General features: G+C 45.0%; 2 protein-coding genes across 5 annotated transcripts; one reads left to right on the top strand and one right to left on the bottom strand.

Annotated features, from left to right (window-relative positions):
- Positions 1-12,184: 12,184 nt before the first annotated feature.
- On the bottom strand, positions 12,185-16,154 carry LOC115098141 (40S ribosomal protein S27-like). Of its 4 annotated transcripts, none has more exons than XM_029614501.1 (4): positions 15,951-16,154; positions 14,276-14,384; positions 13,096-13,206; positions 12,185-12,530 (listed from the first exon to the last, which is right to left on the bottom strand). In XM_029614501.1, exons 1-4 carry the CDS (start codon positions 16,137-16,139, stop codon positions 12,502-12,504), a joined length of 438 nt encoding a protein of 145 aa, XP_029470361.1. In that variant the 5' UTR covers positions 16,140-16,154; the 3' UTR covers positions 12,185-12,501. The 4 variants fall into 4 exon arrangements, with proteins under 4 accessions (XP_029470361.1, XP_029470364.1, XP_029470360.1 ...); XM_029614504.1 differs by lacking the exon at positions 15,951-16,154 and adding an exon at positions 15,677-15,834; XM_029614500.1 differs by lacking the exon at positions 15,951-16,154 and adding an exon at positions 15,290-15,545.
- Positions 16,155-22,121: 5,967 nt separating this feature from the next.
- On the top strand, positions 22,122-95,553 carry RAB8A (RAB8A, member RAS oncogene family). Its single transcript, XM_029614499.1, has 8 exons — positions 22,122-22,275; positions 32,693-32,753; positions 57,515-57,575; positions 58,153-58,230; positions 58,851-58,940; positions 90,932-90,997; positions 93,392-93,442; positions 94,017-95,553. The coding sequence occupies exons 1-8, from the start codon at positions 22,152-22,154 to the stop codon at positions 94,107-94,109; spliced, it is 624 nt and encodes a 207-aa protein (XP_029470359.1). The 5' UTR covers positions 22,122-22,151; the 3' UTR covers positions 94,110-95,553.
- The last annotated feature ends 16,272 nt before the right edge of the window (positions 95,554-111,825 follow it).

Genomic DNA, 111,825 nt, shown 5'->3' with positions numbered 1-111,825 from the left:
AAAGATACAAAAGTGAATTTCTCATGCTGAAATGTGTTTCTTTCAGTTTTAGAACCATGTTTTCAATGGAATTGTACATTTCTTAGGAGGAAATGCAAGTTTTCAGTGAAAGATACAAAAGTGAATTTCTCATGCTGAAATGTGTTTCTTTCACTGTTAGAACCAAGTTTTCAATGGTTTTGTACATTTCTGAGGAGAAAATGCAAGTTTTGAGTGAAACATGCAAAAGTGATTTTCTCATGCAGAAATGTGTTTCTTTCACTGTTAGAACCAAGTTTTCAATGGTTTTGTACATTTCTTAGGAGGAAATGCAAGTTTTCAGTGAAAGATACAAAAGTGAATTTCTCATGCTGAAATGTGTTTCTTTCACTGTTAGAACCAAGTTTTCAATGGTTTTGTACATTTCTGAGGAGAAATGCAAGTTTTCAGTGAAACATGCAAAAGTGATTTTCTCATGCTGAAATGTGTTTCTTTCACTGTTAGAACCAAGTTTTCAATGGTTTTGTACATTTCTGAGGAGAAAATGCAAGTTTTGAGTGAAACATGCAAAAGTGATTTTCTCATGCTGAAATGTGTTTCTTTCACTGTTAGAACCAAGTTTTCAATGGTTTTGTACATTTCTGAGGAGAAAATGCAAGTTTTGAGTGAAAGATACAAAAGTGAATTTCTCATGCTGAAATGTGTTTCTTTCACTGTTAGAACCAAGTTTTCAATGGTTTTGTACATTTCTGAGGAGAAAATGCAAGTTTTGAGTGAAAGATACAAAAGTGAATTTCTCATGCTGAAATGTGTTTCTTTCAGTTTTAGAACCATGTTTTCAATGGAATTGTACATTTCTTAGGAGGAAATGCAAGTTTTCAGTGAAAGATACAAAAGTGAATTTCTCATGCTGAAATGTGTTTCTTTCACTGTTAGAACCAAGTTTTCAATGGTTTTGTACATTTCTTAGGAGGAAATGCAAGTTTTCAGTGAAAGATACAAAAGTGAATTTCTCATGCTGAAATGTGTTTCTTTCACTGTTAGAACCAAGTTTTCAATGGTTTTGTACATTTCTGAGGAGAAAATGCAAGTTTTGAGTGAAACATGCAAAAGTGATTTTCTCATGCTGAAATGTGTTTCTTTCACTGTTAGAACCAAGTTTTCAATGGTTTTGTACATTTCTTAGGAGGAAATGCAAGTTTTCAGTGAAAGATACAAAAGTGAATTTCTCATGCTGAAATGTGTTTCTTTCACTGTTAGAACCAAGTTTTCAATGGTTTTGTACATTTCTGAGGAGAAAATGCAAGTTTTGAGTGAAACATGCAAAAGTGATTTTCTCATGCTGAAATGTGTTTCTTTCACATGTTAGAACCAAGTTTTCAATGGTTTTGTACATTTCTGAGGAGAAAATGCAAGTTTTGAGTGAAAGATACAAAAGTGAATTTCTCATGCTGAAATGTGTTTCTTTCACTGTTAGAACCAAGTTTTCAATGGTTTTGTACATTTCTGAGGAGAAAATGCAAGTTTTGAGTGAAAGATACAAAAGTGATTTCTCATGCTGAAATGTGTTTCTTTCACTGTTAGAACCAAGTTTTCAATGGTTTTGTACATTTCTGAGGAGGAAATGCAAGTTTTCAGTGAAACATGCAAAAGTGATTTTCTCATGCTGAAATGTGTTTCTTTCACTGTTAGAACCAAGTTTTCAATGGTTTTGTACATTTCTGAGGAGAAAATGCAAGTTTTGAGTGAAACATGCAAAAGTGATTTTCTCATGCTGAAATGTGTTTCTTTCACTGTTAGAACCAAGTTTTCAATGGTTTTGTACATTTCTGAGGAGAAAATGCAAGTTTTGAGTGAAAGATACAAAAGTGAATTTCTCATGCTGAAATGTGTTTCTTTCACTGTTAGAACCAAGTTTTCAATGGTTTTGTACATTTCTGAGGAGAAAATGCAAGTTTTGAGTGAAAGATACAAAAGTGAATTTCTCATGCTGAAATGTGTTTCTTTCACTGTTAGAACCATGTTTTCAATGGATTTGTACATTTCTTAGGAGGAAATGCAAGTTTTCAGTGAAAGATACAAAAGTGAATTTCTCATGCTGAAATGTGTTTCTTTCACTGTTAGAACCAAGTTTTCAATGGTTTTGTACATTTCTGAGGAGAAAATGCAAGTTTTGAGTGAAACATGCAAAAGTGATTTTCTCATGCTGAAATGTGTTTCTTTCACATGTTAGAACCAAGTTTTCAATGGTTTTGTACATTTCTGAGGAGAAAATGCAAGTTTTGAGTGAAAGATACAAAAGTGAATTTCTCATGCTGAAATGTGTTTCTTTCAGTTTTAGAACCATGTTTTCAATGGAATTGTACATTTCTTAGGAGGAAATGCAAGTTTTCAGTGAAAGATACAAAAGTGAATTTCTCATGATGAAATGTGTTTCTTTCACTGTTAGAACCAAGTTTTCAATGGTTTTGTACATTTCTGAGGAGAAAATGCAAGTTTTGAGTGAAACATGCAAAAGTGATTTTCTCATGCTGAAATGTGTTTCTTTCACTGTTAGAACCAAGTTTTCAATGGTTTTGTACATTTCTGAGGAGAAAATGCAAGTTTTGAGTGAAACATGCAAAAGTGATTTTCTCATGCTGAAATGTGTTTCTTTCACAGTTAGAACCATGTTTTCAATGGAATTGTACATTTCTTAGGAGGAAATGCAAGTTTTCAGTGAAAGATACAAAAGTGAATTTCTCATGCTGAAATGTGTTTCTTTCACTGTTAGAACCAAGTTTTCAATGGTTTTGTACATTTCTGAGGAGAAAATGCAAGTTTTGAGTGAAACATGCAAAAGTGATTTTCTCATGCAGAAATGTGTTTCTTTCACTGTTAGAACCAAGTTTTCAATGGTTTTGTACATTTCTGAGGAGAAAATGCAAGTTTTCAGTGAAAGATACAAAAGTGAATTTCTCATGCTGAAATGTGTTTCTTTCACTGTTAGAACCAAGTTTTCAATGGTTTTGTACATTTCTGAGGAGAAAATGCAAGTTTTGAGTGAAAGATACAAAAGTGAATTTCTCATGCTGAAATGAGTTTCTTTCAGTTTTAGAACCATGTTTTCAATGGAATTGTACATTTCTTAGGAGGAAATGCAAGTTTTCAGTGAAAGATACAAAAGTGAATTTCTCATGCTGAAATGTGTTTCTTTCACTGTTAGAACCAAGTTTTCAATGGTTTTGTACATTTCTGAGGAGAAAATGCAAGTTTTGAGTGAAACATGCAAAAGTGATTTTCTCATGCAGAAATGTGTTTCTTTCACATGTTAGAACCAAGTTTTCAATGGTTTTGTACATTTCTTAGGAGGAAATGCAAGTTTTCAGTGAAAGATACAAAAGTGAATTTCTCATGCTGAAATGTGTTTCTTTCACTGTTAGAACCAAGTTTTCAATGGTTTTGTACATTTCTGAGGAGAAAATGCAAGTTTTGAGTGAAACATGCAAAAGTGATTTTCTCATGCTGAAATGTGTTTCTTTCACTGTTAGAACCAAGTTTTCAATGGTTTTGTACATTTCTTAGGAGGAAATGCAAGTTTTCAGTGAAAGATACAAAAGTGAATTTCTCATGCTGAAATGTGTTTCTTTCACTGTTAGAACCAAGTTTTCAATGGTTTTGTACATTTCTGAGGAGAAAATGCAAGTTTTGAGTGAAAGATACAAAAGTGAATTTCTCATGCTGAAATGAGTTTCTTTCAGTTTTAGAACCATGTTTTCAATGGAATTGTACATTTCTTAGGAGGAAATGCAAGTTTTCAGTGAAAGATACAAAAGTGAATTTCTCATGCTGAAATGTGTTTCTTTCACTGTTAGAACCAAGTTTTCAATGGTTTTGTACATTTCTGAGGAGAAAATGCAAGTTTTGAGTGAAACATGCAAAAGTGATTTTCTCATGCTGAAATGTGTTTCTTTCACTGTTAGAACCAAGTTTTCAATGGTTTTGTACATTTCTGAGGAGAAAATGCAAGTTTTGAGTGAAACATGCAAAAGTGATTTTCTCATGCTGAAATGTGTTTCTTTCACTGTTAGAACCATGTTTTCAATGGATTTGTACATTTCTTAGGAGGAAATGCAAGTTTTCAGTGAAAGATACAAAAGTGAATTTCTCATGCTGAAATGTGTTTCTTTCACTGTTAGAACCAAGTTTTCAATGGTTTTGTACATTTCTGAGGAGAAAATGCAAGTTTTGAGTGAAACATGCAAAAGTGATTTTCTCATGCAGAAATGTGTTTCTTTCACTGTTAGAACCAAGTTTTCAATGGTTTTGTACATTTCTTAGGAGGAAATGCAAGTTTTCAGTGAAAGATACAAAAGTGAATTTCTCATGCTGAAATGTGTTTCTTTCACTGTTAGAACCAAGTTTTCAATGGTTTTGTACATTTCTGAGGAGAAAATGCAAGTTTTGAGTGAAAGATACAAAAGTGAATTTCTCATGCTGAAATGTGTTTCTTTCACTGTTAGAACCAATGTTTTCAATGGAATTTGTACATTTCTTAGGAGGAAATGCAAGTTTTCAGTGAAAGATACAAAAGTGAATTTCTCATGCTGAAATGTGTTTCTTTCACTGTTAGAACCAAGTTTTCAATGGTTTTGTACATTTCTGAGGAGAAAATGCAAGTTTTGAGTGAAACATGCTCATAAGCCAAGCCGCCAGACAAAAGCGATTCGCCAGATCGAAAAATACCAGACCCTGACGGAGGAGATTGGGAAGATGACCCAGCCGTAGTGGACCGTCCACCGCTAGATTGACGAGATCCGCAAACCACGGGCGAGGCGGCCACTCCGGAGCCACGACAATCACTAGACCTCGATGGGACTCTATGCGCCTTAACACCTTCCCCACTAGGGGCCATGGAGGAAACACATAAAGAAGGATGCGGAGAGGCCACGGAAGCACCAATGCATCCACGCCTTCCGACCCGTGTTCCCGCCTTCGGCTGAAGAAACGCGCCACTTTCGCATTTAGCCGAGTCGCCATCAAGTCCAAGCGCGGAACCCCCCCAACGCTGGGTGATGAGATACATCGCCTCTGCCAACAGCCCCCACTCTCCTGGATCTAGACGCTGCTGACTGAGGTAATCTGCCTGAACGTTGTCCATGCCCGAAATGTGGGTGGCCGCGATGCGTGACAAATGACGTTCCGCCCAGGCCATCAACAACGCTGCCTCTGTCGCCACCGCCCGACTTTTTGTGCCGCCTTGCTGATTTATGTACGCCACTGTGGTCGCGTTGTCCGACAGAATTCATACCGCTCGGCCACGCAACATCGGGAGGAGGAGACACAAGGCCAGACGTACCGCTCTGGTCTCCAAACGATTGATGGACCAGGTGGACTGGAGCGCAGACCAGGACCCTTGGACCGCTCGGGACTAGCAGACCGCCCCCCAGCCGGAGAGGCTGGCATCCGTCATCACAACTATCCAGGACGGAGGCTCCAGGTCCACTCCTTGCAGAAGATGGTCCGGGGTTAGCCACCAGGAGAGACTGGAACGGGCCGGCTCCAGCAAAGGCAACTCCAGCCCGTAATCCTCGGATCTAGGATCCCAACGAGAAAGAAGCGCTCTTTGTAATGGCCGCATATGCGCAAAAGCCCACGGTACCATCTCCAGAGTAGACACCATATGACCAATGACCTGTAAATAATCCCAGGCTGTAGGTATCTGAGGGTCCATCAGGTTCCGCACTTGCGTCATTAGATTGAGTATGCGTTGATGTGGCAGAAAAACCTTGCCCACCAAGGTATCGAAACGGGCGCCCAAAAATTCCAACTGTTGGGTCGGTTCCAGTCGGCTCTTTGCGAAGTTGACTACCCAACCCAACGACTGAAGTTGCTGCACCACCAAACAAACCGCCCGTTTGCACGACGATTCCGACTTCGCCCGTATGAGCCAGTCGTCGAGATAGGGATGTACTAGGATTCCTTGATGACGCAGGGAAGCCGCAACCATTATGAGAACCTTGGTGAACACTCGCGGAGCGGTCACCAATCCGAATGGAAGGGCACAAAATTGGTAATGGTTCCCCAACACCATGAACCTCAGGTATCTCTGATGATCTTCTCGGATTCCAATGTGAAGATACACCTCGATCAGATCCAAAGAAGCCAAAAACTCTCCCTTGTGGACGGCCGCAATAACAGACCTTAGCATCTCCATACGGAAGCGAGGAATGCGTAACGCCTTGTTCACGCTTTTTAGATCCAAGATTGGTCTGAACTCGCCTTCCTTCTTGGGAACCAGGAAGTATATTGAATACCGACCAGTCCTGTGCTGGGCCGGCGGAACCGGAACCACCGCTCCCAGAGTCTTCAAGCGGTCGACGGTTTGAGCGATAAGCAGCTGCTTTTCCAGAGGACCGCATGGCGATATCATAAAAAGATCCCGGAGGGGACGCGCAAAATCCAACTCATAACCGTGCCGAACCACGTCGAGGACCCATTGGTCCGAAGTTATTTTGACCCACTCCTCCCAAAACCGGGACAGCCGACCCCCGATAAACTGAACAGAGGAATGGGCCTGCGTGCCTTCATTGAGCTGGCTTGGCGGGAGCGAAATTTGTGAGGATCCCACGCGCTGAGGCCGCCTGCCACGAAAAGAAGGAGACCAGGACTGGGACCTTGCCGACTGTTGCTTCTGGGAAAAGGAGCCACCCCTTCCCATACGGATCCGCCGTTGACCCCGAAAACGAGCTCTGGCATTCCCAAAAGACTGAGACTGACGAGGCTTATCCTCAGGCAATTTATAAACTTTATTTTATCCCAGGTCCTTAATAAGCTGATCCAACTCGTCGCCAAACAACAGCTTACCCTTAAAGGGAAAAGAACCTAGCCGTGCCTTGGAGGAGGCATCCGCCGACCAACGACGGAGCCACAGCAACCGCCTTCGGAAACTGCAGAGGACATAATGCGAGCCGAGGTCCGCAACAAATCATATAAGGCATCCGCTGTATAGGCGACTGCAGACTCTACACAGTTGGCCTGCTCCGCCTCACCCGGTGGAAGCTCCTGTGTAGTAAGCAGCTGTTGGACCCAGCGCAGGTTGGCCCTCTGCACTAGACTGCTGCACACCGCCGCCCGGACACCTAAGGCCGCCACGTCAAAGATGCGCTTTAACAATATCTCCAGCTTGCGATCCTGGAGATCTTTCAGAGCTATCCCCCCCGTAACAGGGATAGTCGTATGCTTAACTACGGCCGTGACAGCCGAATCCACCGCGGGGGTCTTCAAAAGATCCAGGGATTCCGCCGGTAGGGGATACACTTTTTCCATAGCCCTGCTCACCCGCAACGAGGCTTCTGGAAGCTCCCATTCCTTAGATACAATTTGCAAAACCTTGGGGTGGAAGGGGAAAGTTTGAGGGGGGGCCCGCAGGCCTGCCATAGACACATCCCCCGTAGAAGTGTCCGCTTCCTGATGCGGGGCCGTAAGCTCTAACTCCTTCAGGACATGAAGAATTAGGAAGCTTAGCTCATCCTTACCGAATAATCGTAGTATCTAGGGGTCGTCCCCCTCGACGGACCCCTGCTTGTCCAGTGGAATCGAATCTGGTGCCCCCGGAGGTTCCGGAGCGAGCCCCGGGTCCACTAGACCGTCAGCCCCCCCCCCCCCCCCCCCGCGGGCGGGTGCCACGAGCTCCCGTCTTCCCCTGATCCAGCGGGTGGAGGTTCACGAGCCCCAGTGTTCCCCTGATCCAAGGAAGTCTTGGGGATCTTCAGAGGAGAGGGACCTTCTACCTCCCATCCTGCCTCCACCTGCAAAAAAGCTTTGTGCATTAACAGCACAAAATCGGAAGAAAAGGGTACTGACCTCTTCAAATCCTTCGTAATTGAACCGGGTGGGGGGGGGGGGCTCGAGGGTCCTCCGAATCGGGCGGACTTCGCAGGCTCAGGTCAGGAGGAGAAGGAGGAGGGGAGGTTCCCTCCTCTGATGCTGAAAATTCTGCCTGTCGCGTGGCCAAGATGGCCGCCGCCCTCCTCTCCGAAGGAGGAGGGGCCGAAGAACAGATGCTCGGAGCCCTGCGATGCCGCGCTGAAGAGGGGAGAGAGGAGCTGCTGCGGGCAGCGCTCGGCCCCCGAGAGGGTCCCTCGCCCCCGGGAAGTCATCGGGAGCAGAGACCCTCTCGGGAGAGTCCCACACCCCCCCCCCCCCCCCCCAGGCCGTGCAGGCCGAAGATCGCGGCAACCCGGGCCGAAGTGGAGCAGGTAAGAAAAAATGCGCCAAAATGCAGCAAGTGAGAGATTCTACTTCCAACGCGCGCTGGGTGAACCAGCCACCCCCTCCGGAGTCCACAGAGGCACTGGCAGGCCGGGGCTGTACGGAAGGAGCTCACTGCCTGTCCCCAACAGGATTTAAGTGGCTCCTGAGTAATAAATGAGAAAAGTTTTAATGTTCTTCTTTTTTTTTTTTTAAACCCCCTTCAGGGAATTATACCCTAGGATAGGGGGGAGGGTGACCGGCCCACCGGTAAGCTCTCCCCCAGCCTCTGGGACACACTAGTCCAGGAAGTCCTAAGAGGGCAATGCCCTCTGTGCCTGCCCCGCAACTGAACACCACGCTGCGCTGAACAAACGCTGCGCTGAACACACAGACAGAGCTAAGACAACGAACATAAGGACCCGAAGGTAAGAGACTAATTGATCTTGTCACAAGAGTAAATTCCCAGTACTAACAACCTGACCAGGACAGGACCGCAGGGTATGCCTCTCAATCTGCTGGAGTCAGAGAAAATACTGAGGGGATCGCAGGTGGCACACCAGTATATCTAGGGGGTGCTTTCAGTTTTCTCTCTCACTCCATCTGCTGGAGGGGAGGCATAACCCAGCAGTCTGGACTGATCCTGGTACATACAGGGAACCAAACCTTTTTTTAAACCCAGTTACACTAACTGCTGAAACCACTTCCTCTGGCAGTGAATTTCAGAGCTTAACTATGCAATGAAATTTTTCGATTTGTTTTAAATGAGCTACTTGCTAACTTCATGAGTGTCCCCTGGTCCTTCTATTATCTGAGAGAGTAAATAACCGATTTACATTAACTTGTTTAAGTCCTTTCATTATTTTGTAGACCTCTATCATATCCCCCCTCAGTCGCCTCTTCTCCAAATTTAACAGCCCTAACTTCTTTATCCTTTCCTCATAGGGCAGACATTCCATGCCCCATATCATTTTGGTCGCCTTTCTCTGCTCTTTCTCCAGTGCAGCTATATCATTTTTGAGATGCGGTGACCAGAATTGCACACAGTATTCAAGATGCAGTCTCACCATGGAGCGATACAGAGGCATTATGACACCCTCCGTTTTATTTTCCATTCCCTTCCTAATAACTCCTAATATTCAGTTTGCTTTTTTGATCGCCACAGCACACTGAACCGACGATTTCAATGTATTATCCACTATGACGCCTAGATCTCTTTCCTGGGTGGTAACTCCTAAGATAGAACCTAACATTGTGTAACTAGAGCAAGGGTTATTTTTCCCTAAATGCATCACTTTGCACTTATCCACGTTAAATTTCATCTGCCATTTGGAAGCCCAATCTTCCAGTCTCGCAAGATCCTTCTGCAATTCATCACAATCCATTTGAGATTTAACTACTCTGCATAATTTTGTGTCATCCGCAAATTTTATCACCTCACTTGTCTTTCCCCTTTCCAGATCATTTATATATATATTGAAAAGCACCTATCCAAGTACAGATCCCTCAGGTACTCCACTGTTTACCTTTTTTCACTGTGAAAACTGACCATTTAATCCTACTCTCCGTTTCCTGTCTTTTAACCAACTTGCAATCCACGAAAGGACATCGCCTCCTATCCCATGACATTTTAGTTTTCTTAGAAGCCTCTCATGTGGGACTTTGTGGAACGCCTTCTGAAAATCCAGATACACCACATTTACTGGTTCACCTTTGTCCACGTTTATTCACCCCTTCAAAAAAATGTAGATTTGTGAGGCAAGACTTACCTTGGGTGAATCCATGCTGGCTGAGTCCCAACAAACCCTGTCTATCTAAAAGTTTAGTGATTTTTTTCTTTAGAATAGTTTCCACTATTTTTCCCGGCACTGAAGTCAGGCTCACTGGTCTATAGTTTCCCTTATTACCTCTGGATCCCTTTTTAAATATAAGGGTTACATTGACAATTTGGGTTACTGTCTGCAAATGCCAGATATCAGAGCCTGCAAACATTCCTGCCTTCTCTAACACTGGAAATGCCCAACTTGGAGGGAAACCCATACAAGCCATGAGAGGAGGTGGTCCAGGCAGATCAGAAACACACTCCGGTGGAATCTGGGTAAAATCTAGAAATGCCACTCTCCCCCTTACATTTTATTTTGAAGGAAACAGCAAACCAGCTCTCAAATCAGGCACTGCAAGCTTTATTTAAAGTAATACATACTACAGTATTGTACATTCATAAAACTGTTATATTTATTTTGTAGAAGATTTTAAAACCATGAATATTAATGCCACAGTTCCACTCAGGCAACCAAAAATTAAAGCCAACTGAACTGCTGAGCCACAGCAATACAGCTCAAATATTTAAACAATGTTTTATAAAAAAGAATTAACAATATTGTGGTTTTTTTGCTTTCCCTCCCACCCCTCAAGTTACTATTACCAGGACAAGCTGGTTCTCTGACCCCCTGCTGGTCCAATCAAGCAAGGGGATTAATTAACTTGCTCTCAGGAGGGGGATAGAGATCATCTGAGAAACTGGAACATCTCTCCACTCCCCTAAAATTTTGGTCTTTTTTTCCCAGGTAGCGATAATTTTATGTGGCAGTTATTTTCTGACTTCCCTTTAAGAGAGCGCTGCTTTATGGGCCTTGGAGTCCTGGCCTAAGCAGTTCTCTTACGCTGTTTTCTTTGAGTTGACCAAGTTGAACTGCTAAGTTAGATATTAAAAACTGTAAATCACACAAAAAAAAAAACCCCACCCCACAAATCACACAAATGCAAGTGCAGCAAGCTGGAGCTCTTTGATTAAGATAAATCATGGGAGTTGCTCAGAATTAACAGGTTTACTTCTATCATATTTACCTGCGGGTAATACTCAGTGCCTTATATTATCCACAACATACTCTCCCTATCACACAAGCAGAAAGAATCTAAGCCACAAAATATTTAGTAAAAATCAGCCTCTCCCTCTTTTTTATGTTGATGAAGGCAATAATCAAAAGGTGTTTCCACAGGTCAAACAGCGTTTTACTCGTGGAAATTAGGACTTTGATTACTGCCCACACTCATTATGGGCAAAATAATTGTTAAAGGGTGCTCCCGGTGGTGTGGAGAGGATGGGGAATGTGGTAATCCATGTAGCTTTGCATAATTCAAACTATGTGCATTGCTTCTGACAGAAAAATGAACTGTGGGCAATTTTTCAGGTGGCAAAGGATACACCTACTTTTGTTTTATTGGTCTTTGCTTTTATCTGCATGTTACAAGAAAAGAATTTGGATGAAAGCCACTGGGTCTCTCCAGATAACTTCCCTCTTCCTTCAACATCATCCGGAAGCCACCCTCATCTGCCTGTGACATCACAGGTACCTGCAGCAGGAACGCCACAAGGAAAGATCACCTTAAACATCACTCACAGCCGGGGAAAGTTTTTTTTCCTCATTTTTAAAAGATCAGTGCCCTAATAATATTGGTGCAGGATTTGCAGCAGGATCACTTTTCTTTTACGAAACCAGTGTCACAAGCCATGGCTGTGGACACCCACATTCACAAAGGATGCAGTGGGCATCGCCCAGGATTCAAAGCATCCTTCATTGCTGTGAACCGGAAGGGTCAAACTATTTCTCTAACAGAACCCATCACTTGCCCCCATTGGGGGCAGGACTAGACGGCCCTTTGTCCCAACCAGCTAGGGCAGTTCTTATGCGAATCAGAACAAATGACACAGGCAAATGGCAAGTTGGGGGCTGCTGTTTTCGCCAAATAGGGTAACTGGGTACAGGCAAATGAGCCTTCCAGAACAGATTCAAATTTTTTTTATATATATACCACGAACATACAAGCACATTTCCAAACAAAATTTTAAAATAGATCCCAGGAAAACACACAAAAAAACCCCTTATTTTGTATGGATTTGGCATGCTTATTGCCTGTGTGTGTTATCAGAAAAATCACTTTCTCTGCCTTCCAAATTATTTTATTGAAATGCTGATATTCAAGTTAAGTGCTTGCTTTCCATCTCTTCTTTTTTTTTTTTTTTTTTTTTAAATTAAGCCTTCAGAAGTCCCTGCAAATCTATAGAAAATTACCAAGGAAACTAAGAGCTCTAGGAAAATAGGTATTTTAGGCAAGGGGATTTTTTTTGTCATTCCACAGGAAAGTAACATTTGTCCCAATCTTGGTTCTTCAGGTTTAAAAACTTCACTACAAAAGACAATAAAGATTACAAGGTTTGCACCCGTAGGGTGAGGAATAAATTGTAGACTTTTCTTTCTTTTTTTATTCCGCTGTATTGTTTAAGATTCGCTAGTGCGGTTTTCTTCTGAAAGAACAACCTGAAATGAAAAGAAAAATATCATTTATTTATTTATTTGGGTTCTTTTTTTTTATACCGACGTTCATGGCACAAGTCATATCGCATCGGTTTACATCGAACGAGATAGGTTACATCAAACAGAGATGTGCCCAGAGATTATGCCCAGAAAGCAAAATAAAGACTAAACACTGGCAGCCCTTTTGTGTGCTGCAGTATCTGCCAACCCCAGTGGCCAGCAGATGGGTTGAAAAGCAGATCATGCTGTGGATGAAGGGGACAGTCCAAAGCTTATTGCGTTCCAGACTGTAGACTGCCTTGCAAGTAACAAATCGGATTACATTACACAGATAATCGAAAGCTATTAATATAGCACAGCCGACTCAGAGTCCCCCCACACCTGTTCTTCTTTGCTCTTGGTGATTCAGCATGTTTGGAATGTTTCAGCTCTGCAGGGCTTCTCACCTGCTCAGGTGTGGCCAGCCAAGTTCACAAATGAACTTTGTAAAGGATTAAAGTGCTAAGCACCAGGAATCTCAGAATATTTACTGGAGGTCATGTGGGAAGCTCGCCAAGGACTGACTTACCCTCCGTGAGACGGCACTTGCCTCCGGTTGGCTGACACAGAATCGTGGAGCAGCCCACACACAGCACGACGCTTTGAGCATGGCTAAACACAGTCGTGATTTTGTAGCAGCCTGGAGAAATCAAAACAGTCCAGTTAGCAAATAGGATTTACAGTCTCTTGGGAAGGTCTGATCACATAACCTGCTCCCTGGTAAGGGACTAAGGTGACTAAAAAACAAAATCAGCTGCCAACTCTGGTTGGGAATGTCTTCCATGTCAGCTCCTCCTAGAAATTAAGATGGTTCTGTATGTGTGTGTTAAACCCCTAGTACCACTGCATTCTTGCAGTGGCTGCCACCTATTTTCTTAAACAGGTGCAAATGTTAATACAACCCCAGGCCTCCTGCGCCAACGAGTCTGATGTTAGGATATCCATGGGTGAATATGCAATACTCAGCATGCCATATCGTCTGTCCTTTTCTTAAAATATATTTGCACTCCCTTGATCTATGAACTAGGTTAACAGGTCTGTTCTGGTTTTTCTGAACACCAGACCTGTTGTGTCTCACAAGGAATGGACTTAGAAGGGAACATCGAGATACACACAGAGAACAGGTAAGTTCTATGGCAAAGGGACTTTCCACACAGCCAGCATTAGAGAGGTTATGACTCTTGCAGCTGGGTGATTTACCAGCCCTGAATGCACTATTAACAACATTTCAAGAGAAGTAACAGAAGTCCTTTCGTGTTTTTAGAAGACATTTTTATATATGAAGACTATTTGCTTGTATACACAAAGTGGTTTCTTGAAGAAAGAACAGGTCACATGACCATACAATAAGTTTAACATGGGTTGTTTTCTTGTTTAACTTTGATGATATTCAGAGTCAAGCAATAACTGGATACAGCATTCAGACCTATTGTACTGTTTTATTTTTATATGCATTGGCTATTTGCGTTGAAGATCATCAATTGAGAAAATAAAAGAAATTAATTAAAAAAATATATGTTTATGGTCGTGCTTCAAAACAAGATAATCGGGCCAAAATGAGGTTCAAAGCAACTCCATCTGGCAGAGTTCGAGGCCTGTGCAAGTAATCTTTTTTCACACCTCAGAATTCTACACAGTCCAGGCCAATGCCTCAACAGAGAATACAAAATACTAGGATAAAACCAATGTGCAGCAGTGTTTCTCGTTACCTGGGCACTTGACATCCATAAAGTAGGAATTTGGACTCTGAACCAGGCGTTTCTTCTTGTGCCTCTGCCTTTCCCTGTCCAGGAGAGGGTGCAGGAAATCCTGAGCAAGCTGCAAACCCAAAGAAAAATAATTATTGCATATTAAACTTTGGGATGCGATAACAGCTACATTTCAAGAAATATAAGAAGGTGGAGATGGTTGGGGGGCAATGATTCAACAGTACAAGTCTGATTATTTCAGCTTTAACAACTCAAACTGGCAAAGTTGAAATTATTTTTTTCAAACTTATTCTCTGTCGATCAGGAAAGTAGGATTAAAGTAACTGCCTATTTGTACAGGGAGATAAAGCGATTTGCCCATGATCACAGGGAGAGTCAACCGCAGAGGAAAACCCTTAGATTTATGGCCTAGGATTTCTCCTGAATCCTCAACACTGCAATGCGCGCTGTCCATTAGTCGGCTCTACTAGTTACCCTCAAACAAAAAAATAATTTCTACAAAGCTCTCCGAGATTCCTGGCTTCTTGTGAGCCATAATAATGTCTGTCCCACCCCTAGAATAAAACTGTTGAAGACCCCAGGAAAAGGAAGCACTAGTTGTGTGTGTCTGTCTGTCTGCCAGTCAGTCTATAGGGGGGGGGGGGGGCATAATTCCATACATAAATGATTTTTATCTACTGTGCCCAAACTCCAGCTGTTCCAAACCACAAAATTTCCATAGAGGGACACAGCAAGGTCCAGGAGGATTTTCTCCACTGAAAATAATTGTCTGTTTTTTTAAGCATTTATATAGATTTTTTTTTTTTTTTTTTTGCCGTTTTGGACTGGGAAGCAGGAAAGGGGTAGTGCCAGGAAAAAAGGGGAGGGGGGATTAAGATTGTGCAGGAGTTAGGTAGATTCCTTTGTGTTTCGCAAAAAAACTGTTCCTTTGGGTTCTTGTCTTATCGATCGCTCTTTTGCTTTCAATTAAATGACACATTTCTAATGTACAACAAGCCTGAAATCAGGTAGTACACAGAGCAGGGAGAACAGGGTCCTTTCGTCGACAGAGACGTTTCCGCCCACTGGGCCCCCGTCAGGGGATTCGGGGGCAGAATCTGAGGTGTCCCCCTCAACCTCCGGTACCCGAGGCCGAGCTTCAATCTGTTTTCCCTCCGCGACCAAGTTGGGAAGCTGCATGCAAACTCCAGACCACGCCAAAGTCCTGCCGTGTACAAATGGGGTCATTATTTGTACACCTCCATTGCTCTCGCCTCCAAAATAGGACGCCACACTCCAGAAGCCGGAGCCCGATTACCCTTTCAAATATCTAAATCTCCCCTCCCTTCCTAGTTCGGGCATGTCCGCACATGTCCTACAGAGCCCAATATGGCTTCATTTTCGCTTCCCTTCTTTTCTTACCTCCTGGGCAACCCCCCGAGTCAGAGTCTTTCCTGCGGGGGCAAGCGGACGGAGCTATCAGCACTGTCACTGCAAGGGGAGGAGAGGGGGGCCTCTCCCCAGCTCTTTAACGAAACAAAACGCGTGGAAGCGGGAGAGAGGACAAGATCCTTCCAAGGAATGTTAAATTTTGCATAAAATAAAAAGTCAAGGTCCCACCCCACTTCTTGCGCAATAAGTACCCCCCCCCCCCCCCCTTTTTTTTTGTTTTTACAGTTCTCGGCCTCTGACTCACAGGCATCTTTCTTCGGACTCTTAGGCTTCCAATCTGCTGTTCCGGGCCTCCTCTGTTTACTTCTGCTACTGCACGGGAAGAGCAACGTGGATTTATTATGGTGCTTCCTGGCAGGGACTCCCGGGCCCGGCTGCAGGGGCTGCCCGCCCTGCTGACAGCCATTCCCTCCACCCCCTCTTCTCTTCCCATGGTGCATGATGCAACCCGCTTGCAAACTCCAAATCGGGCACTAAGCAGAGCAAAGGGGGCTTTGCTTAGCTTTAAGGCTGCAAATGCAATCCCGTGAAATAATTTGCAAGCTGCCAATTCGGATTCTTATTCTTGGAATGTTATTATTCCGTACTGCTTTGCACATCTGCTCCAGCTGCTCGTGTCCTTTGCCACAAATAGGTGACCAGTTGGATGCAGAATTTGCAGGTCTTGTAGGAATCTGACAGTTGAAGGGAAGGGGGTGCTATCATGCGTGCCCAGAACTGGACTAAGACCACCAACTCAATTCGCATAGGTCACCTCTTTGTTTTTGTTTTTTTTAAATCTGCTGCTGACTCCAGCTGAAGTTGAACCGGTAACCTAGAGGAGTAAGGCTCTGAGAGATTATGTTAATTCCCTTGAGCGAGCTGAGAAGCTGTCTAGTGTGCGACCTTTTGTAGCTACAGTGATGTACTGTGCTCCTCCTGTAAGGAAGGTGATGAACTGGGTCACAGCGGGGGACACCCTCCAGACAATTAATCCCCTGCTCCTTGTCCCCCTGCCCCCGGCACAGCCAATCCCCCCCACTCCCGCCTTTGTACATAGTAAGTTAAATTCAGAACATGTTTTCGGTTAAGATGTAAAGCAAGTTCTCTGTATATTTTTCTCTGTTAATCTGTTATACTGTATTATGTCACCAAAAGGCTTGCCTTGAGACTTCCTGTTGTAAGTAAACCGGTGTGATATCTCGAATCGAATATAGGTATAGAAAAACAAATAAACAAATAAATAAATAAGTGGAATGGAAATATAATACTGCTTACTCTTTTTATAGTGTTACCAGACATGTGCAGCACTGTGCAATGATAACAATTCTCTGACCCAAAGAGTTTGTAATCTACCTGGCTCCCTGAGGCAATGGGAGATAAATTGACTTGCCCAAGTTCATAAGGTGTGTTATTGGGGAAAGTGGGATTTGAACCATGGTTCCAGCCTACTGCTCTAATTACTATCCCATGCTTTTCAGGGTGTTTTTGTTTACTTTTTTTGTTTTCAGGGGCTTTTAAGATACACTGGTACCCTCCTTAAAGTATAGTACTGATTTTTGGCAAAGTATTTGAAACCCCTGGGCTAATATCCCACAATAGGGCCCTAGGAACCACACCACAAACTCGGTTCAAGTTATCACTACTTCCTACAGATGATACTTCACTGTGTTGTCCAGAATTCCCTGACAGGGAAAAGACAGTTCTTCTAGGGCTAGGCCCTGTGCGTTGCTCAGCTCTCAATCAAGCATTCAAATAGATGGTAAATGACACCAATAATCACGTTGGAAGATGATATGGTATCCATCTTAATCCTTTACTGATAAGTATTGGAAATGAATGGCAAATGTTTTTTACAGCTTCTGGTGTGTACAAGTCCAATTTTTACTCTAGATCTTCAATACATTTGTGACTGTAATCTTCCAATAATTGTATCCACTGTTCAAAGCAAAGGCCAATTGATAATTTAGCTATGTGTCCAATCCAATTGTTGAGGTACTTTTCACACTTCCTCTCAAAATTTGGTGACTAGGATTTACTCCAATTTAGATGTGCTAATGAAAAGTCCTAATGCTCATACCTCATTCTCCTCCTTTAGTTAATTCATATTTCAGTGGTACCTTTAGGTGCCTCTCCTTTCTTGATGATCTCCTTGAGAGGATCATGGAATGTAATTGAGTGGTGCCACTGATCTCCTCACCTTAGGAATGGATGAAAATCCATTCCTCCATGAGGTCACACAGTTCTTTCTCTGTGATAGACATTACTTCCTTACAGGTCGATACAGTAAAGTGTGCTCCGTCGGAGCGCACTGTCAGCCTGCTCTGGACGCGTGTTTTCCCTTACCCCTTATTCAGTAAGGGGAGGAAAACACGCGGCCCACCCGCGGCACCTAATAGGGCCCTCAACATGCAAATGCATGTTGAGGGCCCTATTAGGTATGCGCGCGGGATCCAGTAAGTAAAATGTGCAGCCAAGCTGCACATTTTACTCTAAGAAATTAGCGCCGACCCAAAGGTCGGCGCTAATTTCTTCCGGCGCCAGGAAAGTGCACAGAAAAGCAGTAAAAACTTCTTTTCTGTGCACCCTCCGACTTAATATCATAGCGATATTAAGTCGGAGGTCCCCAAAAGTAAAAAAAAGTAAAAAAAAAAAAATTTGAATTCGGCCCGCGGCTGTCGGGCCGAAAACCGGACGCTCAATTTTGCCGGCGTCCGGTTTCCGAGCCCGTGGCTGTCAGCGGGCTCGAGAACCGACGCCGGCAAAATTGAGCGTCGGCTGTCAAACTCGCTGACAGCCGCCGCGCCTGACAAAAAGGAGGCACTAGGGACACTAGCGCGTGCTAGTGTCCCTAGCGCCTCCTTTTCCCCGTTTTTCCCGCGTCACCTCATTTAAATACTGTATCGCCCGAACCGGCGAAGGGCTGGTGCGCGCGCCGGGAGAGCGGGCGTTCGTCCGCTCTCCCGTGGTCTTACAGTATCGACCTGTTAATATGTTACAAAAGACAGCTCCTGAGTCCTAGGATACTCAGTTAAACAAAACAGCTTCTTAAGGAAAAGGAGAAACCAAAAGAAGAGGCAGGAGCAGTGAAAAAAACCCTCCCTCCTCATAACCCAAAAGTTTCCAAAAACTATGGTGAAAATGGAGAAAAGTCACCCTGCCCTCATCACTCAATCCCAGATACCCCAGAGTCCATCCCCACAAAAAGGAACAAAAGGGGACAACAAAGAGACATGCTGCTCCTAAAAGGGTCAACACAAAAAGCCACACGTGAAGATGGTAACGGATTTACAAAAAATAAGAGCTCACCATCTCACTCTCTCATATGGGGGAGCCCCATCCTTTACTAATGCTAACTCTATTCCATCCCCAATTAGTTGGACCATTCCTCTTGGTAAAGATCCTTTAGTCTTACATATTCAAAGAGACAGAATATGATGGCAGATAAGAACTGTCGGGCTCATCCAGATTACTTCTTTGTACATTGCCAGATTGCCAATTGATCTTAGTTTGTCTCTTTAAGGCTAAAGGTCTTCTGTGTTAATCCCAGGAATATAACATTTCTGGAGAGGGCCTTATCCTATGACAAGTGATCTTCCAGCTTCTCATCTTGCCTAAACTATAAGGTGGTAACACACTCAGGAAAACAGGTCCCCTCCTAACAAAATCATTCACCTCTATAGACCTCAATGGCATCACCCTCTCAGATATTGAGATTGTGACTCAGAAGAAGTCCTGGGACTCTATGTAGCCTTGTAAAAGTGACTTTCCCTTCCCCTCCCCACCATGCATCTGGTTGAAAACAAGGTGTTTACCTTAAATCTGGCTTTCTCAGGCAACACACTAAAACTGGGGATGTGCTGCCATTTTAAAAGGACACAAAAACATCAGTGATATGTTATATCACTTTGTGTTGTTTCCCATCCAAAATGACACCAACCCCCCCCCCCCCCCCCAAATTTTGTAATGTCGTTGTCATTCTAGCAAACATTAAAGCCTTTCTGCTTATGCTACCGACATAAATAAGTAAAGTGTGTGCACTGTAAAACTAGCAGGTTAAAAACAAAATGAGAAAACAAATGCTATAGACAGGAACCAAAATGATATATACAAATAAATCCAAAAAACAAACATAATATTTTTATTCCATGTACACTCCTAATTTACCACAAAACAAAAAATCCCACTTTTTATCAGATTGCTAGGTTTGCTTTCTGGATGGTGGTCCTTTGTAGTTTCTTTTACACCTGTTTGTGAGTACTTTATTACACAAAGACAGACTGAGATATGTTGGTGCCCAAGGCAGGCTAGTAATTTGGTACCCTCTCCCTAGTAATTCTGTGCTCCTCCTGGTGCGGTTTCAGTGGTTGCCCTGTTGGCCACCCCTTAACCCAGCCCTGTTACAATTATTAATTGACTTTAAAAACAATTAAAATTTTTGCATTTAAACTGTATTGTTATACTAGTTTATCTGTAAGGGACAGCGCATTCAGTGGCTAATCATAGAGCAAAAGCTATCAAACATTTATAAATGTCTTATATCAGTCACCCAGGTTAATCCAAAAAGGCAGATCCATTTCTAGTTTTGCTCTTGTCACATGTAGAGAGATGTAGTCCTTAGACCAGGGTTAGGCAACTCTGGTTCTGGAGTGCCACAAAACAGGTCTGGTTTTCAGGGCATCCACAATGAATATGCGTGAGATATATTTGCATTCATTGTCTCCATTGTGTACACATATATCCCATGCATATTGTGGATATCCAGAAACTCAGACCTATTTGTGGCACTCCAAAACCGGAGTTGCCTATTCCTGACTTAGAACTGCAGCTCCGTGCATGCAATGGAGCAAAACCAAGATTGGACAAGTGTCTTTCGATTGACTTGGGGTGAGGTGGCACCTACTACAAGTGACCAAGTTTCTATTTTGAGAGAGTGCCTCCTCAAAGTACATTCCGGCGCCTCTAGTTCCTATTTCAGCCCGGAAAGGAACAAATCCGGGAGGAAGGCGAACTAGTCCCCCCCCCCCCCCCCCCCAAGACAAAAAACAGTAACTGATGCGACCCTGCATCCCGCAGGATACGCAAAAGAGGGCCTCTAGTGCTGAGTTGTTGTTTTTTTTCCATTAGAAAGTAAAGCAGATTGAAGAATCAAGGTATCTAGTGCTGAGTTCACTTACAGCTCGATCCAGTAAAGTCCGTGGGAGAGCGGACTAACGCCTGCTCTCCCGGCGCGCGCACCGGCCCCTCGCCGGTGCGCGCGATCCAGTATTTAAATTAGGCGACGCGGTGCAAACGAGGAAAAAGAGGCGCTAGGGACACTAGCGCGTCCCTAGCGCCTCCTTTTGGCCTGGAGCGGTGGCTGTCAGCGGGTTTGACAGCCGACGCTCAATTTTGCCGGCGTCGGTTCTCGAGCCCGCTGACAGCCACGGGCTCGGAAACCGGACGCCGGCAAAATTGAGCGTCCGGTTTTCGGCCCGACAGCCGCGGGCCGAATTCAAAATTTTTTTATTTTTTTTTTTACTTTTTTTTTACTTTTGGGGACCTCCAACTTAATATCGCTATGATATTAAGTCGGAGGCGCCGGAAGAAATTAGCGCCGACCTTTGGGCGGCGCTAATTTCTTAGAGTAAAATGTGCGGCTTGGCTGCACATTTTACTTACTGGATCGCTCAGGAATACCTAATAGGGCCCTCAACATGCATTTGCATGTTGATGGCCCTATTAGGTGCCGCGGGTGGGCCGCGTGTTTTCCTCCCCTTACTGAATAAGGGGTAAGGGAAAACACGCGTCCAGAGCAGGGTGACAGTGCGCTCCGACGGAGCACACTTTACTGGATCGACCTGATGATTTGGTCTGTAGGACAGCAAATACCAGAATGCATTGTGATTCATATTACAAAAATCCCAGGAGTGGTATAAAAGTGTCCGGCTGGTATTTTATATTGGAAGCCTGAGCAGTGGGATGCCTGTTGAGACTTGAGACTCTCAAAGTTACTAGTAGGCACCGGGACACTCATTGCCATGCCAGGTCTCGTCCAATCAGAGACGCGCTTCCATCTCCAGGAGCTTTTCTCCCCGTTTTCCCGAGTCCTTTCACTCCCATTCCTTCTTGTCCTTTCATTCAAACAACAGTTGCTCGGCAGCCAGCGGCGCCAACCAATTACAGTGTACCGGCCAGTTAAGCGACAGGTTGTTTAACCAATCATATTTAGGATGTTTTGGACGTCATTAGGCAGCTTTCGTGCTCCGCCCCTCAGAGTCAAGTAAACTTTAGCCCATGAAGCGGCGGGGAGAAAGGCGGAACATAGATATGACGAAATGGGAGGAGCCTGTAAGTAAGCCAATCGGAAGCGTTAAAAGAGAGGATTGACGTGCGCGGAGGCCAGTTCACTGCTTCCGTCGTTATTTCCTGTTTCAGGGGTGGGTGGGGACGAAAGGGGAGGGGGGGGGGGGAAAACCTGTGTAATATGGCGAAGACGTACGATTACCTGTTCAAACTGCTGCTCATCGGCGACTCCGGCGTGGGGAAGACCTGCGTGCTTTTCCGCTTCTCAGAGGATGCCTTCAACTCTACCTTCATCTCCACCATAGGTGAGCGGCGATGACCCCCTACCCATCCCGCGAAAGTTATGAGGGAGACCCCCTTCTCACCCTGGGACGTTAGTGAGGAGCAAATGTCAGAATTACTGACAGGAGGTTTCCCGCCCGTTCCCTCTCTCATCCTCGAGTAAGATGATGTTGAGGGGCTGTTGGTTAAAGGAACTCCTCTTATCTTAGCCGAGGGGGGCTTAGGGGGAGAGTCAGGTGTCGTTGCCCCCCCCCCCCATTCAAACTCCGGGGATTAAAATGCCGCAACTTTATTCACAATAAACATGTTTTAATAGTAAAATGTGTGTGAGGTTCGGTGGAAGGAAAGGAAAAATATTTGTTTTGTTTTGTGACTGCTTCAAGGAGTGTGCATTCTCCTGAAGAAGGATTTGGTTGGGGTAGAGTGTTGTTTTAATTTTTGATCTGTTTCTAATTGTATATATTTAGGTGTTTTCTCTAAAATGGGAAGCTTTTTTAAAGTGCTTTTGGAAGCAAAATTAAAAACAAATTCACGTGTCCCTGATTTGGAAGTCTTCTAATGACTTTAGTTTGTTAACTGAGATTAATAAAAAAATAAAAAAAAAAGGGGGGGGGGGGACGGGTTCTAGATATCTTACTTTAATAACTAACTTTTTGTACCTACATTCGCACAACTTGTAAAGGGATGTTATGTCCTGGCTGTGGTGTTGATGGTTGTGCTTGTTCGTCCATCAGGACTTTGGGGCCAATGTAACAGCAGCTTTCAGGAAGTAAAGGTCTGAGGAGGAAGCTCTGCTTCATCACACTCTTCTTGAAGATCTAATTCAGTGGTGTATTTAGGGGCAAGATGCACGAAATATACACTCCATCATCCCCCTTTTTTTAGGCTGCACTTGCCCTAGATAAGCCACAACCCGATCGTATGCTGCTTTAGTACTCAGTTGTACAGTTCTTTTGGCTTAGGACCACTTTACACTGGGATTCCTAACTGTCTTATGGTTTTCAGGCAGTCTTTTTGGGAGACACACTGAGTACAAAATAAGGGGTCAATATTCAAAGCCGGTCATTTAAGAAACTTAACCAGGTATATGCAGTGGCATGGCTAAGCCACTGAATATATGCCTATATATAGAGCTGCCTCAGGGGCAACTAGAAACAAATATATGAACATTAAAATTGAACACAATTAAATAATTAAAAACTGAGCTACATGTATAGGTGTACAAACTCAAGACATACAATAAAACAAAACATGTGTGTTAGATATCAAAATGGTATATAAGGGTGATGTGGAATAAAAAAGTGAACAATATTTATGAAAATATAAATAGTTAATAAAGTAAAAAGTGTTTGCATACACAAAATAGTGCTGGAGAGGCTAACTTTGTGTTAGAATGGACTGTAATGTAAAAATACTTAACTAAATGTCAGGGAATCAGTGATTTGTTAAAAAATGAAAAAAATTAAAGGAGTGAAAAAAGTGACAATGACTGTAAATAATGCTTACTTAAATTTGGCAGGACTTAAGGTATGCCTGCAGGGGCAATGTCGCAGTATCATACAAAGTCTTAAACTTGTACCTAAATAAAAAATGAACTGTATTGAAAACGACAATTAAAAAAAATTAAAAATCATTTTCAATGACATTTAGTTAAGTATTTTTACATTACAGTCCATTCTAACACAAAGTTAGCCTCTCCAGCACTATTTTATTTGTGTATGCAAACATTTTTTACTTTATTAACTATTTATATTTTCATAAATATTGTTCACTCTGTTTTTTATTCCACATCATCCTTATATACCATTTTGATGTCTAACACACATATGTTTTGTTTTATTGTATGTCTTGAGTTTGTACACCTATACATGTAGCTCAGTTTTTAATTATTTGTGTTCAATTTTAATGTTCATATATTTGTTTCTAGTTGCCCCTGAGGCAGCTCTATGTTAGAGTGAAACTCGGCCAGAGTCGGGCATTTTTTAATAAACTGCTTCTTTTCATCATCCGATTCTCATTTTTCTTCACTACTACACAGCCAACAGAATCGGCTTCCGCTTTGCTTTTTGGGTATATGCCTATATATCCACACGTAGCTGTATAAGTTATAACTGGCTGTTTAGGCCTGCTCTCTGGGATATCTGGCTAAGACAGAATATCGATAGATGAGCAGCAGTGCGGGCTTGTCCCGCGCCGCCAGCTATAACCAGGGGAAAGGCGCGCGCAGGTCAGATCCGGCGGGGGGGGGGGGGAGAGAGCGAGAATTGCGAGGATGCTGGAGCCAATGGGAGGTCGCCAGCGATTAAAAATTGCAGTGCTCCCGTTGGCTCTCGGCTGTTTCTGAGGCAGGATCCGTTCCGGTAGTTTTTTTGCTGCAGGGAGGGCGCGTGAGTTGAGCGGGGCGGATTTTCTGGCATCCCTCCCGGGTGTTTTGAAATGTATGTTTAGTGCAATGTTCTCGCAGTGGAGGTGGAAAACCCGAGCCCAAGTTTAATGTGTATATAAATTGTTCAAAATTGTTCGATAATTGCTTGGGGGAGGACACGAGTCTCGTGCAGTCGGGAGGGCTGCTGCACGAGAAGGTCAAAAGAGCTAGGGGCTAAAGCTCATTGACTACTGCTTACCATCGCTGGGGGAGGGGGCGGGCGAATTGGCATACCACTGGGTCGTGGTGGTGAGTAACGTGAATATAAGCGAATAGGGGTGGGGAAGGGGCAGTTGGGCTGACGTTGTCAGCCACATGTTTATTGTGCGGGCTCGGGTTGTTGAAATAAACTGCGGCCTTTTTAATGCCAACATGTGTCTTGTATTACTTGAATGGTGGGGAGGTTTGCCATGCCAAGCGCAGGTCTCGACTCCCTGGTTATTGGCTGTGTAACTTGTACGATTAAGTCACTGTGCCCCGATCCACCTACAAGTTATTCGGCTGAATGTGCTTTGAATACTGAGCACAGTTTCTTAGGTCTTCAAAAGATATGGGGTGTTTTCTTTAGCACAGTGCTCTGTGTGTAAAAGTTATACATTGCTGGCTTCCTCCTCGCTTCCACCACTCCCACTGAATTTGACAATAATGGGACTTTAACTCATGACCCCCCTCCAGGATTCAGAGGGTTTCTATCCCATACCTGATTTCTTGGGGGCCTTTCTTATCACATTAGAATTTCTAACTGCTCGCCTAAGAGGGCTGAAAGACTTTCTTTTTAGAAGAGAAGATGATGGCATTTTTTAAATTCAATTTTCTGTTTTTGTATATTTCCCTCCTCTTCCCCCCCCCCCCCCCCCCCAAACAATGTAAATAGGATGGTGGGTATGTCAGATCCTTTTGCTCTTCACATCAAGTGTATCTGGGTACACACTAACTGTATAGGTACCTTTGTTTTCGGGATAGGTATATGCTCCTGTTTAAGCAGAACAATTCTATTTTTACTCTACTTTCTGAAGAAATAGAAAGCTTATTTCTTTATTAAGCTCTTATATACTGTCATTCAGTCTGGCCATCACAACAGTTTCCATGTATAATACATAAATAAAAATAAAATAGAGTAATTATTTGTAAAATATGACAAAACAAAATAAGGTACAATAGGTGAATAAAACATGATAAAATAAATCATACAAAATTAAAACACTTAATTAAAAATTATAGATGTCTCTCAGTTGTTAAAATTAAGTGCCTAAAGTTATGTACAGTACATAAAATAGAGTAAAATAACTGTTAGTCATTCCTCCAAAATGCTTATGAGATTGCTATGGTCTGTGGTGTCCTGCTAATAACATTTTGGTTTCTTGTCCTAGCCATACTTAATTTGCAGGACATGTTAAGGGGACACATGAAAAATGACAGAGGGGGGGGGGGGGTTGATGCATGTATATGGATAGATCAAAGATGCACATAATCCAAAAAGGCTGTTCTGGTTCTGTCTATAGCTTTTTAAACTATATCATGCATAATGTAAATATCCTGAAAACCCAACTTACTGGGAATCACTGAGCTAGGCTATACTTTAGGCCAGCTGGAGGTGTGATTTTGAACTTCACTGATTTCAGATATGGATTGTGACCTGCAAGGTGGAGAGTAATATAAATAGAGTTATCAAATGGCTTTTAACCATTGGAGATAGCCTGGGTACCATCCTGCTTTTTAACCTGTCATCCATTGCATCTATAAGTTTATAATTTTTAAATGCATTTGCATAATGTAATGGCAGATTTTATATTTTTAAAGATTTTGTTAATATTTATTTTATATGTATGTTTGCTATGTTGTAATCTGGATTGAATGTACTGCCTACCATGTTCTCTGCTACTGCCTCTGCTGACACCCGAGGCCCCAAGGATTACAGTAAGAACTGCTCTGCGATGGCCCCGTTTCCCCGCCAAGCTTGTTCCCCCTTGGTCCAGCGACTCGCCCCTTCAGTGACATCGAGGTGTCCAAGGAGCCATAAAGCGCCTGCGCCAGGCCAGCATCACACGACAAAGGGGCCTGCCCCTTTGTGCGCCCCTTCGTGCTGCACCGACCATCAAGTTACTAGCTCACCCTAATAGTTAAAAAATCAATAACATTTTATCATCACATACTACTATAAGTAACCACACATGACAATGTTGCCAAGATCTTTCGAAGGCGGTCAACCTATTACAATTTGCATGAACAGAGGAAAATATCGCGATGACTTGCAAGAAATCTACAAGAACATGCCTAAACCGTACCTTTAATGAATATTTATTGCAAAAATAACTATCTTACTATTATTTACTTTTTTCCTTATTAATATTCAGGCATTAACAAAAAAAAGCAGCACTTATTACTGATATTTTAGAGGAGCATGATCCAGATTTCATTGCAATTACAGAGACTTGGTTGAAATTGACAGATACAACAGTAATGAAGCAAATAGCAGTTATGATATTCTTTCCATACCATGGGCACAACGGAAGGGGGGAGGTCTAATGTTAATTATAAAGAAAAAGTTTAAAATTTCAATCACAACTGCCACCATACGAAGTCACCCTTTTTGAATCTGAATCATTACAAGTGTATCTGTTATATTGCCTGCCAGGGCTACTGGATCACAATATCTTGCCTGTAATAGAATTTTTCACCCAAAAAACAAAGCAGAAGCCGATCCAATATTGCTGAGTAGCGAAGAAACAAAGAAGATCGGTGTATCAAGGGACTCTTATTAGAACCTGCCCCTTGATACACCGATCTTCTTGGTTTCTTCACTACATAGAATTTTTCACAACAGTAGATAGACAAACTGTCAATAAGTTTGGGAGATTTTAACTTACATATAGATACAGTGCCATTATCCGATACATGCGCTATATTATTAGAGACCCTATCAGCACTTGGCTTCCATCTTACAACTAACTTCCCCACTCATAAAGCTGGCCATACGCTATATCTTATATTCATCAATTCACATGTATGCAGCTCAGCAATAAGTAAACCCACTCAGGTCCCATGGTCAGACCACTCGTTGATCTTTACAGAAATACAGCTAAAACAGACCTGGAGAGCTCCTGAGAATAAAACTACATCAATAACCTTTTGACCTAAAACTAATCTCGAAGACCTTCAAAACGAATTCATACAATTAACACAAATTAAATTTGAGAATAGCTCAAGTGCCACAAACTCTTGGCTTCAAGAAACTAGCAGACAAATTGTGCCCATTAAAAATAATTCAGATAAAGCCAAAAGAAACTTTTAATCCTTGGATTACAACTAACATTAGAAAAGAAAAAATCTCATTGAGAAAGCATGGAGAAAAAACAAGAATCATAGGGGCGGATTTTAAGAGCCCTGCTCGCGTAAATCCGGGCGGATTTACGCGAGCAGGGCCTTGCACGCCGGTGCGCCTATGTTCCATAGGCCTACCGGCACGCGCAGAGCCCCGGGACTCGCGTAAGTCCCGGGGCTTTTCGAGGGGGGCGTGTCGGGGGCGGGGCCGATCGGCGCTGCATTTTGGGGGCGGGCCAGGGGGCGTGGTTTCGGCCCGGGGCGGTCCGGGAGCGTGGCCGCGCCCTCCGGAACCGCCCCCAGGTCGCGTCTCGGCGCGCTAGCGGCCCGCTGGCGCGCGGGGATTTACTTCTCCCTCCGGGAGGCGTAAATCCCCCGACAAAGGTAAGGGGGGGGGGGGTTTAGATAGGGCTGGGAGGGGTGGGTTAGATAGAGGAAGAGAGGGGAAGGTGAGGGGAGGGCGAAAGCGAGTTTTACTCCGAGGCCGCTCCGATTTCGGAGCGGCCTTGGAGGGAACGGCAGCAGGCTGCTCGGCGCGCACCGGCTACACGAAATTGGCAGCCCTGCGCGCGCGCCGATCCAGGATTTTAGCAGATACGTGCGGCTACGCGCGTATCTACTAAAATCCAGCGTACTTTTGTTTGCGCCTGATGCGCCAACAAAAGCACGCGAAGGCGCGCTTTTTAAAAATCTACCCCATAATACTTTAGGCAAATATAGAGCGGTCTTGAGCCATTACAAAAAAAGCATAGATGAAGACAAGAAACAATATTTCAAAAATAAAATCCACAAACATTGTAATAACCCACGAACACTCTTCTCAATAGTAAAAAACTTAACAAAACAATCTACAAACACAATAGATATAATAGATGAAAACAAATGTAATGAAATAGCACATTTCTTCAAAAATAAAATAGTGAATTTAATCTCAAAAACTGCCAAAATACTCAGTCAAACAACTAAGATGATTGCAAAAGAAGGAATTTCATGGGACACTTTTGAACTTACATCTGAGCGAGAAATAGAATTTTCACTAACCAATTTAAACCCTGCTGGCCACCCCCTAGACAAGATATCTATTAGCTCACTCAACAGTCTCCTGTATTATTCCTACTTTAGTTAACATAGTCAATCTATCATTAACGGAAGGACATCTACCCAATGAACTAAAATGTGCCACCATAAAACCCACTTTTAAAAAACCTAATTTGGATCACAACGTATTAAAAAAAAACCAACTATAGACCCATTTCTAATCTCCCACTACTTGCAAAGTTAATTGTTTTTGCACAACTTTTTCAATTATCTGACTATCTGGAATCTAATGGCATCCTTTTTCCGAACCAATTTGGCTTTCGGAAACATTTTAATACCGAAACATTGCTTATCTCGCTCGTAGATAGGGCCCTCAGAGGCTTTGATAGCGGCCAGAAGTTCTTTTTAGTATTTTTGGATCTATCTGCAGCCTTAGACACAGTTGATCATAATATCCTGTGTTCAAGATTAACTGAAATTGGGATAAAGAGAACAGTCTTAAACTGGCTTCAATCATTTCTGCAGCAACTCTTCTTCCAAGTAAAAATTAAAAAATACTACCTCCAACAAGATCCCACTTGAAACAGGGGTTCCCCAAGGATCTGCCCTTTCAGCTACGCTGTTTTAACTTTGTAAACCGTTATGATGGCTCTACCGAATGACTGTATATAAAACTCAGCAAATAAATAAATATCTACTACCTGTATGTCATCTGCTGGCAGGTTTGGGGTTAAACTACTACATTTACGCAGATGATATACAGTTTCTTGTACCTATTGATGACACGATAGAAAAAGCACTCAATTACCATTTATCTTAATGTACTAAAACAATTATCTCATTTGAAGCTAGTCTTAAACATGGAGAAAACGGAAATAATGTTAGAAAATCAAAATATGATACAATCCACCCACTAATGCTTGAAAATAACTTTAAAATTTTACCCTCTACATCCCTGCGGGACCTGGGTATCACAATAGATACAGAGCTCAATTTTAAAAAACATATTGCAGCGAAAGTGAAAGGCGGATATTACAAGCTTCTTACATTACATAAATTGAAACCATTGCTGGAAAGAAATGATTTTAGGACTGTTTTACAAGCACTTATTTTATCCAATGTGGACTACTGCAATACCTTACTTTTAGGTCTTCCATCATCTACAATTCGACCATTACAGGTGATGCAGAACGCTGCTACAAGAATCTTGACGGGCAGTAGAAAGCATGACCGTTTAACACCAACACTAATCTCATTACATTGGTTACCAATCACGTATCGTTCCCAATACAAAACAGCATGCATAATACATAAAATACGCTGATCAAACGGGATGGCTGAACAATACAATTCGGTTACATGTACCTCAAACTTGAGATCAGCGAACAAGGGCCTGCTGACAATCCCCAATGTAAAATTTGCACACTTGACAGAAGTTAGAACAAGCGGTATCAGTCGCAGGCCCAAAATTGTGGAACTCCTTGCCAGTAGAAATGAGACTCCAGAACGATATTAAAAAATTCAAAGCAGAGTTAAAAACCTGGCTTTTTAAATGTGCGTACTTGGATAGCAGCTAGAATTTTAACGCTTCATTTTTAGCTAGAATGCAAAGGTGTATTTTACGATATTGTTAGTATATTTTAATATAGATTTATCTTAGTATAATTAGGAATGGACCCAGAAAACAAGTCTGAAGCCGATCCAGTTGGCTGTGTAGCAGTAAAGATAACGAGAATCGGATAATGAAAAAAGCCCTTTATTGACTTTGCCTGACTCTGGCCGAGTTTAGCTCTTTAGTCGAGAGCTGCGTCAGGGGCAATCAATGTTAGCAGGACTTATTGTGCGCAGCTAGAATTTTAACGCTTCATTTTTAGCTAGAATGCAAAGGTGTATTTTACGATATTGTTAGTATATTTTAATATAGATTTATCTTAGTATAATTAGGAATGGACCCAGAAAACAAGTCTGAAGCCGATCCAGTTGGCTGTGTAGCAGTAAAGATAACGAGAATCGGATAATGAAAAAAGCCCTTTATTGACTTTGCCTGACTCTGGCCGAGTTTAGCTCTTTAGTCGAGAGCTGCGTCAGGGGCAATCAATGTTAGCAGGACTTATTGTGCGCATGCAGGGCCTAAGCCACAGGTGTTATGCATCCACTAGAACCTGTTTAATCATAAATCTCTACTTTGAACCATGTGGTAATGCCATGGAGCACCAATGATCACTTCAATCGATCTATTGCGGCTGAATCCTTGTTGACACACTCCGCAGTCACATATTTCCTATCTGAGTTTTGACGATAAACTGAATGAAGTGATCATTGGTGCTACATGGCATTACCACATGGTTCAAAGTAGAGATTTATGATTAAACAGGTTCTAGTGGATGCATAACACCTGTGGCTTAGGCCCTGCAGGTGCACAATAAGTCCTGCTAACATTGATTGCCCCTGACGCAGCTCTCGACTAAAGAGCGAAACTCTGCCAGAGTCGGGCAAATTCAATAAAGGGCTTTTTCCATTATCCGATTCTTGTTATCTTTACTACTCTTACGGGCGGATTTTAAATGCCCTGCTCGCATAAATCCGCCCGGATTTACGCGAGCAGGGCCCTCGCGCGCCGGCGCACCTATTTTGCATAGGCCGCCAGCGCGCACAGAGCCCCGGGACGCGCGTAAGTCCCGGGTTTTTTTTAAGGGGGCGGGATGCAGCGTTTCGGGGGCGAGACCGGGGGCATGGTGCCAGCCCGGGGGCGTGGTCGAGGCCTCCGGACCAGCCCCCGGGTCGGATGACGGCGTGCCAGCAGTCCGCTGGTGTACGTAGATTTACGTCTGCTTCTAGCAGGCGTAAATCGAGGGACAAAGGTAAGGGGGGGTTTAGATAGGGCCGGGGGGGGGTGGGTTAGGTAGGGGAGGGGAAGGTGAGGGGAGGGCGAAAGAAAGTTCCCTCCGAGGCCGCTCCGAGGGAATGGAGGCAGGCTGCGCGGTTCGGCGCGCACAGGCTGCCCAAAATCGGCAGCCTTGCGCGCGCCGATCCAGGATTTTATAAGATACGCGCGGCTATGCGCGTATCTTATAAAATCCAGCGTACTTTTGTTTGCGCCTGCGTTCTTTTTTAAAATCTACCCCTTTGTATAATTATGCATTTTATTGAATTTAAGTCTCTCTTTATATTGTTGAAACTGATTGTGATTTTACTATCTTAGCATTATTTGTTTAGCTACATTTTCTGATTGTGATTTTATTTAAGTTTATTTATTGTTAACTGATATGATGGAATCCCGATATGTTTGTATATAAAAAAATAATAAACTATAAATAAAGCATATGGAAATCTAAAGAATAATTAGTTGACCCAGGAAGCTCAGCGCCTTTCTCCAACATATGCATATTTATTATAAGAGAGATGCATTATTGAAATGTTTTTGTATTTTAAATATACACTTTTGTGTTAATCATCTTTAAATACTGTGATGAGCTTATATGCTGTCAAGATACCTTTATGGTTTAAAAAAAAAAAAAAATCTTGTTGGATAAAAATTGTCTTCACTTTATTACGCCTTACACTTCTGTGTAGAGTTCTTATTATGTTCCATGATATTAAAAATATATTGAATTTGATACTCCTATCACTTTATTGAAACATTTTTTTTCTTTCAGGTATTGACTTTAAAATTAGAACAATAGAACTAGATGGCAAGAGAATTAAACTACAGATATGGTAAGAATTTTCTTTAATTTTAATCTTGAGCTGGTTTGGTTTGCTAGCAGATGTTCAAGCTGCTGTCAGTTCAATGTTTTCCTGTGAGAGTGCCTGCCCCACCTTTGGCCTAATACCTCACAGATCGATACTGTAACGTGCGGTTGAAGATTTCCCGTCTGTAACGTGCTGTGAGCGCACAATTCGGATGCGTAAGGCGATCCAGCGATACAGTCTCCAGTTTCACGCGTCCTTAGCGCTTCTTAAAACAGACGCATAACCCTTTCCGCACCCAGCATGTATATGATATGTAAATGAACGAATTAGCTGTATAATGAAGGAATTAGCTATTCCCCTCCGATACTGTGACGCGCGCTCAGATTATCTCCTTTGTAACCCGCTATTTTGCCGCGTCCTTAACCTGTTAGTTTACCGCTACCCTCTACTTGGTGTGAGTGTGGTGTTCGAAAATTAAAACGGGAATAAAGTGTAAAAAATGGGGGTAAAACCAAAGGGAGTAAAGTGTAAAAAAACCATGGACGACCTCCATATTAACATTGCAGCGTAAGTTGTTAGATATATATATATATATATATATATATATATATATATATATATATATATATCTATGTCACTTTCCGAATCCCCCAGGCGTGCGGTCATCGAGGCGGTGGGAGCTGGCGGGCGGGTGGGCGCGTGTTCGATCCAGGCCGCGGCCGGGTGGGCGTGCATTCATCCAGGCAGAGGGAGCCGGCGGCGAAAGCGGCCTGGATCGAACACGCGCCCGCCCGCCAGCTCCCACCGCCGCCTGGGGGATTCGGAAAGTGACAGGAAAGTGACAGGTATTTATACATATATATAAACAACTTACGCTGCAATGTTAATATGGAGGTCGTCCATGGTTTTTTACACTTTACTCCCTTTGGTTTTACCCCCATTTTTTACACTTTATTCCCGTTTTAATTTTCGCCCTGCGCCTTGCTTCGGGAGGGGGGGGGGAACCATCCACTTCCTGGTGCCTGTCATTTCAAATGACATTTGAAATGACAGGTACCAGCGCACCCAGGATACTGTATAGGCGCTGTATTAGCGCCTATACAGTAAAATGGGTTGCGCGGGCCTAACGCTTGCCTAACGCTTCGCAGCCGCGGCATGCATTTGCATGCAATTTGAAGAGAGTATCGAGCAGTAGGTGAAGAGAACTGTGCGTGCGGGGAACGAGGGTGCGCCCGGCACTGCCGCACTGTTTCTACCGCGGCCTTAGAGTATCGATCTGTCAATGAGCAGAGATACCTGATTTCCAGAAGTTTAAACATTTGGAACACAGATAAAAATGAGTTTCTAAGGACATAGTGAAAATCTGGAGGATATGCAAGTCCATCTCAAAAAGATCAGCTGTGGTATGCAACCTAACATTATACTTTTTACAGAGTGGTTAGTATTTTGCCCTGCCAGATTTGGGGACCTTGGTTTTGATTCTCAGTTCAGACTTTGCCAGTGAGAGTTGTTGAATTAAGTCTATTCCTGGGAAGAGTGGAGGTGGAATTGAATATGATGTCTATGGTGCTACCTAGAGGCTAGTTAAAAAGCAGCACTAAAAGTGGCTCTGAGACATGCACTCTGCTTTTCTTGCTTGTGAAAGGTTGCTACAATCTTTGGTCTTGGGGATATGAAAAGAAATTTAGAAGATACTGAAGATCATGCATGATGGCTCCCTGATGAGTAAGAAGTAGAAGGCCTATGGGTAAATAAGCAGAATATAGAAATAGCTTGGAATCCTTTCTAAATTCTGAGGTAGCATGTGCCAGACCTTAGAGGTTTGCTGACCCCCTGGAGGTTTTACCATAGAATCATACTTTCTGACATAGGATCCAGAGGGAGCAGGAACCCATTTCACACTGAATACTCTGAGTGGAGGGAGCCGAATAGAAGCCTTTGCGTAAATAAATACATATTTAAAAATAATACAGTATACAGTGGTATATATTTTAGTGGCCTATCTCCATAGCCACTGTTGGTTTAGAAGTGGGAGCTGCTTATTCTGTGCATGAAAATCTCCTGCACTTCTTTACATTCTTTGGTCATGTAAAGAAAATCAAAATTTTGTTTGTATTGATGGATCCCCCTTGTTACAGGGTCCTGCCAAAGAATTTCCCCATTTTGTGTTCCCTGTACGTACCAGGATCAGTCCAGACGGTGGGTTATGTCCCCCGTCCAGCAGATGGAGTCAGAACAGAGCTCGAGGGCACCGCCTCCTATACCAGCGCACCCTCTGCTGGAGCCCAGTATCTTTCTGACTCCAGCAGATGTGAGTTGGGGAATCAGTGCTTCCCCAGAGTGACAGGTTTTGAGTTTTATTTTCCCGTCGATAGCAGGGATGAATTAGCCATGCTGTCCTGGGATCTGTCAATCAGGTCCGGGAGGCGGAGCTTGAAAAAGCAGAGGATAGATTTTTGTTCCCTCTGCGGCTGCGCGTGGGTTCCCGCGCAGGAAGTACAGATTCTCCTCAGTCTGTTCTTTCCGCGCGCGGAGCCAACACTCCTCAAAATGTCTAAATCGGGCTTCAAACGCTGCCGCTGTGGTAAGGTGATGTCGGTCACGGATGGCCATGACCGGTGTTACCGATGCCTAGGCGGTAGCCACGATGTCCCAAATTGCGAATTTTGCTCCAAAATGTCTCCCAGAGCCAAGTGACAAAGAGCATATCGCCTTCAAGAACTCCTAAGTACCTCAGACCCCTCGGAGGTACACTCTTTACCGGGCCCGGTGAAGAAATTTAAATATTCCGCTCCAAGAACGGCGTCGTCGGATACCTCACGGCCCAGTGACAAAAAGGTAGGGAAACAGGGCTCTGTTCTCCCCGAAAAGCAAGGAGCGCCCAGTATTTCGAGCAGAGACTCGAAGCGTGGCCTATCGCCGAACAAACGCACAGACAGGGCGCAAGAAAAATTGCGTAAGACGGCGCCGGAAGTCCCACGGAGTGCGTCGGCGCAGATGATGACGCCGGGTCCAGGGGCGCGGACACTCACGGCGCCGAAGATACGTCACGAGGCGGCGCCAAGTTCAACGGCGCCGAGCTCCGAACACCGTACGGCGCCGGGAGCAGAACACCAGGCCAAGACAAAATCGGCCCACCATAGGGTTCAAAAACATTCGGCGCCGAAACAATCTACTCAGTCGGCGCGGGAGAAAACCAGCCACGCGCCGTCTCTTACAGCGCCGGCACGAGTGCCAGCGCCGACACGGGCGCAAGAGATATCGGAGCCGACGAAGATACATGAATCGCCGGCATAGATACCAGCGCAAGAGACAACGGCGCCGACACCGGCGCGGGAACCATCCTCCAGGACTGATACATCAGAAACATCAGCTCCAAGACAGGTTCCAGTACCACCGGTCTCACACAAGGCAAGTGTTCATAAAAAGAGGACCTCCGATCTGGGGTCACAAACACGTCCAAAGAAGCGACCACTTCCTGACTCACCTGAATCATCATACAGAAGTGAAAGAGCGTCAGGAAAGAAACTAACACGCCCAGAAGGGAGGTTCGTCACAGAAACGGGCAAACAGCCAGAATTATACTCCCTACCAACTCATCATACGGATCATTCCCACAAACGTAGGAAGAGATTTCCTTCAAGAGAATCTAGGGACCACAAGAGGCAGTCCTCACATGACTCGACTATCTCGAAAACAAAACATTCTACACATGTACGGAAAACTCACCATCGACGCCGACAGGAGACGACAGTCAGCCCTTCTACCTCCAGATCTTCCAGAATATCCAGATCACAGAGATCACATTCACCTATTTACGTAACCTCTTCCCAGGCATCCTCTCCATCCAAGACCTCCAGCACACCAAGAGGTGCGACTGGACCTAGTATTAGACAACATAGAGCGGAGATGCCACAAGCCACCAAGGATGCTTTCTGGCAACTATCCCAATCTTTAGCGGGATTTTATAACACATTGGAATCATCATTTAAGTTGGGGAAAGATCCCACGGACACAAGGCCGGAGGCGGAGGACACACCTCCAAGGCCTGAGAGGGATGATACACCAACCTCGCCTGACCGAGACACTCCACAACCCTCTTCACATCATTGGACCTCACCGGAACACTTTCAATCACCGGCTGAGTCCCCCACTTCATCTACAGGGTATCCCTCGGATGTTCCAGACACTCAACCGGAACCATATTCACCACCGGAGGACTTGTCATACCCTCGCTTTTTAGAGAAGGTGGCGACCATCCTACAATTACAGTTCCTAAAGGAGCCTGACCCTAGAGCAGAGACCCTAGGACTGTTGAAAATTTTTGATATACCGGGGGAACCCACCACCCTTCCTCCGCACGATCTCCTGCATAAGCTCATGTTAAAGTCATGGGAAACTCCCTTCTCTATACAGGCAGTTTCCAGAAAATCAGATATTAAGTTTCGTATAAAGAAGGAAAGCCTGTACACGCTTCCTCAACTTCCTCACGAATCCGTAGTTATAGAGTCAGCAATGCAGCGATTTCGGAAACAAAAGCTCCATGCCACATATCCCCCCAATAAGGACCTTAAATACCTAGACGAAATTGGTAGGAAGATCTATCCGAATTCGATGCTCACTACTCGTATCATCCACCACCAATTTTATATGATTCAATACATGTACGAGTGCATACAAGCCACTAAGGGATTGCTCTCCACGACAGCAGAGAAATTACCACAAACACTTCATGATATGGAGGAATGTTCAAGACATCTCCTCCGTTCCATGTACGAGGGAATGGAGACTTCATCAAGAGCGTCAGCGACAGCCATAGCAGCGCGGAGGACCGCGTGGCTACGCTCCAGCTCTATTAGAGACGATGTGCATGAGAAACTCGCCAACCTTCCATGCACTGGAGAACACCTTTTCGGCACCAAACTACAAGAGACGGTGGGAAAACTAAAAGAAGAAGCATTAGCGGTACAGTCGCTACAATCCCACCAACCTTATCAATCTTCCAGACGGGGCTACCCATACCCTCGCAGGTCGTCATATGGACGCCGTCCATATCGCTCTTATCAGGGATACCGTGCTCAACAGTATTCTACATACCACAGACCACAGAATAACCAACACACGGCACAAATCCCACGCAGGGGCAAACAACGTGCCCCACGCCAGCAGACCCAACCACAGCCGGCGGTAGCTAAGCCGGCTCAATCTTTTTGAATCTAATGCCACCACCACATCCATCACTACCGCCGGGACGAATCCAATCTCGTCTGCAAGTGTGGGAACACATAACCTCGGACCAGTGGGTTCTCGACATTGTACGTCAAGGGTATCATCTACATTTCCAATCAAAGCCTCAACTTCCACAATTCAGCTCTCCAAAGCAGCTGCGGACTCACCCACAGCTTCAACAGGAGATATCCCTTCTTTGTCAAGCAAAGGCCATAGCACTTCTCCCCAAAACCTCTCACAACCAAGGTTTCTATTCCCCCTACTTCCTCATTCCCAAGAAATCAGGCGGTCTACGTCCTATCCTAGATCTGCGGGAACTCAACAAATTTCTGGTAAAGGAAAAATTCAAGATGGTATCCCTGAAGTCAATCCTTCCACTCTTGCAGACCAACGATTGGATGTGTTCCATCGACCTGAAGGATGCATATACTCACATTCCAATGCACCCCTCTTCCTGGCGTTACCTATGCTTTCGTTACAAGCACAATCATTACCAGTACAGAGTACTCCCCTTTGGGTTGTCAGCTGCACCCAGAGTGTTCACCAAGTGCATGGTAGTGGTGGTGGCTCACCTCAGACAACAGGGAATGACAATCTTCCCTTATTTGGACGATTGGCTAGTAGTAGCTCCGACCCAGGAACTGCTCACCTCTCATCTGCATCGCATCCTGCAATGCTTGCACCAATTGGGGTTAGTAGTCAACTTCCAAAAGTCTCACCTACAACCAACGCAACAACTCCAATTTATAGGAGCATATCTGGACACCACGCGAACCAGGGCATATCTGCCACAGGACAGACAACTTCAGTTACGACAACTCTTACAGAGTTTGCGCACAAAACGGATAACATCGGCACGTCAAGTACTAGTAGTCCTCGGCCACATGGCAGCAGCCAATTTCCTAATTCCGAATACCAAATTACACATGAGAAGATTACAGTGGGGACTCAAACGACAGTGGAAACAGCACTCGCAGCCTCTCACTCAGCCAATCCTCCTAACAAAGGAAATGATCAGGGACATAACTTGGTGGCTCCTTCCATCCACCCTAGTGAAAGGGGCTCTCTTTCGACAACCCATACACAACACAGTCCTCACGACAGACGCTTCCCGAAAGGGCTGGGGAGCACATCTAAAAGTATACGAAACGCAGGGCTTATGGACGTTAGCAGAACAATCCCTGCAGATCAACTTGCTGGAACTTCGAGCCATTCGCCTGGCGTTGCGGGCATTCCAGACATTCTTGCGTGGCCGCAGACTCATGGTATATACGGACAATCAAGTAGCAATGTTCTATATAAACAAACAGGGGGGCTCAGGCTCCTGGATCCTGTGCAGGGAAACACTACAGATTTTTCACCTAGCTCAACAACAGAGCATACATCTTCAAGCAACTTATCTTCCAGGTATAGCAAACACAAGAGCGGACAAGTTAAGTCGTATATTTCATCCCCACGAATGGTCCCTCAACGGGGAGGTAGCACTCCACATATTCAACAAGTGGGGAACTCCGTCAATAGACCTATTTGCTACGGAACACAACACACAACTTCCCAAGTTTTGTTCCATCCATCCAAGCAAGCTCAGGATAGCGCAGGATGCGTTTCTGATCACGTGGTCTTCAGGCCTCCTCTATGCCTTTCCACCGATTCCCCTGATCACCAGGACCATACAAAAGTGCATAGCAGACAGTGCACAAATGATACTCATCGCCCCAGCTTGGCCACGCCAACCATGGTACAGTTACCTCCTTCGCCTTTCAATGGACGATCCGATCCGACTCCCAAATCGTCCAGACCTTCTACTTCAGGAACAGGGAACCCTGCTCCATCCGCTGCACGCCTCCCTCCATTTGACAGCCTAGAGACTGGCAGGTGGTTGCTAACACAACAAGAAGTTTCCCAGAGGGCACAACTCATACTACTTGAATCCAGAAAACCCTCCACTAAACTAAATTATAGTTACAAGTGGAAGAGATATACCTCATGGTGTCATTTGAACCAGATATCTCCGGTGGATTGCACACCACAACAATTACTGGACTACCTACACACCCTTTACGAAGCAGGCTTAGCAACAGCATCTATTCGAGTCCATTTGAGCGCTATTGCAGCCTACCATAGGCCAGTTAATAATGTAACAATAGCGGCTCACCCCCTTCTTGCTCGATTCCTCAAGGGTGTACTCCACATTAGACCACCTTCCAAGAAACCGGCAGTTCCATGGAACATCAACATAGTATTGGAACAACTTATGCATTCTCCATTCGAACCCATAGAATCAGCACACTTAAAATACCTAACCTGGAAAGTGGTATTTCTTGTCGCAGTCACTTCAGCGAGGCGTGTCAGCGAACTACAAGCATTAGTTCATTATGAACCATACCTACAATTTTTCCATCAGAAGGTAGTGCTAAGAACGCATCCCTCCTTTCTACCAAAGGTCGTTTCACAATTTCATATTAATCAAACTATTGACCTACCAACCTTTTTTCCAAAACCACATGCCAATGAACGCGAGGCATTATTACATACCCTAGATTGTAAGAGAGCATTAGCTTATTACAGAAATAGAACTGCTAATTCATCACGTCCATCTCAACTATTTTTGTCCTTTGACCCTAAACGACCTGGTCTTCCAGTCACGAAACGGACCATATCGAGCTAGATAATACAATGCATCCAGTTCTGCTATACCAAACAGAACTTACCTTTACTTCAAAAACATACGGCTCACCAGGTGCGGGCCCTATCCACTACGTGGGCACACCTCAGGAATATTCAACCCATAGATATATGCAAAGCGGCAACATGGACGTCCCTTCACACTTTCACAGCACATTACTGCTTGGATCAGCAAGCTGCAGCGGATACAAAGTTAGGTCAAATAATCCTACAGTCCGCAACAACTCACACGCAGTGATTGCCACAACCATTTCACGTTCCAACAACAAAATACACTGAACGTGACAGGGAGCTAGGGACTCCCAGGACAGCATGGCTAATTCATCCCTGCTATCCACGGGAAAAAACAAGTTTGCTTACCGTAAACATTGTTTCCGTAGATAGCAGGATGAATTAGCCATGCTGACCCACCCTCCTCCCTGGCAATCACCAGTTTTTCGATCTACCACTGCTTAATCACAGACTGAGGAGAATCTGTACTTCCTGCGCGGGAACAAAAATCTATCCTCTGCTTTTTCAAGCTCCGCCTCCCGGACCTGATTGACAGATCCCAGGACAGCATGGCTAATTCATCCTGCTATCTACGGAAACAACGTTTACGGTAAGCAAACTTGTTTTTTCGCTCCTTTGAGTCTATCCTGTCATTTCTTTTGGTGCTAACAATTTGGATCAAGTTATTTAAAAAAAAAAAAAAAAAAAAAGTAACAAGGAATTTTTCTTGTCAGTAATTTTGAGGAGGCGTGCCTTTCTCTGTTCTGTCTCCTCCTGCAGCTTGCTTTACTTACGTTTGGGGTAAGTGTGCTTTATTTTTCTTTCAGCTGTTTCTCTCGGCGTTTGCCAGGACAGCCGGCTCCTGCACACGTCCTCCGACGGTCCCGCGGCCCGGCGACCTCTATCTCGGGCCTGGGCGCGCCGGCAGCGGTTTTTCCCGCCGGCGCCTAAGGACCAGTCGGGCGGGTTGTGTCGGCCTTCAGGCCCCCCCGCGGTACTTTTCATTTTTGGGCCCCCCCCCGAGGCTTTCATCGTAGCGGCGTTTTTTTCTTTATGCCGTGCTGGTCTCGTTGCGAGACCTGCGGCGAGGCAGGGTCTCATTTTTCGAACGAGGGAGTCTGTCCGCGCTGCCTCCCCGACGGGGAAGGCGTTGCGCACGGCTCGGGTTCGCGCCCAGCGCCCCCCTCTCCGCAGCCAGGGAAGCGCGGGCCGGCCACGTTCTCGTCAATGGCGGGAGCGGCGGCCATTTTGGAAGAAGATTTCAGTGCGGACCACTCCCCGGATGAGAGACGCAGTTCGGGGCGCCCCCCGCCTGCACCGAGGCCCCGAGGAGGTCCTGTCAGCCCGGCCACCACAAGGGGATGCTGCGGCTTCACCCGGTCTGCCGTTTTTTTCGCCGGACTTCATTCTGAAGATGCACACTACCTATCTGCAGGGCCTGGCGGATCCGGGGGGTGCTCCCGCGGGACCTCCTGCGCCCAAGATCTCCAAGCTCGCGGTCCCCGCCCCCAGGTCCCTGATCCCACCTGGGACAGCCACAGGAACCTCAGCTTTGCCATCCCAGCCGCTTGCGGTGGGAGCGGCTTTCCCTCTGGGTCCTGACCCCTCGGACCCTCCGGATCCTGCGCACTCGGAGGGGCAGGCCGAGGGCGACGATCCGCGAGCCCTGCGCATCTTCCACAAGGAAGAATTGGAGGACTTACTGCAACGGACCCTGCAACGGACCCTGCAAGAGCTAGATCTGGAACCACCGCCGGATCCCCTGTGGCCCCAGTGGTTGCGACCTGCTCCAAAAAAGGGGACCCGGTACTGGCTGCCCTTAGGCCTAGGGCTAAGGCTTTCCCGGTCCATGAGTCGTTTCTGCAGCTCCTCACGGGGGAATGGGACGCCCCTGAGGCATCATTGAAGGTCGCCTGGGCCATGGAGAAATTGTACCCGTTGCCGGAGGATTTCCTGGATCTCGTCCGGTTTCCAAAGGTGGACTCTGCGGCCTCGGCAGTGACTAAGCGAACTACAATCCCAGTTACTGGCGGAACGGCCCTACGGGACACGCAAGACCGCAAGTTGGAGACGTTCCTGAAGAAGGTTTTTGAGGTTTCCGCCTTGGGGATGCGGGCCGTCATGTGCAGTTCTTTGACCCAGAGGGCCAGTCTTCTCTGGGTCCAGCAGCTCCTAACGTCGCAGCAGTTGCCTCCGGAAGAAGCCGCTCAGGCAGACAGCCTGGAATCTGCCATCGCTTACGGGGAGGATGCTCTGTATGACCTCTTTCGCGTCCTGGCCCGGTCCATGGTGTCGGTGGTGGCGGCTCGTAGACTCCTGTGGCTCCGGAATTGGTCTGCGGATGCCTCCTCCAAGTCGAGCCTGGGATCCCTTCCATTTCGGGGGAAATTCCTCTTCGGAAATGACCTGGATCAGATCATCAAGTCTCTGGGGGAAAACTCGGTGCATCGTCTACCCGAGGATCGGCAGAGACCTTACCGGGCTTTTGCCTCCACCAGAACCAGAGCTCGGGCACAGCGGCGCTACAGATCGTACCGGCAGCCAAGTTCTCGCACAACCTCCAGTAGACCGCAGCCGTGGTCGCGCTCCTTTCGAGGGCGGAGGCCCTCGAGGGAGGGCTCGGGGCAGGGGAACCCCCCCGCCAAATCTGCTCAATGATGCCAGACCGGCCCACTCCTCCTGCCCGCCCATCGGAGGCAGACTCACACAATTCGTCGGAGTGGGCAAAGATTACTTCAGACCAGTGGGTCCTGGACACCATCCAATACGGTTACGCCTTGGAGTTTGTCCGCCCCCCTCGGGACAGGTTTCTCTTCTCTCCTTGTGGCTCCGACCTCAAGAGGATGGCGATTCAACAGACACTAGACCGGCTGCAAGCCATAGAGGCTATCGTGCCCGTTCCCTTCGCCGAGGTGGGCTCGGGCCATTATTCCATCTACTTCGTGGTGCCCAAGAAGGATGGTTCGTTCCGTCCCATACTGGATTTGAAGGAGGTGAACCGCTCGCTGCGGGTCAACCGGTTCCGCATGGAAACGCTGCGATCCGTGATTGCCGCAGTACACCAGGGCGAGTTTCTGGCTTCCCTGGATCTGACGGAGGCGTACCTGCACATCCTTATACATCCGGACCACAGGTGTTACCTACGCTTCAAGATTCTCGGTCAGCACTTTCAGTTTCGGGCCCTACCCTTCGGACTCGCAACGGCTCCGCGGACGTTCACCAAGATCATGGTGGTAGTGGCGGCGGCCCTTCGGAAGGAGGGTATACTAGTGCACCCTTACCTGGACGACTGGCTGGTGCGGGCAAAGTCTTTCTCGCATGGGCAGGACTCTGTGGCCAGAGTTTTGGAGGTGCTTCGCTCCCTGGGCTGGGTCGTGAACCTCCCCAAGAGTTCCCTCGTTCCATCTCAGTGCTTGGATTTCCTGGGAGCAACCTTCGACACGCAACTGGGCATGGTGTTCCTGCGTCCGGACAAGGCTCTCTCCTTGAGGGAACACATCCATCGCTTCGCGGCCTTGTCGGACCCCACAGCGTGGAATTATCTTCAGCTTCTGGGAGTGATGGCTTCCACCATCGACATGGTGCCCTGGGCTTTTGCACACCTGCGTCCTCTGCAGGCGTCCCTCCTATCTCGCTGGAAACCTGTGTCGCAGGAGTATCAGGTGATTCTGCCCCTCCCTCAGTCGGCTCGGGACAGTCTGAAGTGGTGGCTGGTTCCGGCTCACCTGGCCCACGGCGTCTCGCTCGAAGTCCCCTCCTGGGTAGTAGTGACAACCGACGCCAGCCTCGTGGGTTGGGGCGCCGTCTGTGGCCGAAGCGCCACACAGGGGATGTGGTCCCCGGAGGAGGCGAGGTGGCCGATCAATCGTCTGGAGACCAGAGCGGTACGCCTAGCGCTTCAGCGTTTCCTCCCACTGGTTCGGGACAGGGAGGTACGAATTCTCTCGGGCAACGCGACTACAGTGGCTTACATCAATCGTCGAGGCGGGACGCGGAGCGAGCAGGTCTCCGCGGAAACCACGCTCCTGATGGCATGGGCGGAACTCCATCTCGTACGTCTCGCGGCCTCCCACATCGCTGGGGTGGACAACATTCAGGCGGATTACCTGAGTCGTCAGCGGTTGGACCCCGGCGAATGGTCTCTCTCCGCTGAGGCGATGGACCTCCTGGTTCAGCGCTGGGGACCGCCACAGTTGGACTTGCTGGCTACAGCCCTCAACGCCAAGGCCCCGCGCTTCTTCAGTCGCAGAAGGGAGCGCGGCGCGGAGGGGGTGGATGCTCTAGTATTACCGTGGCCGACAGGTCAGCTCCTCTGTGTTTCCCCCCTGGCCCTTGGTGGGCAAGATCCTCCGAAGAATCGAAAACCACTGCGGTCCCGTAATCCTAGTGGCCCCGGAATGGCCGCGGCGGCCTTGGTTCGCGGATCTACTCCACATGGCGGTGGACGGTCCGGTCCGTCTGAGTCATCTTCCCCGGCCCCTGCATCAGGGTCCGGTATTTTTCGAGCAGGCGGCACTCTTTTGTCTTGCGGCCTGGCTTTTGAACGGCGCCGCCGAGGCTATCCGGAGGCGGTGATTTCAACGATGCTTAGGGCTCGTAAGCCCTCGACCTCTGTTGCCTACGGGCGAGTGTGGAGGGTCTTCGAGTCCTGGTGTGTCGGCCATGGGACCCGTCTGACGGAAGCAACGGTTCCCCTGATCCTTCAGTTTTTGCAAGACGGATTGGATAAGGGCCTGGCATACAATTCTTTCCGAGTACAAGTGGCGGCCCTGAATGTTCTGGTACAAACAGCGGTTTCTCTACCTCTCCAAGCGGATATCGCTCGTTTCCTGAAGGGGGTTAAGCATCTTCGGCCTCCGGTTCGAGATCCCTGCCCGTCGTAGAGCCTTAACCTAGTTCTCCGGGCCCTGGCGGGCGCTCCTTTCAAGCCACTACAGGAGGCTTCCCTCAAGGACCTCACTATGAAGACTGTTTTCCTTGTGGCGATTTCTTCTGCTTGTCGCATCTCGGAGCTGCAGGCTCTTTCCTGCAGGGAACTGTACCTCCGCCTTTCTGATGCGGGGGTTTCTCTACGTACCGTACCATCCTTCCTTCCGAAGGTGGTTTCTCCCTTCCACTTGAATCAGACGGTGGAACTTCCGGCGTTCTCTCCAGGGGAAGAGAGGTCCCTTCGTCATTTGGACGTCAAACGGGCTCTGCTCCGTTACCTGGAGGCTACCAATGATTTCCGGGTTTCCGATCACCTGTTTGTGCTCTGGTCGGGACCTAAGAAGGGATCCTCCGCATCAAAGACAACGATTGCCCGCTGGATCAAGGATGCCATCTCGGCGTCTTATATCGGAGCTGGTCGTACTCCGCCTACAGGCGTCAGAGCTCATTCTACACGCTCGCAAGCCGCGTCTTGGGCGGAGTCTCGGTCCGTCTCTCCACAGGAAATCTGCCGGGCGGCGACATGGAAGTCGTTGCATACCTTTGCTCGGCATTATCGGTTACACCTGCCGCCTTCAGCCCCTGAGCTTTTTGGCGATCAGGTTCTCCGAGCAGGGCTCTCAGGGGCCCACCCGGTTTAGGGAAGCTTGGGTACATCCCACCGTCTGGACTGATCCTGGTACGTACAGGGAAAAGAAAATTATTCCTTACCTGCTAATTTTCGTTCCTGTAGTACCATGGATCAGTCCAGACGCCCACCACTCTGGGATACTGCGCCCCTGCTCAGATTTATATGCGTGTTCTGTCTCTCTCTTTCTCTCTGGTTCTCTATCAGTTGTTCAGCTCCTCACAAGTTGACTGGGGCGACCTCGTTTTGGGTCGTGCCTATTGATTGTTCTTGATGTTGATTTACGTCAGGGTTTTGATCCAAATTGTTTTGTTCTTGCTCTTTTGGGCTTTGTTATTCATGATACTGAGCTCCAGCAGAGGGTGCGCTGGTATAGGAGGCGGTGCCCTCGAGCTCTGTTCTGACTCCATCTGCTGGACGGGGGACATAACCCACCGTCTGGACTGATCCATGGTACTACAGGAACGAAAATTAGCAGGTAAGGAATAATTTTCTTACTGTTTCCAAAAATTAAACCATTTTAGATAACTGTGTAAAAATTTATTTTTGACCCAGCTCTATGCTGCCTGTGTTACCTTCTTCATACCTTCAATTTGTTAGAAAAGAGAAATCTTTCTGCCTTCTATATTCCTGGAAAAAGTGGAGGAGTGGGGGAGCCAAGGGCCTACTAATGCTATGCCAGTGACGACTCCATATACAGTAATCACAAAGCGTTCATCACTCTTAATGCTTGGTGTAATTGTGTCAGCCATTTAAATATTTCACTGTCTGACACATGTCATGATTGATTATTAACCTTTAAATGTTGGTTGCCCTGTTTTAGAAAGCTCAGAATGGTAAGGATTATAAATAGGTTTCATCCTTGACGAGAATGGCATATGCAGTTATGAATCCTGGAGATTTGGGTTTGTCTCACCTTCGCTTGACCAAGCCACTTAACTTACCTGTGCAGTAATGCATGTAAACTGGAATACTAAGCATTTGTAATTGAGATGTTTTGTATAATGTTTGGCTCATAGTGTGCTGTCATTTCTGTAACAACTATGATGCACAGGGCTTTCTTTTTGTAGTGAACAGTCAGCTTCACTGGGAACCACCATTTTATTTCTTTATTGAAGTGTTTTATGTTTTCTGCATAAGGAATTTAAAGCTTGTGCTTGGTGAAATCTGAATATGTAGTTTGTCTGTGGAACACCCCTTCTGGGCTGAATATAACCTGCAGTAACTTGCCTGCCTTCAGATCCAAATTTAAAGACCTATTTATTTCATTTTAATTTGCTGTGGCTTTTTTATTATTTAAAGCACTCTTTTGAGCCTATATTTACTTCCTCATATGTACATTTTTATCTCCTTACGACAGTTTTGCAGTGCCTGGTTCCTTGGTGATCAGCATTCTTGGCCCAGTCCTTTATAGAAAAAGAACCCAAGCAGGGATAATTGACAAAAGGGTTTTGATGACATCATAAACCAGTTGTACTATGATCTCCCACTTTTCTCCCTTTATACTCGCTGATGTTAAACTAGTCACTTGAAAGTCTCTTTTCAACAGCTTATTTGTAACATTTCATTAGTAATGTTCAACTAGATTTTTCACACATTGGCTTTGGTAACCCTAAATATTTTTCAGATTTACTGCTTCCTTTCACCTCTGTGTGAACTGTCCACTCCTCAAATTTTGGATCTGCTTACCATTTTCCTCCCTTAATCCATAACATTTTATTTAATTACATACTTTTCCATCACAGAATAATAGTGATTTTTTTTTATAATGCATTTTATAATTACAAGTTACCTGAATTAATAAATATACACTAAATAGAAAAAATCCTCAAGACAGAATGAAATTATAAATCTGACTGGAAACTACATGTTGGACAGCTTTCAGGCTGATACAGTACAGTGTGCTCCGGCGGAGCACACTGTTAACCCGCGGTTGGACGCACGTTTGACATGCTAGTTATTCAGTAATATTCCCTCCCTATATCCCCCTGCATACCTCCCCCCCTCAATTGTTCTCATGTTAACTTGTTATAACTGTTCGATATATTGCTGTTCGATGTAAAACGCCTCCCCAGGCGTCTGTTTGCGTTACACTGTGAACCGATGTGATATCCCTGATGAATGTCGGTCTATAAAAATTTTAAATAAATAAATAAATAATAGCGCGTCAAACGGGCATCCTACCCCCCCAGAAACTAATAGCGCCCTCAACATGCAAATGCATGTTGATGGCCCTATTAGTTATTCCCGCGCGATTCAGAAAGTAAAATGTGCAGCCAAGCAGCACATTTTACTTTCAGAAATTAGCACCTACCCAAAGGTAGTAAAAACTGCTTTTCTGTACACCCTCCGACTTAATATCATGGCGATATTAAGTCGGAGGTCCCAAAAGTAAAAAATAATTAAAAATAAAAAAATTTAAAATCAGCTTGCGGGTTGAAAACCGGACACTCAATTGTGCCAGTGGCTGTCAGCAGGTCCGAGAACTGAAGCCGGCAAAATTGAGCGTCTGCTGTCAAACCCGCTGACAGCTGCCGCTCCTGTCAAAAAGGAGGCGCTAGGGATGGCTAGTGTCCCTAGCGCCTCTTTTTACTGCGGGCCCTAATTAGCATATTTTTATTTAATGTATCGCGCGCACAGGACAGCTGGCAAACGTCCGCTCTCCCGCATTTCTTTCTGTATCGGCCTGTTAGTTGCCATTCTCTCTTTGGAATTTTTTCTCTAGATTTGAGACAAATATAACTATCTGAATTTTAGAAAAGGTGTTAAAGCCTGGTTTTTTTTTTTTGTCAAGTCTACCAAACCTCCTTTTTTTTTTTTTTTCGTCCTGTTTCCTTGCTTGTTCCATCCTTGTGGTTTAACTTGAGATTTTTAGGGGGTCATGTGATAAGCTGAGCAGGATAGAATGTGTGGAGGAGGAGCTCCTCCAATATCTGGCTTAATATCTGTTAAATAACATTGACATTTTTAGAGTTGAGGACCCTGTGATATTGGAATTTGGTCAACCCAAAGTACAGAATCTGCTAAAGCAGCGCTTCTCAATCAGTGTGTCGCCAACACCGGCAGGTGTGTCACATCTCCCGGTGTCCCTCTGCACCATTGTACTTTCCTTCTCCCTTTTTCCAGCTCCCATGGGCCAATTGGAAGCCTCTTTCATTCTGCCTGCCCCCCGCGCAGGCCAATCGGAAGCCTTCTCCCTTCTACCTGCCAGTGGGAGTAGGAAGAAGGGAGGAAGCCTTTGGCCGGTGAGGCAGGCATTAGAAAGCCCGGGGGTGGGGTGGGAGGAATAGAAGAGTTGAACTCTCATGAAGCAAGGTAGCCACGAGAACCCATTCCCATGGCAGCGGAGAGGAAACCTGACCAAGCAAGGCTGCCATAGCCCGTGGTGGCAGAGAAGAAACCTGATCCCTGACCAAGCAAGGCTGCCATAGCCCGTGGCGGCGGAGAGGAAACCCGACCAAACAAAGCTGCCGCAGCCCGAGGCAGCGGAGAGGAAACCCGACCCCCGACCAAGCAAGGCCGCCGTAGCCTGAGGTGGCGGAGAGGAAACCCCGACCGAGGCCACCACGGGAGCCCATCCCTGCAGTGAAGGAAGAATACGTTTTTGGTGAGAGCTTGTGCGTCTGGGTGTGAATGGGTGCCTGGGTAAGAGCATGGGTGTCTGTGGGTGGGAATGGGTGCTTTGGGTGAGAGCTTGTGTCTGTGGGTGTGAATGGAAGCCTGGGTGAGAGTTTGTGTGTGATTTGAGAGCTTGTATATAAGAGACCATGAGTGTGATTGAGAGAGAGACTCTTCAGGAAGATGACTGGTGCGAGAGAGACCGAGACTGGTTGTGGGGTCTAATTGGGGGTGGGAATGTGTGCATATGAGTGACTGGTTGTGGGCGCTAAGGAAGAGGACTGTGAGGACAGAGCTTCAGCAGCCCTTGCTGCTTCTGGTAAGTGTTATTGGCCTGGAAGGGAAAGGAGTAGGAGAGTTGCTGGAGAAGGTAAGTAAAGGTGGCTTTTTAAATTTATTTTTCTTGATTGACTGCCATTTTAATTATTGGGTATTATGCGATGACTTCTGTTTTGAAATATTTTATTGATATTTGGACATGCTTCAATAATTTTTATGAGTTTTTTTAATTGTTGGATATTATTCTGTTCAGCAGCTGTTTTTTGTAACATTTTTAGTATAGCTTTACAATTATTTCTGTGTGGGGCTCTATAGCAGCTTGGCTTATTCTGTTTTCCCAATAAGAAATGTATTAGTGTTTAGGGCCTGGTTTAATAGTTGTATTTCTTAGATAGGATTGTTACTGTTTGAGTGTGTTCCATAATACAGGTGTAACTTTGTGTGCGATATTGCAAATCCTGAGAGAGTCTGTTAGGTGCTATATTTGTTTGTTTCCATTTCTCCAGGTTTGCACTGCATGCAGAGTGGCTTTTTTTGGTTTTCCATTCCAGTTTCTGTCTCCATATTTATAATTTGTGGTTTTTCTGTACTTGGTGAAAGGTGTGTGACCGAGGTGAGAGATTTTACTAGCATGTAGGCATTTGTATCAATCTTATTTGTGTTTTCTCAATAGGATATGCATTATTGTAAATTACTGTCTTTTCATAAGGAAGGCTATTTTGCCTGGTAGTAAAGGGAGTTTGTTTTGCTTTTACTGAGATGTCGTCAGAACCAGAATATCTTTTTTTTTTTTTTTTTTTTTTTGTATGGCGAGTTGTACAGGGTAATGCCCTAGATCTGCTCTGTACTCATTGCTGGGGGTTGAGGGGATTCCTGTGGATGCAGAGTGCATGTTTACATTTAGCCCCGTGATGGTCACATGTTCAGTGTCACACATGTGAGAACCATCTGTCAGGTGTGTCCCGGCCAAAAAAAGGTTGAGAACCACTGTGCTAAAGCACAGAGATAGAGCAAGAAATGTGAGTGAAAACAGGGCATCTGCCGTTGTGGAAAGAGGCCACATTGGATGAGGAATGGCCCACTCCTTCAATCCTGATGGATGCAACCAAAATTAATGCAGCAGTTGCCTTTTTGGAGAAATTCACTGCCAGTCTTCATTCCAAATTGGGAGCTGTTGAGAAAAAGGTGGCAGAATTAGTGGCATCAGTCCAAGAAAATACTCCTAAGATAGAAATCACAGTTACCCACATTGAAGAGTTTGAGCTGGTGGAAGCCTTTCGGAAGATGGATTTTATGGAGATTACATTTTCTTAAATAACATATAAACATGATGACATAGGAAACAGAAGCTGGAGGTACTATATATGACTGAGATGGAGGGCAATAATCGTATGGCTCTTTAAAAAAAAAAAAATTGCAAAATGGATTCCAGAAGTTTTGGGCCTGGAATTTAAAGGTAACTGGCTCAAGACTGAACGTGTTAATAGAGCCCTCCAGGCCCCAGTGATCTGCCCCGTACTTCCATAATGCACCTGCATAATTACATAGATAAAAGTCCGTATTTTGATAAAGCAAGATTGAAAGGAGAGATGTGTTGTTTGTATTTATTTATTTATTAAACTTTTCTATACCGTCGCTAAGTTATATACCATCGCAACGGTTTACAAATAGGCACATAGACTAAGGTAAGTAAATGTAGGATATCTTACATTCTAACAGGTGCCAATAAAGTTCGGTTACAATTTCATAAATAAAATCATTATTTGAGTAATGTTGGTCAAGTCCAGGCATATTATTGAGTTACTATCGCTTTGAAATATTACTTCTTAAAAGTAGGATTGATTAAATTCATTCTCATCTGCATTACCTTGTACTTTCATTCTCTACCCTCCACACTCTTTAGTGAAGGCTTTTTTAAAGAGCCATGTTTTTAGATTTTTCTTAAAAGTTTTGAGATTATTCTGTAATCTGAGTTCGGGTGGCATCGTGTTCCATAGTATGGGCCCAGCCAATGATAAAGCCCTTTCTCTCACTTGGGTTAATTTTGCTGACTTTACTGAAGGGATTGTTAGTAGTGCTTTGTTTGCTGAGCGGAGGTTTCTTTGTGGAACGTGTACTCGTAAGGCTATGTTTAGCCAGTCTGCTTCTTTATCATATATTAGTTTGTGTATGGTGCATAAGGCTTTGTATTTTATCCTGTATTCGATGGGTAACCAATGTAAGTCTGCTAGAGTTTCGGTTATATGGTCCCTCCTCTTTTATCCCGTTAGTATTCTGGCTTGCAGTATTTTGAAGTATCTGGAGTGGTCTTATCGATGTGCTTGGGAGTCCTAGTAAGAGTGCATTGCAGTAGTCAGTGCTAGAAAAGATAAGTGTTTGCAATACTGTTCTGAAGTGGGCAGGTGTGAGTAATGGTTTTAATCTTCTGAGGACCATAAGTTTTGCGTAGCCTTCTCTTACTTTATAGATATGTGTTGCTTCAGGTTGATTTCTGGGTCCATTATTACTCCCAGATTCCTTACTTTTTCGGCTAGCTCAATTTTTTGGTTATTTCTTAGGGTTATCGGTGTTTGAATGATTTTAGTATGTTTTCTCTCAAGGTGAAGGAATTCAGTTTTGTCAATGTTGATAACCAGTTCCATCTGGTTTAGTAGTTTAATTATGTCTAGGTACATGTTAGCTAGACTTAATGTTTTTTCAATTGTGTCGTCTATTGGTAGAATTAATTGAATGTCGTCTGCGTAAATGTAATGTATTATCCCTAGGCCTGCCAGCAGATGACATAAGGGTAGCATATATATGTTAAAGAGGGTAGCAGACAGCGCTGAACCCTGAGGTACTCCTGTTTCAAGTTTAAATTTTTCTGATAATGTGTTTTTTTATCTGGACTTGAAAGAACCTGTTTAGGTAGGATCTGAACCAGCATGTCTTCCCCCTTCCCCCAAGACTTTTCTATGGTGGTGCAAAAATGCACAAATTTCATGGTAGTTAAAAGTACTGCAGCAGCAGGGTAAGAAGTATGCTATGCCCAACACAACTGAAAATGACTGAGAATGAGCACTGGGGGTTTGATTCTGTTATAGCAGTACATTAATTCTTCGAGCGAAGTGGGTGAAGCTGCCATAACAAAGAAGTTAGAGGCCAGGAAATACAGAGGCACTAAGTGAAACTTTCATGGTACTTATTTGACTTTGCATCATGGTGTGAAGATTATTAGTGTCTTCACAGATTGTGGGCTATGTTACCCGGAGGAGCCTAAGCCATCCAAGTTCAGTTGCATTAGACGTTTGTACTACCCCTAACTGGTTTGACTTGTTTGAGGGTTGTTAGTTGTGTATTCTAACGTTTGTTTGCATGGAGCTGAAACAGAGTTAGAAGATACTGGGGATTTTCTCCCTGCAAGTCTTCCCATGCGGTGGCTCCAGATTGTGTTTGTTTTGTTTTGGAATGGAACGGTTAACCCAGGACTGTGAATCTGGAGTTTGGACTTGGTGCTTGGTTATTTTGTATTTGATGTTCTCACTTTATGAAGAATATTTTTTTTCACTTATCGATGGCAGAATGTGATATTGAATGCTTCCTCCTCATTCCATATTTTTGGTCAAGCGGGATTTAAACACTTTGAATAGGGGGTTGGGGGGGCCTTGGTGCTACTTATGTATAAATTCTGTATGGGTGATGGGTGGTTACAGTTTACCTTTGTATTATTGAAGGGAGGGGAGGCTGAGGCCAAGTGAATAACCCTGTGGGCTGTTCTCTCCCTAAAAGCTTTTTGAGGGTTGTACACTTGGTTAACTTGGTGTTATGTGGGTGGAGGGAGGGGAATCTTGAAGGTTGTGAAGATTTGGTAGGGAGGGAGTTTGGAAAAGGGACACTTTTTTTTTTTTTATTTTTTTTTATTTTAAAGTACATATGTGAATGGGGTTCTGTACTTAATTCATTGTTGGGTCAGTAGAAGAGAGAAATTTCTCATCTTGGATGCATACCTGTCAGACAAGTCATCCACTTTGTCACTTAGAGGTCAAATTATGGGTCATTTGATTTTGAAATTATGTCAAATAAGCATATTATCTCACTGAATGTGAGGGGTTTCCATGCCAGTTAAATAGGCCAGAATATTACTATTTTTGAGCAAGCAAACAGCTGATGTTGCTTTTTTTTCAAGAAATTCATCTTTTTCCTGCAGAACATAGTAAATTTTGTAGGGGATGGGTTGGTTAGGTATTTGCTGTGTCCTTTTCATCTAGAAGTTTGTATATTGTACATAAAAATTTTCCACTCAAAGTGACGAGCTCTTATTGTGATCCTAAAGGATGTTATATTCTGAATGCTAATATATTGAACTTATTCATCACATTGGTAATATATATGGGCCTAACAGTAATGAGGTGGTATCAATGGAATTTTCTGTTCCTAGGGGCACTAGGCAGGATTGTCCATTATCCCCTTTGCTATTTGATTTAGCTATTGAAAGCTCATGCAATTAGCATTTCTTTTTGTTTACCCTGTATTAGGTACTCTTAGGAGTAATATTTCAATTTTTTTATGGGATGTTAGGATTCCTAGGGTTAAAGTTTGGAACTTCTTAAAAACCCTGAAGATGATGGAATAAAACTGCTAGGTTTAAAGTTATATTTCTGGGCTACATGTCTGTGGCAATGGATGAGAGTGCACAAGCCATAAATATGGCTGTTATTGGAAGAGGCATCACTAGGCAAAGGTGGCCTGGCTTTGGTTTTACCATCACCCAATAGCTCCAAAACATACAGACTGGCATGTCGAGTGCACCTGTTGATTGCACATACTCCGAGAAGCTGGAAAATTGTCCTTAAAAAGATGAGTCAACAACCCATCTCTTACATTTTTTTGGCACTGATTTTTTTTTTTTTTTGTTTTCCTAATGCCTGTATATCAACTGGGTCTTTTTCTCTGGATGCAGTTAGCTGGAAGGAGACTGGGTTGTGTGTTTTGGGTCAGTTATTTGAGGGTTAACATTTTTAAGACATTTCAAGAACAAATGGGTTGAATTTTCTATACCTGCGCATACACAGTATCTATATTTTCCACTTGCGTAGAGAGATTACAAAAAAAAATAGGAGAGGGAGTGGAATACATGGAACCTGAAGGTCTTGAGGACCTTTTGGAATTTTCCTGAACCTGATGGATGCTTGGTGGCTCAGATACTTTTCATCTTCAGAGATGAAATAATTGGGAATGGTACTTCTACAGCCATTATTCGCAACTGGAACAGACATAAATGGGAGTCTTGATGAGGATTGGAGGAAAAGTTTGGTGTTCTTCACAGAAAATTTCTATTTGCTATAAGAGCTGGAAATTTATTTAGAGTGCTGCATTGTACTTATTGCACCCCATCCTTTTTTCCTAAATTCAGTAATGAAAGCACAGACTGTTTGTTTGTGTACGGAGTGGGGGAACTATATTCATATATGGTGGGATTGTAGAGAGGTATATGTTTTTTGGGAACAAATTGCCAAGAGAATATCTGAAATGGAATTTTTCCCTTGATGTTTATATTTATTAGGTCTGTGGAGGGGTAACTCTCTCTTTCAAGATCATCTTGTAAACTTAAGGGTAGACTTTAAAATATGCGCGTGCTACCTGGCGTGTGCACATAGACACCAATTTTATAACATGTGCCGTGTACACGTACGCACCAGATTTTATAATCCGCGCGCGGAAGGAGGGGGAACATGCAAAATCATGTGGCAATGAGATCGGGACTTGGAGGGAACTTTCTATCCTCTACCCTAACCTCCCTTCCCCTCTCCTCCCCACTCTCTCAAACCCTTTTTTAATTTTGTTTAGCAAGTTAGTTCAGTGCCTGACCTGAAGTAACTTGCATGTGCCGGCAGCCAGGACAGTAAGGAATGGCGCTGCCCTGGCCCTTACATGGGTCCCAGGGTTTACGCGTGTGGCCGGGCCCGTTTGAAAATAGGCCCAGCCACGCGCGTAAACCCCAGGATTTACGTGTGCCAGGTTTTTAAAATCTGGCCTTTGTGGGATAGTAAAGCTTTGTGGGATAGTAAAGTGGTAGAAATCGCAACCTTGGAGCGTATGATGTATGCTTTACATAATAATATTGATATGTATGACACTTATCTATGGGGGCAAATGCTGGACCTGGAGAAGAGAATCTTTGGATTAGTGTGGTAGTACTATGGCTTATTTTGGATGAGAGTATCTTGGAATTTACTATTGGGTTGCTTCTGATCTGTAATTTTTATACTTGTACAGAACTGTTCAACTTTTTTTTGGATATGTCTTGTTTGTGGGGGGGTTTTTTTTTAATAAATAAAAAGTTCCCAAAACAATACCTGATCCTGTTGAGAGGGGGGGGGGGGGGTTTCTATTTTTTTGCATATCTGCTTGTTAACAGTTTTTAGAGGTTTTTTCCTTTTTGCTTGTTTTTGCTTTTATTATGATCTGTACACTGCTGTGATTGACTGTTCTATGATTAAATCAAGAAAAATAACCTATTGCTGCTTATTTGCTAAATGTAAAAGACTTTTAGTGGGTATCTTCCTTCTAGATGAAACATGAATTAATACCTTTTTTTAAACCATGTATTGAAAAATCAATCAGAAGAGAGATTTTTTGAATGTCGTCATTCTGTACCAATGAACTATACACCAGAAGCTTACTGACTTTAATAAAGGAAGACAGGATGTGTGGTGTTTTTCTTCACTTACATATCTCAGGTAATTTATGAGGCCAGAGGACTTGAACAACCTGAACAAATTGTAAGACGACAATATATGCCTTGGAGAACTGTATACCCTTGATAAAATGATTAGGACTTAAGTGTTTCCTACTACTGTTTGTCTTGTATTGTGAAAATTTGTGCTTTTGAAAGCATCTTTCATGGTGGAACAAAGACACAACTCACTTAAAACTGTTTTTTTGTTTTGTTTTTTTTGACAAAAATCACCGGGTTCAAAATGTTTCTTGTAGTAGTTATACTAGTATACCTCCTTAGTAATTACATGTAAAATCTGATTTTTGCGTTTAAGACATTACCCTTGCATGTTGGAGGCTAAAGTAATGTCAGTTCATTCCTCTTTGTGGGCCTCTCCCTGTGTTTGGTGGTGTTTAGTTGTTTCCAGTAGAGGGATCAAGAATGGCCAGGGAGAGAACACATTCCAAAGTATTGAGGTAATTTTACATTTTATTTTCGATTCACTTTTACCTCCTAGGAATGTGAAGCACTATAAGAGAATAATACACCGGTGGGCTAGCGTTTCAGCATAACTGATTCCATTCATACTGCTTTAAAGAAATGTGATGTTCATCGGTCAATCAAATTGCTTGTTTACAGCATTTTAGGATAAGATCTTTGATACACTAATTTTAAAAAGGAAAGAAAAAAAAAGCTCAAATACCTAAAACCTCTTTATAACTTTTGTAGGGACACAGCTGGACAGGAACGATTTCGGACAATCACAACTGCATACTACAGAGGCGCAATGGTAAGGCATGGCATCTGATTCATAGAGTGTGTATGATGATGATCGTGGTATTGTCATTAACTTGGACCAAGAGGATCACTCAGTTACCTTACACACCATTAAATGTATCGCAACTTTTGAGATTCTAAAGATTTTAAAGAGTTATGCTGGCATTGCTTGGTATTTTTTTTTTCTATTAATTTTCTTCTTAATTAGAACAAGCTGAATCTTACTAATTGTGCACCTATTTAACTACTGTACAGGGGGAAGTTCTTAGCAGCTACTGCTTTTCAGGGGCTGTTTCCAACATTCATATTTCATGTGAGATTTTGACACTGCATAGACAAAATGGATTGGGATATCTGTCTCTCTCTTTCTCTGTCTCTCATACTTTTAATACACTATTTTCTACTAAAAAAATGTCATCACCAGAACATCAGGAACATTTAGTGACCTTATGAATTAACTCCCCCCACCCCACTCCATCTGAATTTTAAAGACAGTTTTCTCCAGCTTCATGTCCAGACCTAATTTTCTCCGGGTTTTTTTTTGTTTTGTTTTGTTTTTTTCCTCCTCCTCCTTCGCAATGGTTTCACAGGGTATCATGTTGGTATATGACATCACCAATGAAAAGTCTTTTGACAACATTAAAAACTGGATACGGAACATTGAAGAGGTATGTACTGTCAGTTACACTTTCAGATGAAATCTGAACCAGGGGTATAATACAACTGATCTTAAACATTGTGTAGCGGTGTAGCTGTAAAGTTTGGAGGTGTTCTCTTCAGTCTTGGATATACCATGACTAACCTAATCTGGGTATCGCACACCTCAGCTTAGATATCATGCAAACACTGGAAATCTTTTAAAGTTCTCTCTCACATGTACCTACAGTACCTGACTACGCTGCTTTGAAGTGCCTGAAAAAGCAGAATGTATATCAAATTAATAAATAAATGTATATGGGCCAGTGGTGCTTGAGGCTTTACATAGTCAGTTTACTAGATTAGAGAGAGGAGTTAACAGACTATTATGAAAGTTTTAATTACTGATTATTTTTGTGTTTGTTTTTTTTTTTTTTAATTTTATAAAATTAAAAGAAACCAGAAAGAAAAGTTATCATAATTGCAGTCTATTAAAGAAGAAATTAATTATCAAAATCATTCTCTTGGATTCCAAGATTACCAACCCCCAACAGCCTGAACCATCCATACCAGACAGGAAGTTAGAAATCTGGTCACAAATGCCCTGTTAGCTGACCTCTCTAGTAATTTTATAAAATCTTTTGTACCATAGCATGCATCAGCTGATGTCGAGAAGATGATTCTTGGAAACAAATGTGATGTGAATGAGAAGCGACAAGTCTCCAAAGAGATAGGAGAGAAGGTGAGAATTCTGCTATTTTTATATCAATTTGGTGGTGGTAGACCTCCCTTGGTAGCAGGTCCTGATGCACTTCATAAGATAAAGCACAACTGCAGTCGCTCAGCCAGGAAGAGTGAACCTGAAAAATGAGCCAGCAGGTTGTAAATGGTGTTAAACTTAATCAAATGTAATGTGGAGGTTTGGTGGGTGTACTGGTTTTGTGGCAAGCTGATTTCCCGTTGATAGCAGGGCTGAATTAGCCATGCTGTCATAGGAACTGTCAATCCAGGGCCTGGGAGGCAGAGCTTCCTAAGAAGGAAACGGAGCTTTGCTCTGTGCAGCTGCGTGGGAGTTCCCACGCAGGAAACAGCAATCTCCTCAGTCTGTTTTTTCCCGCGCGCGGGAATGCACGCAGAGCTTCGCACTCCTCAGCGACACTTATTTGTTTAAGAATTTAGAATGTCCAAAAAGGCACCGAGGCCGTCCGGCTTTAAGCCATGTTCATGCGGCAAGATCATGTCCATAACAGATGGACATAATCAATGTTATAGATGCCTAGGACCGGATCATCCACAGAAGACCTGTGAGTACTGTGGGAAAATGTCTCCGAGGGCCCAGCACCAGCGGGTGCAGAAGATTGAAGATCTAAAGGCCCGGGCCTCATATGTGCTACTGTCAGAGGCCCACTCTTCCCCAGAACCAGCAAAAACAAAGGGCACACAGGTTAGGAGAGCTGCCATCCATGGAGCCCACCCCCCTCCAGGACTGGAGGGCGAGATAAGCCTGAAAGAGACCAACAAAGGCAGAGGAAATTAACTAAAGATCTCATTCCACAACCACAAAAAGTGGGAATAGGAGGAGAGGACATCTTATTAGCGGCTATATCTCCGGGTTGCAAGGCAAAACAATCGAAGCCTCCTATGCCACCTCAGGCGCAGCAGGCTTTCTCAACCTTATCTCTAGCACTTTCAGGATTCTTTGACTCCCTTCAGTCTGCTTTCTTGCTCCCTCCATCTTCTGTGGCCAGTCCACCCAGATCGCCGTTCTCATCGAGGGAGCCAACACCAGACCCCATAGCAAGAACCCCTCCGCCAAGTCCGACTGCACAGGTACCAATTCCGGTACCCTTTCACTCCCCTCAGACTTCTCCAGACACATCCACGGGATATCCTTCAGATCCGCCAGATGAGCATACGGAACTCTATTCTCCCCCCGGAGGATTTGTCATATCCCAATTTTTTTTGAAAAGATGGGGTCCATCCTCAAGTTAAATGTACAAAAGGTACCAGACCCGTGAACAGAGACCTTAGGTCTACTTAAGATCTTTGATTTACCGGCAGAGCCGACATCACTACCATCACACTCAGTTCTGGATGCGGTTTTGGAGAAGATGTGGGAGACACCACTTACCATGGCACCAGTATTACGTAAAGCGGATTTAAAATTCCGCATGCAGCAGTCCCCGTACTACACACAACCACAACTTCCTCATAATTCTATAGTGATTGAGTCAGCCATGCAAAAGGCTTAAAAAGTCGAAATTACATGCATCTGCTCCCCCAGGTAGGGAGAATCGCTGCCCGGATGAATTTGCGCAAAAGATATTTCAATCCTCCATGCTTTCAGCAAGAACTGGTCAGCATCAATTCTATATACTCAAATATTTGTACGAATGTGTTCAAGCAGTTAAAGGCTTGCTGTTTCACCCTCGGACGTATCCTCGCAGTCCAACAACAAACCCCTTATCGACATCGAAGAGGGCATCCGTCATTTGTTCGGACTGTTTAAGAGGCATTTGAAAACCTCCTCGAGATCGTCAACAGCGATTGCAGCTCAACGAACTGCGTGTGCTTACGTGCCAGCACTATAGGGAGGACGTACATAAACAAACTAGTTAACCTTCCATGTAAACGGGGAAACCTCTTCGGAGATAAGTTCCAAGAGACAGTAGCGAATTTCAAACAGCAGGCAGTGGCAGCCCCATCATCCTTTCCGCCGCAGAGGAGGTATTTTCCATCAGCACGTAGAACAGTCTTTCACTAGACTGCCATTCAGGTCATACTCATCCTACAGACCTGCCCCCTACCAACAGCTACCTAGACACAGCAAAGAGGAAGAGGGTCGTGCTAGGTCTCCACGCGGCACAGGGCAACAACCATCTGCCCCAGCTAAACAGTCACAATCTTTTTAGAGATTCAGAGGCCACACCACCACAATCTGTAACACCGCCAGGCAGATTGCATCGAGGATAGCAGCATAGACTGCCATAACGTCAGACAGTTGGGTGCTGGAGATAGTATAACATGGGTACCAATTACCATTTGCGAAACTACCCCCGCTCCCGCATCTCATACCAACAGCGTGCAGGAGCCATCAGTCACAATTAGCAATGGAAATACAATCGCTACAACATCAGGGAGCCATCCGATCCATTCCTCTATCAGCCCACAACAAGGGTTTTTATTCACCCTTTTATTTATTCACCCTTTTAAATTTATTCATTTTATTCAATAATAAATTATAGAAAAAATTTATAGAAAAAAACTTCAGAATTCCCAAGAAATCAGGGGGGTCTTCGCCCAATTCTAGACCTCCAAGATTTGAACAAATATTTGACAAAGGAAAAGTTCAAGATGGTATCCTTAAAGACGATATGCTTATCCCAGGACCAAGCAGGGATGCTAGTCCTCACATAGGGTGACATCAGTAATGGAGCCTTATATACAGAAAAACTTCTGTCAAAGTTTCTAAAAACTTTTGACTGGCACAGTGTGCCCACCGAGCATGCCCAGCATGCTGTGATATTCTCAGCCACAGGGGTCTCCCTTCAGTCCTCTTTTTTTTCCGTGGAGCGTTAGGCCTCGCGGTTATTTGGAGTCCTATGAGGTGATTTTCACCACATCAAAAAGTTGATAAAATTATAGAAAAAAACTTTAGAACCGCAGGGGTCTCCATTTTCACCGTCGTGGTAAGATTTTCTCTCGGTTTCGACCGATTCCGTACCGTCTATTTTATCCGCAAGTCGTCAACGGCTGTCTGACTTTGCCAGGGCCTCGGGTTTTAAAAAATGCCCACTTTGCTGCCATACTATGTCCATTACGGAACCCACACTTAGTGTGTCCTTTGCCTCGGCGAAAAACACGATGTTTTAACATGTTCAAAGTGTGCCGAGATGATGCCGAAAGGCAAAGACCACCGGATGGAGAAAGGAAAATAGAACATCTGTTCCATTTACAAACTAATACCCTCAACTTCGACGTCCATGCAGGTCATCTCCGGCTGGAGCGATCCGTAAAATCGTTCTCAAGAAGTGAAGACCAGATGAAGCGGGGGATAGGCCATCGCCAACCCCGTCTAGATCCTCCATATAATCGATGTTTCCTGGCGTGTAGCCAGATGGAACTCAGTACGAATGGGATAGTATCCGCGTGCTAGCAGTTGGAGGGACGGATCTGACGTCAGTACGGGGGGCGTATATAGCCCCACAGTAAGCGCAGCGACTCAGTTAATTTCCGTCTCCAAAGCAGTTTTGGAGTGCCTGCACGCTAGTTGAGCGTGCTTTCCAAGACTACTTTTGATTTTTTTTCTCTTTTTTCTCATTTCAGATTCTCTTTCAATTGTTTCCTCTGCTATTTACGCTTAGAGCCCCCGCGCTCCTGCGGTAGAATACCCTCGGGTTCCTCCCCCAGCGAGCTCCCGGGGTGATTGCCGTGCTCCCCCGGTGGGAAAGTCCTCGTCCTGCCGAGCCGCGGCAGTGACATAGCCCCCGGACGACGTTCGGGTGTAGCCTACGAGGCCCTCTGTCCCGGCGTGGGACGAGGGTAGCGGGTGCATATCCTCAATTGCGGTGGCGAGGTGTTCCCTTCCCCGCAGCCGGAGACCGCTTGTGTTCCAGCCGAGGAGCGCCGACGCTGGTAAGCTGTACGCCCTTCCTACGTATACCACTAGCCGCCTATTGCTGAAATGCCTATTAATGCATACTGTGCGTATACTGCTGACCGCCTATTGTTGCCAGCCTATTGAATGCGGATACTGCTGACCGCCTATTGCTGAATGCCTATTTTATTTGTATTTCTATACCGGCATTCACGGAGTTCGTATCATGTCGGTTTACATAAAACAAGGGGTGAGAAATACATTATAACGTAAATAACTAATAACATAAGAGTATACATTAAAAGTAAAACAAGTGCATGGAAGAAGAAGTTACAATAAAACCAGGGTCATTCTAACTGGATTAGAGTTAGAGGAAAGATAAAAAGTTTAACAAGAAGTAAAACATTGTAGTGATTGGTAGATAGTGACTGTTTCAGTTTAATAGGAAATGTTCAGTAATGCTGCATTTGATGGTAGTGAATCTTTAATGCATACTGTGCGTATACTGCTGACCGCCTATTGCTGCCAGCCTATTGAATGCGGATTGAGCGTATACTGCTGACCGCCTATTGCTGAATGCCTATTCCATGCATATTGAACGTATACTGCTGACTGCCTATTGCTGAATGCCTATTTAATGCATATTGACCGTATACTGCTGACCGCCTATTGCTGAATGCCTATTCCATGCATATTGAGCGTATACTGCTGACCGCCCTGTGACTGCGGGCCTTTCTGAGTACTTTGCTGCCGCATATTATTGTTGAGCGCCTATTGTATTACGCGCCTTTGCTGCCGCATATTATTGTTGGGCGCCTATTGTATTAAGCGCCTTTTGCTACCGCATATTCTTATTGAGCGCCTGTTATATTAAGCGCCTTTTGCTACCGCATATTATTGTTGAGCGCCTGTTCTATTAAGCGCCTTTTGCTGCCGCATATTCTTATTGAGCGCCTGTTATATTAAGCGCCTTTTGCTGCCGCATATTATTGTTGATCGCCTATTGTATTGCGCCTTTTGGCTGCCGCATATTATTGTTGAGCGCCTGTTGTATTACACGCCTTTTGGCTGCCGCATATTATTATTGGGCGCCTGTTGTATTAAGCGCCTTTTGCTGCCGCATATTATTATTGAGCGCCTGTTGTATTACGCGCCGCTTGCTGCCGCTTTTTCTTATTGAGCGCCTATCACTCGATGGAGCGGGACGCAGCGGAGTCTGCGGCACCGACGCCCCCTACCTCGGGCATTGCAGCCCTTGGCCTCTGCTCTGCATGCCAGCTTCGGGCCACGCGCAGTGATGAGCCAGACTCGCTTTGTGCCCAATGTGAGGAGGCCGTGCAACCCTCGGGTCTGGACCAGCCACGGTTTGTGGACAGTTCCCCAGGGGCTACCCCGGAGTTAGGGGGCAGTCTCGACCAATCAGGAATCCCGGGGGAGCTTGTACCCCGGCGCTTTGAGGCTGCTTCAATTTCCTGGGTGGATCTCTTTAAGGGAATTCATGCTTTTGTACAGATGCAAACGGCTGCCCAGCCTGGCCAGGCGGTTCAGGCTGTTCCTGTCATTCCTGCGGTGGCTGCGCCTGCTGCGCCTGCTGCTGCAGTGGCGGTTCCTGCAGATCCGGTTCCTGGGCCATCACGCCCGTATCGCGAGCGGGACTTCCCGCCGCTGGACAGTCCGGATCAGTCGAACCAGGAGGTCTCGCCGGACGAATCCGAGCTCCCGGACGAAGGGGACCTTCCTCCAGGGACTGAGCCATATAGAACCATGAGGCGGTTCTTCCCTAAGGAGGATCTCTCCGACCTGGTGTCTCTGTGCCTGGCGGAATTGGATATTACAGGTCCCAGCGCTTCGGTGCCCCCGGTGCAGAACCCCCTGCTGGAAGGTCTTCGTCCTACAGCCCGCCATTTTCCTTTCTTACATGCGGCGCAACAACTGATCGATTTGGAATGGGTGGCACCAGCGGCTGCCTTCAAAGGGGGTCGGGCGCTAAGGGGCATGTACCCATTGGCACCGGCTATACAGGAGCTGCTGGCGTGCCCTCAGGTGGACGCCTTGATTAGTGCTGTGGTCAAGCGCACTACCATTCCCGTAGAAGGGGGGACAGCCCTCAGGGAGCCTCATGACCGGCGACTGGACGCCATCTGCGACAGACCTTTGAGGTGGCAGCTTTATCCTTGCTGATCGCCACCTGCCTGCACAGTGGTGACGCGTGCCTGTTTGTCACAGGTTCGAACAACGCTCCAGCGGCGGAAATGGAACCCGCTCTTTCCTTTCTTACAGATGCAGCTTCAGACTTGGTCCGCACAACAGCTAAAGGGATTTCATCCTCCGTGGCCGCCAGGAGGCAGCTCTGGATCCGTAAATGGTCAGCGGATGCGCCTTCCAAAACACGCCTCACTAGATTGCCCTTTAAAGGCTCCTTTCTTTTGGCAGCGACCTTGACAAGCTGGCCAGTGCATGGGGCACCTCTCCAGTGCCAGATTGCAGAAGATCGGTTCCAAAGGGGCCAGCGCGCCTTTCCAAGGCCCTCCAGGGGCAGGGGTTCACAGCGTTTTCTTCCTTACAGGGGTCGCTACCAGGCGCCGCGTCCTCCGGCCAGGAATCAGTCCTTTCGGGCCAAGCAGCGTCGAAGGGGAGCGGGCCCGGGCTCGGGTCCCGGCCGCGCCTCCCAATGAGGATGCGCCGATTCATCTGGGGGACAAAGCTATAGGGGGCAGGTTGGCCTCTTTCTACCCCAGGTGGGGTCGAGATTACGTCGGACCAGTGGGTCCTCGCCGTGATCCGGGAGGGATATTACCTGGACTTTCATCATCTCCCCCCGGACAAGTTTGTGGAATCTTCCTGTCCCACGCACAAGAAGGCGGCATTGGAAGCCACACTGGCGAGGCTCTTGTCCTTGAAAGCCATCATCCCAGTACCTGCCTGGGAAGTGAATTCTGGTCATTATTCCATCTATTTCATGGTACCCAAGAAAGGGGGTACCTTTCGGCCTGTTCTGGACCTCAAGTCAGTCAATCAATACTTGCGCGTCCCGCGGTTTCGCATGGAAACTCTACGCTCCGTCAAGGCCGCCGTCCAGCCAGGGGAATTCCTCACGGCATTGGATCTGTCAGAAGCATACTTGCATATCCGGATCATCAGCGCTACCTACGCTTCAAAGTCCTGGGCCGCCACTTCCAGTTTCGGGCTCTGCCCTTCGGGTTGGCAACGTCGCCACGGATTTTCACCAAGGTGGTGGTAGTGGTAGCGTCGGCGCTCAGGCGGGAAGGGATTCTCATCCATCCCTACCTAGACGACTGGCTGATCAGGGCGAAATCACAAGTGGAGAGCCTGCGGACTACCGACAGAGTGATCGCCCTCCTGGAAAGTTTGGGCTGGGTGGTCAATCTCGGCAAGAGCTGTCTGCAGCCTTCCCAGTCCATAGAGTATCTGGGAGTACAGTTCGACACCCGGGCGGACACGGTCAGTCTTACGACCAAGAGACAGTTGAAGCTTCGGCAACGTCTCCAGTATCTGATGAGAGCCAGTCGGCCCATAGCCTGGGATTATCTGCAGGTTCTGGGTCTCATGACATCCACCCTGGAAGTAGTGCCTTGGGGGCGGGCCCATATGAGACCTCTACAGCATTCCCTGCTCTCTCGCTGGAGCCCCCGTCGACAGGACTATTCCACGCACCTTCCTCTACCGGCCAGAGTTCGGACCCAGCTGCGGTGGTGGTTGCAGTCCAACCACCTGAGCAGGGGGTTGAAGATGTCCTCGCCCACGTGGACCTTGCTCACCACGGATGCCAGCCTGAGCGGCTGGGGCGCACATTGCGAAGAACTCACCGCACAAGGGCGATGGAGCAGAGAGGAGTCAACGTGGAACATCAATCGCCTGGAGGCCCGAGCAGTCCGCTTGGCATGCCTTCGATTCGCTCACAGACTACGACACAGAGCGGTCAGGGTGATGTCCGACAATGCCACCACGGTGGCCTACATCAACCGGCAGGGCGGAACCAGAAGCCGACAGGTATCTCTGGAGGTCGCCCCACTGATGGTTTGGGCGGAGGCGAATCTGCAAGACATCTCCGCCGTCCACATTGCTGGGAAGGACAATACCACAGCCGACTTCCTCAGCAGAGAAAGCCTGAATCCAGGAGAGTGGCAGCTGTCCCCCACAGCTTTCCAGATGATTGTCGATCATTGGGGGATTCCGGCCATGGATTTACTGGCGGACAAGTCCAATGCTCAAGTACCCAGATACTTCAGCCGCCGGCGCGACCCGTTCTCGCAGGGCATCGATGCCCTGGTACAGCCATGGCCTCCCGGGACTCTCCTATACGCCTTTTCCTCCGTGGCCTCTTGCTGGGCGCCCTCATCCACAAGATTCAGACACACCGGGGCCTAGTTCTTCTAGTGGCACCAGACTGGCCAAGAAGACCCTGGTACGCGGACATGAGAAGACTACTGGCAGGGGAACCTCTTCCCCTGCCTCCTCTCCGGGGCCTTCTACATCAAGGTCCCATTCTACACGAGGATCCGGCTCAATTCTCTCTTACGGTCTGGCCCTTGAGAGGGCTAGATTGAAGAAGAAGGGTTACTCGGAGCCCGTGATCGCTACCCTCCTCCGGGCTCGCAAGTTTTCCACATCCCTCACATACATCCGGATCTGGAGAGTATTTGAAGCATGGTGCGACACTCATGGCACCAGTCCTCATGCGACCACAATTCCTATTGTGTTGGATTTCCTGCAGGATGGCCTTCAGAAGGGTCTGTCCCTCAGCTCCATCAAGGTTCAGGTGGCTGCGCTGTCTTGCTATGGTCCCAGGAGGGATGGCAAGACCATCGCCAGGCACCCAGATGTTTCTCGCTTCCTGCTGGGAGTCAAGCATATTCGTCCGCCACTGAAGTGGCCTGTGCCTTTGTGGAACCTCAACCTCGTTTTGGATTTCCTCGCCGGCTCCACCTTCAGACCCCTTCGGGGCCTGCCTCTTCGTTCCCTCACCTTGAAGATGGTATTCTTGCTGGCGGTGTGTTCAGCGCGCCGCATCTCCGAGTTGCAGGCACTGTCCTGCCGTGATCCCTTTCTTCGGATCACTCCAGAGGCTATCCACCTTCGTACGGTTCCCTCCTTTCTGCCTAAGGTGGTTTCACAGTTTCATCTTAATCAAACCATATCCTTGCCTACCACGGCGGGTTTGCGGAAATCTGAAGAAGGTCGTTTCTTACGCCATCTCGACATCAGCAGAGTGCTGCCCAGGTATCTGGAACTTACACAAGACCTACGAAAGACGGACCGTCTGTTCGTTCTGTACAGCGGGAAGAAGCAAGGTGAAGCGGCCTCACGGCCCACCATCGCCTGCTGGATTAAAGAAGTCATTCGAGCCGCCTATGTGGAGGCTGGGAAGGCTCCGCCTCTACAGGTAAAGGCTCATTCTACCAGGGCCCAAGCGGCATCTTGGGCTGAATCACGGATGCTGTCTCCAGCAGACATCTGTAAAGCAGCGACGTGGTCCTCCCTTCATACCTTTTCCAGGTTCTACCGTCTGGACGTCCAGGCCAGGGAGGACTCAGCTTTTGCGAGGGCGGTGTTGCATGGTCCTCAGGCAGCCTCCCGCCCAGGTGGGAGGTAAAGCTTTTGTACATCCCATTCGTACTGAGTCTATCTGGCTACACGCCAGGAAATGTTTAGATTACTTACCTGGTAATCTTCTTTTCCTTAGTGTAGACAGATGGACTCAGCATCCCGCCCCGCTGCCTGTGTGCATGAGCTTCACCGATTCCAGGTAAGCCATACCTTTGTTTACATGAGAGCGTACACTCTACCAGGTGTCACCGCTTTCCGGTTGGGAACGCTGGCGGTCTCCAGCCACTGTCAATCGGTCAGGGGAATCCTGTTTTCACTTTTCACTGAGCGTCAGTACGCACATCCATAACAGCTTTTGCAAGGAAGATTACTGAGTCGCTGCGCTTCCTGTGGGGCTATATACGCCCCCGTACTGACGTCAGATCCGTCTCAAACTGCTAGCACGCGGATACTATCCCATTCGTACTGAGTCCATCTGTCTACACTAAGGAAAAGAAGATTACCAGGTAAGTAATCTAAACATTGGTCATCGAAAAGACCACCGAAGGTAAACAAAAACATCGACAAGGGGAGGTCGCACGAGTCTGATACCAACCCGATATCCGGTGGTCCATCGAGGGATTCAGAATCTGCACCAAAGAAACCTCGGAGAGAGGACGTTTCACCGAGGCCTTCCACGCCGAGGCGATCCTCACAGATAACTGTGCCAGGAACCGTACCCCCACAGGGCTCTGTGGAGGTACCGGTATCGCCTTCGCTGCCTTCCCCCATAGCTGCTCTGGTCTCACCAGCTATGCGTGCGGAACTGGACGGATATATCCGCCAGGCAGTACGGGATGTGCTTCTCGATACGATGCCAGCACCAACTCAACCATCAAGACCAGTGCCACCGGTTCCATCGGTGCCAGCTCCGATAGCATTACCGGTACCTTCGACTCCATCGATGCAATCACCGACGATACCGTCGATGCCAGTGCCTGATTTGTCTTTTTTTGCACCAGTATTGGCAAAACTAAACACCCTTATTGGTGCCATTCCAATAAAACCTCAAGAGGAATCTGTACCAACACCGACCTGAAGAAGAACCACCGATTCCAGACCCAATCCCGGGTCCATCGGGGATTCCACGCTCCCACCCACCAATATCACCATTATATCCATCAAGGCCAAAAGGATTTAGGCCTTCCACACCTCTTCGGTCCCATACACCGGATACATGGCAAGATACAGACACTGATACCTCCTCAGAGGAAGGTCCAGCTTGGAGAAGAGACGGCTGAGGGGGGATATGATAGAGGTCTTTAAGATCATGAGAGGTCTTGAACGAGTAGATGTGACTCGGTTATTTACACTTTCGAATAATAGAAGGACTAGGGGGCATTCCATGAAGTTAGCAAGTAGCACATTTAAGACTAATCGGAGAAAATTCTTTTTCACTCAACGCACAATAAAGCTCTGGACTTTGTTGCCAGAGGATGTGGTTAGTGCAGTTAGTGTAGCTGGGTTCAAAAAAAGGTTTGGATAAGTTCTTGGAGGAGAAGTCCATTAACGGCTATTAATCAAGTTTACTTAGGGAATAGCCACTGCTATTAATTGCATCAGTAGCATGGGATCTTCTTAGTGATTGGATAATTGCCAGGTTCTTGTGGCCTGGTTTGGCCTCTATTGGAAACAGGATGCTGGGCTTGATGGACCCTTGGTCTGACCCAGCATGGCAATTTCTTATGTCGGGTTACCAAGAAGAGGGGCTTGAATTCTTGTTTCACTTTCAGGATGGAAGGTTTGCAAATACTTTACCTGAATTCTAAGGGGCTGAATATTCCAGCTAAGAGGAAGCTGTTATTTCAAGAGGCACAGAACCTGCGGGCCAACGTTATTTTTTTGTCAGGAAACTAATTTACTTAAATGCACGGAACGAGTGCTCTGGGACCGATCCTACCCTCAACTGTATTTGGCATCCGCTTCAGTTAAATATTGTGGCGTGGGCATACTTTTTGCCCGCTGTTTAGTGGTGGATGTCAGACAGGATGCGGAGGGCAGATTTCTTGCTCTCAGTCATGATTAGTAATGAATTATTTACACTACTTACTCTATATGGCTCAAATGTAGAACAGGGCCCTTTCTTTATACGCATATCATCTCTGCTGGAGATGTGAGCAGAGGGCCAGGTCATAGTGAAGGGTGACTTCAACTTAACGAGAGACCCATATTTGGATAATACTGGGTCTGGAGGGGGAGGGAATAGTTCTCAGAGGTGGGCATTAAAGGCTTTGATCTCAGAGAGGGGACTGGTGGATATCTGACGACTGAGGAATCCTACCCAACATAACTATACATATTTCTCACATGTACACCAGTCTTACTCTCATAAATTTTTTCTTAATCGATAAGTCTTTAGTTGATCTAACTGTCGAGTCTGAGGTGGGTTCCATAACATGGACCGATCACACTCAGTATGGTTGGAAATTAGGTTGCAAAACAGAGGCACTGGGCGATGCTTCTGACGTTTTAAATGATAGCAATTAGACAATAAGGCCTTTGTAGATTCTGTAATGTATGACATTAAGGACTACCTGGATGTAAACAATACCAGTGAGGTTTCCCCGGGTACAATTTGGGACTGTTTAAAAGTAGTGGTGAGGGGTAGGCTCATTTCCAGAGCTGCTTTTCTCAAAAATGAAAAGTGCCAAGTGTTTACGTATCATGCAATGCATCGCTTCCCTGGCCTTAAGCCATATATGTAACTTAGACCCCGGTAGATTAGTGGAATTAGAGACTGCAAGGAGGGAACTTCAGGCTCTAGATATGGAACAGATAGCGATCCAATTAGATATACTGAAACATCGACAATTTGAATTTGGTGATAAAGCTGGGAGATTACTTGCTAGAAAACTGAAGGAGAGAGCTGCACAATCCCTTATTACTAAAATTAAGGATTTGACAGGGGCATTTTTATATGAATCAACAGACTTTAGCATCATTATATTCTCTGAGAAGCTGTATTATATTTGACGTCACTGTGGGAGAACAGGACATAGACCATTATTTATGGGAGGTGGATTTAGTCTCCTTTACCTGATGGCGCACATGATTTCTTAAATGCTGAGATTACAGAGTGAGTTGTTTCCCAACAATTCAGGGTCTGAAGTTGGGAAAATCTCCAGGCCTGGACAGGTTTACAGCCAAATTTTACAAAATGTTTCACCAAGTGGTGATCCTGCCTTTGGCTATGTTCAATGCCCTCAGATCAGGGGTTTTGATCTCTTCTGGGTCCAATCTGGCTGAGATAACCATACTGGCTAAAAGGTGTAAGGGACCCATGCTTTGCGGGTCTTGTTGTCCAATCTCATTGATAAATATCTATTTAAAGATCCTTGCCAAGATCTTGATGACCAGATTGGGGAAAGTAGCTCCCCTCCTTATCCACGAGGATCAGTCTGGCTTTGTTCTGGGCAGATTGGCTTCAGATAATGTGAGGAAAGTTTTCGAACTGATCTGGAGGGCGGAGCATAGTAATACCCCTTTAGTTCTGCTGGCGGTGGATGCCATTGGCCATGTTTATTTAAAGTATTAGAGAAAATGAATCTAGGCCCTGACTTTATTGGGTATCCAGTGCCTGTATGAGAATCCTAGGGGTTGCTTAAAAATTAATGGGGGAATACACTTTATTGTTTGAGATAAAGAAAGGTACTAGACACAGCTGTCCTTTTGCCCTTGCTTTTTGCTCTGTCCTTAGAACCGTTTGTGGAGAAGGTGAGACATAATTCTCTCATTCAGGGGACGTGGATGGGCTTATTTCACTATAAGCTTTTGATGTTTGTGGATAATCTCTTATTTACGGTGACTAATCCAGAAACTTCATTGCAGACTTTGCTGCAGGATATGAGAGTGTTTGACTTTAAAACCAGAAACTTTACCAATGAGGACAAATCAGAGCTTTTAAATATTTCTGTTCTAAGTTACCCCTTTGGCTGCCTTGGGGCTACTCTCCCATTTCGTGAAACAGTGGTTCTTCTGGCCTGGTTTGGCCTCTGGAAACAGGAAGCTGGGCTTGATGGACCCTTGGTCTGACCCAGCATGGCAATTTCTTATGTTATGTTCAAAGGGGTGAGTAAAACCTTTAGGGGTGAAAATCAGCCCCGACGTAAAGGATTTGTTTGCGCTTAACTATACTCCTTTACTTTCTAGCCTCCAAAAAGAATTAGATGGGACAGAGGGGGTTTCTCATGGTTTGGGAGGATACCTATCATCAAAATGAATGTGCTGCCCCATTTGTTACTTTTTTCAAACCTTACCAGTGCACATGCAGGACTCTGACTCTGTGGCAACGTAAGCTCCTCAGATTCATTTGTAAACACAGGCCCCCTAGATTTGCTAAATCTGTCCTTTATTTAAATAAAATGAGGGGGGTCTGCAAATCCCCCAGTTGATGTGGGATTATGTTGCCGGGGATCCCCCTTTACATATTAGAGTTTGACAATGGGGTGAGGTTAATCTCTCTAGTCTGTCACCTTTCTCCAGTTTACTTTTTGTTATGGGGGAAGTGGGTGTCCAGACTAGAGGGTGATAAAGAGGCCTATTTGACCTCCTTCCTTTGTGACAGACGCCCCCCCCCTAGGGAGATCGAACGTTGGAGGGGAAAGGGTTTGTTTAAATGGGAACAATTGTGGGATGGTCAGAGACTTCTCCTCTTTGACGCATTGTGACAAAGATATCAGGTCTCTGAACTCTATCTTTTTGCTTATAATCAGATTCTTCATTTCTTCTCCTCAGAAGTTGGTCTAGAGCTCAAAAAAGGCAGATCTCTCTTTGAAAATTATTGCACACAGGCTGATAGGTTTAGTAAGTTTATCTCAAAGATTCTTACCCTACTTGGTAAGGAGCCCCAGGGGAAGATGGCATGTCATATTGCTTGGGAATGGGATTTGGGGTCCTCTGGAGGATGGGACCAGTGTTTCTTTGCAATTAGCACGGGTTCGGTATCCTCTACCATAAAAGAGAATTGGTATAAAGTACTTTATAGGTGGTACATGACCCCTGCTAGACTTAGCAAGATGTTCGCGGGATCAGATGATCATTGTTGGAAGGGCTGTGATGCTGGGCTACTTTCCTGCACTTGTGGTGGGAGTGCCCGGCAGTTGGGAATTTATGGGATACTGTACTGGATTTTACTTTTTCAGTAGCTGACAATCAGATGCCTAAAGATTCCGAAGTATGTTTATTATCCATTCCGACTGGTGTGGTGTCTATGCTTTTTTAGAGATGGGTGCAGCAGGTATTCACAGCTATCAGATGCGAAATTGCCTTTGGGTGGTATAGGCCTACTGTCCCGTCTTTAATTAATGTGCAATCTAGATTGGATAGAGTGTATTATTTGGGGAAATTAACTGTCATTCGTAATGACAAGGTAGCCAGCTTCGAGAAGATTTGGCAGTCTTATATAGAATGGAAGTGTAGGTCACAAGAATAAATGTCCATTCTGGGGAAAGCTTTTTTGAATTGCGCTAATTAAGTGCCGCCGTCTAAAGTTCCCTAATTTTTGCTGCCCCTTTTGGTTGGTTTCCGGGTTTCAGCATTAGAATTTCAGCTCCATGCAATAGCTGTAGTATGTCTGGGCATATAAACTGTTAATTGCTTACTTTGGAGTTTACAGCTTCTTTGTGTTTTGCTATTAAGCAACTTCTTCTTGGTACCTGCCTAGATGTTTCCTTCATTTATACCATATTTCCACCACGTGTAGGGTATAAGGGGCAGGAGGGAAGGGTTAGGGTTGGGGTATAAAAGGAAAAATCAACACCTGTTTAGTTATACTTGATTTACTGCTGCATTTTATTAATCATCTTGTACAATATTATTGCATTGCAACTGTATACATGATTATATATTACAGTTCTTCTGCCCCTGTTGACCAATAAACAGTTAATTACAAAAAACAAAACATTGCCCAGTGAACATCTGCCATGTCCCCAACAAGATGTGCACCCCCAGGCTACCCAACCTGTAGGCATCCAGCACTATTTATTTATTTTAAAACTCTTCTATACCGTCGTTAAGTTAGATAACCATCACAATGGTGTACAGCAAGGCATGATAATGAAAATATGAGTGGTATAGATTACAAATTACTCATATGTCATCATAGTACGGTAACAATTTAATACAATAAACTGTGTGTAATTTAAGCTAGTCTGTTGGGAGCATATTAGGCGGTATGAATTTAACATTAATATGCATTTGTAGGTTACAAGTAACAAGTTTGAGTTTGGTGCGACCTTATCAATCAACTGGTTTTCTCCTTCTCTTTGTCTTTATAAAAAGCTTGTTTAAAGAGCCAGGTTTTCAGATTGGTTTTGAATATTTTCAAACTTCTCTGCAGCCTTATTTCGAGTGGCATGGTGTTCCATAGCATGGGGCCAGCCAGTGATAATGCTCTTTCTCTTACATGCGTGAGGCGGGCTGTTTTGACAGAGGGGATAGTTAGTAGAGCTTTATTAGCAGATCTCAGGTTTCTTTGCGGGACATGAACGAGCAGTGCAGTGTTAAGCCAGTCAGCTTTTTCATCGTGAATTATGCATAAAGCCTTATATTGAATTCTTTGTTCAATTGGAAGCCAATGTAATTCGGCGAGTGTTCCTGTAATGTGGTTATTCTTTATTTTGCCAGTCAAAATTCTAGCAACTGAGTTTTGTAATATTTGCAGTAGCCGAATTGTAGATTGTGGTAGACCTAAAAGTAGTGAGTTACAGTAATATGTGCTTGCGAATATTATTGCTTGCAGAACTGTGCGGAAATTGTTTAGTGTTAGAAGTTTTAGTCTTCTCAGGATCATTAGTTTCGCGTTTCCTTCTTTTATTTTCAATGAGATGTGCTGTTTCATGTTTAGTTCAGGGTCAATTATTACTCCTAGATTCCATATTTTTGTTGCTAGTTCAACGGTTTGGATATTTTTAATTGTGAGTGTTGGTTGAATGTGATGTATGTTTTTACGTTCAAGGTGTAAGAATTCCGTTTTGTCGATGTTTATTACCAGTTCCATTTGATTTAAGAGCTGTTTGATAATTTCAAGATACATATTGGCAAGTTTCATTGTTTTTTCAGTGGTGTTCACAATGGGTAGCAGTAGCTGTATATCGTCTGCGTATAAGTAATATATGATTCCGCTAGTAGGTGACATACCGGGAGGAGATAAATGTTAGAGTGTTGCTGACAGGGCTGATCCCTGTGGGATACCAATTAGCAGTGTGACTTTGTCTGAGAGTGTATTTTGATTTGTGCTTGAAAACATCTATTGTTTAGTTATGACTCAAACCATTTTATTGTTTTATTAGTGAGACCTATTTCTTTCAGTCTGAGTAGTATTTTGTGATTTACCATGTCGAATGCTGCGGAGAGATCTAATAGAACTAGAATGTAGTGTGTTCCTGTATCAAAACCTCTTAATATATTATCTGATAAAGCTAGTAGCAGAGTTTCAGTACTGTAGTGTTTGTGAAACCCATGTTGCGTTGGGTATAATATGTTATTACTTTCGACGTAGTTTGACAATTGATTTTGTACTGTTTTTTCAATTAGTTTGGTTAATAGGGGTAAAATTGAGACTGGTCTAGTTTTTGGGTTTTTTTTTTCTTTAAAGAATTGAGCTACCTCGTTGCATTGGTTCTCTTGTAGGGTTAGGTGGTTATTTGTATTGTCACTTGTTAGATTCTTTACTATGTTAAATAGGGTTCTGGTGTTATTTGAAAATTTTTCTATTTTTGAGCTGTAGTAGATTTTTTTTTTTTTTGTCTAAAAATTTTTTTTGTAGTATGCTAGTTGTTTTCTGTACTTAGTTAAATTCTCAGAAGTTTTGTTATTCTTCCATTCTTTTTCTTTCTAAGGCTTCGTTTTATTTCTTTGATTTGTTCACTATACCATGGATTATTTCGCTTTGGTTCTTTTATGCGGGCCATTTGCATAGGGTTTAATTCGTTAGCTAAGGTAGTAGTTCTGTTTAACCAGTCATTTGTTGCGTTGTGGCTATTTGCGTAGTTGATGTGTGTTAATTCTTCAATTAGTCTGTCTTTGAGTATATTGGTGTTGAAAGGGGGATGGTATGAGAATTCAGCTGGTTCATGTTTTGCTTTATTATTGGTCTTGTGTGCTTGATCTGAGAGCTAATGAGGAAGTGGTCTGACCATGGGATTTGTGTGTATTTCGGTTTTTATGTTTTCAAGGAAGCTACTGTTAATGAAAGTAAGATCTGAGTGGCCAGCTTTGTGTGTTGGTTTATCTGTGATCAGTTTGAAGCCTAATGCCGTCATTATGTCTATTAGTGTTTGGCAGGTATTAGGGGGAGAACGTCCATGTGAAGATTAAAGTCACCTAATATTATGGTGGGTTTAGAGGGATTTAGATGAATTGAGAAAAATTCTATAAGAGGGGAGACTGGGTGGGCAGTAGACCAAGCAGATTTGAAAATGGTTTGTGTCAAAAAGGGCAATTTCATGATTCATTGGTGCTGAGATTGAGAGTAATTTAGTTTTAAATATTTTTTCAATAATTAATAATCCGCCACCTCTCATTTATTCTCGGGATCGAGAAGACTTCATAGTTTTTGTTTGGTAACTGGTTCTTTAGAACTACATCTGATTTTTTTTTCACCGATTGTGCATTGACTAGAAGAAAGGAAATCATTAGCAGTTTGTTTAAATTGGAACTGTTGGTGCGTATTACAGGAATTAAGTTATTTGTAGTCAAATTGTTTTTTATTTTACAGCTGTGTTTGTATTTGTGGTGTTTCATTGTGTCGTTTGCATACTTACCCTTTCCTGTGCTTACTTGGATGGTGAATGTCGAGTTTGTGGTGGTTGAGTTTGTCTTCCTGTTGATGGGTAGGTGGTGGTCTTTTTCTATTTGAATTCTTTCTGAGTGTACAAGGGGCTGTACAAAGGGGCATGCCCCTTTGTTGTGCCCCTTCGGTGCGCGCCACCTTCAGGGTCCCTGTTCTTCTTTTATCCTCTACATCCCCCGATGACGCCGGCCCCGTCACAGAGGGGGGAGGGGCACAACCCGAAAGTCACGGAGGGCAGAGAGAACCTGTTGGGAGAGAGAGAAACCTGGGTTAAAAAAACAGCAGAAATGAAAAATCCAGCAAAAAAAGAGCCTCAGATGGGGTACAGAGGCATGTAGGCACGGCGCCTTCAGGGTCCCTAACACTAATGCTTCCATGTGAGGTGCCCACTACACTCCAGCAAGGTATTCACAGATGTGGCTGAACCCAGTCTCACCTCCTTCAACCTGATAAATGATCAATCAGCCCTCCCGGCCAATCCATCAAAGTAAACCCAGTATAAAAATCTGCTTGGGTAACCCGCCGCAGTCATGGGATAGTTGAAGTAGATCTATCCCCGTGACCCTCCCAAAACTGAGGTTGAAATTACAACACGACATCTTCCAAGGCATCCTGACCAGCATCAGATAAATGAACCCTGTCCAGTTGGAACAGACCAGGACAAAAATCCCAAGACTGCTAATGTCTCAAGTCTACCCCCCGTTTATACAGCCAAGAACCAATTTGCTGGTTAAACTTGGCAGAACTACAGCACTAAAAACCTGATCCAAATACACTGATTTAAAGTGGTTAGACCACACCACTGTATTAGGCAACCACAACATAACAGTACATAAATCTTTTCAAATAACATCAAGCAACTGACAACATGAGACATCCCAGTTTGTTGCCCCCAAGATGCACTACCAGTGCCGCCTTATAACATCCTCTGACAATCCAGACAGGACAGCTGAAGTATCTGTGCCAGTACGAAAGGAATGAGTCCCATAATGACTGATTTGTCTAAACCCAGCTGATCCAATGCTGTCCACAACAAAGCAGTACACTTCCTAGCATGTAGCAGATGGACTCAGGACCAATGGGTATAGTGTACTCCTGATAGCAGTTTGAGACTGAGTGAGTCAGATTTCAATCTGACGTCAGCCCCGTACATATACCAGTGCAGGAAGCTCTGCGTTTCAGTATTTTCCATCTCCATAGCAGTTTGGGACTCTACAAACGCTTGCACAGCGCTAGATGCAATCCAAACCAAAGAAGAAAGAAAACCTTACCTCTACAAAACGAGGCCCGCTCTCCTGCGGTGATTCCTAAGGGGCTCTCCCCCAGTCGAGAATTCCTGAGGTGATTTCCAAGATCCTTCAGAGGTAAGCCTTGGTCTGGTAGCCGGTTCCTGACGTGGACTTAGCCCCCCAGGAACGGGAGTGGCTGAGAGGCAGCGGTGAAGGTATTCCCCTCTCCCCCCGCATCTGGAGACCACCCGGCACGAGACTGGGAAGCACCGAGACAAGGTAAGGTAGAAAACTTTATTTAAGTCTCTGATCTCCAAAGCTCGGTGAGCTACACAGATCGCCATCCGGCGTCTGTCCCATCAGGTTCAGCAGCCCCATCCAGGCTAGGCCCCAATCCGGCGCGAGGGTCCTTCCACGTGGAGACCCTCCGAGGGGGTCGCCATCTTGCCCGCGTGATCGTCGGCGCCATTTTCCCCCTCTTGATCGCCACCTTGTCCGCACAACTGAGCCATGCGCACAGCGGCAAGCTGGGCGCACAAATTAGCCTGTGTGCACAGCGGCACGCGTATCTGTGCCGGGCGCACAAATTAGCCTGTGCGCACAGCGGCGCACGCATCTCGCCAAGCACAGGCCTGCACGCACAGCGTCTGCGCACCCGGGTCGTGCCCATAAGCCTCCCGGCGCGCGCACATACGCGCATAGACGAGTTTGGAACCACTCCACGCGCACAAATCATGGCACCGCCGACCAAGAAAGCTAAGGGACAAGTCCTCTGCCACCTGAGAGCTGCACAACACGAAGTGGCCTCTGCCCTGTGCCTACAGTGTGAAGAGGCTCTTAGGGGACACAGACACCTCTGAGGAAGAGTCGGACTCCCTGGAGGGGGAAATCCCTCCAGGGATGGAACCATACCGAACCATAATGCGTTTCTTCTCCAAAGAAGAGCTATCAGACCTCGTGTCTCTGAGCTTGAAGACTCTGGCCATCTCAGGCACAAGCTCCGTAGTGGACCCAAAGATGAACCCGGTTTTGGTCGGGCTTTGTCAGGCCTCATGCCATTTCCCAATGCTGCAGGCCGTAAGTAACTGATTGACCTGGAATGGAATGCCCCAGAGGCCAGCTTCAAAGGAGGGCGGGCTCTAGAAGCCCTATAACCCCCCTCAACCAAAGAACTCCTGGGGTTCCCCAAAGTGGATGCCATGGTCTGCGCAGTCTCAAAGCGCACCACCATTCGTCGAAGGAGGAGCTGCACTCAAGGATGTCCAGGACAGACATCAGGAATCCATCCTTAAACAGTCATTTGATGTCGCAGCCATGTCCTGCAGATCGCTGCCTGCTGCGCCATGGTGACATGTGCCTGCTTGTCACTGTCCAGGGACGCAACCACGTCTGTCAAAACATTAGAACTGGCGATATCTTTCCTCACGGATGTGACCTCCGACCTGGTGCATACCTCAGCCAGGGGCGACTCATCCATAGTGGCAGCCAGAAAGCAACTCTGGCTCCAAAGTTGGTCAGCCGATGCGACTTCCAAGACGAAACTCACAAGAATGCCTTTTAAAGGTGCCCTCCTGTTCGGGAGCGAACTGGAAAAGTTAGCCGACAAATGGGGCAAATCCCCAGTACCTCTGTTACCGGAGGACAGGAACAAAAGAAACCAATGCCCCTCTCCCCGAAGATCCAAGGGCAGAGGATCCCAGCATTTCCGACCGTACAAAAACACATACCAAGCACAAGACCATCCTTCAGCTAGCAGAAGTTGCAATTGGCCATGATGTCTTCACAAACACCATAAGCCCTGGACCGACAAAAAGAAAGTCATCCAAGTAATGCACAATGTTGCAACCTTGCAGTCACCCAGTGCACAAAAGTGCTAAACACTTCAAAATATGCACAGGAAACAGCAACCCAATGGCATACACTTAAGTAGTAACTGTCCCGAAAACAAAAACCTAAATTAGGAAGACTATCAGGGTGAACTATAAGCAGAAGGAAAGTTGATTAAACATCTACATTAGCCAGCAGAGCCCCCTGATCACAATTACGTACCAATTGTATCATATAAAATTACCGGGGGACAAAATCATTCACAGATTGACCCTCAAGGAAGGATAAATCGTGTATCAAGCGAAAAGTTCTGGGCTCCTTCTTAGGCACCACTGCCAAGGGGGGGAAAAATAATCTGTGGGAAAAGGGGGTGTCAAACGAACCTCCAATCCTACCCAAGCGCAACTCCTCCCCCAGTTTCCGCTCCACTACGTCTGCATACCAACTAACAATCTGAATTACCACCCCTCCAACCAAAGAGCCAACATAAAGAATCTGAAATCTCCCACTAAAACGTCATCCAAAATCAGACACCTCCCTATGCAGACAAATCCTTAGCCACACGTGCATCTCTTCCTTGACAATCGGAGTGGGTGCCTTAGCAAAAACACAGCAGCCTGCCGTGGACTTTGAGGCCAGAACATAAGAAATTGCCATACTGGGTCAGACCAAGGGTCCATCAAGCCCAGCATCCTGTTTCCAACAGTGGCCAAACCAGGCTACAAGTACCTGGCAAGTACCCAAACACTAAGTAGATCCCATGCTACTGATGCCAGTAATAGTAGAGGCCAGGTGATTTGAGGGGCAGATGGAACACAAATGTTTAAATTTACAGTTCAAAAAAGAATGCCCAGTTCCTGAACATACCCAGAACATTCCAGACAAGTAGGTTTTGCATCCCTACCAGCAGATGGAGGCAGAGAGCACAAACTTCAAGGCACTGCTACTTGAATGAGAGTGCCACCTGCAGTCCCTCTATTTCTCTGTTTCCAGCAGATGGTAGAGGTGCAAACCTGAAGTTCTGACTGAAAGTTGAAGTTAGATTGTGAGACGTTTTGGATCAGCTCCCCGAGGTGCTAGGTTCCTTTGTGGGCCATCCCTCTGGTTAAGCCGGGCAACTGGGGGGGGTTGGATACCCCTGACTGTTGTAACCCGCTGTCTCTGGGGACCTTGATAGCCAGAGGCTGGCTCACTCTAGGTCTTCCGAAGTCCCCTCCTGCCCACCGCTGTCTCTATTCTGGGAAGTACACTTTTTGTTCCTTTGCATTAAGTTTATTTTAGTTTAAAAAAAAAAAAGAAAAAGAAAGGAGTAGTTGGCTGAGGAGAGAGAAATGTGAATCGGTGTGGGGCAGTTGACCAGTGGGAACTGCCTGGTTTAGCAGGAGGGTGAAGACGAGGAGTGCCACATGGTGTCTGTTCCCTGGCGGGAAAATCTTTGTGTGTACCAGGCTTGACGCGCGACACTCGAGCCACCACCGTTTTTCCTCCACACCACTTGTGTCTGCACAATCACGCAGTTTGGCAGGGCAGTCAGATGGTGCAGCCTTCTTCGCTGTGGTGCGCTCGGGCCACATGGTGACCACGGGCTTCATGGCGGATAAACCATGCATGAGGCTTGCAGGGCCTACGGGCTCTATACCCGCTCCATTTGCAAGGCTGTGCCTTGTGAGAGGAAGGACCCTCTGCTAAGGGTCCAAAGGCCAGGAGAGCTGCCTGGTCTGCGGGGGCTGTTGCATCTGCTCTCGCGGGGGATCACAGCCAGGGAATTCTGTCCTGCCGTGAATCCGGTGACTCCCCTCCTTCATTCTCTCCTGCAGTGCAGGGGCCTGAGAAAGTTCAGGAAGAGGGGGGGCAGACGAGACCAGTCTCCTTGAACAGGGGATTGAAGATCCAGGGAGGTTTTCCCCCAAATTTGACCTGCTGATGCACAAGGCTTTCCTGGCTAGGAAGGGTGTAGGTGAGAGGAGATCCAGGGAGAGAAGACCTAGGATGGCTTCGGTGGGCAGTTCTGGGGACTTGCTTTGAGCATCTGGGGTTGTGTGGCGCTTGTGCGCAGGGTGACCCCAGGGACTTGGATGACTCGGATGAGATGCAGGTGGCAGACCCCGGACATGGATCAACATAGGGATCAGACCCCAGATCCAGCTGTAAGCAAGGATGAGGGGCCCATGACAGTGGGGTGACCCTTGAGTGGTCCACCTGTTTAAAAAGGAGGAACTTTGACCCCCTCGTTTCTCAGATGTTGGAAGAATTGGGGATGAAGGTGACTCAGGAAGAGTCAGACAATGAAGGCATGGAAAAATTAGTTAACGCCAGACTATCAGAATACCTTGAAGACCACAATATATTACTCCCACCTCAATATGGCTTCCGTAAATCTTTAAGCACGGAATCACTTCTCATATCACTAACAGATTACATCATCATGGGCCTGGACAAAGGTCATGCCTACCTGCTGATACTCCTCGACCTATCTGCCGCCTTTGATACTGTTAACCACGCACTCCTCATAAAGCAACTAGCGAACATCGGAATAACAGGCGCCGCACTGGCCTGGTTCAAATCATTCTTGGGAAACAGAGGATATAAAGTCAAAATACATAACAAAGAATCTCAGTTTTATCCTTCCACGCTAGGAGTTCCTCAGGGCTCCTCCCTTTCTCCCACGCTCTTTAACATTTACCTCCTCCCTTTATGTCAACTATTAACTAATCTGAACCTCAAATATTATCTATACGCAGATGACGTTCAGATTATCATCCCTATCAAAGAATCCCTTACAAGAACCATAAAAGTCTGGGAAGATTGCCTCCTAAAAATTGACAACCTCCTATCCAGTCTAAATCTAATCTTGAATACTTCTAAAACCGAACTTCTCATAATTTCGCCTGAAAACAGTAACCTCGCCTCAAATCCACCAACCGGCTTTCAAACATCACAAGTGAGAGACTTAGGAGCCATCATTGATAATCGGCTAAATCTAAAATCTTTTGTTAATCAAACTACTAAAGACTGCTTTCATAAACTGCATGTCTTAAAAAGAATTAAACCACTTTTCCACTCCCACGACTACAGGACAGTCTTGCAATCAATAATCTTTTCTAAATTAGATTATTGCAATTCCATTCTTTTGGGTCTACCGGCTTCTCACACTAAACCCCTTCAGATGGTTCAGAACACTGCGGCAAGAATATTGACAAACACAAGAAGAGAACACATAACTCCGATTCTCAAAGACTTGCATTGGCTGCCAGTTCATTACAGAATCTTATATAAGTCTATTACCACCATTTACAAAGCTTTTCATCAACTCTCTCCGCTTAACCTCCAAATCCCATTTAAAAAACATACCTCCGCCAGACCAATCCGAGAGTCCTACAGAGATTCACTACAGGTTCCCCCTGCTAAAACCTTTCACCACACGACTCTTAGAGACAGGGCATTCTCTACAGCAGGACCTACATTGTGGAATTCCATCCCACCAGAACTGAGACAGGAACCCTGCCTTCCAACTTTTAGAAAAAGACTAAAGACCTGGTTATTTATGAAAGCCTTTCCAGACAACAATCAAACCCAAAATCAATATAATTAATGCAGAACACCCTTCAGGATAATCAACAGTTTTGACAATCCCATCAATGGTACAATCCCTTTTAAACTGGCAGGCTTTCCCAGTTATTCTTCACTGTTAAATTACTATCTCCTTTTCTTCTGTTCCAAGTTGAAATATGTCCCTGTTTTATTGTAACTGCAATTTTCCCTTCTTTTAGCACTTGTTAATGTTTTTTATCACTTTATTGTTGTTCACTCCTTGTTATTTGTAAACCGGCATGATGCAATTCCCTTCGCGAATGCCGGTATAGAAAAGACTCAAATAAATAAATAAATAAATAAATCCGGTCCTGGATGGGCTGTGGAGTCCGCCTAGTGCCTTTCCTTTGCCTAAAAAGATTCCGAAGCTGATCAGCTGGGAGTGGGATTTCCCGGAAGCGGGCTTAAAAGTTGGTAGAGTGATGGTGAAGCTTTATCCTTTGATGGAAGTGTATTTGGATCGCCTGAGGACTCCTAAGGTGGTTGCGGTGGTCTCTTCAGTGACTTGTCCAGGTGGAATCCAATGTCTGAGCAGTATTATCTGCTGTTACCTCTTCTAGCAGAATCCAGGTTCAATCTATCGTGGTGGCTGTTGAGGAGCAACCTGGAAAGGGGAATGGACCTGGAGGCTCAAGACTGGGTGGTGGTGACCACAGATACTAGCCTCAAGGGCTGGGGGGCAGTGTGCCTGGGTCATTCTGTCCAGGGTCTTTGGTCAACGGCAGAGATGGCCTGGTCCGTCAATCACCTAAAGGCAAGAGCGGTGTGCAGGACCCTGCAGGTAAGAACATAAGAACATGCCATACTGGGTCAGACCAAGGGTCCATCAAGCCCAGCATCCTGTTTCCAACAGTGGCCAATCCAGGCCATAAGAACCTGGCAAGTACCCAAAAACTAAGTCTATTCCATGTTACCGTTGCTAGTAATAGCAGTGGCTATTTTCTAAGTCAACTTAATTAATAGTAGGTAATGGACTTCTCCTCCAAGAACTTATCCAATCCTTTTTTAAACACAGCTATACTAACTGCACTAACCACATCCTCTGGCAACAAATTCCAGAGTTTAATTGTGCGTTGAGTGAAAAAGAACTTTTTCCGATTAGTTTTAAATGTGCCACATGCTAACTTCATGGAGTGCCCCCTAGTCTATTATCTGAAAGAGTAAATAACAGATTCACATCTACCCGTTCTATACCTCTCATGATTTTAAACACCTCTATCATATCCCCCCTCAGCCTTCTCTTCTCCAAGCTGAAAAGTCCTAACCTCTTTAGTCTTTTCTCCATAGAGGAGCTGTTCCATGCTTTTTTGACTGCCGCAGCACACTGAACTGACTATTTCAATGTGTTATCCACTATGACGCCTAGATCTTTCTTGGGTTGTAGCACCTAATATGGAACCTAACATTGTGTAACTATAGCATGGGTTATTTTTCCCTATATGCAATACCTTGCACTTATCCACATTAAATTTCATCTGCTATTTTGATGCCCAATTTTCCAGTCTCACAAGATCTTCCTGCAATTTATCACAATCTGCTTGTGATTTAACTACTCTGAAGAATTTTGTATCATCTGCAAATTTGATTATCTCACTCATTGTATTTCTTTCCAGATCATTTATAAATATATTGAAAAGTAAGGGTCCCAATACAGATCCCTAAGCACTCCACTGCCCACTCCCTTCCACTGAGAAAATTGTCCATTTAATCCTACTCTCTGTTTCCTGTCTTTTAGCCAGTTTGCAATCCACGAAAGGACATTCGTGGATTGCACCTATCCCATGACTTTTTACTTTTCCTAGAAGCCTCTCATGAGGAACCTTGTCAAATGCCTTCTGAAAATCCAATTATATTACATCTACCGGTTCACCTTTATCAAAGGTATGTCTGCCTTTGATCCAGGATCAAATGGTTTGAGTGTTTTCAGACAATGCAACAACTGTGGTGTACATCAGTCGCCCAGGAGGGATGAAGAGTCACTCTGTGGTTCAGGAGACTCTGCTATTGTTTGTGTGGGCAGAGCATCACCTCGAGGGAATTGCGGCCTTCCTTGTTGTGGGAGTAGACAAACGTGCAGAAGGATTTCCTCAGCAGGCAACAGCTAGATCCCAGCAAGAATGAACTTTCCCCAGAAGCCTGGAATCACATTTGTGCCAGATGGGGTGTTCCTCAGCAAGACCTCATGGCGACACAAGCCAATGCAAGACAGCAAGATTATTCAGTTGCAGAAGGGAAATCAGTTCGGTAGGCCTAGATGCTCTGGTGTGCCTGTGGCTGATGGGGGGGGGGGGGGTCCTTCTGTATGTTACCTCCTTGGCCACTCATAGGTCGAGTGTTACGGTGCATGGAGACACATTCAGGGACAGTGGTGCTGGTGGCGCCGGAGGCAAGAGCGGAGGCCATGTCTTCCATGGTTTGCGGACCTGGTGTATCTGGCGGTGGACAAGCCTCTTCGGTTCACTCATCTGCCAGGATTGCTGTAACAAGGACCCATATTTTCGGATCGGGAGGATTACTTTTTGTTTCGTGGCTTGGCTTTTTAGAGGCGGCACTTGTGCATGAAGGGATATTCGGAGCCAGTAATTTCCACCCTTCTCCAGGCTAGACGGCTTTCTACTTCTATGGCATACGTTAGGGTTTGGAAGGTATTTGAGTCCTGGTGTCTTCAGCAACAACTGGATCCTCTGTTGGTGGCAGTACCACACATTTTGTCCTTTTCTGCAGCAGGGCTTGTCCAAGGGTTTGGCCTATAGTTCGCTCTATGTCCAGGTTTCCGTCTTGTTGTCTCGGGGGCAAATTGCGGGGAAAGTCCTTGGCCTCTCATACCAGTGTCGTCTGTTTCCTGAAGGGGGGTTATGCATTTGCGATCTACAGTTTGGAAGATGTGCCAGTTTGGAACTTTAGCTTAGTTTTGTGGGTTCTCTGAGGCATGTTTTGAACCTTTAGGACTAGCTTCTTTGAAGGACCTTGCGCTGAAGACAGTTTTTCTGGTTGCTATTTCTTCAGACAAGAGGATTTCAGCGCTTCAGGCTCTGACTTGTCGAGATCCTTTTTTGCATATTACTGATGACAGGGTGACCTTGGGAATGGTTCATTCCTTTTTGCCAAAAGTTGTTTCTGCCTTCCATGTGAATCAGACGGTTGAATTACCGGGTTTTCTGGAATGGTCTAGAGAATCTTCGAAGGATAGAGATCTCTATCTTCTGCATGTGCGTCACACTCTGTTGCATTATTTGAAGGTCACTAATACTTTTCGGTGATCGGGTCATCTTTGTGGTGTTCGGTGGAGCAAACAAAGAGAGAAAGCTTCTAAAGTTACTTTGGCTCATTGGTTGAAAGAGGCTATTTGTTTGGCCTACTTTTTGTAAGGGTTGTGCCATTCCAACAGGTTTTAAGGTGCATTCAACTAGAGCACAGGCGGCATCTTAGGTGGAGTGTCAGTTGTTGTTCCCCCAAGAGATCTCTTGGGCAGCAGTGTGGTCCTCGCTTAATACTTTCACCAAGCATTACTGCTTGAAGTATGAGAGTGGGTCTTTCAGGTTCCTGCTCGGTGTAGGGTTGCTTTGGTATATCCCACTTGTCTGGAATGATCTGGGTATGTTCAGGAAAAGAAAATTGATTCTTACCTGCTAATTTTCGTTCCTATAATATCTCATATAAGTCCAGAAACATGCCCCGTTGTTGCTACCGAAAGACTGATTTTTTTTATTTTTTTTTCCTGGTATGTTATGCACTGTAAATCGGGATTATTCTCACTAATTGAACAGTTATGTTGAGTTAAGTGGTTGACAAGACTATTCTGGTTCTGGAGTTATGTTGGTCTCCAGTTCAGGGGGATCAACCCTGGGTTTTCCAGTTCACCTTGGGAAAGGGGAATGCTATTTTTCATTGGCGTATTTGTTCTACAGACAGGGATTTTGAAACTCAAGCGGACATTCTAGCAAGCAGATTCCTGGTACGAGGTTATCCTCATAAAGCCATCAATGCAGCATATAAAAGAGCAAAGTACAGTGACCGTAACATGCTATTACAGTATAAACTTAGTAAACAGGAAACACGGTTAACTTGCGTATTAAAGCAATCAGACGCATCTAACATAATTAAATCAGCCATACGGCGACACTGGCATATTTTGTCAATACATGACATATTTCAAGAATTGCCCATATTTGCTATGTCCCGGGGTCGTAACATAAGAGATCACACAGTTCACGCACAGATCAACACTGTCAAACGAGAGGAGACACTAATTGGCCATCAACCATGTGGTAATTGCACATGGTGTGCGCAAACCATTCAAGGAATTGAATGGGAGGATCCCGTTTCGGGGTATAAATTCAGGGGTTCCGGGAGCAACCACATTCCTCTTGTCATTTCAGGTTCTTTTTCCTGGCTTACCATGGATGGTCAAGGTGGAGGTCATGGTCAGGTGTTGGCAGTGACTGGTTAGTGGATGGCGAGCGTCTAAGTGCCTTTGGCCTCAGAGTGTTCGGTCCTGCCGGTTCATCGTTGGGAGGATGATAGTGGTGCGAGTGCTGGAGTCGCAGCAGCGAGAATGTCTGATTTGCAGGAGCTGGCCTGTGCTGCTGTGGGGACCAGGGAAGCTGATTTGCTTGGTGGGCCGCTGGAAGGTGGCAATGCTCAGGGAAAGGCAGGTGCGTTGTCGGGTGAGGCAGTTCACTGCAGCAGCAGCTTGCATGGCCAATCTCACACTGGAAAAAATCAATATGCCACTGCTACAGCGATTATAACTATAATCAATGAATCATGAGCTGTTGCTCTGTCGCTGGAATAATGTGTATTTTCTTAATAAAGTGAATTATTTCTTTTAAAATTATTTAAAATAAAGATTTTAATGACACCTACTATATACCATGTGTGTGTGAATTGATTAATTGTTTATATATTGTATGTTAGCAATGTAAAGGAATTGGAGGAAAGTTTCATATAAATTCGTTGGTGTCTCCGCACCACGATTATGTGGTGTTATAATCATTAACTGTCCCCCTCCTCCTGTGTGAGTTTTTTTGTAAAAATTTTTTTGCTAAAGATTACTTCACCTCTGTAACCTCTTCCGTGTAATGAGCATCAAATAATTTATATACCATAACGGTATTTTGTACCGAGAGCTCTGGACTCTTTACTGTGGACTATAAACTGTAAAGGAGTAAGATTCAGACTTCCCTTTAAAGTGTTGGTTGTGTTGTCCAATTTCAAACGATAGTCCCGACACAGCCGATCCGTGTTTCAGACTGATTGTCTTTCCTCAGGGATGTGAAGCGTTGTAATGCAACCAACGTTTGCGGAATCTGATTGAACTCCGTTGAAAAAAGTCCTCTAACGATCTTGTGTAGATGGCTCTTGACGGAGTTGCTCTAGCTCCGTCGCCGGAAGAGTAATTTGTGTGTTATGCTGAACCCTTTTTATATGTCAGCAAAGGAGCAAAATTTGACCAATGACCGTGTAAAGGCTTACTGACGTAATCACGCCGACCTGGTGGAGAACTTGTATACGGAGTAACCAAACGTGCTCTCCGACCTGACAGGAAACTGGGTATTGTACTCGCGTTAAACTCCCTTAAATGCCATATAGAGAATTTAATCTGATGCGACCGAAGGCCTTAACAAGACGCCCTGAAGTGATGACTGTACTTTTAAAACAAGTACCGGGGATATTAAATAATCGCTGGAACTTTTTATTATAATAAAGAGTTCCAATTTAGGTCATCATTCATTCCCCGTGGGGCTGATGTGTTTAGGGTAAAAATCCAAAATGCTTCTCGTTGATTGAGCAGAGCCCTGTTGTCCCCGCCCCTGGACGGGGCTTCAAGATGTTCCAAGATCGTCCATTTCAAGTCGGTAATCATATGTCCCCTATCTGTCAAATGTTGCACCATTGGTGCCGTCATTTTTGCTGTATTGAATCTGGACTTGTGCTCTCCCAGTCTTACCTTAACTGGTCTCGAGGTACGACCTACATATAGCTGGGGGCACGGACAGATAATGGCGTAAATTACATTGCTGGATAAACAGTTTGTGTTGTGCTTCCGCCAAACTTTATATCCCGAAACGGAATCCTCCCATTCAATTCCTTGAATGGTTTGCGCACACCTTAGATTCTTATTATTCCCGGGTCTCCCTACATTTTCCCCCTAATATATCTTTATTTTTCTGCATACTTGTAGTTGTGTTTTCTTTTTAAATATCAGATGGACATCTTTTTATGGCCACAGAGCTATTATAAATATCTCCTTCCCCTATCCCAGGGGTCGGGAACCTTTTTGGCTGAGAGAGCCATGAACGCCACATATTTTAAAATGTAATTCCGTGAGAGCCATACAAGACCTACCAAATTAATTTACTACAACCCCCTACTCTCCTGATGCCCCCCCCCAAGACCTGCCAAATTAATTTACTACAAACCCCCCCCCCCCCCCCAAGACCTGCCAAAAGTCCCTGGTGGTCCAGCGGGGTCCAGGGCTCGCAGACAAATCTTTAATAAAAAAAGTAAAAATCTAACAAAACCCCCCCACCCTCCTGACGCCCCCCAAGACCTCCAAAATTAATTTACTACAACCCCCCACCTTCCTGACCCCCCCCCCCCCAAGACCTGCCAAAAGTCCCTGGAGGTCCAGCGGGGGTCCAGGAGCGGTCCGGGAGCGATCTCCTGGACTTGGGCTGTCGGCTGCTAGTAGTCAAAATGGCGCCGACGGCCCTTTGCCCTCACTATGTCACTGGGGTCGACCAATGGCAGCGTGGCTCCTGTGATATAGTGAGGGCAAAGGGCCGTCGACACCATTTTGATTACTGGCAGCCGATGGCCCTTTGCCCTTACTATGACACATGACAAATTAACAGGGTAACTTCAGAGGTGGCAACACTGTTGGTTCCTTTCATTCACCTAGCAATGTTCAGGCAAACAAAAGGCTGAAAAATAAAATAATTCACAGAGTGCTGTGATTGCAGATTCTGTCAAGTCTGTACATATCATCAGACTAAAATAGGTGGAATGGTGGTAGAAGACCATTCTTGGGGGGGATTTGTTTTGCTGCTTGTCTGAACTGGTGTGTCTGGCTTTCTCTTTTCATTTAGCTAGCCTCGGAATACGGCATTAAATTCATGGAGACCAGTGCAAAAGCAAACATCAACGTAGAAAACGTAAGCATATAACTGTCTTGCTTTCTCTTGACTGGGTAAGATAACCAACTATTTAATTTTTCCAAATAATTAGCTGAACTTAACTGGCTAGATAGATTTTAGTGCAGCTGGGATTCCTGGCTAAACTTAGCGGCTTAGTCCTGAAAAGCTGACACTAACTGGCTAAGCCCTTTAAAAAAAAAACAAAAAAAAACACTTTTTTGAAAAAGCCAGTAAACTTTTTAAAAATTGTCTAGTCCAATTTCCTTTCCCCTACTCTCCTGATGCCGTTTTTTTTTTTGTTTGGTTTTTTTTAACATGAGCCCAGCAGACCCCATTCCCTTCTTCCAACCCAATTCAATCTCCATGTAATAAAATAAAAAAAGGCAAATTTTAAAACGGCTGCACGGGCATCCATGTACATGTGGTTCCCAGCATGCACACATGGACGTGCTGATTTTATAACATGCATGCCCAGATGCCAACTTGTGCTGGGGGGGATTTTTTAATAAACGTGCCAATGCAACTTGGCCTTCCCCCAATTCCGCTAGCTACCCTTCCTTCGTTTTTCCCCTCTCTGCCCTGACCCCTAACCTAACTACCCTAATTTTTTTTTTGTTTTAAAACTTGCCTGCTTGGACGAGCAGAAGTAAGTTCCACGTGCCGGCCTGCTGCTGGTGCATGCTTCACCAAGACGGCACCTAATGGCGGTGTCCCACCCAATTTCAGAAACCTGGCTCTTCTGCGCGTACTGGGAGATATGCGTGTGGCTGGGCTGCTTTGAAAATGCATTTGGCTTGCGCCGAGCATCAAGCTTTTAATATCGACCCAAAAGTGAGCCCCCCCTAACCCTATCCTCCCTCAAATTATTTTTTTTGGGAGGGATGGAGACTGCCCTGCAATTATTTTTTTTTCTTAATTCATGGGGAAGGAAGTTTAGCCAGCCAGATTTTAGGACTGCTTTTGCAGTGACTAGATTTGTCTGGTCAAGTTAAACGGCTAGCATGGGAAATTGGTGCTAGCTGCCTAATTTTGTGGCCCTGCTCTATCATTGCCCCCAGGCCTTCTCAGAACTTGTCAGCTAAATTTAGCTTCCTACTTAAATTTAGGTGGATACATTTATCCTATTATACTGTACAATTTTTCAGAGGATCTCCAGCAGCTGGTTAAGTCCTAACTTAGCCAACTAGATCCCTTTTTTGGATAGTGACGTTTTTTGTTGTTTTTTTTTTTTTAATAATCTTAAAAAACAATCTCAGAAATCTGACTTTTTCCATGTGGAAGCATAGAAACTGAGATTATTTCTTTTCTTTTTTTTTAGCAATGGTCTTGCTTTATGAAATGCCCCAAATCTCCTGTCCTTATGTTTGTTTTATTAGATTGTAAGCTCTATTGTGCAAGGACTCTCTTGTGTGTGTGTGTGTGTGTTTGTACAGTGCTGCGTATGTCATATTGTGCAATAGAAATGCTAAGTAGATTTGGGCGGATTTTCAAAGCCCTGCTCGCGTAAATCCGCCCGGATTTACGCGAGCAGGGCCTTGCGCGCCGGCGCGCCTATTTTCCATAGGCCGCAGGCGCGCGTAGAACCCCAGGACGCGCGTAGGTCCCGGGGTTTTTGGAAGGGGGCGTGCCAGGGGCGTGTCGGGGGAGCGGGACCCGATGACACAGCGTTTCGGGGTGGGGCATTTCGGGGGCAAGACCGGGGGCGTGGTGCCGGCCCAGGGGCGTGGTCCAGACCTTCGGACCAGCCCCCGGGTCGGAGCACGGCGCGCCAGCACTCCGCTGGTGCGCGTAGATTTACGTCTGCTTCTCGCAGGCGTAAATCTACGGACAAAGGTAAAGGGGGGGGGGTTTAGATAGGGCCAGGGGGGTGGGTTAGGTAGAGGAAGGGAGGGGAAGGTGAGGGGAGGGCGAAAGAGTTCCCTCCGAGGCTGCTCCGAAATCGGAGCGGCCTCGGAGGGAATGGAGACAGGCTACGCGGCTCGGCGCTCGCCAGCTGCTCAAAATCGGCAGCCTTGCGCGCGCTGATCCAGGATTTTAGAAGATACGCGCGGCTACACGCGTATCTTATAAAATCCAGCGTACTTTTGTTTGTGCCTGGTGCACAAACAAAAGTACGCGAATGCGCTTTTTTTAAAAATCTACCCCAAAATTCTTGAGCAAAGATATGGTTAATGGAGTTGTGAGCTACACTAAGGCTGTTTCATCTTTCTCGAGTTGACAACATTGAAGGTTCTGAGCAACAGTCAAGATAGTACAGACCCCAGTAAACTTTTGGGCTGTGAATTAAAATGAATCTATATTTAGAAAAAGCCTGAAAGATCTGCCCCTGTATTCATGCAATCATTCAATCAGCCTGACCGCAACTAAAATTTAAAAAAAAAAAGTTTAAAAATGTTTTCCCATTTGCTCCAGGCATTTTTTACACTTGCAAGAGACATCAAAGCAAAAATGGACAAGAAACTGGTGAGTAAATAAATCTAACCAAGACTTACTAAAGGAAAATGATAATATGGACACACAGGCAGTAAGGAAACAGAAGTCACTAACTTGTTTTAGTGTTTAAAATTTTTTTTTGATTTATTAGTATAAAATGTAATATCTGTATGCCTTGCGTTGTCAACAAAATCATGTTGAAGGGCTTTGATTAAAATGGGAGAACAAACTTGCATGCTTATGGATGGAGTGTTTTTCAACTCTTTCCCTAAGAACAAAAAAAAATGTATAGCCCTTGCCCTTATCAGTCATTTTCAACAGGGTAGAGACCAGGCATATGGTCAAACTGGCCCCCACATTCCATCCCGATTGATCTTATCGTGCTTCCAGATGGACAAAGATAACCACTGCATTACTGCTTTGTGGCGTAGACTTGAAAAATGCAAAAAGCTTAAGTTATTGGATCATGTTTTAAGTATGAATGCTATATTTTCTGCCTTAACTTGACCCCTGAAATTCACACACAGATGGGGCATGGGGGCGTTTCAGATCTTATGACTAACAGCATATTTCATTCTAATTTATAATTTGCTTATTTCTCTAGGAGGGCAACAGCCCCCAAGGCAGCAACCAGGGAGTCAAAATCACACCAGACCAACAAAAGAAAAACAGCTTTTTCCGATGTGTTCTTCTGTGAAGAATATCGCCTTAAATCTGAGCATCTGCTCACACTGAACTGGACCGTGCCTGTTCTAGAAATTTGCTTTCCTCTGTGGGACTTTCAAAAATGAAAATTATTGCCTTCAACTAAGGCCCTGCCACACCATTGCCATCAGAATGAGATGGAAGAATTGTGGTTTAATGTTTAACAATTGTGTTTTTTGGAGATGGAATGAGTTTAGAAATAGTCTGTCCCTCTTTCTACCCTCTTCCGTGTGTTTTTTTTTTTCTTTTGCCATTTGGCATATCGGCTAGTCATGGGGAGGCCATTCCACAGGAGCCTGGTTCTTTTTTTCCATGCCCCTCCCCTTTTGACAGTTGTCCCTTTTTTTTTTTTTTTTAATATAGCTGTAATGCAACTACAGGGCCAAGAAAATCTTGGTAGTTTCTGCTTAAAAATGATTTCCAGTGACAGTTTTACACTAACATTTATTGAATATCAAGAAGATTTGTATACATGGCATATACATATGTCTATTAATGTGCAATTATATTTATACCACTGCAAGTAACAGGCAGATATGTGAATAACATATAGTTCTCTTACAGCGTTTTTTCCATGTACCAAGCCTGTGGTTAGATGTGGCCTCCCTATATCACTGGTTGCTCTGATCCATTATAAAAGATCTGTTCTTAGAAGTGAAAACAAAAGGGAATTATTTTTTGTACTGTTGCAATGTATAGAGGCAGCACTGAATGTGGTATAACTATATGCACAGTAATGGGGCTAGAATAAACTTTTTTTTTTTTTTTTATTTTATGGTTAATTTTTCTATTGAAAATTTATGATTTATGAAACCAAATTCATTCCATCACTTCCCCATCGTATGAGCTGTTTGTGCATTCATATATGAATACACATGAATACATTAGCTTACGTTTTCATGTGTGATATACCCTTATTTTGAAAGAAAACATAGTTAGAGGTTGGAATGCCATAGGCCAGGACTTCCCAAGCCTGTCCTGGTGACTTTATAGCTAGCCATGTTTTTAGGGATTCTGCAGTGAATATGTATAAAATGAATTTGCATATTTTGGGTTTCTAGTTATGCACATTTTTCCTTGAAGGTTCTGGAAACCTGGCTGATTGTGTGGTCACCAGAACAGGTTTGGGAAACCCATAGGCCAAAATAACCGAAGTTGGATATGTCAAAGATTTTATGTGCATAGATGGTTTGAATACAGCCAGTGGAAGAGCAGCTTTCATAAATACTGATGACATCATAAAGCTACTCCATGCAGTTAACGTTAGCAGCCGAGCTGAAAGAAGAGCCGACAGATGACTAGCTGTGGTACTAGGACTTGCTTAATAGTTTATCTGAGGAATCTGTCTTAAGAAGATAAATAGTGGCTTTAAGAGAAGACATTTGTAAATTGGACATCACAGGGTTTGACTAAAAATAAAGCTTTATTTTCACTTGCTAAAATTTTTTCTTCTCAAAAAAACATTTAATGGAGCCAATCACATGTTTTGTCATGCTGCTCCTTCTCTTGTAGCCCTAGTGTGTATCATCTGCATATTGGTTCATACATGTGGAATGGATTTTATAGCCAGTGCTAACTTTTAAAAATGTTTCTTAGGGGTTGTTCATACTTGCATTTAGGGTAGAGGACATACACATGTATTAAAATTGTATTTCTGCCACATCATAGAGACATGTGACATTCTCTATCATTGGGCCCCACCCACCTGCCTGTTTCAGAGACCATATGTAAGCTGAATGGAATGTGTTCAACACTTTAAGAAGGAGCAGGCAGTGATTATTAGTTTAATATAGTACTTCATAGCAACCTGTGACTCGCTGAGGAGTCATTCTTTTGACTCTTGTGCATTAATTCCTCAAAATGATGCATTCCATGAAGACACAGAGGCAGATTTTAGAGAAGTATGTGAGCGTGTACTTTTGTTCACGCACCCGGCGCAAACAAGAGTACGCCGGATTTTAATAGACACGCGCATATCTTTTAAAATCCGGGGTCGGCGTGTGCAAGGCTGCGCAAAATCGGCAGCCTGCACGCGCCGAGCCGCATAGCCTGCCTCCGTTCCCTCCACTTCCCCTCCCTTCCCCTACCTAACCCAACCCCCGGCCCTAACTAATTCCCCCCCTACCTTTATTTCAAAAGTTACTCCTGCCTGAGGCAGGCGTAACTTGTGCACACCGGGCCAGCTGCCAGCACACCATGTTCCAGTCCGGGGGCTGGTCCAGAGGCTGCGCCCATGCCCCGGGGCTTATGCGCATCCCGGGGGTTTGAGCGCGCCAGCAGCCTATGCAACATAGGCTCAGCACGCGCAGGGGGAGCTTGGGGCAGGTTTTCGGGGGTACATGCGTATCTTATGAGTGTATTCCTTTGAAAATCTGCCCCATAGGGAATCTGTATAAGGTACCGTATTTTCCGGCGTATAAGACGAGTTTTTAACCCCTAAAAATCTTCTCAAAAGTCCGGGGTCGTCTTATAGGGCGAATAATTACTGTATTTTTCGCTCCATAAGATGCACTTTTTTCCCCCAAAAGTGGGGGGGGGGAAATGCGTCTTATGGAGCAAATATAAAAAAAAATAAAAATCTAACAAACCCCCCCACCCTCCTGAACCCCCCCCCCCCCAGACCTACCAAATTAATTTACTACAACCCCCCCCCCCCCCCCCCCAAAGACCTGCCAAAAGTCCCTGGGGGTCCAGGAGCGGTCTGGGAGCGATCTCCTGGACTTGGGCCGTCGGCTGCCAGCAATCAAAATGGCGCCAACGGCCCTTTGCCCTTACTATGTCACTGGGGTCGACCAATGGCAGCGGTAGCACCTGTGACATAGTAAGGGCAAAGGGCCGTCGGCGCCATTTTGATTACTGGCAGCTGACAGCCCTTTGCCCTTACTATGTCACAGGAGCTACCGCTGCCATTGGTCGACCCCAGTGACATAGTAAGGGCAAAGGGCCGTCGGCGCCATTTTGATTGTTGGCAGCTGATGGCCCAATTCCAGGAGATTGCTCCCGGACCGCTCCTGGACCACCAGGGACTTTTGGCAGGTTTTGAAGGGGTCAGGAGGGTGGGGGGTTGTATTTAATTAATTTGGTAGGTCTTTGGGGGGGGTCAGGAGGGTGGGGGAAGCTGAGGGATTAGTTTTAAAGGGTCGGGGTGGGCTTTTTGTTTATCGGCTCGGGTGCAGCCGATTTAAAAAAACAAAAAAACCCGATCGGGCCGCACGAAAAAAAAAACCACGATGTGAATCTGAACCGGAATCGGAACCGATTCCGGTTCCGATTCACATCTCTATTACCGGTACCTCCTTCTCTGGCTCTCAGATCTTGCACATGCACGTCTGCGCCGCTTCACTGCAGTCCTCAGGAGCGAGATCTGAGAAGCAGAGAAGGAGGTACCGGTAATAGGATACAAGGGTGGGCCAGAGGGATGCGTTACCGCTCTGATAGTCTTGGAGACAGGGAGGGCTGGGCAAGCAGGGAGAGCTGACCAATCCAAGCAGGATTTGTATACAACAACCAGCCAATCGCCGGTAAGGTACATCGCTTGCCGTGGTTGGCTGGTTGTTGTATACTGGGTACCACATACAGTATGGTTATGTAGTGACACAGAAGGGTAGTCTTATACGGCGAGTATATCCCCAACTCTATATTTTAACTGGAAAAGTTGGGGGTCATCTTATACGCCCAGTCGTCTTATACGCCGGAAAATACAGTAAATGGGAGGTTTTGTCACTAAAGAGGTGAGTGTCTAAAGGAAACATACAACAGGATAGCAGTCTTCCCACATTCTTTCCTGGTACAAACTATGTGTATGTTTTTTGTGTCATAAACTTTGTCACTGTTCCTCACAAGAGGTAGAACCACCTCCTGCTGAGCAGGAGGATGGGAAAGCCAAACATGTTTAGAGCTCCTTGATGTGGTTTGGATCTCCCCCTTTTCAGCGTGTGCTGTGGAAAATTGGCAGGATTTGATTTAAAGAAAAGGCAAGTATATACGTGCTCTATGATACAGAGACTACCTACATTATACCTGAAATATGTTGGGACTGTATCCTAAATTCTTTAAATATAGGGGATGAATAACTGGGCAGGAAAGCTGGGTTTGTTTTTCAAAACTTACTATTTCTGAACTGGCGTTCATATGTGAGACATTATATTCTAATATATGTCTACGTGTGTGTGTGTTAACGTCTGCTGTGTGAAACAGCAAGAAAAGTGTTTAAAACACTTGTAATACTTGACATCTCTGCATTATTGCTGCGGACAGGTGGACATGGCATAGGTGCCAGCTTTTTTCTAGAGGGGGAAGTTTGAAAGATCAGCTCAACCAAGCTTCTTGTTTTGTTTTTATCTGAATCATATGTAGGCCAAGCAAAATAGTGGGAGCAGCACCCTTGTCACTCCTCCTATGCTGGACTTGCTGGAGCCTATCTTGGCAAAACACAAGTGTTTAAGTAGGCAGAAAGTAAAGCCACTAGCATGAGCTATTTAGAAGCTGGTCTCAATAAACTGACTGGCAGACTAGATTATCAGCTGTACTGTCCACTGGAACTTTTCTAAGCTGCTGTGTGTACTTTAATGACTGCATTTCAAATACATTTTTTTTTTTTTTAAGTTAAGATTTTCTTAACCTGGTGCCAGGCATGTAGAAAAATTAAACCAGTGTTCCCTAAAATATAGACTCATCTCTCTTGTGAGGACTGATTTTCAAAATATTTTACCTGGGTTACAAAGCAGTTAATTGGCTAAAATGTGCTAGAAATCATAAACACCCTCCCCTCTTTCATGCTTATAGACCTGTATAGGTACCGAAGTATGCATGGCACTAGCTTGCCCCAAATTTTCAAAGGGAAACTATAGGCATGTGGGTACAATGTGCATGAGTACTCCCCCCCCCCCCCCCCCCCCCCTCAGTGTTAATTTTTCTTCAGATTTGCAGGGTTAATTCATGTGTTCAAAATAAAAAAAAAAAAAATCCTTGTTTAGTTTCTTGATCATGGGACATGGTGATGTAGCTCTTCTAGCCTGTATAAGAACATGCCATACTGGGTCAGACCAAGGGTCTATAAAGCCCAGCATCCTGTCTCCAACAGTGGCCAATCCAGGCCCTAAGAACCTGGCAAGTTCCCAAAAACTAAGTCTATTCCATGTTACCGTTGCTAGTAATAGCAATGGCTATTTACTAAGTCAACTTAATTAATAGCAGGTAATGGACTTCTCCTCCAAGAACTTATCCAATCCTTTTTTTTTTAATCTATAGTTTTATTTATTTATTTTTATATGCCGACATTCGATCTGAGATATTACAATTGTAAAAAAAATCAAAAAGAAAAAATATTACGTCAGGCAAAATTTAAGCGGTATTCTCTCACTTAATAAAACAATACATCAGTATTCCTAGTCCCCATACTGGGAGGATTCTTACAGGTAAAAGTAAAGAAATGTAAATATATAACTTACAAAACACTGGAGATATACACTTTATTATGCAGCTATTTATACCTCAACCTTCTTTATCGACCAGAAAGGATTCAAAATGGGCTGGGTCCTGGAAGACAAATTTATTTGTTTGCAAAACTACTGAACATTTACAAGGAAACTTTAAGAAGAATGTGGCTCCTATTGCCAAAACTCTAGGTTTCAATAGCAGGAACTGTTTCCTTCTAAACTGTGTGTTTCGTGAGATATCCGGAAATACTTGGATCTTTTGTCCACAGAACAAAAAAAATCTTTATTCTTAAAATACTTTTACAAAATTAAATTTTTGTCACTTTCTCTACAGAGAGTGACTAATAAAGTAGCTCTTTGAGGAATATCATCCAATGATGATTCCAAAAAAGCAGTCAAATTTGGTGATTCCTGTTGGACAAGATCCATGCCTTCCTCGCCCTCTGGAACCCTTAATCTGGAATAAGGGATATAGTATATTTTAGATATACTTTTATCATCCACATTTGAAATTGGCAATTTCTACTAGGTATTTTCTGAATAATTCATAAGCAGATATTAATCTGGACACGAAAATTCAAGAATCTTAAATTCCTCACCCTAAATACATTCTCCAGATTTTCTATCTGCCTTTGAGTTGTCAAACTATCTTTAATAAATGAATTATTTGCCATTTGTAACGCATTTAATTGTAACAAAATATTCTTACTACCTTCCTCTAATTGTTATATGTTTATTATGCGTTTCAATATCACTTTTAATCTCATTACAAATCTTATTATTCTGGACTATAGCAGCAGACATAATTTTCTGTAATTCATTAATTGCCTTCCAGCCATCCCCCAGCGTTCCATTTTGGGGATCAGTGGGTTCTGAGGCTACTACTGGTAGTCTCATATCCCCCTGTATCTCTGTTACCTCTGAGTCCCCACATATAGTGGTTATAACAGAGTCAGTATTAGGTACCTCCACTGTACTTGTCATGCTGTGGGGTAGTGCTATAGGAGCTTCACTTTCTTGTTGAGGTTGCTGCACTAGGCAGGAGCTCTCTGGGGATCCCGATGAAAAGAATACTTCTGAAAATGAATTTCGGGCAGTTTCTTACCCTCCTTAAAACATGGGAGTCCATTGGCACTCTTGAAGTAGAAACTGCTGGTGAAGATGACCAGACCTTGGTTTTTCTTTTCCTCCCCATATGACTTAAAGGAAAACATTTCTTGATAAGGGGTGTGTCTCTTTGGCGCGCGGCTTTGGCCATGCTGACTTCGTTCCATTAAACCGTGTCTTTCTATATGAGCTGTGATTTTGATATTTAGAACACTTTCCACTATTTTTCCTGGCACTGAAGTCAGGCTAACTGGTCTGTAGTTTCCCGGATCACCCCTGGAGCCTTTTTTAAATATTGGGGTTACATTAGCCACCCTCCAGTCTTCAGGTACAATGGATGATTTTAATGATTAGGTTACAAATTTTTACTAATAGGTCTGAAATTTAATTTTTGAGTTCCATAAGAGTTCCTTCAGAACCCTGGGGTGGATACCATCTGGTTCTGGTGATTTACTACTCTCTTCAGTTTGTCAATCAGGCCTACCATATCTTCTACTTTCACCGTGATTTGGTTCAGTCCATCTGAATCATTACCCATGAAACCCGTACTGGAGAAGGTTATCTCCCCAGTATGGGTATCTCCCCAACATCTTCAGTAAACACCAAAGCAAAGAAATCGTTTAATCTTTCCGTGATGGCCTTATCTTCTCTAAGTGCCCCTTTAACCCCTCAATCATCTAATGGGTCAACTGACTCCCTCACAGGCTTTCTTCTTTAGATATATATATTTTTTTTATTATTTAAATTTTTATTGAACATTATAATAAATCATGGTAGCAATGATAATGATAAAATACAAACAGTGTCAAGATGGATATTGAATCTAGTACATAACTAGGCAATATAGAGATTATTAATACCTATGGTATACAGCATCATAACAACCAGATATCACTAACCTAGTGCTAGTATTTACTGGACTGATACCGTCTCATCCTGTAGCTTCTGTACCTCCTCCCCCCCCCCCCCCCCGAGTTTTATTTTGGCTTGATTGTCAGCCCACACAGCCCTTACCGATGCTAAAACTTATACAAGGTATACCCTCCTTTCCCCCTAAAACTCACAACGTCAAGGACTTCTAAGTGCCACTAGGTTGGTCCATCTGTGTTATATAGCGCATCAGCTGTGATCACGTTCTATAAAACTTAGGTAAAGTGTCATGTCGAAGGGTTGTTAATTTTTCCATATAATATATTTGCCGCAATTTATTATATAGTTGAGATAGGGATGGCGGATATGGTAGTTTCCACTGGGCTGCGATCAGTAATCTAGCCGCCGTTGTGATAAATAGAATCATTTTCTGCGTTTCGTCATTTAGTTAGTGTGGGAGCCCTAAGAGCCAAAATTCTGCCTGCATAGGGATTCTCACCCCCCACATTCCTTCTGCCAGTGTTTGGCAACTGCTCAAAAACGTTTGTACTTTGGGACATTGCCACCACATATGCCAGAATGAGCCTAGCTGTGAGCACCGCCACCAGCAAAGGGGAGACCGTCCCGGGAGCCATTGTGCTACTCGTGCAGGCGAGTAGTGCCATCTATACAAAAGTTTATAGCGGTTTTCCAGCAGAGACTCTGACATTGAAAAACGGCTCAGCATGTGGAAACTCTCCCCCCACTTGTCCTTGTCCTACCGCCCTCCCAAGTCATGTTCCCACGCCACCAAGATTGCTGCTTTCCCTTATGTACTATTGATAAGCAGTTGATATACCTTAGAGATTCCCTTCTGAAGGCGTCCCACCAACAAGCAATATCCTTCAAACACCGTATGTGGGCGTTGTAAGTCCTGCCGAGGTCCCGGGGTGCCCAAAAATGTCTGATTTTGAGCATAAGCTAAAAAAATCCATGTTGGTAAAGTGGAACTGGTTCTGTAATTCTCCAAAAGGGATCATCCCTTGACGCCACGGTTGACCCAAGTGACTTAACCCCCGGTCCTCCCAACGGCGGAAAACAGGGTTTCTCTGACCCTCTGGAAAGTCCCTAAGGTATCGTATAGGGGACATAACTGAATATTGCTTTGTACCAATTAGGCTAGATCTCCACTTTTTCCGGACTATTAATGTAGTTTGGGTACTTATGGGGAATGATTGCATGTCCCGCTTAGGACAGGGGCCAAAACAAGGCATGGAGTGGGGTTCCACCTATCAGATTTCATTCTATCTCAACCCACTGCTTAGGAGAGGCCCCATGATAATGGAGTAGGGAGGGTAAACCCAGTCCCCCATCTCTGCGAGATTTATAGAGTACCTGCCTAGATACTCTAGGGGCCGTCTTTGCCAAACAAAGGCGAACAGCTTGATTTGAAGCGGTCGTAACTCTCCTGCCGGGAATGGACAAGGTAGCACTTGAAAAAGATAACCAAGTTTAGGTAATAGATTCATTTTGGAAGAAGGATCCAACAGAAGAAAATAGGATAAAGCATAAACATTGGCAAGTTAAATGTAAGACATTGATAAGACAGGCTAAGAGAGAATTTGAAAAGAAGTTGGCTGTAGAGGCAAAAACTCACAGTAAAAACTTTTTTAAATATATCCGAAGCCGAAAGCCTGTGAGGGAGTCAGTTGGACCGTTAGATGATCGAGGGGTTAAAGGGGCACTTAGAGAAGATAAGGCCATCGCGGAAAGATTAAATGATTTCTTTGCTTCGGTGTTTACTGAAGAGGATTTTGGGGAGGTACCCGTAATGGAGAAGGTTTTCATGGGTAATGATTCAGATGGACTGAATCAAATCACGGTGAACCTAGAAGATGTGGTAGGCCTGATTGACAAACTGAAGAGTAGTAAATCACCTGGACCAGATGGTATACACCCCAGAGTTCTGAAGGAACTAAAAAATGAAATTTCAGACCTATTAGTAAAAATTTGTAACTTATCATTAAAATCATCCATTGTACCTGAAGACTCCAGGGGCGATCCGGGAAACTACAGACTGGTTAGCCTGACTTCAGTGCCAGGAAAAATAGTGGAAAGTGTTCTAAACATCAAAATCACAGAACATATAGAAAGACATGGATTAATGGAACAAAGTCAGCATGGCTTTACCCAGGGCAAGTCTTGCCTCACAAATCTGCTTCACTTTTTTGAAGGAGTTAATAAACATGTGGATAAAGGTGTAACCCCAATATTTAAAAAGGGCTCCAGGGGCGATCTGGGAAACTACAGACCGGTTAGCCTGACTTCAGTGCCAGGAAAAATAGTGGAAAGTGTTCTAAACATCAAAATCACAGAACATATAGAAAGACATGGATTAATGGAACAAAGTCAGCATGGCTTTACCCAGGGCAAGTCTTGCCTCACAAATCTGCTTCACTTTTTTGAAGGAGTTAATAAACATGTGGATAAAGGTGAACCGGTAGATATAGTATACTTGAATTTTCAGAAGGCATTTGACAAAGTTCCTCATGCGAGGCTTCTAGGAAAAGTAAAAAGTCATGGGATAGGTGGCGATGTCCTTTCGTGGATTGCAAACTGGCTAAAAGACAGAAAACAGAGAGTAGGATTAAATGGGCAATTTTCTCAGTGGAAGGGAGTGGACAGTGGAGTGCCTCAGGGATCTGTATTGGGACCCTTACTGTTCAATATATTTATAAATGATCTGGAAAGAAATACGACGAGTGAGATAATCAAATTTGCAGATGACACAAAATTGTTCAGAGTAGTTAAATCACAAGCAGATTGTGATAAATTGCAGGAAGACCTTGTGAGACTGGAAAATTGGGCATCCAAATGGCAGATGAAATTTAATGTGGATAAGTGCAAGGTGATGCATATAGGGAAAAATAACCCATGCTATAATTACACAATGTTGGGTTCCATATTAGGTGCTACAACCCAAGAAAGAGATCTAGGTGTCATAGTGGATAACACATTGAAATCGTCGGTGCAGTGTGCTGCGGCAGTCAAAAAAGCAAACAGAATGTTGGGAATGATTAGAAAAGGAATGGTGAATAAAACGGAAAATGTCATAATGCCTCTGTATCGCTCCATGGTGAGACCGCACCTTGAATACTGTGTACAATTCTGGTCGCCGCATCTCAAAAAAGATATAATTGCGATGGAGAAGGTACAGAGAAGGGCTACCAAAATGATAAGGGGAATGGAACAACTCCCCTATGAGGAAAGACTAAAGAGGTTAGGACTTTTCAGCTTGGAGAAGAGACGACTGAGGGGGGATATGATAGAGGTGTTTAAAATCATGAGAGGTCTAGAACGGGTAGATGTGAATCGGTTATTTACTCTTTCGGATAGTAGAAAGACTAGGGGGCACTCCATGAAGTTAGCATGGGGCACATTTAAAACTAATTGGAGAAAGTTTTTTTTACTCAACGCACAATTAAACTCTGGAATTTGTTGCCAGAGAATGTGGTTAGTGCAGTTAGTATAGCTGTGTTTAAAAAAGGATTGGATAAGTTCTTGGAGGAGAAGTCCATTACCTGCTATTAAGTTCACTTAGAGAATAGCCACTGCCATTAGTAATGGTTACATGGAATAGACTTAGTTTTTGGGTACTTGCCAGGTTCTTATGGCCTGGATTGGCCACTGTTGGAAACAGGATGCTGGGCTTGATGGACCCTTGGTCTGACCCAGTATGGCATTTTCTTATGTTCTTATGATCGCAGTTATCCTGCCAAACCAAGAAAACAATAACCGCTCCCACCTATCTAAGTCTCCCATCAAGGAAAGGATTAGAGGGCAATAGTTCTGTTGCGTTAGTTAAGAACATAAATAATTGCCATGCTCGGTCAGACCAAGAGTCCATCAAGCCCAGCACCTTGTTTCCCAACAGAGGCCAAACCAGGCCACAAAAACCTAGCAATTACCCAAACACTAAGAAGATCCTATGCTACTGATGCAATTAATAGCAGTGGCTATTCCCTAAGTAAACTTGATTAACTTATCCAAACCTTTTTTGAATCCAGCTAAACTAACTGTACTAACCACATCCTCTGGCAACAAATTCCAGAGTTTTATTGTGCGTTGAGTGAAAAACTTTTCTCAGATTAGTCTTAAATGTGCTACTTGCTCACTTCATGGAATGCCCCCTAGTCCTTCTATTATTTGAAAGTGTAAATAATCGATTCACATCTACTTGTTCAAGACCTCTCATGATCTTAAGACCTCTATCATATCCCCCCTCAGCGGTTGGTTGGACCATTAGATGACCGAGGGGTTAAAGAGGCTCTTAGGGAAGATAAGGCCATTGCAGAAAGATTAAATGAATTCTTTACTGCCGTGTTTACTAATGAGGATGTTGGGGAGATACCAGTTCTGGAGATGGTTTTCAGGGGTGATGAGTCAGACGAACTGAACAAAATCACTGTGAACCGGGAAGATGATGTAGGCCAGATTGACAAACTAAAGAGTAGCAAATCACCTGGACTGGATGGTATGCATCCTAAGGTACTGAAGGAACTCAAAAATGAAATTTCTGATCTATTAGTAAAAATTTGTAACCTATCATTAAAATCATCCATTGTACCTGAAGACTGGAGGGTGGCCAATGTAACCACAATATTTAAAAAAGTCTCCAGGGGTGATCCGGGTAACTATAGACCAGTGAACCTGACTTCAGTGCTGGGAAAAACAGTGGAAACTATTCTCAAGATCAAAATCGTAGAGCATATAGAAAGACATGGTTTAATGGAACACAGTCAACATGGATTTACCCAAGGGAAGTCTTGCCTAACAAATCTTCATTTTTTTGAAGGGGTTAATAAACATGTGGATAAAGGTGAACCGGTAGATGTAGTTTATTTGAATTTTCAGAAGGCATTTGACAAAGTCCCTCATGAGAGGCTTCTAAGAAAACTAAAAAGTCATGGGACAGGAGGCGATGTCCTTTCGTGGATTACAAACTGGTTAAAAGACAGTAGGATCAAATGGTCAATTTTCTCAGTGGAAAAGGGTAAACAGTGGAGTGCCTCAGGGATCTGTACGTGGACCGGTGCTTTTTAATCAATATACATATATGGAGCGATACAGAGGCATTATAAAATTTTCCATTTTATTAACCATTCCCTTCCTAATAATTCCTAACATTCTGTTTGCATTTTGACTGCTGCAGCACACTGAGCCAACAATTTTAAAGTATTATCCACTATGATGCCTAGATCTTTTTCCTGGGTGGTAGCTCCTAATATGAAAGCTAACATCTTGTAACTACAGCAAGGATTATTTTTCCCTATATGCAACACCTTGCACTTGTCCACATTAAATTTCATCTGCCATTTGGATGCCCAATCTTCCAGTCTTGCAAGATCCTCCTGTAATGTATCACAATCCGCTTGTGATTTAACTATGAATAAGTGTGTATCAGCTGCAAATTTGATAACCTCACTTGTCGTATTCCTTTCCAGATCATATATATCTATCTATATATAGATATAGATATATATATATATATATATATTGAAAAGCACCGGTCCAAGTACAGATCCCTGAGGCACTCCACTGTTTACCCTTTTCCACTGAGAAAATTGACCATTTAATCCTACTCTCTGTTTCCTGTCTTTTAACCAGTTTGTAATCCACGAAAGGACATCGCCTCCTATCCCATGACTTTTTAGTTTTCTTAGAAGCCTCTCATGAGGGACTTTGTCAAATGCCTTCTCAAAATCCAAATACACTACATCTACCGGTTCACCTTTATCCACATGTTTATTAACCCCTTCAACAAAATGAAGCAGATTTGTTAGGCAAGACTTCACTTGGGTAAATCCATGTTGACTGTGTTCCATTAAATCATGTCTTTCTATATGCTCTATGATTTTGATCTTGAGAATAGTTTCCACTATTTTTCCCGGCACTGAAGTCGGGCTCACTGGTCTATGGTTACCCGGATCGCCCCTGGAGCCTTTTTTAAATATTGGGGTTACATTGGCCACCCTCCAGTCTTCAGGTACAATGGATGATTTTAATGATAGGTTACAAATTTTAACTAATAGATCAGAAATTTCATTTCTGAGTTCCTTTAGTACCCTAGGATGCATACCATCCGGTCCAGGTGATTTGCTACTCTTTAGTTTGTCAATCTGGCCTACTACATCTTCCTGGTTCACAGTGATTTCGTTCGGTTCGTCTGACTCATCACCCCTGAAAACCATCTCCAGAACTGGTATCTCCCCAGCATCCTCATTAGTAAACACGGAAGAAAAAGAATTCATTTAGTCTTTCTGCAATAGCCTTCTCTTTCCTAAGCGCCCCTATAACCCCTCTGTCATCTAATGGTCCAACTGCCTCCCTCACAGGTTTCTTGTTTCAGATATATTTTAAAAAGTTTTTATTATGAGTTTTTGCCTCTATGGCCAACTTCATTTCAAATTCTGTCTTATCAATGTTTTACACTTAACTTGACAATGCTTATGTTTTAACCTAGTTTCCAAGCTTAGATTGACCCCCAAATACCTTATTGCACCTGTAGTCCATCGAAATGGAAAATTGCATTTCCCCTCTCTCAATAGCCCATCTGTGAAATGCACTGGAAGGATCTCTGACCTCGCGGGGTTGATTTTGAAGCCCGATATCTCGCCATAGTGTTCTATCAGTGACAACACCCGCGGCAAGAAAACCATTGGTTTTGCAAGAGAGAGAATAACATCATCAGTGTAAAGTATTATCTTGTACTGTTGCCTCCACACTGGATCTCGTGTACATCCCCTGCCCTTTGGATCGCTTCCACTAGGGCAGGTAAACTGATAGCAAATAATAGTGGGGATAGTGGACAACCTTGCAGTGTGCCCCGCCTTATCAGAAATAGGGGTGTGTAGCTATGGTTTATTTTTATACACGCTAGGGGATCACTATAAAGCACCTGGACCCATACAGGAAAGGAGCTGCCAAGACCCATCTTCAGTAACACTGCAAATAGATAAGTCCAAGAGACTGTATTGAAGGCCGCCTTGGCATCAAGTGTCATAAACACTGTGGGGGTGGGAGTGGAATTAACGGTAAAAACTAGGTCTATTAACTTCTGAATATTGTCAGACGTTGCTCGGCCTGGCAGAAAACCAGCTTGGTCTGCGTGTATGAGGTGGCCTATCGAACCTTGCAACCAAAACGCCAGAATTTTGGCAAGGATTTTCAAATCATTATTGATAAGGGAGATAGGCCTATATAAGGCACAATTGGTAGGGTCTTTCCCCTGTTTAGGTATGATAGTAATACCCGCCACATTCCCCTAGGATAGAAGATGCGCCCCTTCCCGTAGTTTATTAAACATAGTTGCCAGTGGATTACGTAATTGGGTTCTATACTTTTTATAAGAGAGGTGTGAACCCATCCAGCCCCAGAGATTTCCCAGAAGAAAATTATTCCTTACCTGCTAATTTTCGTTCCTGTAGTACCATGGATCATTCCAGACGGTGGGTTATGTCCCCCGTCCAGCAGATGGAGTCAGAACCAAAAACTCTCAGGGGAGGACCTATATAGCCACGCCTCCCCTGCCTCAATCCTCAGTAACTGGACTAGCAAGGCCAAGACGAGAAGAGACAGAACCAGAGGGATCAATTAATCACAAAATGTAAACAGCTGTCAACCAACAGCAACTAAACTTGGAATCAAACTCTTAACTGAGAACTTGCAAACAGTACTGTGGTCTAGAACCAGCTCGCAGCATCAAGAGGTACTGAGTGAAGAATTGTAAAGACAGGAAAGCAGGGATGTCCCACAAAAGAACCCCCAACCAAGGGAGGGGTCTGGAATGATCCATGGTACTACAGGAACGAAAATTAGCAGGTAAGGAATAATTTTCTTTTCCCTGTACGTACCAGGATCATTCCAGACGGTGGGTTGTACCAAAGCTTCCCCATCATGGGTGGGTCACGGACAGCCCTGCCCGTATGACCCTGTCTCCAAGCTGACCACCAGACGGCGTGCGGACGTCCAGGCGATAATGCCTTGCAAAAGTGTGGCGCGACTTCCATGTGGCCGCTCTACAGATTTCCTGAGAGGAGACTGAAGAACTTTCCGCCCACGACGTTGCCTGAGCGTGGAGGGAATGTGCCCTAACCGCTAAGGGTGGAGATTTACCCGCCCGATGTACGCTGCTATAATCGCTCCCTTCAACCAGCGAGCGATAGATTGCTTGGATGCCATGCAGCCCTTCCTGGGTCCCGACCAAAGGACAAACAAATGATCGGAGAGCCGAAAATCATTGGTGATCTCCAAATAATGGATCAAGGAGCGTCGTACATCCAGCCTGCACAGGTCACTCGACTCAGAGGAGACAAATGACGGGAGCTCCACCGATTGGTTGAGATGGAAAACTGAGACCACCTTAGGAAGAAACGATGGAACCATACGCAGGGATACTCCACCTGGCGTGAACCGAAGGTATGGCTCTCGACAGAATAGAGCTTGCAGCTCGGAGATCCGACGTGCCGAGCTGATCGCCACCAGAAAAATGGTCTTGAGGGTGACATCTTTGACGGTGGCTGTACTCAGAGGCTCAAAAGGTGGACCACAGAGAGCCCGAAGGACCAAATTCAGATTCCATGAAGGACAAGGAGGTCGAATTGGAGGCTTCAAGTGTTTTACACCCTTGAGAAAACGTAGGATATCCGGATGCGAGGCCAGGAGCCCCCTGTCGCCACTACATAGGAAGGCCCCCAAAGCTGCCACCTGAACTCGGAGAGAATTATAGGCCAGGCACAACTCCAGACCAGCCTGTAGGAAGGAAAGAATGTGCGTCACCGAGGCCTGCATTGGCAGAATCGCTTTCGTTCCGCACCATTCCTCAAAAACCTTCCATACCCTGACATAAGTGACCGAAGTGGATGTCTTCCGAGCTTTCAGGAGCGTCGAGATGACAGATTCCGGATAGCCGCGTCGTCTTAGTTGGCGCCTCTCAAAAGCCAAGCCGCAAGACAGAAGCGATCTGCCTCCTTGAAAAATATCGGTCCCTGGCGAAGGAGACGTGGTAGATGACTGAGACGAAGAGGGCCCTCCACTGCCAGGTTGAGGAGATCTGCGAACCACGGTCGCCGAGGCCACTCCGGCGCCACCAGGATCACCGGGCCTTGATGCGTGTCTATCCGTCGGATGACCTTGCCCACTAGAGGCCACGGAGGAAAGACATACAGGAGACACTGTCGTGGCCAGGGAAGAACCAGCGCGTCGACCCCTTCCGCGCTGCGTTCTCGTCTGCGGCTGAAGAAACGGGCAGCCTTTGCATTTGCCGCGGTTGCCATTAGATCTACATGAGGCGTCCCCCAGCGCTGCACTATCCTCCGCAATGCGTGTTCTGAGAGTTCCCACTCTCAGGGATCCAGATGTTGTCGGCTGAGAAAATCCGCCTGGACGTTGTCCACGCCCGCTATGTGTGAAGCTGCTAGTCGCTGTAAGTGTAGCTCCGCCCACTCCAGCAACCTGTCGGTCTCCAACGAAACTAGATGGCTTCTCATACCTCCCTGGCGATTGATGTACGCCACAGTGGTCGAATTGTCCGAGAGGATCCTGACCGCTCGACTGTGTACCATTGGGTAGAACCCCTGTAGAGCTAGTCGGACTGCCCTGGTCTCCAACCGGTTGATGGGCCACCTCGACTGCTCTTCCGTCCATCGGCCTTGTAGAGAACTGTCCCAACAGACCGCCCCCCAGCCGGAGAGACTGGCATCCGTGGTGACGGCCACCCAATCCGGGTTCTCCAGAGACACTCCCTGAGCCAAGCGCTGGGGGTCCAGCCACCACTGGAGGCTGAGTAAGGCTTCTCTCGGAATGGGTAGCACTGCTTGGAAATCTCTTGACACCTGGGTTTCACCGCATAAGCAGGGACCTCTGGAGAGGTCTGAGATGAGTGAAGGCCCACGGGACCAGATCGATGGTTGAAGCCATGGTTCCCAGCACCTGTAGGTAGTCCCACACTGTGGGAGCGTCGAGTGCATGAAACTTGTGACTTGAACGAACAGAGCATGTGCTCTGTCCGGGTGCGGAAACACCATGGCCCGCCTTGTGTCGAAGTGGGCTCCAAGGAAATCCAGCGACTGGGACGGCACCAACTTGCTCTTTGTGAAGTTGACGATCCATCCCAGGGATTGGAGAAGCTGAACTACTCTGTCGACTGCACGGCAGCCTTGCGCCCGCGATTTCGCCCGAATTAGCCAGTCGTCCAGGTAGGGGTGAACTAGAATACCCTCCCTGCGCAGCGCCGCCGCTACAACCACCATGATC

The sequence above is a fragment of the Rhinatrema bivittatum genome, chromosome 8, assembly GCF_901001135.1.
Source record: "Rhinatrema bivittatum chromosome 8, aRhiBiv1.1, whole genome shotgun sequence".
Lineage (NCBI taxonomy): Eukaryota > Metazoa > Chordata > Amphibia > Gymnophiona > Rhinatrematidae > Rhinatrema > Rhinatrema bivittatum.
This window is presented reverse-complemented; position numbering and strand designations above follow the sequence as displayed.

Bases quoted from the DNA above. Each gene is read 5' to 3' on its own strand.
- LOC115098141 (XM_029614500.1), bottom strand. From the start codon at position 15,502: ATGACCCCATTTGTACACGGCAGGACTTTGGCGTGGTCTGGAGTTTGC. The intron at 14,385-15,289 runs GTACTACCTGAT...TTGGGTTTGCAG, and splicing joins CCCTGTTCTCCCTGCTCTGT to CTTGCTCAGGATTTCCTGCA. The intron at 13,207-14,275 runs GTAACGAGAAAC...TGATTTCTCCAG, and splicing joins TATGGATGTCAAGTGCCCAG to GCTGCTACAAAATCACGACT.
- RAB8A (XM_029614499.1), top strand. From the start codon at position 22,152: ATGGCGAAGACGTACGATTACCTGTTCAAACTGCTGCTCATCGGCGAC. The intron at 57,576-58,152 runs GTAAGGCATGGC...ATGGTTTCACAG, and splicing joins CATACTACAGAGGCGCAATG to GGTATCATGTTGGTATATGA. The intron at 90,998-93,391 runs GTAAGCATATAA...CATTTGCTCCAG, and splicing joins CAAACATCAACGTAGAAAAC to GCATTTTTTACACTTGCAAG.